At 40.9% G+C, this 144179-nt stretch overlaps 2 protein-coding genes, 1 non-coding gene and 1 pseudogene across 5 annotated transcripts in view; 1 reads left to right on the plus strand and 3 right to left on the minus strand.

Annotated features, from left to right (window-relative positions):
• Nucleotides 1-8395: 8395 nt before the first annotated feature.
• Nucleotides 8396-12181, minus strand: LOC132384800 (nuclear receptor coactivator 4-like; annotated as a pseudogene).
• On the minus strand, nt 11695-11776 carry trnas-cga (transfer RNA serine (anticodon CGA)). The gene has a single exon. It is a non-coding gene; the product is annotated as a tRNA-Ser (tRNA).
• A 333-nt stretch (nt 12182-12514) lies between the features above and the next one.
• timeless (timeless circadian clock) lies at nt 12515-91140 on the plus strand. Of its 2 annotated transcripts, XM_059956315.1 has the most exons (30): nt 12515-12644; nt 16638-17103; nt 19139-19292; nt 21467-21581; nt 22197-22259; nt 22778-22879; nt 26675-26830; nt 28286-28419; nt 33184-33271; nt 35809-35985; nt 36233-36450; nt 43708-43811; nt 45322-45491; nt 45968-46093; nt 49846-49997; nt 59875-59972; nt 60063-60183; nt 61083-61284; nt 65411-65556; nt 66038-66126; nt 70814-70937; nt 71410-71492; nt 71803-71945; nt 79666-79888; nt 83318-83386; nt 84614-84732; nt 87348-87546; nt 88081-88156; nt 89387-89466; nt 90046-91140. In XM_059956315.1, the coding sequence occupies exons 2-30, from the start codon at nt 17022-17024 to the stop codon at nt 90186-90188; spliced, it is 3756 nt and encodes a 1251-aa protein (XP_059812298.1). In that variant the 5' UTR covers nt 12515-12644; nt 16638-17021; the 3' UTR covers nt 90189-91140. The 2 variants fall into 2 exon arrangements, with proteins under 2 accessions (XP_059812298.1, XP_059812297.1); XM_059956314.1 differs by lacking the exon at nt 12515-12644 and having other exon boundaries at nt 15324-17103.
• Nucleotides 91141-102774: 11634 nt separating this feature from the next.
• LOC132384471 (unconventional myosin-Ib-like) overlaps nt 102775-144179 on the minus strand; it is a 64253-nt gene continuing 22848 nt past the window's right edge. Inside the window, exons 9-28 of one of the 2 annotated variants that reach the window (XM_059955623.1) lie at nt 136422-136569; nt 136044-136162; nt 132954-133040; nt 132238-132303; nt 130557-130661; nt 130228-130290; nt 129344-129544; nt 128252-128478; nt 127450-127650; nt 120734-120827; nt 119646-119795; nt 118864-118932; nt 118047-118133; nt 114550-114624; nt 113699-113833; nt 111202-111308; nt 109280-109412; nt 106019-106171; nt 105295-105422; nt 102775-104725 (exon numbers count right to left, since the gene is read on the minus strand). In XM_059955623.1, the coding sequence (XP_059811606.1) occupies nt 104602-104725; nt 105295-105422; nt 106019-106171; nt 109280-109412; nt 111202-111308; nt 113699-113833; nt 114550-114624; nt 118047-118133; nt 118864-118932; nt 119646-119795; nt 120734-120827; nt 127450-127650; nt 128252-128478; nt 129344-129544; nt 130228-130290; nt 130557-130661; nt 132238-132303; nt 132954-133040; nt 136044-136162; nt 136422-136569 (2472 nt within the window). In that variant the 3' untranslated portion in view covers nt 102775-104601. Of the gene's footprint in view, nt 104726-105294; nt 105423-106010; nt 106172-109279; nt 109413-111201; nt 111309-113698; nt 113834-114549; nt 114625-118046; nt 118134-118863; nt 118933-119645; nt 119796-120733; nt 120828-127449; nt 127651-128251; nt 128479-129343; nt 129545-130227; nt 130291-130556; nt 130662-132237; nt 132304-132953; nt 133041-136043; nt 136163-136421; nt 136570-144179 lie in introns of both variants that reach the window. The other variant, XM_059955624.1, reaches the window with a different exon arrangement.

The raw sequence follows: 144179 nt of genomic DNA on the forward strand, positions 1-144179 counted from the left end.
TAGTCCAGGACCAGCCTATTGGCTCAGGGTGTCTGACACTCCGAGGGAGGAGTTGTAAGGTTTGATGGCCACAGGCAGGAATGACTTCCTATGACGCTCAGTGTTGCATCTCGGTGGAATGAGTCTCTGGCTGAATGTACTCCTGTGCCTAACCAGTACATTATGGAGTGGATGGGAGATGTTGTCCAAGATGGCATGCAACTTGGACAGCATCCTCTTTTCAGACACCACCGTCAGAGAGTCCAGTTCCACCCCACAACATCACTGGCCTTATGAATGAGTTTGTTAATTCTGTTGGTGTCTGCTACCCTTAGCCTGCTGCCTCAGCACACAACAGCAAAGAATATTAATTGAACTTTTTTTTAAACAAGTCCTTTAAAATGACACTTTCATTCATTGCTCAGTTGTGCTGGGTTTTATAGATTTGGTGATGTGCAAGTGAATTTGGATGAGAGCATACTGGAGCAGGGATGGGGAGAGTGTGGGAAATGCTTTTTGAGCCTCATGGAATTTTGGCCATAAATTGAGCTGCAACATAAAAGATTGAATATGCATGCAGAAGTCTTGAGCAAACTGGCCTGGCTAATCTAAGCCTCAAGTAAAATGTCCAGTGGTGGCTCAGTAAGATGTAAATGGTTTGAATATGAGTTAGAATTCTGAGATAGAAAATGGGAATGAAGAATTTGCAGTCACCTTGGTATTAACTTTAAATATATCCCTGCCAACCTTTCCCATCAATTTGAAGTAGTATTTCTTGTATCAGTTTTTCTTCATAATTGACTCAAGTGCCTACCCTATGTACATTAAACTTCATGCTAAGCACCAGTTAAATAGAGAAACTTATTGAACAATGATCATGTTATTAATTGTTTGATGAGCCAATAGAACGTGAAACATAACATCACAACACAATATAGACCCTTTGGCCCACAATGTTGTGCTGACCTTTTAACTTACTCAATGATCCATTCCAACCCTTCCCTCCTATATAGCGCTCCATTTTGCTAACATTCCATGTGCATATCTAAGAGTTTCTTAAGTATCACTAATGTATCTGCTTTTATCACCACCCATTGAAGGGTGTTCCATGCACTCACCACTCTGTACAGAACTTACCTCTGATACCCCTTGTATCTTTCTCCAATTAATATTATGCCCCCTGGTATTAACCATTTTCACCCAGGGAAAAAGAATCTGGCTATCCACTCTGCCTGTTTTGTACATCTCTATCAAGTCACCTCTCATTATCTTCCACTACAACGAGAAAAGCCCTAGCTTACTCAACCTCTCTTCATATGGCATGCCCTCTAGTCCAGGTAGTGTCCTGCTAAATCTCTGAATTCTCCAAAGCTTTGGCATCCTTCCCATAATGAAACAGCCAGAACCAAACACACCATTCAAAGTGTGGTCTATTAAAAATAGAGCTGCAATATTACTTTGTGGCTATTGACGACTCTGACTAATGAAGGCCAACACACCATGTGCCTTCTCAACCAATCTATCAAATTGCATGCAGCATCTGCAGGATTTATGAAAGAGATCCCTCTTTCTCCATCCTGCTATGAATCCTGCCATTAACTCTGTATTCTGTCTTTAAATTTGTCCTTTCAAAGTGAATCACTTCACACTCTTCTGGGCTGAACTCCATCTGCTACTGCTTAGCCCAGCTCTGTATCCTGTTAAATGTCCCGTTATAACCTATAACAGCCTTCTACACTATTTACAATGCCACCAATCTTAGTGTCATCTGCAAACTTACTAACACACACTTCCAGTTCCTAATCCAAATCATTTATAAAAATCACAAAGAAAACGCTTCATCTACAACCATCGTCTGCCTCCTATGGACAAGCCAATTCTAAACAGACATGTCCAAGTTTCCCTGGATCCCATGCCTCCTGATTTTCTGAATGAGCCTACCGTGCAAAACCTTTTCAACTTCGGGACCCACATCACCAGGTCCAGGAATAATTATTACCACTCAACCATCAGGCTCTTGAACCAGAGGGGTAACTTCACTCAGCCCAATGCTGAACTGTTTCCATAACCTATGCACTCACAAGGACTTTTCATCTTATGTTCTTGATGGTTATTGCTTATTTTTTTAAAATCTTTTTGTATTTGCACAGTTTATTGTCTTTTGCATATTGGTCATTTGCCCATCTTGTATGTGGTTTTTCATTGATTCAATTGTGTGTCTTTGTATGTACTGTGAATACCTGCAGGAAAATTAATCTCAGGGTAGCATATGGTGACATATATATACTTGGGTAATAAATTTGCTTTGAATTTAAATTTTGCCTTACCAAATTCCATTTACACCACATCCACTGCTCTACCTTTATCAATGTGCTTTGTCACATCCTCAAAGAATTCAATCAGGCTCGTGAGGTATGAAGCAACACACACAAAATGCTGGTGGAACGCAGCAGGCCAGGCAGCATCTATAGGGAGAAGTGCTGTCGACTGACGAAGGGTCTCGGCCCGAAACGTCGACAGCGCTTCTCCCTATAGATGCTGCCTGGCCTGCTGCGTTCCACCAGCATTTTGTGTGTGTTGTTTGAATTTCCAGCATCTGCAGATTTCCTCATGTTTGCTCGTGAGGTATGACCCACCTCTATGCTGACTATCCCTAATAAGACTATGCTTCTCCAAATGCTGATAAATCTTGTCTCTAAGAATAGTATCAAATAGTTTGCCCACCATTAAAGTAGGATTCACTGATCTATAGTTCCCAGTGTTATCCGAATACCTTTCAGGCAGAATATGTTCCATCTACAACGATACTCTGCTTTTGTGGGTAAGCTGATTCTGAATCCAAATGGCCTTGGGGACTTACCTGTCCTAATGTTTTATAAAAGATCCAGCATATCCTTTCTTAACGTTGATCTGTTCTAGCATATCAGCCTGTTTTACACTGTCCTCACAAACAGTAGTCAAGGTCCCTCTCACTAGTGAATACTGAAGTAAAGTATTCATTAAGGACTTCCCCAATACCTCCTTCAACTCCAGGCACGTTTCCTCCACAATCCGTTATTGGTCATACCCTCACTGGCCATCCTCCTGTTTTACATGTATGTGTAGAACATCTTGGGATTTTCCTTAATCCTGTTTGCTAAGGCTTCTCATGGCCCCTTCTAGATCTTCCTAAGTTTATTCTTCAGCTCCTTCCTGGCTACCATAACTCTAGAGGCCTGTCTGATTCTTGTTTCCTTAACCTTAAATAAGCTTCTTTCTTCCTAGTGACAAGATGTTCCACATTTCTTGTCAACCATGATTCCTTCGCCCTACCATCCTTTCCCTGCCTTGGTGGGACAAACCCATCCAGAACCTTCAGAAAATGCTCCCAAAACAGCCTCCACATTTCTGTTGTGCATTTCCCTGAGTATATTCACTCCCAATTTGTACTCCCCAGTTCCTGCCTAATAGCATCATAATTTCCCCTCCCCTAATTAAATACTTCCACATACCACCTGCTTCCATCCCTCTCCAAGGCTGTGGTAAAGGTCAAGGAATTGTGGTCACTGTTTCTGAAATGCTCACCAACTGAGAGATTTGTGATCTGACCTGGTTCATTGCCTAGCACCAGATCTGCTATGACTGTCTAGACAACTATTAACTACTCTCATTGTTGGCCTACATATTGCATTAGGTGTCCTTGGACACCTAAAATAAATTCAGCCCAACCAAACAATAAGGAGGTGCCAATCAGTGTTAGGGAAGTTGAAATCACCCATGACAACAACCCTGTTATTTTTGCACTTTTCCAAAACCTGTCTCCCGATCTGTTCCTCAGTGTCTCCGTTACTATGGTGGGGGAGGAGAAGGGTCTATAGAATCTTCTCAATAATGTGATAGCTCCTTTCCTGTTTCTAACTTCCACCCACACTGTAGACACTCAGCAATCACTGCACAATGACCTTCCTTTCTGCAGCTGTGATGTTATCCCTGATTAGCAATTCTATCTCCTTCCCTGTCCCTTTTGAAGCATCTAAAACCCAGAACAGTAGCTTTCCTGTCCTTGTGACAGCCAGGTCTCTATAATGTCCACATCATAGTTTGTAATGACCCATATTCTTAAGTTCCTGATACTACTTGCATTGAAATAGACACACTTCAATCCATCTTCGATTTTGCCCTATCAGCTATCTATCCTTCCTCACAAGTCTCCTTATATGCTGCATCTACCTGTATACCACCTGCCCCAGCCTATCACTCTGGTTCCTATTCCCCCTGCCAAACTAGTTTAAACCCTCCCTAACAACTCCTGGAAACCTGCCTGCAAGGATATTGGTCCTGCTCAAGTTCAGATGTAACCTGTCCTTTTTATACAGGTCATATCTTCCCCAAAAGAGATCCCAATGATCCACAAATCTGAAATTCTGCCCCCTGCACCAATTCCTCAAGGCCTCCACTCTAACACTGTCCATCCTACAATGGTTGCTCCCACATTGGTCACCCTGTTTAAACCTGACTTTATTTTATTGGCCCTTGCCAAGTGCCTAATTTCCTTGTGATCTGAGGGAGAAGAATGACCAACTAACCGCACTCACTTTTTCAAATCACTCCCACAATGCGCTCATCAACAACTCACAATCTCAGGAAGACAGAAAGAGCTTTCTATCTTTCTGTTAAAAGGAAATTGCATGAACTTTCAAGTCAATAATTAATGACACAGAAGGATGTCATGTGACACTGGCCAGAATTTCTGTAGATAAGTAATAATTAAGGTAGCTCCCTTATGGACAGAAGTGAATTCATAGTGGGAGATAAATGACAGAGAATTAAGGCATAGGTTGCAGATTGAAGTTGCAGAAAACCTCTTGGAAATGGTGGAGAACTACAGTTCAAGAGTAAATGAAAAAGTAATTAGTATTAGAGGGAAAAAATGAAGAAATTAATGAGGCTGAAAAGTGATTAAATCCCCAGGCCCCAATACTTCTTGGCCTGGAATCTTGAAGGAGGTGGCTATGGCAATGGTGGATGCATTGATTGTCACTGCAGACCTCTATTTGAGAATGGGTCCCACAGTCTGGATGACAGAAAATAAAACCACACTATTTAATAAGGCCAATCAGTGAACGGGAGCGTGATGAGAAGAGGTGACTTCACACAAGTCTGTGATTGAAGATTTAAAAAGGAAGTGCTTTGCGGCAGTTTTTGAAGATTGAACTGTGACCAATCACTGAGGGGGTTGCATTAGCAATGGCAAATGAAAAGAAGTCGGGTGCAAACAGAGCGGCCATTGTGTGAGCGGACCAGTATTTGAGTGGAGAGGCTTGGGCAAGGTAACTCTCTGGTAAGTTTCTCTCTTCATTCCTCGTCTGTTAGGGCACAGTTAGTGTAGTGAGAATGGCTCAGGGGCAGTGTTGTGTTCTTTGTGTGAGCTGTGAGAACTCTGGGAGACCTGCAGTCTCCTGGATAACCACATCTGCACTGAGCTGCAGCTCCTCAGAGAACGTGTTGAGGAACTGGAGCTACAGCTCGATGACCTTTGGCTTATACGGGAGACTGAGGTGAGACAGACATAAGCTACAGGGAGGTAGACACCCCGAGGTGGCGTGAGGCAGGTGACTGCCAGGAGGAGGAAGGGAAATGAGCAGCCAGTACAGAGTATTCCCTGTGGCTGTTCCCCTCAATAATAAGTAGACCATTTTGGATACTGTTGAGGGGGACTTACTAGGGAGCCACAGTGACCGGGTCTCTGGCACTGAGTCTGGTGCTGTGGCTCAGAAGAGAAGAGAGGTGAAGAGGACTGCAGTGGTGGTAGGAGATTCCATAGTCCGAAGAACAGAGATGGGTTTCGGTGGATGTGATAGAGACACTTGGATAGAATTTGCCTCCCAGTTGCCAGGGTCAGGGATGTCTTTGATTGGGCTCTAAAAGGGGAGGGTGAACAGTCAGAAGTCTTGCTACATATTGGCACCAATAATATAGGTAGGAAAGGGGAGCAGGTACTGTAGAGAGATTTTAGGGAGCTGGATAGAAAGTTGAAAAGCAGGATCTCCAGGGTGGTAATGTCTGGATTGTTGCCTGTGCCATACACCAGTGAGGGTAAGAATAGGAGCATTTGGCAGATAAATGTGTAACTGAGGAATTGGTGCAGGGGGCAGGGGTTCAGATTTCTGGATCATTGGGATCCCTTCTGGGGCAGTAATGACCTGAACCTGAAGGGGACCAATCTTCTTTCAAGAAGCTTTGCTAAAGCTAAGTGGGAGAGTTTAAATAAATTTGGTGGGGGGGGGGGGGATGGAAACTGGAGTGATAGGGCAATGAGTTTACAACCAGAGGCTGTGTATAGTCAGACTGCAAGGACAGGCTGATAATAGGGCAAAGTTGCAGTTAACGGGATGAGTTGCAATGTAAAAGGCGGACAAAATTGAAAAGGATGATGAATACAGTATGCAGAATACAGGAATGCACACAATATATGGAATAAAGTAGATGAACATGTAGCATAGTTAGAGATTGGCAGATATGATGTGGGCATCACTGAGTTGTGGCTGAGGGAAGATTATAGTTGGGAGCTTAATGTCCAAGAATACACATTGTATTGAAAGGACAGGCAGGTAGATGGGGGGGGGGGGCAGTGGCTTTGTTGGTAAAAAATAATATCAAATCCTTAGAAAGAGGTGACATAGGATCAGAAGGTGTAGAATCCCTGTGGGTAGAGTTAAGAAACTGCAAGGGTAAAAAGACACTGATGGAAGATATATACAGACCTCCGAACAGTGACCTGGATGTGGTCTACAAATTACAAAGGGAGATAGAAAATGCATGCCAAAAGGGCAATGTTACAATAGTTGTGGGGGATTTCAATATGCAGGTAGATTGGGAAAATCATGTTGGTGCTGGATCCCAAGAGGGGGAATTTATAGAATGCCTATGAGATGGCTTTTTAGAGCAGTTCATGGTTGAGCCTACTAGGGGATCAGCTATTCTGCATTGAGTGTTGTGCAATTAACCCAAATTGATTAGAGAGCTTAAGGTAAAAGAAACCTTAGGAGACAGTGATCATAATATGATAGAATTCACCCTGCAATTTTCAAGGGAGAAGCTAAAGTCAGATGTATTGATATTACAGTGGAGTAAGGGGAATTACAGAAGCATGAGGGAGGAGTTGGTCAGAATTGATTGGAAAAGAACACTGGCAGGGATAATGGCAGAGCGGCAATGGCTGGAGTTTCTGGGAGCAATTTGGAAGGCACAGGATAGATACAACCCAAAGAAGAAGTATTCTAAAGGCAGGATGACACAACCGTGACAACTGACAAGGGAAGTCAAAGCCAACATAAAAGCTGAAGAGAGGTCATATAATAGAGCAAAAGTTAGTGTGAAGTTAGAGGATCAGGAAGCTTTTAAAAACCAACAGAAGGCAACTAAAAAAGTCATAAGGAAAAGATGGAATATGAACATAGGCCAGCCAATAATATTAAAAAGGGTACCAAACATCTCTTCAGCTATATAAAGAGTAAAAAGGTGAGAGTGGATTTCGGACCACTGGAAAATGATGCTAGAAAGGTAGTAATGGGGGACAATGAAATGGTGGACAATCTAATTAAATATTTTGCATTGGTCTTCACTGAGGAAGACACTAGTAGTATGGTGGAAGTTCAAGAGTGTCATGGGGCAGCAGTGAGTGCAGTTACTATGACTAGGGAGATGGTGCTTGGGAAACTGAAAGGTCTGAAGGTAGACAAGTCACCTGGACCAGATGGACTACATGCCAGGTGTTCTGAAAGAGGTGGCTGAAGAGATTGTGGAGGTACTAGGTTCTTGAATGGTTCCAGAAGACTGGCAGATTGCAAAGGTCACTCCACTCTTCAAGAAGCCAGAGGGTGGTTAACCTGTAATTTGTTGCCAGAGGCGCTGTGGAGACCTAGTTATTGGAATTATTTATGGCAGACGTTGATTGATTCTTGAATGGTCAGGGAATGAAGGGATACAGGAAGAAGGCAGGAGATTGAGGCTGAGAGAGAAATGGATCAGCCATGATGAAATGGTGGAGCAGACTCAATGGGCCAAGTGGCCTAATTCTGCTCCCATATCTTACGGTCTTTTGGACTAAAATGGGGAACTACGGACCAGTTGGTCTGACATCAGTCAAAGGGCAAATGCTGGAATCTAATATTGAGGACAGGCCACTTGGAAAACAATAATTGGATTGGGTAGAGTTAACATTGACTTATGAAAGGAAAATAATGTTTGACAAATCTGTTGAACAGGTTTGAAGATGTTAACTCGCAAATAAGGATGAACCAGTTGGCAAGTATTTGGCCTTTCGGAATGCTTTTGATAAGCTGTCACACAAGATCGGCGGGGGTGGGGGGGGGGTATGATTACCAGGTATGATATTGGAAGTATATACTGGTGTGGGCTGAGGATTCATTAAAGGACAAAAAATTTGGGTTAGGTAGATGTAACTATTGGGATGCTGCAGGGGTTATTATCTATAATCCGTCAACAATTTGGATGATGGCATCGAATGTATTCAAGTTTACTTATGGTACAAAACTCAATGGTAGTGTGGACTGTGAGTAGGATACAGAGGTTTGGGGAAATGAACAAGCTAAGTGAGTATGAAAGGACATGGCAAATGTCTGGTCATCTACTTTAGATGAGAAAATTAGAAAGGTGAGAAGATGAGTATTTTTGAAATGAGATTAAAATGTGTTGGTTTTCAGATGGACCTGGTTGTCCTTGAAAAGTTACGTGCAGGTACAGTGAGCATTAGGAACTCAAAGGGCATGTTGTCTTTTGTTGCAAGATGCATTTCTTCTATTATGCAGGCCATAACAATGTAAGAAATTTAGAATGGAAAGCAAAAGAAGCATGCATAATGAAGATTTGTAACAGACAGAAATAACACCAACATTTTAGAATACATTGGTTAGATGTATTAAGGGATGAAGTTTGAAGGCAAGTGGAGAAAGGACATACAAAAATGCTTAGTGCACAGTGTTCATATTGCTTAAATTGGTAGAACTGAACAACCTTATTTACAACCCATTATGTGTAACTGCTCTTATTTCACTTTATTATAGATATAATGAGCTTTATTTGTCATATGTAAATTGAAGCATACAGTAAAATGTATCGCTTGCATCAACAACCAACACAATCTGAGGATGTGCTGGGGGCAGCCCAGGTGTTGCCACGCTTCCAGCGCCAACGTAGCATGTCCACAACTTACTAACCCTAACCTGTATGTGTTTTTTGAATTTCGGAGGAAACTCGCGTGGTCCCAGGGAGAACATACAAGCTCCTTACAGACAGAACTGGGAATCGAATCCTAATTATTGGCTCTGTATGATGTTGCGCTGACTGCTCTGCTACCATGCCGCATTAAAGGGCAGAGAAAAAGTGAATAAAAATTAAAATACTTTGGCAATTCTTGCCTTCCTGTTAATACTGTTTTCTCTTTGGATGCTTTTTATATTTTGTGGATATGATATCACAATATATCTATAGAAGCTATTCACTCTAGGGAATTTGGTATGTGTGGAATCAAAACTCATTGTGTACCAATCATAAAATATGATTCAAAATATGTAGATCAATGTTGGAGTCCAAATTTAATGTGGTAATTGTAATTTATTAAATTAACCTAAAGGTTTATCAAAGTGAGAATTATTGATTTTTATCAGCTATAAAATAATTTTAGCGGTGTTTTGAATTTAAATAGGTTTTTGAAAATACTTTTAATCAAAAATAGTTTTTTGAATGCTGAGCTTGGACTACCATTGAATAACTTTTTATTCCACTTGCTTGGTCCATATCAAAGATGTAGCTATGGGAACTTGCATAGTCCTGAAGCAACATCTGTATTTATATGGGTTATATGGAACAGTACCTTTTAAAGTCCATCCCAAGCCCCCTGCCTTGACCCCTTTTCTGCTCTATTGATAATGTATGGGTGCTGCTTACTGCAATTGTATAGAACATGAAAAAATCATTAGTTTATCTGTTACTTTTTACTCTATTCACAATATGTTCCACACCTGAATTTTCACCACAGCAACTGACACAGGATTCAGACTTGCTAGGCATAAGCCACTCACTGGAAATAAACTTCTCTCTGAAAGGTTGAGTTATGGATTTCCACTTATCTTCATCATTGCTGCTACTCAATTTTTCAGCATGTGTGTGCTTCACATTGGAGCCACTAATTTTTCCAGTGAGTGCCCTCAGTTCTTTCTTATCTTGGTCCACAATCTCCATGTCAAACTGCTCTATTAGCTCAAAACTGGAAGAACTACCGGATGATTCAGAACATTCACGTGCAGGAGCTTCCTTGCTAGGTTTGGATTTCTGTTCAACAGGCAGGAGCCAGTGCTCAAGGCCCTGATGATGCCTCCAAGCCTGTAATTTATAGTAATTAAGATCAACTTGGACCTCACAGGCAGAACTCATGCATTGATGTGCAGTTTTCTTCTCTGTAGCTTCATTCTTCTCTGCAGCTTCATTCTTCAGTTTGCTAGTAAGCAGCCAGTGCTCAAGACCCCGTTGATCACCCCAGGTCTGCTCTTTGTAGTAGTCTGGGTCCTTTGGTACCAGATTACAGATGCTGGTGGTTTGAGTGGATTGTTGAATAGTGGTGTTCTGAGCTGGATTGCTCTTTTGGTTACTGAAAGACAGCGAGTGGTCAAGTTGACATTCCCAAGCTCGAACATTTGATGCTGTCTGGCTGAGCGGCTTCAGTGGATAGTCTACGTTTAGGAATGGCATCCACTTCACAGGAGGGCTACCCAGTCAGTCAGCAAGTGGGCATTCGTTACCATTGGGGAGTGTCTTCTTTGCTAGCATTGGTACAAAGCAGTAATCCAGATCAACTGACATGCCACAAGTACTCTTGCAGTCCTTTTCTGAACCCGTAGTTTTAATGGCCCCAAAGCTTGTAATGGCTTGGCGGAGTGAAGGGACATCTGCTTCAAAACTCAGGATTGGAGATTCTTCTGGTTTCAGGGCCAGGTTCTTCATTCTCTCCAGGCAGGCTGTACTTCACTTGTTGAATGGTTATTTTGGGGATATTCCAATTGATGAATAAGGCAATTGAATTGATCAAGCAGCCAACAGAGCTGCTGAATTTGCAGTTGCAGGGATTCCTTCTTCAGCTGTTGAACAAGGTCAATCTGCTCCAAGTGACAAACTTCCCGACTCCGCAGGCACTCCATATGACGGCTGATACATTTGAATTTGGAATTTTACCTCATGGCTGTTTGCTTTTATTTCCTTTTCAGCCTGAATGATATTATTGATGGCTGTTTCTAAATCTCGTTTAGCCTGCAAACAATTAGTTAAGGAATCTTTGAATTGAAAGCTGGCACTCTCTCCAGCATGGGCGTGTGTTGAATTCATCTTGGCCTTAGCAGATGTCCCTCTCGGGCTGTCACTTCAGCCGCCCGTCCGCCAGCCTCAACTCTCGCGAAAACCCAGCATTTGCTGTTCTTGCGATAGAGTATGAACAATGAAACACAAGATTGTTTAAGTGTCTAGAGAATAAACAAGAGAGTGCTGAGTATGACGAGTAGACGTTTTTGGTTTTGATATTTAACTGATGGGCCTTTTGGAATCGTTCATGTTTTGTTTGTAAAGCTGTAAATATTCAAGCTGTTCTACGTTAATCAGTGTAGAACGTTGTGTTAAAACATGAACCAAATATCGATTGTGACAGTTTAAATGAAAAGAACGCCTCGTCACGAACAGGATTCGAACCTGTGCGGGGAGTCCCCATTGGATTTCGAGTCCAACGCCTTAACCACTCGGCCACCGTGACTGATATAAAAAAATTGTCCACATATTATAATGTAGAACCCAATGTGTAACCACAAATTACGAAGTTGGAATAAAAGTCGTAACCATTTACAAGAGAAGGAAGCAGAACTGAAGAGAATTCCACCCGCACAAAATCTATTGGCAAAGCAGACGAGAACAATAGACTTTTTTTTACCGGAACCAATGTACATAATTTTAATGGTGACAACTTAAAATAAACGATGCTTCTATAAAACACAGAATGATTTGTTTTTGGTAAAGGCACCGCCTGTCTTTTCCCTTTCAAATCCCAATAAAGATACATGCAACCCGACCGAAGGAAATAGATCGCCCGCCGTGCATCTTCAGACAGCCGATGCCCCCTCATGGGGTTAAAGGTCACTCATCACCAGAACAAAATAAAAATTCGCGGTAAGACATTTCAAAATATATGAGATAAATCACAAAAGGTCCGAAAAATATATTGATTACTCATTCATTAAAATTTATCCTGCTTTGTGTTGTTGCTGGATTAGCGGGCGACTGGACTGCTTTAATCCTCTACGAGTGGGGTGATCTAATTAATTTATGTACCCTCTGCATTAGTTTGCAACGTCGTTCTATAAGTTGATTGGAAAAGGATATTGTTAAATATAGTACATTATAGAGTTTTCTTTACTCAATTGATTCTTTTGTGTGTGTATTTTAATTTTGTGTTAGGCTCGCCATATGCCCCCCCCCCCCGGCGAACATATTCAGTGATCCAGGAGTTGGCGGGAGTTTGGTCGCTCGCCGGCAGTTTCGCGGCATGTTCGAATTTTTCTAAAAATAGATGCAATTTTTAAATGAAATATTTAAAGATATTTGAGACCAACTTAGGACGGGATCTGGTGAGTTTAGCGTCCTTTCCTTAAATCGGTCGCTTAGTTTTCTTGATGAGGCGGCTCTGGAGTTCTCCAAACGACACTGTCCGGGCTACAAACGTTTCACAAAGAATTGCAATCGTATTGACAATTAATTTATTGCTCTGTTCTTAATTTTAGCTAATTCATTTGAGTAACAAATTCTTATGATATTAATATTATGTTTGTTAAAGTTTATGGTTAATTGTAAAAGTTAACAAATTTCACGTCACATGCCGGTGATAATAAACCTGATTCTGATTTCCAACTAGATTAACTTGTGGGAGATTTTAAAGATGATTCGTTAATAATTTACAGCACCTTTAACATCGCAAAACCTGACAATGATAATATCAAACAAAAATAGTGTTATCTCGCCTCACGCAGGGCAGTTGTGACACTTGGGGTGAATGAAGGATCCGCAATGGATCCTTATGTTCTTATGTTCTTCAAAGAGCTGTTTATTTTTAAGTGCAGCCTCGAATTTCTCGTATCACTGGTCAAAATCGAGACCTATTAGACGTGCAGCTGACAGATGGAGAATATTCTGGCCACAGTTTAGTAGGATAATAACTGATCTATGTCAGTGCTATTTTCCTGTAATAACCTTATTATCCGTTCACTTCTTTAGAATCCTTAATATCCAAAAATCTATTGATTTCCCAGCCATGAATTTACTTGACAGCCCTCTTGGTTAGAGAACTCCAAAGATTTACCACCTGCTTGATGTAGACATTTTTCCTCGTTCCTGTCCTGAAACACCAACTGCACAACTACCTTATCAACCCTTGTGAAAATGTTCTATTTTTCAAAGAGATTACCTTTCCTTTTGGAACGCTAGGGAGTATAGGCTCAGTCTGCTTGATGTCCCCTGAAGGGTAAAACAATATCCCTGGAAAAGGGATATCCCTGCCTCTCTATCACAAGTGTATCTCTCCTTAGGCGGGGATATCCCAAGTATCACCAGCAGCTTATATAATTTGAGCAAGCCATCTCATGTACTGAAGCTCACCTTCCTAACTGGTACCTGGATGCTAGCATTTGTACAGTAAACCCTTTTGTTAAATCTGGGTTGAAATCCACCACTACAGTACTGATGAGACCTTCTGTTCTACTAATGAGGATGTGATTAAACCCAAAGAGTTCTGAGCCCCCAGATGATTCCTGGCACAGTTTTCTCGTATTTGCTGAGGTTTTATAAAGCTGACCACACTTGGAGTACTGTGAGCAGTTTTGGGCACTGTTTCTAAAAAAGGATGTGCTGGCACTGGTGAAGGTCCAGAGAGAGGTTTACGAGAATGATTGAGATTCAGATTCAGTTTATTGTCATTTAGAAACCACAAATGGAATGCAGTTAAAAAATGAGACAACGTTCCTCCAGAATGATATCACAAAAGCACATGACATGAATGATCCTAGGAATGAAAGGATTAATATATGAGGTGTGTTTGATGACTCTGGGCCTTTACTCACTGGAATTTAGAAGAATTTAGAAGGTGATTATTGAAAGGCTTAGATAGAGTAGATGTGGGGGAGTCTTAAGACCAGAGGGCACAGCCTCTGAATACAAGGATATCCCTTTAGAACAAAGATGAGGAGGAATTTCTTCAGCCAGAGGGTGATGAATCTGTAGAATTCATTGCCACAGATGGCTGTGGAGGCCAAGTCATTGGGTATGTTTAAAGCAGAAGTTAATAGGTTTAAGGGTGTTAAAGATTTCAGGGAGGAGGCAGACTACAAGACTTCCAGCTTGAGAGGATTTGGGGCAAATCTCCGAAAAATTAAAAGCTTTGTTCAGCTCTGCAAACACTTCTTGCAAAGTAATCTTCCAGGGTCAGTGGTAAAATAAATGGTAATTGCGCCCTTTGGGATTTTCAGCCATTCTAGGATGTCTCCAACATGAATGTTGAGGCTTTACTGTATAAGGACCCTCTGGACACCACCATCTTTCACTCTCACCATTTGGAAAACACCACCTTTTACTACCAAAGGAATGACCTCACTTTTTTGCGTATTATATCCCAACTGTTTTGTCCTTGTGCGTTCTTAAGTGCTGAAGCTCTCTGCATCATACTCATAACCTATGCTTCCACTGATCTTTGCATCTATTACATGTGATTCCTTTATTCAAATTGTTGCTGTAGCTTCTGTACAGCCAGTACCCCCAACGCCAGTCCCTATAATGCCACACAGCTGACGAGGGTGTCTCCCAACCCAGAAATGACCGCTTTCTTTCCTACTCTCTGACTTTTTTGTCCAGAGATAAAATTATTGTGTAAATCCTCTGCTTTTCTTGCTCTACAATGTGATTACTTTTTATCTCAATCTGAAAGGTTTCACATTAAGCTTTCCACAGTTTTATTCTTCTTTACACATCTATAGATGGTGAGTTTCTGTGTTCTTTGCTCACCTATTTTCATGTCCTAGTTTCCCTTTCCTTAGCAATACCTTGATCCTTCTTTGCTGAGTTCTTAATTTTTCCTTATTCTTTCCCTTATGTTTTTTTTTGGATAAAGTTATAAACCTTTTCCATTCACAGACAAGAGAACATCTGCAGATGCTGGAAATCTGAGCAACACACACAAAATGTTGGGGAACTCAGCAGGCCAGGCAGCATCTTGGAAAAGAGTACAGTCAATGTTTCAGGCTGAAACCCTTCGACAGGTCCTGCCGAAGGGTTTTGGCCTGACATGTCTACTGTACTCGTTTCCTAGATGCTATCTGGCCTGCCGAATTCCTCCAGCATTTTGTGTGTGTTGCTTAAACCTTTTCCTTTGATCTAATAGTGGTTTTAACTTCTCTTGGTTGTCATCACTGGACTACATTTCCTGTTGGAATATTTTTTTGCCTTTGAGGGATATAAATTACTTGTGAGCAATGTATTTTTAAAATGTTACCCATTGTTTCTTCACTGTCATATCTTATACTGTATTTTTTCAATCTACTATAGCCATCTTGAGCTTCTTGTACCTTTGTAGTTTGCTTTTAGATTTCAGACCCTAGCATCGGATTGAACTAAGTTGGTTTAAAATGTTATATAAAACCTGACATACTATAACATTTCCCTAAAGACCCCTTTAGATTTATTTATCTATTTATCAAGCCCACATCACCCTATTACACCCATGTTAATCTGTATGTCTTTGGAACATGGGTGGAAACCAGGGCACCCACAGGAAACCCACGCGATCACGGGGAGAATGTACAAATTCCTTACAGACAGTGGTAGGAATTGAACCCAGCTGCTGACGCTGTAATAGCACGACTCTGCCAAGCTGCCCCATTAATTTGATTAATTTTAAACCTCTCAACAGTACCCATTTCAGAGTGGTTAGAAAAGTACAGTTAATCAGATGCCCTCAAGTCTGTTTTAGTAACAATTCTCAGCTTGCACAAGAGAGAGATGGTGGAGGAGGATAGAAGAGAGTTTGCTTGATGCACAGTGGCTAAATGCATTGTCTGGTGGAATGCAGAATGATCCTAGACTTGAATCTTCGACTCTGCAGTGATTAGATATTGGATAATTGGAGTGTTACAGTTGGCTCAGTGCAGAGAAGTTGGGGGTTGTGGTATTTTGTACAAAATTAATTCTGTCACTGTACTAACCAAAGGTACAGCTGGCCATGTGTGGGTAGAAGGTGGGGAGGAAAGAATTGAATCCAGCCTCCTCTTGGAGCTGAGGTTGGGCATGGCAGAAGGCAGCGTGCCTCACTCAGAGGGTGGTGTGAGTGTGGAATGAGCTGCCGGTGGAAGTGGTGGATACGGGCTTGATTGAAACATTTAAGAAAAGTTTTGAAAGGTACGTGAATGGGAAGGGAATGGAGGGATATGGTGCAGGTGTGGGTTGATGGGACTAGGTAGAATAACAGTTTGGCACATACTAGGTAGCTGAAGGGCCTGTTTTTGTGCTGTAATGTTCTGTGACTATATAGTAGTGATTATTTTTCTTTTGGGATATTAAGTCTTGTCTTTACTCTGCAGGCTGATTGTAGCTAAGAAGGCCTCAAGACCTTCCTTCTGCTGTCAGAACACAGTGAAGATTTCTGGAGAGCAGCGTGTGTTGAGTCCAAGAATTCATTTCACCATTAGTACATTGCTATGTATTGCTCTCTTTTGTATCTGCAAGAGTGTGAGAACAGGGACATTTTTTTTGCATAATTGCATGCTTTTCCCTCCTGGTTTTTCCCCCGTACTACTGCACAGTGTTGCTCTATACAGTGATTTTTTTTCTCTCTGCACTCCTTCCCCCAGCCTTTGCAAAAATATCACCCTCTTTTCTTCCCCACCCACCCTGGGTGTTAAATTGTTCCAGGTTTCGTCTGCCCTCTGCTGTTTTAACTAGTGCACTGTGTGGAGTTGAGCACAATGAACAGTGAACTATTAGCAACGTGCAGTGCCTTAGGATATTTGGAAGGAGACAGTTATCACAAAGAGCCTGATTGTTTAGGTGAGTCAATTTTCGCTGTGATTTAAAAGTTCCTTGTTTACGCTGGATTAGGATGTAGAATTGTTATTTTGCTAGTATTTTCCTTGTAGTCTAACTTGTCAATGCTTGCTTATAATTTTTATATTACCATCTGTATGCATGTAATTGTTCAGTGACATCAGCGCCAGACTCCTAACGGAGGTTCCCAGGTTCGAATCCATTCGGGCCGTTCCCAAGTACGCTTTCCATCCGTGCCCGGTTGAGTGTTGAGCTCGCAACTTGACTTCGTAAAATAAAGAAAAATACCGCGAAATGTCTGTGTGAGGAGTGGTGCGCCACACAGTCTTTCATTCCGCGCCTTGTAAGGCATGAAAATGCCAATGCTGGCCTCTCAGGCCTGAGCTGACATCATCATCATCATCAAATATTCCAGTAATTGTAGTATAGCTGATTCTGTATTTTTTTTAGAAGTTTCTCAATTTTTTTGTAGCAGGTGTCATACCACTTGAATCTGGCTATTTTATAGGTCAATTGTTATCATTGGAATTTTGTTTATCTCTAGTCTGAGTATGAGATGACCACAACTTCTTTTGTCTTTTCTTTGTTCTTGTAACACTTGATACAAGTGATGGCCATAACCATCAAATTTGTGCTTCATTCTTGACCTCTGAAGCACCTTCAGATCAATATCACCAAATCCAGCATTTATTTTAAAAGCAGTAACACAGAGTTCAGAGACTTAGTTGCACCTTGCATGTAGCCATACCCCTCTCATCAAATGCATTGCTGGTGTTAACCAGTTTTATTTTTATTTTCATAGCCTACAATTTCATGTTTCCATCATTCAGTTTAATTTAAATTTTGACCACCCTCCAAATGTCAATGCTGAAATTGCTGCTTAGTTCCTGATTGCAGTTATTAGTGACTTGTGTTAAACATATTTATGGCCATGGTTCTGGGCTCCTGCAGTTGAAAACATCTTCGCTACATCTACCCAGTCAAACCCTTCCATAAAAGTTGCCCCTGCTAATGTGACAGGATTCTGAGCTTTCCTCATGTTTTAAATGCAGAGTGCTTTATTACACTAGGGAGCATCAGGGCATGCTTGCCATCATAAATTAGTTCTGTCTGTCTTTACGATAAAGAATTCCAGCAATCATTCTGTGCTAGCAGTGTCTCACAAGAGTAGGTACCTTGGGCAGGTTTAATCCAGCCTTTCTATTCTCTTTAGTAGTCAACCAGATTACAGAAGGGGAAGCTGAAATGATAACAAAACTTGGGTGGTTTTTAAATAATCGAAACTGTGAATTATAAGTGTGTCAGTCCTTTTCCTTGCTGTAATGACTGGATACTGAAGCCTACATCTCTCTTATTTCCTTGACAAAGCATTTGTGGTGCACACCATTTTGTAGGGTAAAAATACTCCTGTTTTCTTTCTTAATGACTTGTAACAATAATAGTTGCTAATGAAGAACTGACTTAAATGAACCACTCAGGTTGCTGGGCCTATAGCTTTGCAGCCCATTAATTGTCCTGCAGAGGATTTTGCCAGCAATAACTTTGCAGTTTGCCTCATGTCTTCTGGGGATTGGAGAAAAGAAATATGTCACATCAAGGCTTCAGGGGCTATGGGCAAAGTACGGATAAATGGAATTGGTATGGACAGATGATTGGTGGGCAGCAAGGACATAGTGGGCAAATGGCCTATTTCTGTGCGGTATGTCTATAATGCTATGCTTAATGATGAACTCATACAGCACAGATAGATCCTTTTGGCCTACCATTCCTATGGCAGTTCATTGAGAGAACAATCAAATTATTCTTGAACTTCTGCTCCATGAATCTCTTCTGTATTCTAGGGATTCTTTCTGGATAGGAATAGAAGAGGGTTTGGTTATAGTGATGAGCCTACCAATGTTTACTTTCTAAGTCTATGTAAGAAAAGTTGCCACTTTAGTGGCTCAGTGAAAGTCACTGGTGTGAAAAGGACTGGCGAAATTGAAATCAACATTATTTGGTTGAGTAAATTTGATGACGATTCATTCCTATTTTCCAGAAAGCATCAAGGACCTTATCAGGTATCTAAGATATGAGGATGAGTCAAGAGACATTCGACAGCAACTAGGAGCTGCACAGATTCTGCAGAATGATTTACTGCCGATTATCACACAGTACCCTCAGGAGAAAATGCTTTATGAAGCAGTTATTAGGTCTGTACCAAACTAGAAAGAGTTTTGCTGTGTAAAGCATTCTTGCAAAGTGTGGGTAAAGCAGGGGAGTTGCAAATGACTTATATAAACAGAATTTATCTAAACACATTATACTGAATGGTGATTTAATTGGGAAAAAGGAAGGTACAATGAGACTGGGATGTCCTTGTACACTAGTAGCCAAAAGCAATGTTAAGGTGAACAAATAGAGAAGTAAATGGCACATTCGCCTTCATTCTAAAATGATTTGATTACAAGAACAAGGATGTCTTGCTGCAGTTATAAAGGATTTTGGACAGTTTTGGTCTCCTTACCGGAGGAAGGATGTTCTTGCCATGGAGGGAAGCAACAAAGGTTAGGTCATTTAGAGTTTAAAAGAACGGGGGGGGGGGGGGAATCTCATTGAACCCTAAAACATTCTAAAATGAGTAGACACACTAAATGCAATGAGGATTTTGCTGATATTTGGAGAGTCCCGAATAAGGTGGTCACAACCTCGAGATATAGGATATTATCTTTAAACAGAGATCAGGAGAGTTTTCCATTCATAAAGTGGTGAATCTCCACCACAGAAGTAACATTCTTGTTGCCGAACACATTTTACATTTTACTTACCTTATGTCTAGGGGATTTGATGGCCCTAGAATCTTACTAAACAACAAATTTATAGGATCGGAATGAGGTTTATTATCACTGACATGTTGAGAAATTTGTTGTTTTGCAGTAGCAATACAGTGCCATACACAAAAACAATTGCAATAAGTCACAATAAGAAACATATTAAAAATAAGAAGTTCAAAAAGAGAGGAAAATGCTGAAATGGTGTTCATGGGTTCATGCACCATTCCGAATTCCGATAGTGGATGGGAAGAAGCTGTTCCTAAAACATTGAGTGTGTGCCTTCAGGCTCCTGTACCTGTTCCCTGATGGTAGTGTTGAGAAGAGGTCATATCCTGGGTGGTGAGGGTCCTTAATGATGGATATAGCCTTCTTGAGGCATTGCCTTTTGATGATGTCTTTGATGGTAGGGAGGGTGTTGCCCATGATGGAGCTGGCTGAATTTACAATCCTTTGCAACTTTTTCCAATCCTGTGCAGTGGACTCTCCATATCATTTGGTGATGCATCCTGTTAATGCTCTCCACAGTGCATCTGTAGAAATTAGTGAGCGTCTTTGGTGACATACCAAGTCTCCTCAAGTTCCCAATGAAATGTAGCCGCTGTCATGCCTTCTTTGTAATTGCATCAATATGTTGGGTCCAGGCTAGATCTTCTTAAATGATGACCACCAGGAACTTGAAGCTGATCACCCTTTCCATCACTGACTCTTTGATGAGAGATCGTGTGTGTTCTCCTGACTTACCATTCTGAAAGTCCACAGTCAGTTCCTTGGTCTTACTGACATTGAGTGCAAAGTTGTTGTGATACCACTCAGCCAATTGATCTGTCTCTCACTCCTATTTGTCTCCTCGTTGCCATCTGAAATTCTGCTGACAGTATAATTGGGTGTCTACTTGTCTTTATTAAGATACTGTTAGGCGAGCAATGCACAAAATGCTGGAAGAACTCAGCAGGTCAGACAGCATCTGTTGAGGGAAATGGGCAGTTGACGTTTCGAGTTGAGACCCTTCAATTGGAATACAAGTTGAATATGCAAGAATTCATTTGCAAATTGGCCTTCTGGCAACAGTTTGGAGCTGCTGTGTTCAGATTGTCATGTTATCAAGAAGACAACAGTAGACCATTGGAAGAAAGGGAAGGGGGAGGGAAACACTGGAAGAAAGGGCATGGTCCACTGTCCTTTCCTATTAGATTCCTTCTTCAGCCCTTCACCTCTTCAATCTATCCCCTCCCAGATTCTCACATCATCCTCCCTCCTCCACCCACCTACCTTCCCCCTCACCTATCACCTGCTAGCTTGTACTCCTTCCCCTCTTCCCACCTTCTTATTCTGGCTTCTGCCATCTTTTCCAGTCCTGGTGAAGGGTCTCGGCCCAAAACGTTGACTGATTATTCCCTCCATAAATGCTGCCTGACCTGCTGAGTTCCTCAGTATTTTGTGTGTGTTGCTCAGGATTTTCAATATATGCAGAATCTCTTGTGTTTATAACTTTAATAATTGTTTTCCATGTGTGACATAGTCTGATGCCTGATATATTTCTCCCCCACATCTAGATTGCTGGTAAACCTAACACAGCCAGCACTTTTGTGTTTTGGGAAAGTTCCTACCAACCCCACCTTCAGGCATCATTTTCTGCAAGTGATTTCATATCTGCAGGCATACAAAGAGGTAAGTAAATAAAGCAAGCTCTTCAGTTCATGGTTGGCATCACAACAAAGTCATAAGGCAGAGGCTAGGTCACCCACATATTCTATTCAGTGGCCCTGAGAGTGGGGGGGGGGGAAGAAATGGGTAGAAATTGGTGCAGTGAAATGCATAGCGTTAGAAATTTGTAAGTTTTTATTTCTTGGTGTTGGAGGGGTGGTATAATGATCTCTGTTGATTTAGTGTTTAAAGATTTTATAAGATTAGCTTTATTTGTCACATGTCTATTGAAACATACTGTGAAATGCATTATTTGTCTCAATGACCAATACTGTCTGAGGATTTGCTGGGGGCAGCCCGCAAGTGTCACCATGCTTCTAGCACCACCACAGCATGCCCACAACTTACTGATCCATACATCTTTGGAATGTGGGAGAAACCGGAGTACCTAGAGGAAGACCGTGTGATCAAGGGGAGAACGTACAAACTTACAGACAATGGCAAGAATTGAAACTGGATCACTGGCTACTCTACTGTGCTGCCAACCATGTTGTCAACTTGAATGATTTGTAAAACATACCTACAGAAATGTGCATTGTTTTTAAAATTGTGCTCATATCCGTTGTCTTTATGTTGTAGGCTTTTGCAAATGAAAAGGTGTTTGGAATTCTCAGTGAAAAACTCTATGATCTCTTGCAACTAGTAAGTAAAAATATAGCTTTATTCAAAAGAGAAATGCTGATGATAGTTTAGTGGGTACTGGCAATGCCATTTGGTAATCTCAGCCATTGTAGCACTCAGCCCTTCCCATTGATCTTAACTTTCCAGTACTGATTTTAGTTCCTTTTCATTGACTATTGCTGCAATTTCACATTTTCCAAATTTGCTTGGCCTTGTTATTTAAACTGTTAAACGCTGGAGCTTTATCTTAGCAAGTGGCCTCAACTTATGGAGAGGTGGGACAATATGTTTTTAAAACTATTTGCTTAATATTACCTCTAAAGCTTGTCATTTATAAATGTTGAACCTATTTATCATTTCTTTGACTTTCAGTTGTTAGTGGCAACAGTTTTAACTTGAATGTGATTGAATTAATAATTATTTTTAAATTACTTTAAAGGATCAAACTAGCTCCCTATGATCAAGCTTATCTGAGCTGCTACTATTACAAGAACCATGCTTGCTTACATGATTTTAACATACAAGTGTTTCTGTAATAGGACTGGGAACAGAGGCAGGAGGAGGATAATCTACTGATTGAAAGAATCTTGTTATTAGTTCGAAATGTTCTACATGTGCCCCCTGAGCCCGAGGAGGAGAAGGTCTGTTATGACAAATTATCTCTATTCTATAGATGTTAAGATTCTTTGTTTTATTTTTGGTTTTTAATGTTGTCTAGACACCCATTAGTGGTGTTTCATTATTAATCACTCATGGGGTAAACAACATTAACTTGTTGGTGCATTAACTTGTATAATTAGTAATTAATGGCAAGAGTATTCAATTCAGCTTCCAGAAAGGAATTAGGATATTCAAATAGGGCTCATCTTTTTTAAGATGGCTGGGTACAGAGGTAGAAGATAACTTTGTAAAACAGAAGATTGCTGACAACAAATTAATTTTGGCATTGTCATTTGAGTTCTGCTAATGACTGCAGAACGTACATCAGTGGTGTGAGGCACAATATACTGGAGCAAAATGTCTGAAGAACACAAATGTGTGCACTGATATTTTCTTGTGTCATGATTCAGCACAACACATTGCTCCTTAAGCATACTTCATTCACAGTTGACCTCGTCTCTGGATATCCATTCCATACATGTTTACAGCAAAATAATGTAAGTTAAACTGTTCTCATTTTCCATCGTGTGTAGCAAGTCCATATAAATGCCCCTATGCTACCTCCTGCTGAATTATATAATGCCTTCAGGTTTCTTTCATTTTTATTTTGTGTCTCTGTAAATCTAATCTGCCTAATTCTGCAACTGCTCCTTTTTCATGAACAGTGGATGCCCTAGATGGATTCCTACTTATTTGCTTTGTACCAATTTGGTTCTAATTAGGTGAGAAAAATGATCAGAATTTTACACAGTCTTATGTAGTAGATACAGTAGTGGCTGTATCCACTACTTTTATCCTACAAAAAGTAATGAATACAGCCCAGTCCAACACAGGTGAGGCCCTCCCCACCACTGAGCACATCTACATGGAGTGCTGTCGCAGGAAAGCAGCATCCATCATCACGGACCCCCACAACCCAGACCATGCTCTCTTCTCGTTGCTGCCATCAAGATGAAGGTACAGAAGCCCCAGGACCCACACCAGCAGGTTCTTGTTCAAGTTTACTGTCATCTGACTACATACTGTATATACAACCAAACGAAACTCCAGACCACAGTGCACCCACAGCACATAAACCAAAATATTACTGTAAATAAGTTAATAAAATGTAATTCATAACTCACGTAGTAAAGCTCAGCACAGGTACACTGTAAACAGCTCGCTGTCCTAGTGACAGGACCTCGGTGGTGGCAGGGTATTCATTAGTCTCACATCCTGAGGGAAGAAGCTGTTACCCAGTCTGATAGTTTTAGTCCTGACACTCCTGTACCTCCTTCCTGGTCGTAGTGAGTCAAAGAGATGGTGGGATGGGTGTTTGAGATCGTCAACAATGCTTCGGGTTCTTTATATACAGTGCTGCTGGTAAAAGTCACAAATGCAAAGTTGGCATGCTGGTAGAACTTTGGCAGGACTGTTTTTAAGTTGGCATGATTAAAGTCACCAGCAACAATGAAGGTACTGCTGGGGTGAGTGGCTTTGAGGTTGCAGATTGCGCTGTAGAGCTCCTGTAGTGCTTCCCCAGCAATAGCAGAGCGGCAGATGTTAACAGCAGTAAGCACAGTGGCAGTGAACTCCTGCAGTAAGTAGAAGGTCCTACACTTCACCATTAAAAGCTTTATCTCCAGTGAGCAGTAGGCTGTTACTACCAAGGTGTTCACACATCAGTTCTAATTTATGTAGACACACAGACCTCCTCAGTGGGTCTTGTTGGAGGTCGCTGCAGAATAGGACTTCTAGCTGGATGGCTGAGTCTGGAACGACGTCTTGAAGTCACTTTTCTGTCAAGATGAGTGTGCAGCAGTGCTTTATCTTCCACTGCTTCAGATGCAGCTAATCCAGTTTATTTTCCAGTGATCAAATGTTAGTGAGTAGAATTGGCGGGAGTGCGGGCCTGAAGAAATCCACTCTAAGTCTCACTTTTATACCGGTGTACTTACCACACTTCTACGTTCGAGCCTACCGCTTCCGATGACTGCTTCCCCGAGTAGCTGTAGTAGACCTGCACCCTGTAACTGTGCAGCACCTTTGTTATTTTGCTCGTTAGTGAGGTAGAGTTGCAGATTTTACTGTTGTTAATGTTTTGGTCATAGAAATGGACAGGACACAAAGTTTCACTGCTGATTGGAGCAAGAGTGACTGTTGGATCCATGAGTGCCTCCATCTTGTAGATCATGTAGGGCACTGAGGAGTACGCTAGAAGAGAGGGGTTTGGGAATACAGATCCATAATTCATTGAAAGTGGTGTCAGGTAGATATTGTCAAAGAGAATTTCTGGCACATTGGTCTTCCTAAATCAGTATTGAGTATAGGAGTTGGGATGTTATGTTGAAGATGTATAAGATGTTGGCGAGGTCAAATTTGGAGTATCATGTGTAGTTCTGGTCACCTGACTACAGGAATGATGTAAATAAGATTGAAAGTGTACAGAAAAAAACTTGCAAGGATGTTACTGGGACTTGAGGATTTGTGTTATTGGGAAAGGTTGAATAGGTTAGGACTTTAGTCCCAAGAGCACAGGAGAATGTGGGGTGATTTAATACAGGTGTACAATGTTATGCGGGGTTATAGATAGTGTAAGTGTAAGCAGGCTTTCCCCACCGAGGTTGAGTGAGACTAAAATGAGAGTATAGGTGAAATATTTAAGGGGAACATCTGAGAGGATGGTGAGAGTGTGAAACAAGCTGCTGGTGGAGGTGGTGGATGCAGGTTCGATTTCAACTTTTAAGAGATGTTTGGGTAAGTACGTGGATGGGAGGGTTATAGATGGCTATGGTCCAGGTGCAGCTTGATAAGACTAGGCAGAAAAACAATTTGGCACAGACTAGATGGACCAAAGAACCTTTTTGTATGCTGTAGTGCTCTATAACTCTAAAATGGCATAATTAGTTTGACAAGTCTTGTGTTTATTACCACAAGTACTAAAGCTCAGTTGAAAGCTAATTCACTTTATGATTCATGAACTGTCGCTTTATTTAGGAAGTACTGTAGATATGTTTAGTTTCTCTGATGCTGTGATGTTCACATTAAATCTCCAATCGCAGAATTTAGTGGTCGAAAAGTACGTTCACGTCACAGAGCTTTCTTAATCTTGCTCGTTGTGCTATTCTATTTCTGATAACTATTCACTTAAACTGTTAAATTATATCAAACTCTTTCTGAGAAAATTAGCAATATCAATAATTAAAAGCTCTTAAAAAGCTCCATTAACATCAACAAACTCTTCAATACATTTTGCTTCACAGTCATTGGTATTTGATTTCATCTGCTGTTATCGTCTTATCTATGTGCATGCACATCCTTCATGTTTGAGCCGAAGTATTTTGTTGCAACAAGAGATGAATGAATCAGCTACACACACCACATTCCTACTTGTACATTCCTCAGCTAACATCGGGGAATGGTGATCAGGGCAGAAATCCAAACTAATTCTTTTTCCTAGTTTTCAGTCCTTGATTGCGTCTTTTTTGCCACACACCTTCAGGTAACCCAGTCCTAAGATCTAACTACCTTCATCTGAATGTACCACAGTACTGTACTGTGACTCTCTGATTGATCTATGCTCTCAGGTTGGGAATATTGGGAGGGAACTGTCTCTATGTTGCAAAGAGATAGGGGAAAATGGCTGACCTTCCCCTTTGTTTTCAACAAAATAATCATTTGGCAAACAAGTTGTCCTGAACCACAGCACCTTAATTTTGCTTTCTCTTATGTGTTTAATTTTTTTCAGTAATTTTATATCTTTTCTATCATTAGTGTCTAATTTTATTTTCCTGCAGAATGTTGATGATGATGCCAGCGTGCACGATAAGGTGTTATGGGCCATTCACATGAGTGGGATGGATGATCTAATCAAGTTCTTGGCTGCTTCCCAGGATGAGCAACAGTGGGCCATGCACATACTAGAGATAATCTCCCTCATGTTCAGAAATCAGGTTAGTGTTTGATTGGAGGCATGAAGGGTGGTGGAATTGGTTTAGTAATAGTGCATTTTGGCTACAATTAAAGTTCTTTGTATTAACGTGTAATGGCAGACCATGGTCTGTGCTCTTATTCTTGCACCCGCATTCCCTGATCTCAGAGACGTGATGGGGATGGAGGCTGCAGGTGAGCTGTGCTTCCATCACTAGCACTTCTCTTTGTCAGTAATTCCTGGGTTCAAGCCCCACTCCAGTGGCTTGAACTCGAAATATCTAGACTGATATTGTCAGTGCATATTGAGGCTCTGAATGTGCTTATATAAGTGCACAGAGCTGCCCTTGAGCATATCCCAATACAGCTGTCCCCTGTTTTTCAAACGTCTGCTTTACGACAGCTTGCTGTTATGAAAGACCTACATTAATACCTGTCTTTGCTAACCAAAGAGGATTTTCACTTTTATGAAAAAAAGACGCACGCTTTATACGTGTGTTTACCCCAAGAAAGACTACCATGACCGTGAAGCCTTGTGCGGGCAGTTGTGTGCGCATGCGTGTATGTGCGTACTCATGTACGTGCGTAGGCGTGTATGTGTCGATTTTTTTTTTCTCCAAATCGATTTCAGGTCGCTGTCTTCCGGATTTTGATAAGTGAAACTACACTGTACATACGTTATTTCCACTTTACATAGGCTGTGTATTTATCATATCATTCCTGCTTTTACTATATGTTCGTGTTTTAGGTTTTATGTGCTATTTGGTATCAGTTGGTAGGTTATTTTTTGGGTTTGGGAACGCTCAAAAATTTTCCCATATAAATTAATGGTAATTGCTTCTTCGCTTTATGCCATTTCGGCTTACAAACGGTTTCATAGGAACGCTCTACCTTCGGATAGCGGGGTAAACCTGTAATCATTTTGCAAGTGGCGTGACAGCTAGCCTGGGTAAAGGTTGATTTGTGGATCAAGGACTGAGTACTTTTTTTTTTATTTTGAGATACAGCATAGTAACAGGCCCTTCCAGCCCAACGAGCCTGCGCCACCCAGTTACGTCCATGTGAGTAATTAGGAGCACCAGGAGGAAACACTATGCAGTCATGGGAGAATATGCAAATTCCTTACAGACAATAGCGGGATTGTACCCGGGTTGCTGATGCTGTAATAGTGTTGTGCTGCCATGCTGCCCAAACTTTTCAATTTGTTTTCTGCCCACTACCCAATTTTCCGTTTTTTTTTGAATATCGTTAAGGTGTACTTCCAGTTGCAGTGTACTTCCCACTTGAGATCAGTACAATGCAACATCAAAGCTGTGGATCTATCTTGAATGAGATGGTATCTTTTATTAGTTGTAAACCAACTAATACAAAACAATCATGAATCCTAAGCTCAACAAAAACTCTTGCCATGGCTCAGTTTTGGTGAACTGAGGGTCAGAAATTTGAATAGAATGATTATTTTGGAATTTTTCCTGCAGAACCCTGAACAACTTGCCACCACAGGGCAAGTAAAGACTGAACAGCAGAAAGAGAACGAGTCCAGAGAGCTTGAAATCTTAAAGCAGAGAGAGCTGGCTGCAAAGAAGAAGAGAACTTTCGAAAGGGGGACCAGGTGAGAAGTGAAATGTATGAAATATTATAGCACAATTGGATAGATGCCCTAGTGGGTTGCTGTACTTGATTGGAGAATTAGTGTGGCCTTCAAATGATAGTATATCAAAGCACAGAAAGAGGCTTGTGCACTTTCTGGTTCCTTTGAAGTGTTTTTACTATTGTTATCATTCCTCCTCATCCCCTTTCTCCCCCCATCCATACATTTTACTCCTTTGTGATTATCTGAATTGCATTTGAAATATCCTACTACATTTGCCCTTTTACAGAAAACATTTCAGATCATAAGCGCTGACATGAACCTTTTTGATTTCCTTTGTTACTTGTCAATTATCTTCACTCTGCATCAGTTTGTTACTGATCTCTTATGCTATAAGGGGAATAATTCAGCTACTCCAGTCTCTCCATGTATCTCAAATCCCTCATCCCTATTTTAAAAAAATGGAATCAACTGGAAATGTTCTGAAAAGTCTGTTGTAGAAAGCAGCTATAACCAATAATGTTATAGAATGCACATTCATGGGTGTCAATGCTGGAAGGGTAAATACTTATATATCAAGTATATTTTTGTACATTTTGACTGTGACAGTAATATTTTCAGTAAGGCTTGTTGGAGTGTTGTGATTTTTGACTAGTACACGAATTGGAATTGATTGAATTGGGTCTCGCCTTCAAGATTGCTGTTGTACGTACTTCCATTTAGAAGATGGAATATTACAGCAGCACAGTATAGGTCCTTTGGTCCACAATGTGAGACCTTTTAACCTACTCTGCAATCAATTTAACCCTTTCCTCCGACATAGCCCTCCACTTAAGAACTGTTCTCAGATGCAGAGAAAACAAATTCCGTCATGTTTTCTGATGAAGTAATTGATGAGATTGATAGTGGAAACTACAATGATAGGTATTCAAATTGGGTTGTATCTTACTCTGTCTAAATCTGATTTGATTGGAGAGCGGAGTAATTATACAGTCAGAGGCTACTTTATTAGGTACCTCCTGCCCTCTCTTTGGCTCTTATGTTGGCTTTGACTTGTCAGCCTCGGTTGTGTCATCCTGCCTTTAGAATACTACTTCTTTGTGATGTATCTATCCTGTGCCTTCCAAATTTCTCCCAGAAACTCCAGCCGATGCTGTTCTGCCATCATCCATACTTTTGTCCCCTTCCAATCAACTTTGGCCAGCTCCTCTCTCATGTCTCTGTAATTCCCTTTACTGCTTAGTCATACCAATACATCTGACATTAACATCTCCTCAAGTTGCAGGGTGAATTCTATCATATTATGATGACTGGCCCAAGGGTTCTTTGATTTTAAGCTCTCTATTTAATTCTGGTTCATTGCACCATACCCAATCCAGAATAGCTGATCTCCCTATGGGCTCAACCTCAAGCTGCTCTAAAAAGCCACAGGTATATAGTACTGGCTGCCCACTTCCCTTTCTTCTCTTGACAGTCACTCCTGCAAAATAGCAGTTACTACCTCCCTGTAACTCTATCTATCACTTCTTCAGTCTCCCTTAGAGAGTCTTCAAGCTGCAGCTCGGTGTACCTGGTGCAGATGTGGTTATGTGAGAGGCTGGAGGTCTCCCAGAATTCCCACACCTCACACAAAGAACACACACAGCCCCTAGAGCCATTTTCACTGCTCTAACTGTTCCCTAACAGTCGAAGAAAGAAGAAGAAACTTACCAGATGCTTACCTGGCCCAAGCCTGAGGAGCCAAAGCCACTCTTAACACTGGCCCACTCACACAATTGCCACTCCACTTGCCCTGTCTTACTTTTATTCGTTTTTGTTAATGAAACCTGTTCACTGATTGGTCGCAGTTCAAACTCCAGAAGTCACTGTGAAGTGCTGCTTTTTTTACTCTTTGGTCACAGACCTGTGTGAAGTCACCTCTTCTCGCGCGCCCGCTCACTGATTGGCCACAGTTCAAATTGATGAAGGTAAAGCAGTGGATGTGGTGTACATCAATTTTAGTAAGGTGTATGATTTCACACAGTCGGTTCATTGAGAAAGTCAGAAGGCATGGGATCCAGGGAAGCTTGTCTGTGTGGATTCAGAATTGGCTTCCCCTTAGAAGGCAGAGGGTGGAAGTAGATGGAGCGTTTTCTGCTGGAGGTTGGTGACCAGTGGTGTTCTGCACAGGTCTGAACTGGGACCCTGCTCTTTGTGATTTTTATAAATAATTTGGATAAGGAGGTGGAAGGGTGGGTTTGTAAGTTTGCAGATGACATAAGATTGGTGGTGGTGTTGATAGTGCAGAAGATGGTTGTAGGCTACAACAGGACATTGAAAGAATACAGAGCTGTGCTGAGAATCTGGAAAAGTGTGAAGTGAAACACTTTGGAAGTTTGAACTTCTAGTAAGTTCTTATCTAAGCTTATAGGGAATGTACATAATTGAGATATTAAAAAGTCTCTAATTTGTAAATATCTAAAAAGGTGAGTTTTGGGTAAACTATTTAGCCGACAATTGCTCAAATGAACAAATGTTACCTCCAACAAACAGATTCCAGAAACATTTAATACTCAATCTGTCCCATTCCTTAAAAACTAAATCAATCATAGAGGGTTTAAAAAAAATTAGAATAAATGGGGCTTGAAAGGAAGAAGCTCAATAAAACAAAGTGTTTCCTAAATTGTATCCAGATCCTCAGAGTATGTTTAACTATTAAGTTAACAATTAGTTTACTTACAGATAAAGGAAGTGAGGATCCAAGAAGAGAAATAATAGAAAATTTATTAACAGAGTTAGCTTCTAAAGAAACCCATACCAGACAGTCTACACAATTAATATAGTATAGCCAAAACGTAAGATATCGTATATTAACTGACCAGTAATAAAACCTAAAATTAGGTAAGGCTAAACCTCCAGACTGGTTCATAATGGTTCAATATCTAAGATTTATGGTATGTTACTGGAGACGAGGAATGTTCCTTTAGACAAAATTAAGAATCTTTGGGAACACGATTTACAAACATCGATATCTGAGGAAACGTGGAATGAAATTTTTAAACTGGTTAATACTTCATCGCTATGTGCTCGTCATTCCCTCATACAATTTAAGGTGGTACATAGAGCCCATATGACTAAGGATAAGCTATCTCATTTTTATTCAGATATATCTCCCTACTGTGACAGATGTAATAATGGAGAAGCCTCATTAATTTATATGTTTTGGTCCTGCCCGAATCTTGAAAAATATTGAAAGGAAGTTTTTCAAACTTTTTCCTTACTCTTTAAAGTCAATTTTAAGCCTAATCCTCCAATGACCCTTTTTGGTATTGTTGCAGGACAAGATATTAAGCTGAAAGCATCTGATTTACATATTTTGGCCTTTGGCTCTCTTATAGTTATGAGGACGCTTTTGTTTAAATGGAAAGATGTTTTTCCTCCTACTCATGCTCAATGGTTATGCGACATTATGTCATGTTTAGATTTAGAGAAGATTCATGGTTCAATTTCTGATTCTCGTCAAGACTTTCAAACATTGTGGGGACCTTTTCTGAATTATTTTTAAAACCTTCAATTTGTTATTTAAACTCAGATGTTGGCTATTATTAATTCTTATTCTAGAAGAAGGTATTTACCTTCTTTTCTCCTTAATGAACAGCTTTGTTCTTGGTACGGGTTAGATTTTTTATTCTTTTGTAATAAATTAGTATAGTTTAATATAACTATTGATTAACTTATATGAATATGGGTTAATGTAATTGTTATTATGAACAGATATAATGTAACTGGTGTTTTTAAAAAGTCTTTTCTGACCTCTTATATACACTTTCTTGTACTCAGTATTCCTCTATGAAGAAACTAATAAAAATATTGGAAAGGAAGTTTGAACTTGAAGACAGAGTACAGGATTAATGACAGGATTCTTGGCAGTGTAGAGGAACAGAGGGATCTTGGGGTCCATGTCCATAGATGTTGCCATGCAAGTTGGTAGGATGTTTAAGAAGATGAATGTTGTGTTACTCAGGGAATTAAGTGTAAAAGCTGCAAGATAATGTTGCAACTCTTTACAATTCTGGCTAGAACTCACTTGGAATATTATGGTCAATTCTGGTCACCTCGTTGTAGGAAGAATGTGGAAGCTGAAGAGAGGGTGCCAGATTTACCAGGATGCTGCCGTGAGGATAGATTGAGAGAGCAAGGGTATTTTTCTTTAGGGCAAAGGAGGATGAGAAGTGACTTGATAGAGGTTGTCAAGCTGTTAAGAGGTAGCGATCTCATGGATAGTCAAACTTTTTCCCAGGGTGGGAATGGCTAATACAAGGAGGCATAATTTTAAAGTAAGTTATAAGGGATGTCAGGTAGTTTTTTTAAAAACTCAGAACATGGTAGGTGCATGGAATGCACTGCCAAGGGTGGTGTAGAGGGAGATACGTTAGGGACATTTAAGTGGCTCTTAGTCACATGGTTGATAGAACGATGGAGTGCTATGGAGGAAGGGGAAAGTTAGATTAATGTTGAGTAGGTTAAAAGGTTGGCACAAAATTGTGGGCTAAAAGGCCTATACTGTTCTGTAATGTTCTATATTTCTACTTTTCTTTGTCTATCCCATTCTTTGGCAGTGCTGCAGAACAAGCAGGTATTGTAAAAATCCTTCTAATCCTGACCCTTCCTCCCTCCTGGGGAACCGTGGGTCTCCCTGCTTTCCACCCATTACATGTACACCTACAACTACTGTATGTACACAATATTTTTGAAGCCTTTTTAAATGTAATTTATTTTGTTAAAAACCTGCTTTATTTACTTTAGGCATTCCCGTTTTGGGGGAACATACCTCATACAAGGCTTGAAATCAATTGCAAATAGGGATGTTGTTTGTCACATGGGAGTTCACAAGGTGAGTGAAAACGTTACAAGTGTTTGGTCTATTTACTATAATTGGCATTTAGAGATGGAGTTGGTAGCAGCAGCTTAAGTTCAAGTTTAATTGTCATTCAACTATACATGTGAATAGAGCTAAACGAAACAGCGGTCCACGGTGCAGTGTTGTGTATTTAATATTTAAGTAATATTGTAAATATATTGTTTAAGCATTGTTTGTTTCAATAATTACAGATTATATGTATAAATACATGAATTGCATACACTATCACGCTACCACGTGATATGTGCGCACCTCACTTAAAGTAAACCTGAAGTTAAACTCACATTTTGGATTCCTGTGTCTTCCTTTGAATTTGTTTAATGGTTTGTAGTAACAAATCCCAGTCCCAACAGTCACACATAGCACAAGGCACATAATTATAGACTGGTTAGTCTGACATCAGTGGTGGGGAAAATGCTAGAGTCAGTTATCAAAGATGTGATAACAGCACATTTGGAAAGAGGTGAAATCATCGGACAAAGTCAGCATGGATTTGTGAAAGGAAAATCATGTCTGATGAATCTTATAGAATTTTTTGAAGATGTAACTAGTAGAGTGGATAGGGGAGGGCCAGTGGATGTGGTATATTTAGATTTTCAAAAGGCTTTTGACAAGGTCCCACATAGGAGATTAGTGTGCAAACTTAAAGCACATGGTATTGGGGGTATGGTATTGATGTGGATAGAGAATTGGTTGGCAGACAGGAAGCAAAGAGTGGGAGTAAACGGGACCTTTTCAGAATGGCAGGCAGTGACTAGTGGGGTACCACAAGGCTCAGTGCTGGGACCCCAGTTGTTTACAGTATATATTAATGATTTAGACGAGGGAATTAATTGCAGCATCTCCAAGTTTGTGGATGACATGAAGCTGGGCGGCGGTGTTAGCTGTGAGGAGGATGCTAAGAGGATGCAGGGTGACTTGGATAGGTTAGGTGAGTGGGCAAATTCATGGCAGATGCAATTTAATGTGAATAAATGTGAGGTTGTCCACTTTGGTTGCAAGAACAGGAAAACAGATTATTATCTGAACAGTGGCCGATTAGGAAAAGGGGAAATGCAACGAGACCTGTGTGTCATTGTACACCAGTCATTGAAGGTGGGCATGCAGGTACAGCAGGCGGTGAAAAAGGCAAATGGTATGTTGGCATTCATAGCAAAAGGATTTGAGTACAGGAGCAGGGAGGTTCTACTGCAGTTGTACAAGGCCTTGGTGAGACTGCACCTAGAATATTGTGTGCAGTTTTGGTCCCCTAATCTGAGGAAAGACATTCTTGCCATAGAGTGAGTACAGAGAAGGTTCACCAGATTCCTGGGATGGCAGGACTTTCATATGAAGAAAGACTGGATTGACTAGGCTTATACTCACTGGAATTTAGAAGATTGAGGGGGGATCTTATTGAAACGTATAAAATTCTAAAGGGATTGGACAGGCTAGATGCAGGAAGATTGTTTTCGATGTTGGGGAAGTCCAGAACGAGGAGTCACAGTTTAAGGATAAAGGGGAAGCCTTTTAGGACCGAGATGAGGAAAAACTTCTTCACACAGAGAGTGGTGAATCTGTGGAATTCTCTGCCACAGGAAACAGTTGAGGCCAGTTCATTGGCTATATTTAAGAGGAAGTTAGATATGGCCCTTGTGGCAAAAGGGATCAGGGGGTATGGAGAGAAAGCAGGTACAGGGTTCTGAGTTGGATGATCAGCCATGATCATACTGAATGACGGTGCAGGTTTGAAGGGCCAAATGGCCTACTCCTGCACCTATTTTCTATGTTTCTAATTACAATAGCAGTAAAAGATAATAATAATAATAATAGTAATAATCTAGCCCAAGTCCATGAGTGTCATGGGCTGTAGAATGATGGTGCATGAGATGTTGTCCTGGAACCACGTTTTCTGCAGCAGTTCCTCATCTCGCAGCTGCAGACAAACACAATTTGGCTTGTCTTCCACCAAGTGAATACTGGAGGGTAGCACCGATGAGAAGGGCTAGCCCCCAACCCAGCAAGGATGCCCGCTGCGCGGCAACTGAGGCCACGCAGTTCCCCTGCCGTCAGTCTCACCAACAAACCAGTGAACTGGACTTGCAGTTTCTACATTACCACGGTCCAAAAGGGTCTTGTGATCATAAGAAAAAAAGACAATAATAAGACACTTTTGCTGATAGAACTGCCACTCACTGGATGTTTTTCGCACCATTCTCTGTAAACTCTAGAGACTGTTGTGTGTTAAAGTCCCAGGAGATCAGCAGTATATTGTTTTATTGTGTTCAGTGAGCTAGTGAATAACTTCTTGCCTTGAATGATGTTCAAGTGAATAGAAGACAATTTTAAAATAGTAATTTTATATAAGTATTGTATCCTCTGCTCTTGTGTCAGACCAATTACTTGCTACTCTAAATGCATGATATGTGGGTTGCAGAAAGTCAGGATTGGAATTGTTGTAGTTTTGATTTTCACTCTAATGCTTGATCAGTTTTGATATTTATTTAATTATTATTTATGCATTTTCTTAGGTTAAAAACTACAGTCACGATTGTGGCAAGAAGACCAGCAAAGTTCCAAAGAGGAAACAGGCTGCAGTAGAGGTGGAGAGCAAGCGGCGTTCTGCTCTGAATGTGAGGTTGTTCCTGAAGGAATTTTGTGTTGATTTCTTGGAGAACTGTTATAACAGATTGATGTACATAGTAAAGGTAAGTCGGTAAGGTGTATGCGACTTTATTCCTGTTTACAAACAATGTTTTGAAAAATAGTTGTTGGATTGGGGTGCAGAATTGTTTTGTTTTTGTAACTTAACTTCCCAATGCTGATAGGAAGCATAGCTTATACAGTTAGATATTTTGGCCACTCGTAACTGAAATAACACTGCAACTAAATGGGAACTGTGTGCATACATAAATAATGCTTTAATCTATAACTGTGTGCTCATTCCATTTATAGGACAATCTCATACGTGAAAAAGCACAGCAGCATGATGAGACCTACTACCTCTGGGCCATGCCCTTCTTCATGAGGTTCAACAGGGTGTATAGATTCCGCCCTGAACTAGTATCCGAGACTGTCACCATTCGAGCGTTTCACTTTGTGGAGCGTAATATCACCAACTACTATGAGATGATGCTAACTGACAAGGCAGCGGCTAGTTCTTGGTCAAGACGGTAAGGCAAACTGATTCCAAAGGGCGAAGGAATATGCCTTTATTTCTATCTCTCTTTGGGGAGGGGTGGTGTAAAGAACTGTCAAATATATTAAGTTCTTGCATTCCACTTGGCTGCATTTATGACATTACGTTTGTTTTTCTTCCCTAATTTTCTTCCCGTTTCATTAATTTTTCCTGAGTTATAGTCCTGTAGCTGCTCCCTGATCTCTAGCGCAGTGCCCAAGTAGGAACTCATTGATTTTTCTCTTTTAACCCACGATTGTTGCATGGTCTTGTCTCCTGAGTTATTATGTTGATGTAACTTAATACAGAATAAACTGGATTAAATGTATAATATTAAGTCACTAGCTCAGTTTTGAACTGGACATCATATGTACTGATTGGGATAGCATTGGCTAATTATTTTTGGCTCTACAATGTAACTGTTCATTTTAACTATCATAACCTGTTGTAATTATAGAGTAAGTTAAGTGATGGGTAAAATCTTTGTTTATGCCAAGGTACAATCTTTCCTTCCAAATTTTTCTGCTCAGAATCAGGTTTATTATCACTGGCATGTGTCGTGAAATTTGTTAACTTAGCAGCAGCAGTTCAATGCAATATGTAATCTAGCAGAGAGAGAAAAAAATAATAATAGATAAAATAAAACATAATAAATAGACAAGTGGGACTTCCAGTTAGGATGGCGGTAGCTTAAGTCGCTAAAACTATTGCTCCGCTCCATTTCATATACCTGCATTTATTTCTGACTCTTCCTCCTACTATTGAAGTTGCTGGCTGCACAATTAGTGTATCTAAGCCTAGTAAATCAGAAAAAAAAGACCTTTCATCGGGAGCAACCTTGAGTGAAATAGTGTCACTGTTAGAACAAACCCGACAAGATATGTTTTCTCAATTTAGTTCGTTGGAACTGAAACTGGATAAAATCAACTCTACACTGGAGAATCACGCTCAACGTTCATCCCTGTTGAAAAAGTCACAGAGAAACTAGACCGTCCTTGTAAAGACCTGGAAAGAGTTTGCTCTACCCTAAAGGAGCATAATAGCAAGTTAACTCTTAAAGTTATGGACCTTGAAAGCAGGAGTAGACACCAAAATCTTTGAATTCTCGGCTTGCCTGAGACTGTTGAAGGGGAATCTCCTGTCGAATTTTTCTCAAACTTTCTATGTGAGATTTTTGGAAGTGAAATACTTTCCAGTCCTCCAGAGATTGATCGAGTGCACCGTATCTTTACATCTCGCTCAGCGGAAGGCCAGAGACCACGTCCAGTGATAATTTGCCTCCATCGTTACTAGATCAAGGATTTACTAATTAAAGAAGCTCTCCGACGTAAAACGCTTCAATATAAAGGTCATGCTATCCGTTTAATAGAGGACTATGCACCTCAAGTTATGAGTCAACGTGCTGAATACAGAGGAGTAATGAAAGTTCTCTACGATCGTGGACTTCATCCGTCTCTCACTTATCCAGCCCGGCTCCGAATCAAGCTTAGGAACGGCGATTTTAAACGTTTCGATTCAGTTACAGAGGCGCAGACCTTCATTGATAGCCTATCTGCTACTTCGAGTTCCTCAGATATGATATGATATGATTTTTTTTTTCTTTTCAGCCTTTTTAGTTTCTGTTTAGATAACGGTTATTTTTTTCTAATATTCTAATCTTTATTTCTATATTTTTCAGTATGGACATTTTCATTTTCCTTAAATAGAGCTGACTGTGAAACTATGTAATTAGACACCTCTTAAAGGTCTTTGGAGACTTTATTTCAAAATGGAGTCGGTGTTGCATTAAAAAATTGATATCGATTCGTGAAGTGACGACGTCTTTGAATGGTTTTTTGTTTTTCTTTTCAGACCAGTCTCCAATTTCTACAAATCTTGATACTTCCTTTTTTAAATTTAATATGTAGCTGTTGTCGCATCTATTTGATTAGTAGCTTAATTATGTTGCATTGTCCTATTGAAGTGTTTTTTTTTCCATTTTCTCAATTTTAGTTTCTATTTTACATAATTTTAGTTCTTTAAAGGTGATGATTTTTTTCTCTCCTGTTAGATTATTTTAACTTTAAGCAGCAGTCGATGCTGTACCTTTAAACTCAGTTTCGGGTTTGGATCAAATTTCTCTCGAATGGATTTTTCTTTGGTGTTTTTTTTCCTGTGTTTCAAGATGCTGTTTGTGTTTTTTTTCTTATTTTTACGATTCGGTTGGATTACTTCTTTGACATTAAAGTTTTTTTTTCTGTTTAACTGAGTTTATAGATTATCTTTTTTTTTCGGTTTATCAACTCTAGCGGGAGGGTTGGGGTAAAGATTTTTTTAGACCATTATTATACTTTAAGATTTACAAACTTTGAATGTATTGTTTTTTCTTGTTAAGGTAAATCTTTGTAACTCTTAAAGCTTTTTGGTGTTTATTTCCATTACTGTATCAACAGTTGGAGTGGAGATAATTAAGATGTTACCTAATTGGAAGTCCAGTAGGGGGTTAGTTTTTCTCGGGGAGAGCTTGCTGCTTTATATTTGCAGCTTTCTTGTAGGTTTAGAGGGTGTGGGTGGGAACTCCAATGCTAATATTATATATGGAATTTTGATATATTTGTACTATACAGGATGTAATTTCATCCTGTTTTTTTTCTTCTATACTTTTGCCTCAGAATTACATATAAATTTCAGATATGGTTTAATGCCTGCTATCCTTTTTTTTCTTATGTTCAATGGCTAGTCCATTGAACTTTGTCAGCTGGAATGTTAAGGGTTTGAATCATCCGGTTAAAAGGGGCAGAGTGTTCGCACATCTTAAACAGCTTAGAGCAGAGGTAGTCTTTTTACATGTATTCGTCACTCAGATAATTCTTGTCTTATTGCACGATGGGCAGGACAACACTTTCATTCAACTTTTCAAGCCAAGGCGAGGGACGTTTCAATTCTTATAAACAAAAATGTTTGTTTTGAGCTTCATAATAAGATCTGATCCTAATGGTTGTTTTATTATTGTTTCGGGGAAACTTTATAATACACAGGTGGTCTTAGCCAACCTTTACGCTCCTAACTCAGGTGATGTAGGGTTTTTTGACCGTTTTTTTTCTTCATTGCCAGAACTAAGTTCATACCCTCTTATATTGGGTGATGACTTAACTGTTGGCTGGATCCAGTTTTGGACAGATCTTCTTTTATCCTTAGACAATTAAGTAAATCTGCTTTTCACCAGAAATTTACTAGAGTCGACTATTTTTTAATTGATAATCAATTGATCCCATCCATCCGTTCTTGTGACTATAAGAGTATATTAATTTCAGATCATGCCCCACTTACATTGTCCATAGTTCTCCCTGGCCTCCCTCAAGTAAATAAACACTGGTGTTTTAATCCGACCTTGTTGTCGGATAATGACTTGGTAAAATTTATGGAGGATGAGATAACTTTCTTTTTAAATACTAATGCACTACCTAAAACCTCTCGTCAGGTGGTTTGGGACGCAATGAAAGCATATCTAAGAGGTCAAATAATTTCCTACACACCAAATTTGAAAAGAAAGACTCACAAAGAACATTTGGAACTGAACAATCAGATCAAAGCTATAGACCAATTATACGCCCAGGTCAAGGATCCGGAGTTATATAAGAAAAAAATGGAACTTCAAACTAAATTTAATCTTATTTCTACTTATCCAATTGAACGCCAACTTTTGGGCAGTCGGAGTAAGTTCTATATTCACGGGGGTAAATCTGGTAAGTCCTTAGTTAACCAGCTTAGGCACTCTAAAGCAAAACAACACATCACTAAAATTCAAATGAGTAATGGAATATTAGAGTGGACCAGTCTGAAATTCATGATACACTCAGGAATTTTTACTCTCAACTTTACACCTCTGAGTCCTTTAATGGTAATACTACTGTTATGCAATTTTTAGATAGTTTAAATATTCCTAAACTTTCTTCTGATCTTAAACATAAATTGAATGAGCCATTATCCTTAGAGGAAATATCCTCTGCTATTTCTGCTTTGCAGCCTGGTAAATTTCCTGGTCCTGATGGGTTCTCTACAGAATTTTATAAATCACTTTCCTCATTGCTCTTATCCCAACTTAGTTTAGTTTTTTCTGATTCTTTTAAACAAAATAAATTGCCTGCGTCATTTGATGAGTCTTGTATCATTCTTTTAGTGAAAAAAGGCAAGGATCCATTAGAATGTGCTTCATACAGGCCGATTTCTCTATTAACTGTAGATGCTAAAATTTTAACTAAAGTTTTGGCCTGTAGGCTGGAGACTATTTTACCCTTAATTGTTTCTGAGGATCAATCTGGCTTTATTAAAAATCGCCTTCCCTTTTTCAATATTAGACGTCTTTTTAATATTCTATATTCATCGTCATTAGGGACCCCTGAATGTGTTATCTCTCTTGATGCCGAAAAAGTGTTTGATCAGGTGGAGTGGCACTATTTATTTGCGGTTTTAGAAAAATTTGATTTTGGATATAATTTTATTAAGTGGATTAAGTTACTGTATTCCCATCCAATTGCATCAGTTTTGACTAATTCCCAGCAATCCCAACCGTTTGATCTTAAACGTGGCACCCGACAGGGATGCCCTTTAAGTCCTCTGTTATTTGTTCTGGCTATCGAGCCATTGGCAATTGCGTTTCGCAGTTGTACTGAACTGACTGGGATCTGGAGGGGCGGTTTTGAGCACAAAGTCTCTCTATACACCAATGATTTGTTACTTTTTATGTCAAACCCAACCACCTCCTTACCTTTGTTGTTTTCACTTCTCAATAAGTTTAGTCAGTTACCCGGATACAAACTTAATCTACATAAGAGTGAACTTTTTCCAATAAATAAGGAAGCACAAGAATTAGAATTTCACAATCTCCTTTTTAAAGTAGTAAACAATTGTTTTACTTATCTTGGTATTATCGTAACAAGGAACTATAATCGACTGTTCGATAAGAATTTCAATAATCTTTTAAATTTTACAAAACAGAGATTAGCACAGTGGTCACCTCTGTCCATGTCTTTAATTGGGTGAATTAATGTAACTAAAATGTATATTCTCCCTAAATTTTTATACTTATTTCAATCTTTACCTATATTTATTCCTAAAGTTTTTTTTGATCCTTTAGATTCTATTATCTCGTCATACCTATGGAAGGGTAAACAGCCCAGACTCAATAAAGCTCATCTCCAAGAGCCTAAAAGAGAAGGCGGCTTGGCGTTGCCTAATCTTTGTTCATATTATTGGGCAGCCAATATTCACAATATTATCTTTTGGTCCTACTTTTATAATCAGTCTGCTTGTCCAACATGGGTGGCAATGGAATTAAACGCTTATAAGAAATTATCAATTCCAGCTTTACTTGGATTTGTTCTTCCTTGCCAATTGCCAAAATCTATTATTAATCCTGTAATCAGACATACTCTGAGAATATGGGCTCAATTTAGAAAATACCATGGTCTTTATAGTTTTGCCCTCTCTAGTCCTATCCTATACAATCATTTATTTCAACCGTCTATGCAGGATTCCACATTCCAAGACTGGTGTAGGAGAGGTATCAGGCGTTTTGAAGATCTTTTTATAGACAATCGGTTTGCATCTTTTGAACAGTTGTCGATAAAGTTTAATTTACCGAATACTCACTTTTTTAGATACCTTCAAATTAGACATTTTATTAGCCCTTTAATACCACATTTTCCTGAACAACCTGATAAAAATGTTGTAGACTTGTTTCTTCAAATGAACCCCTTGGGCAAAGGCGTAATTTCTACTATTCATGTTAAATTTATGATTCTCAGACAAGCCCCTTGTGATAAAATTAAAACTGCTTGGGAGCATGACTTACGTTTTTCTTTGTCCGACAAGGTTTGGGATTCAATTCTTAAATCCATCAGTTCAATCTCCTTATGTGCTCGCCATTGTCTCCTGCAGTTTAAAGTTGTCCACAGGGCTCATCTGTCCAAAACCAAACTGGCGAAGTTCTATCCTGATATTAGTCCCTGGTGTGACAAATGCAAAGGAGGTGAGGCCTCCCTTTTCCATTTGTATTGGGCCTGTCCTACTCTGGAAAAATTTTGGAAAGATTTTTTTAAACTTTATCTTCTATATTAAATTGTCATTTGGAACCTGATCCTTTGATTGCTCTTTTTGGTATTCTTCGAGACCCTGACAAGCATTTGACCCCGGCTAAACAACAAACATTGTCTTTTGCCTCTCTTCTAGCCAGACGAGCAGTACTGCTTAAATGGAGAGATGTAGTTCCCCCTACCCATGCTCAATGGCTTAGGGATATTATGTCTTGTTTAGATCTTGAAAAGATTCACTACTCACTTTCTAATTTGGACATAAAGTTCCATAGGGTGTGGGGATCTTTTCTCGAATATTTTCATAACTCTCACCTAGATTGACAGGTGTTTGTTCTTTTTTCCCTTGATAATCAGACCCTACATTTCCAGCTTTTTTTTTACTTTTGTTTTTTTCTGATCAGGTAGCAGGCTGCCCCTTTTTTTTATTACAATATGTAGTTCTGGGGTAATAAAAGTGTATCTCATATAATGGTTGGCTTGGAGTTGGATAGGTGATAGATTGGGTGCTTTTCTTTCTTTTTTTTCCTTTTTTACTATGGGTGACTTGCTCATTTGTTAAGACGTATTGTTATTTTTGTTTATATGGCAATGATCCTTCTATATAATTGATTCTCTTTTCTTCGTTGTAGTTTGTAGAAAATTATAAAAAAAGGGTAAGAATAAATAAATAAATAAATAAATAGACAGGTAGATCAATTACGTATATTGAATAGATTAAAAAGTGCAAAAACAGAAATACTGTATATTAAAAAAGTGAGGTAGTGTCCAAAGCTTCAATGTCCATTAGAAATCAGATGGCAGAGGGGAAGAAGTTGTTCCTGAATTGTTGAGTGTGTGCCTTCAGGCTTCTGTACCTCTTACCTGATGGTAACAGTGAGAAAAGGGCATGCACTGGGTGCTGGAGGACCCTAATAATGGACGCTGCCTTTCTGAGACACCGCTCCCTAAAAATGTCCTGGGTACAAATTGTTTGTAGGCTAGTGCCCAAGATGGAGCTGACTAGGTTTACAACCTTCTGCAGCTTCTTTTGGTCCTGTGCAGAAGCCCCTCCAGACCAGAGTGATTTAGTCATTTAGTAACTGCCAGGATGAGAATGCTCAGACTGATTTATGGTGTTTAATAACCAATAAGACAAAAATGATTGCATACTACAGCTAAAAAAGACCCTTTTCTTTCAGAATGCATCTAGCTCTGAAAGCTTACCAAGAGCTGCTCAGCACCATTAATGAAATGGACCACTCCAAGGATGGAAATCTGCGAGAGAGTGCCAGAGTTATCAAATGTAAGATTTTTTTTTCTCTCAGCAATGTTTTTATGCTTTTTATTAAATCAAGAAAGCATAGTACAAAGGAGGTTTGTGCAGTACATAACAAATGTACAATTCACATCTATGAAAGAGATGCACCCATAGTACAATCATGCTTTGGTTGCCTCCCTGCCCCGACCCACCCCTCCCAATCCCCATCTCCAAGTCATTGCATTCGCAAAAAGGGTTAAACAGAACCTATATCCCCACAGAGCTGCATTGGTATAGAGAAGGTGTATTTTCCTAATACATAGACTGTTGTAAGATTTTTAAAGAAATAAACAAAATAATTTGCATTTCCATCCAATTGTTTGATCTGGAAAACTGCAAAATCAAATATATTTCATGCTTTTCGTTCCTGCTTTGTGTATGGTTTAAAAATTTGCAGACCTGGTTCGTCTACCTCTTGTCCCTGTCTTGATCTAAAACGACCTACCACTTCGTAGCTAATGAGAGCTTGTTTGAAAAGTGTTAATAAGCAATTCTATTGGGATCTGCATCCATGCCTAATCAGTTGACATCCTAATTTTTCAGCTGAAGTCACTAGATGATGATGGAGTTGAAAGGCATATTAATTGTGACATTCCACTCTTCAGTTGTAGTTTGCATCACAGCTAAATCTATGGACACTTTCAGCAGGGCCATCGTAGCCAGGAATGAGATGATTTCCTACCACCTCCCTTCCTCGCTGAAGTTTTAATCAGTCTTCACAGGAACCTGAAATTGAATCCTTTGTGTTGTTATATATTTATTGGCTAATCTATTGAGGTAGAACCAGTGTAGGGTATAAATGATAAATTCTATTACTGTAAATTTCAGTGTAGTGTAAGTAATAATATTACAAAATGCCTGTGTTTCATAAGAGAGGCCTTGAGGTGAGGTATAAACACAAGATTCTGCAGATGCTGGAAATCCAGATCAATGTGCTCAAACTGCTGGAGGAACTCAGCAGGTCAGGCAACATCAATGGAGAGGAATCAACAGTTGATGTTAACTGTTTATTCCTCTCCGTAGAAGCTGTCTGACCTGCTGAGTTCCTCCAGCATTTTTGAGTGTGTTGCTTTGAGGTGAGATTGTCACTTTTTAAATCATTGAATGTAATTTGATGGAATTGGGGTGTTCATCAATGTAATCAATATAGTCTTGTTACAAGGAATTTAATTGATTCTTATTCATGTGGATATCTTTTTATCTACCAGGCCTTCCCTCACATTCTTTACTGCTTACATTTCCCATAGAAAACTTTTATCAGAATTGTTCATGTGTTAATGAACAGGCTGGGGGAATGGCAGTGGTCTTTGGAAATGTGCATGTACAGAAACTGAAATTATTCTCCTAAGAGCAAGAAGATTAATAGATGTGGAAGTAATCCACTCAAGGAGATTATATGGGAGGTGGGGGCTAATATATCAAATGACACATATTTTAATTTGAAATTTAGGAATTCAACTGGCTTGTGATTCTGTTTGTGTTTTGTCATTTTCAGGTAACATCTTCTATGTTATGGAGTTCCGAGAATTGTTCTTAACATTATTCCGGAAGTTTGATGCAACCAAGCAACCCAAGTCATTTTTGAAAGATCTAGTTGAAACCACCCATCTTTTCATCCGGATGATTGAGAAATTATGTAAAGGCAAAAACAATCTTATTGTGCAGGTAATGTTGGCATCTAAATCACACCTGGTGCTATAGCCATCAGTTTAAAAAAAAACCCTACTCTAGAGTTCAGAGCAAGATTCAGATTTTACTGGGGTATGACCATGTGCTGAATTGCAAGGCATTTGGGTAGGTTACCAAAAGCTTGGTCAAAGAAGATTTTAAGAACCATCTTAAATGAGAAGGAGGCAGAGTGGTGTAGAGAGAGAGATCCAGATCTTGGGGACCCAGGAAGCAGAGGAAAGGAGAGAGAGAGAGAGAGGCAGGGAGTTCCAGAGCTCGGGTAGTTACAAGCACAACAGCCAGAGCTGGAGCAATGGAAGGATTGAGAAGTTGGAATTGGAGGACTGCAGAGATCTTCCAGGGACTGGAGGAGTTATAGGAAAAAGACCTTGAAGGCATTGAAGATATTGTGGTCTTGTGATGATAGTTGCTCAGAATGTAGTTGTTTGAATATTTCCCATTTATTGAAACAGAGAAAGAATGTGAAAAAGAAGAAGCTGAAATCAAATCAGAATGCACCTGCTTCATTGGAAAAGTCCCAAGAAGAACTTGAGGAGATCTGGAAAACAACATTGGAGCAGCTTGGCAAATGTGCAGAGGTACAGGCCAGATAGATAAGCACCAAGCTGAGATCCCCTCGAAATGGCTATTTGTAACAATCAGAGTTGCTGAAGAATATATCTTTCATGCTACAGTCCAGCGTTGCAATGTTTCCATTAACATAATACCAAAATTTGTTGCATTTTGTGTTTTAATTGCCTTTTCTTTCCCGAAAGGTCCAATACGTATTTAAAGTTCAAAATAAATTTATTAGTGAAGTACATGCAGTATACATATCATATGCAGCCCTGACATTCGTTTTCTTGCAGGCATACTCAGTAAATCCAAGAAACAATAGAATCAGTGAAAGACTATACCTAACAGGACAAACAACCAGAGTGCAAAAGACAACAATCTGTGCAAATACAAAAAACAGAAGTAATAACAAGTAAATAAGGAAGAAATATTGAGAACATGAGATGAAGAGTCCTTGAAAGTGAGCCCAAAGGCTGTGAGAATAGTTCAGTGATCGGGCAATTGAAGTTATCCCCACTGCTTCAACAGCCTGCTGTTTGAGGGGTAATATACCTGTTCCTCAACCAGGTGTTGTGGGTCCTGAGGTCCCTGTACCTCCTTCCTGAGGGCACAACGAGAAGAGGGCATTGCCTGTGTGGTAGGGGTCCTTGATAATGGATGTTGCTTTCCTGTGATAGCGCTCTGTGTAGATGTACTCAATGGTGGACTGGGCCATATTCACTAATTTTTGTAGGATTTTCCATTCAAGGGCATTAGTGTTTCTGTACCAGGTCGTTTGCAACCATTCTCCACCACATTATCTATAGAAGTCTGTTGAAATTTTAGTTGTCATGCCGAATCTTCACAAACTTCTAAGGAAGAAGAGGTGCTGCTGTGCTTGCTTCGTAATTGCACTTGTGTACTGGGCCCAGGACAGGTCCTCTGAAATGATAAGACCGAGGAATTTAAAGTTACTGACTCTGCACCTCTGATGCTCCAATAAGGACTGGCTCATAGATCTCTGGTTTCCTCCTCCTGAAGTCAATAATCAACTCCTTGGTCTTACTGACATTGAGTGAGAGGCTGTTGTTGTGGCATCACTCAGCCAGATTTTCAGTCTACTTTCTATATGCTGATTCATCACCACCTTTAATTCAGCCAGTGACAGTGTTGCCATCAGCAAGCTTGAATATGGCATTGGAGCTGTGCTTAGCCTCACAGTCATAAGTGTGAAGTGAATAGAGCAGGGGGCTAAGCACAGCCTTGTGATGTACCCGTGCTGACGGAGATTGTGGAGGAGATGTTGCCAATCTGAACTGACTGGGGTCTGCAAGTGAGGAAATCCAGGATCCAATTGCACGAGGAGATATTGAGGCTTAGATCTTGAAGCTTATTGATTAGTTGTGAATGTGTGATAGTATTGAATGCAGAGCGGCAGTCAATAAGGAGACCATAAAATGTAGGAGCAGAGTTAGGCTATTTGGCCCATTGGTTCTGATCTGCCATTTCATCATGGCTGATTAATTTCCCTTTCAGCCCCAATCTCCTGACTTCTCCCCATATCCCTTCATGGGCCCTGATTAATCAAGAATCTATCAACCTCTGCCTTAAATATGCCCAATGACTTTGCTTCCACAGCCACCTGTGGCAACGAATTCAATAGCTTCACCACACTCTGGCTCAAGAACTTCCTCCTCATTTCCATTCTACATGGACACCCCCCTATTCTGAGGCTCTGTCCTCTGGACTTAGACTCCCCCACCATCAGACCTTTCAACATTTGATAGATTTCAGTGAGATCCACCCTCCCTCACTCTTCTGAATTCCAGTAAATACAGGTCCAGAGCCATCAAACGCTCCTCAGATGATGAGCCTTACAATCCCAGAATCATTTTCGTGAGCCTCCCTTGAACCCTCTCCAAAGTCAGCACGTCCTTTCTTAGATAAGTGGCCCAAAACTGCTCTTTAAAACTTCAAATGAGACGTCACCAGTACTTTATAAAGCCTCAACATTACATCCTTGCTTTTATATTCTAGTCCTCTCATAATAAATGTTAACATCACATTTGCCTTCCTTACCTCCAACTCAACCTGCTAATTAACCTTTAGGGAAAATCCTGCATGAGGACTCCCAAATCCCTTTGCACCTCAGGTTTTTGAATTTTTCTCTCCATTTAAAAAATATTCTGCACTTTTATTTCTTCAACCAAAGTGCATGACCATACACTTCCCGACACTACATTCTATCTGCCACTTCTTTGCCCATTCTCCTAATCTGTTTAGTCCTTCTGTAGTCTCCCTGCTTTCTCAACACTATCTGCCCCTCCACCTATCTTCGTATCATCTGAAAGAGCAAACTGATGATCGATAATGTGTTATAGGCATTGGCTTTCCTCCTTATTATGTAGCTAAATGATCTTTCCACATTAGTTTTTTAATGGAAAGTTTCAGCAAGATTTTCACCTGTATGGAAGTTTTGTAGTTGAGCTGGGTTGTGCCTTGACTGATACTGCAACAGAGATCACTGGCTGCTGATTGGGCACTGAGAGTAGTGGAAGCCCTGACTACAATCAGCCAACTTGCTGTATGTTTGTTTATTTGATCTTTCCAGTGATTGATGAATCAGGAATAAGGAGACATTGATATAAAAGGAAAAACTTGTGCTTTTTCAGCACATTTCAAAACCTTAGGATGTTCCAGAGTGTTCTACAGCCAATAAAGTATTTTTGGAGGGCACATAATCTCTATTTACAACGTAGGAAATGAAATACATGCACAGCAAGCTTCCACAAACAACAACATCCTAATGGCCAGCAATAATCCGATTGGGAGATTGGTGAATTACTGCCAATCCTGGAATCATAGCATAGTTTATCTGAAATTCTTGAATTCAGTCTTTCTAGTATTCTCGATCTATATTTCACATGTTCAGCATCTGCAGTGTCTTACATCTGTTTTCATTCATCTTCTATTTGTACCTCCTCCAGACATTTGAGTTGATGTTAAAAAGCCTTCACTACCCTCTTTCAACCAGCACCGCTGCTGCTTGGGTCATTCAATCTCTCCTTGTCTCCACTCCTCCCCACCTTGCGACTTAATGTGTTTAATTTCTAACTTCACCCTGTTCTGATGAAAGTTCATGAAATCGAAACATACACTGTTTTTCTCTCTCAGCAGAAACCCCCTTGGCCTACTTGACCCTTCCCAGCATTTAACTCTTTATTTCAAATTTCCAGCATCACACTGGGATCTTTTTGTGTCTACCTGGGAGCAGACAGGACTACCATTTAATGTCTCACTTAAAAGATGCAATCTCTGAGTCTTGCATCATCAGAGATTTGTTTACTTGTAGGGATTCACAGTAGAACAAAGAAATACATCAATGAAAACCTTTACCCAAAGACTGACAAGCAACCAATATGCAAAATCTGGGAGAAAAGGACAATAAAGTGTATTGAACATGGAATTGGGACTGTGCTTGATTAGAGTAATTGTTGTCTCCCACCAATTTAATTTGTGCTTTCGTGTTCCAGTCCACTTCCTGGTGTTTTATGTGAAATAAAACCAAACTCCTTATTTCCTAGAACCACCCCACCAAGCAGAATAATCTGCTGAGTACTATGTATCAAATTCTATGTTCCTAAACTAGTCTTGGCCAGATACAAGACTTTTATATAAAGAAGACATAAAGTGGTTCACCTTCTCATATTTTCCACCTCACCCAGAATTACTACACTGTCTGACTCCTTGATTTCCCAGGCTGAGTAGTTGAACAAGGCATGTGTTTGTTTTCCAGGGACAAGAGGCTCTGCCAGAGGATCTGGTCCCATTTGATGCTGCCTCAGAAGTCCCTGTGGAGGAGCAGAGGGCTGAAGCTATGATTCGCATACAGGATGCAATGCTGGCCAGCAAAGCCACAGAGGCTCTAGTGCTTCTCCGAGCAGCACGGTATCTATTTATTAAACTTTGATGCACTGTAAACTCCTGAATAACCTAGCTTGTGATGAAATGGTGCATCGATTTGTTCATATTGATCTCTCGAATGTGGTGTCTGTTGCACTAAACAATCTGCCGGAGGAACTCAGCAGGCCAAGCAACATCTGTAGGGGGGAGGAGGGGGTAAAGAAATTGTCGATATTTTGGGTTGAGACCCTGCGTCAGGACTGAGAGTAGAAGGGAGGTGGTCAGTATCAAGAGGTAGTGTTTATCAGTTCATTGTCCTTTCAGAAATGTGATGGCAGAGGGGAAGAAGCTGTTCCTAAAACATTGAGTGTGTATCTTTGCGCTCCTGTACCTCCTTCCTTTTTTCTTTCTTTTTCAATCTTTTTATTAATTTTCATATATATATAAAGAAAAACATAACATAATAATGAATAGGTTATGAATACAATAGACTTGAAATTACATTGATAATAAGATAATAATATCCTATTAAAACATCAACAGAAAAAAGTACATTAATCAATCAAGTCTGTATAACTATATATGAAAAAAAAACAAAAATAATCGTCAAAAAAGAAAAAAGAATTAAAAATAAGTAAAAGAAAATGTATATTGATAAAAAAAGCACTAAACTAAACTAACATGGGCAATAGTAACAGTTTATAAGTATGTGATAGTGTCAAAAAAAACTCCGGAACTCCATACCTGAACCAGAATAAGCAGAAAGAAGGTCTGGAAAAGGTCAGATTAATTCATATGAAAATGTCGAATAAACGGTCCCCAAGTTTCTTCAAATTTGACTGATAAGTCAAAAATAGTGCTTCTGATTTTTTCCAAACTTAGATATGAAATAGTTTGGGAAAGCCACTGAGACGTGGTAGGAGGATTTACTTCTTTCCAGTTTTGTAATATAGACCTTCTGGCCATTAATGTTACAAAAGCAATCATTCGTCTAATTGAAGGGGAAAACTGAATACCATCCTCATTTGGTATACCAAAAATTGCAGTAATAAAATGAGGTTGTAAATTGATATTCCAAATTGAGGAAATGGTAACAAATATGTCCTTTCAATAGTTATGTAAAGTGGGACATGACCAAAACATGTGGGTCAATAAAGCCACTTCTAGATGACACCTGTCACATTGAGGGTTAATATAAGAGTAAAATCGAGCAAGCTTATCTTTAGACATATAAGCTCTATGTACAATTTTAAATTGTATTAAAGCATGCTTAGCACATATAGAAGAGGAATTAACTATTTGTAAAATTTTTTCCCATTTATCTGTTGAAATATTATATCGAAGTTCTTTTTCCCATTCTTGTTTAATTCTATCTGATATTTCTGGTTGTATCTTCATAATCATATTATAAATAAAAGCTACTAATCCCTTCTGACAAGGGTTTAAGGTAAAAATCAAATCTGAGAAATCCACTGAAGTTGAATTGGGAAAAGATGGTAGAACTTTATGTAAGAAATTTCTGATTTGTAGATATCTGAAAAAATTAGATTTAGGTAATTTAAATTTGTTGGAAAGTTGGTCAAAGGACATCAAAGTATCTTCAAAAAAAGATCATGAAAACATTTTATACCTTTCCTTTTCCATATGCTAAAAGCTTGATCTGTCCAGGAAGGTTTGAAAAAAAAATTAAGTAAGATAGGACTATCAAGAACAAAGTTTTTCAGAGTAAAAAACTTACGAAATTGAAACCAAATTCGTAATGTATGTTTGATAACAGGATTAGATATCTGTTTATTGAATTTAACTAAATCAGCAGGAAGAAAAGAACCAAGAACAGAGAATAGAGAATATCCCTTTACCTCGTTACATTCCAAATTTACCCACTGCGGGCGCAGTGGTGAATCCAAATCTAATTTCCAATACATTAAGTTATGAATATTATTTGCCCAATAATAAAATCTAAAGTTAGGTAAAGCTAAACCACCATCTTTTTTAGATTTTTGTAATTGCTTTTTACTTAACCTGGGGGTTTTATTTTGCCACACAAATGAGGAAATTTTTGAATCAATGTTATCGAAAAAAGATTTAGGAATAAAAATTGGTAAGGCTTGAAATAAGTATAAAAATTTCGGTAAAATCATCATTTTAATAGCATTAATCCGACCAATTAATGATAAGAATAAGGGAGACTATCTTGTAGTAAGTTGTTGAATTTGATGAAGCATAGGTAAAAAATTCAGTCTAAATAAATCTTTATATTTATTGGTAATTTTTATACCTAAATAGGTAAAGTTATCAGTAACAACTTTAAATGGTATCCTGTCATTCAATAAAGTTTGTGCGTTTAAGGGAAATAATTCACTCTTATCCAAGTTTAGTTTATAACCAGAAAAGCTACCAAATTGAGCCAACAAGAATAAAATAGCGGGAATAGACCTGTCAGGATCAGAAATATATAACAGCAAGTCATCAGCATAAAGTGATAATTTGTATAACTTCTCATTACGGGTAATACCAAAAATATTAGGAGATTCACGAATGGCAGTGGCTAAAGGTTCTAATGCAATATTAAATAATAAGGGACTCAAGGGACAGCCTTGTCTCGTACCACGAGATAATTGAAAAAAAGAGGATCTATAATTATTTGTAAGAACAGAAGCAACAGGTTTATGATATATTAATTTAATCCATGATATGAAGTTGGGACTAAAATTAAAGTTTCTCAATGTATTAAATAAGTATGTCCATTCAACTCTATCAAAAGCTTTTTCAGCATCTAATGAGATAACACATTCTGGGATTGTGGGTGATGAAGTATAAATTATATTAATCAATTTTCTAACATTAAAAAAGGAATACCGATTCCTAATGAAACCAGTTTGATCTTCTGAAATAATCTGTGATAGTACCTTTTCTAATCTAATGGCTAAAATTTTTGTAAGAATCTTAGAATCTACATTTAATAATGATATAGGGCGATAAGATGCACATAAAGTAGGATCTTTATCTTTTTTAAGAATTAGAGAGATAGTAGCTTCATAAAAAGATTGAGGTAATCTCTTCTTAGCAAATGCATCATTAAAGATTTCACATAACCAAGGGGAAAGCAAAGAAGAAAAAGTTTTAAAAAATTCTACAATATAACCATCAGGGCCAGGAGCTTTCCCTGAATTCATTGATGAGATAGCCTCTCCTTTTGCGGCCATAGAGATAGGAGCATCTAACAAGCTACGATCTTCATCTATCAGTTTAGGAATATTCAAATTGTTAAAAAAATTATCCATCATGGACAGATCGCCATCAAATTCTGATTGATATAAAGATTTATAAAAATCTTGAAAAGTATTATTGATTTCTTTATGATCAGTAGTTAAATTACCATCTTGTTTACGAATTTTAATAATTTGTCGCTTAGTCGAAATAGCTTTTAATTGATTAGCTAACAGTTTACCAGTTCGATCACTGTGAATGTAGAATTGAGCCCTGGTCCTAATTAATTGATTTTCAATTGAAGAAGATAATAGTAAACTATGTTCCATTTGAAGCTCAACTCTCTTCTTATAAAGTTCTTTGGTAGGAGTCACGGAATAAATCTTATCAATTTCCTTAATTTTATCCACTAATAAAGCAATATCTAAATATCTTTGTTTTCTTTTACCAACGGAAACTGAGATAATTTGTCCACGGATAAAAGCCTTAAAAGAATCCCAAAGTATTCCTCTGTCGATTTCTTCAGTATAGTTTGTTGAGAAAAACAAGTCAATTTGCTGTTTTATGTAGGTGATAAATTCTGGGTCTTGAAGCAAAGTAGCGTTAAGTCTCCAAGATCTAATATTATTGGAAAAGTCCGAAATCTTGATAGATAACTTCAAAGGTGCATGATCCGAAATAGTAATAGAATCATATTTACAATCAATAACATCCGTTAATAACCGATGATCAATAAGAAAATAGTCAATTCTAGAATAGCTATGATATACATGTGAAAAAAATGAAAATTCTTTATCTTTAGAGTTCAAAAACTGCCATATTTCAGTGATTCCCGAATCAACCATAAAAGAATTAATAAGTAAGGCCGATCTATTCGGAAGAATACAGATAGGTTTAGATCTATCCATCGAAGGATTCAAACAACAATTAAAATCTCCACCCATTATCAACATATATTCATTTAGATTAGGAAGGGAAGTAAATAAACGTTTAAAAAATTCAGGGCAGTCAAAGTTTGGAGCATAAATATTAACTAGAACCACTTTTCGACTAAAAAGTGAACCAGTTATCAACAAAAATCTGCCCTGTGGATCAGAAATAATTTCATGATGTGTAAACGAAATTGCGGGGTCTATAAAAATAGACACACCCCTAATTTTGGCGGTACAATTCGAGTGAAATTGTTGACCCTTCCAGAACCTAAAAAAACGCTGATTATCCTCCCTCCTAATATGGGTCTCCTGTGCAAAAATAATATTAGCGTTCAATCTATGGAATACTTTAAATATTTTTTTACATTTAATCCGATGATTTAAACCATTAGTATTCCAAGAAATAAATAGATTTATCCATCATGCCAATATTTGTTGTGTATATCATAAAAGGTTACAAAGACACATAACCCATAATTCAGGAAGAAGGAAAATTGATTCAGGAGCAACCGGAGAACATGACACCTCAACAATATTAATAATTTAAAGTCGGCCCATAGACTAAAAGCAAAAAAATAAAAATCAAAAGCGTGAAAAAAGATCCCTCCCCCCTCCCCCCACCCTTTGAAAGAAAGCCAAGCAGCAGGCACATAATCTAATACTAACATTACCCCCATTTCAAGATGGCAGCTCCATAAAAAGATTAAAAAAAAACTATGTAACACCCAGATTTAAATATAGGGTTGCAAAAAAAAATATATATCAGTCAGAATGAGAAAACTAATATAATAAAACAAACAATCATTAATAAAAAAAGTATAAACATTAAAATTTAAAAGTGTAATATACCTTTAAAAAAAATTCCATATTCAAATACAAGAAAGATGACGTTTCATAAGCAAAGGCTTATGGGAAGAAGAAACGACATTTTGAAAAGCCATATTACAAAATACAAATGTAAGTTAAGCAACCTATTAAAAGAAATTTAATAAAAAAAGTTATCAAAATAGGATTAAAAAAGGGATTTAATAGACACTACAATATATAAAAAAAAGACCAAAAAATCCAAAACATTCGTCCCATTTCTAAGTACAGGCAAACAAATAAATGCTTACAGAAAACAAAGTCTTACGGGAAAAAGAAACGACATCTTGAAAAAAAAGTAAATCATTATTACAAAATATAAACGTATATATCCGAAACAGAAAAAAGAATGAAAAAAAGATATTATAAAAATTAAAAAGAGCATCTATAAACAATGATGATAGTAAAAAAACCCAGACCTGTAGATCAGGATAAGAAGTTATAACCCAGCTTCATAGGTTAAAACTTAAAATGAAATTGCATCCTCTCTCCGAAAAATCTTCAACGTAACACATAGTTCAGGTTGCACTAGAACGGGGGTCGGCAACCCGCGGCTCCGGAGCCACATGTGGCTCTTTTACGTCTGTGCTGCGGCTCCCTGTTGCTTTGGGAAATAATTGGTTGTGGCGACCCTTTTCCTGGCACATCCGAACCGACTCACAATTAGATAGCCTACGGGGGTTTGCGAGCACAGAGCTTTGGAGCCTCTGCGCCATGGGGGGCAGGTTGAGGGAGGCTTAAAAGTGAGGCTGAAGATTTCGAATAAAGTTTTTTCCTTCGACTGCAGTTACCGACTCCGTGTCGTAATTTTAGCGCTGCGTGTAGCACACCGCTACATGGTCAGTATTTAATTAAAATGTATTTTATGTTAGTTTGTTAGTTTTTGAAATGTAAATCTAAATTTGAAGATTATGGTGATCTTGTACAATCTAAATAAGACGTTGTGGCGACCCATTTCCTGACACATCCGAACCGGCTCACAATTAGCCACCGTTCAGGCTAAGGGAGATAGCCTACGGGGGTTTGTGAGTTCGTGTCTTTTGCAGCATCCGCGCCCATGGGGGGCGGGTTGAGGGAGGCTTAAAAGCAAGGCTGTTTAGTTCGAATAAAGCTATCTTTGACTGCAGTTTACTGACTGCGTGTAGCACACCGCTACAACGTGTTTTTATTGCTGGCTGTCCAGAGGGGAGGTGCTGAAACGCTTTGTCGTGTGTCTGGAAGAAGTGAAAACTTTCCTGGGCAGCAAAGGGCTCACCTTTCCTGAGCTGGAACAGCCAGAGTGGCTGGAAAAGCTACACTTCATGGTAGACATGACAGCGCACCTGAACACGCTGAACACAGCTCTTCAACGGGGTAAGGACGTACAGCCCTGCACATGTTGGAGGATGTTTTGGCATTCGAGCGCAAGTTGACGTTGCTTGCCAGAGATTTACAGAAAGGCACATTGTCTCACTTCCCCAATTTGAGAGAGTTCAAACAAGGTCACGACATGATAAATTCGGAGTATTTACATTCTGCAATCATCGCAATGCAAACATCGTTTGGGAAACGCTTCTGTGAGTTCAGAGAGGAAAAAAACACATTATCCTTCCCGGTCACTCCCCTAAGCATCGATCCATCCCTACTGAATACGACTGCATTGTCAGGTGTGAGTCAACCTGAACAAGGATGATAAATATTTTAATTGCCTATTATTTTACGTATATTCATATGTTTTCATTGTTCAGTGAAATAGTCCTTTTATTTTTCAGGTTGACAGCTGGCTGACGTTATTTTTGGTTTGCTGCTGGCGGCAAATTTAAGTTTGGCGTTTTTCATAAATACAAGAAGGACTCAAATAGACGTCGAGTATTTTACTTAAAAGTAACCTTCAACCCAACGTCTTTTTTTCGGAGGTCAAAATGTTTTTGTTGCATGCAGAAATGTAATTTCGTTTTCTCTGCAGGAGTTCATCAATTTCATCAATGCAACACATTATAGTTTGTTTATACATAGCATAAAGGCAAAACAAAACTTTGTATGCAGTGTTATTTCATTTTATATGCAAACGGGTTTTGCGGCTCCCAGTGTTTTCTTTTCTGTGGGAAACGGGTCCAAGTGGCTCTTTCAGTGGTAAAGGTTGCTGACCCCTGCACTAGAAGATCGATATTCTTCAACAAATTTCTTCGCTTCTTCCGGAGTGTTAAAAAATTGCTGACTGTTGTCGTTCAGCGTAATTCTAAGCTTCGCTGGATACATTAAAGCTTGTTTAAGTCCAATCGAGTGAACCTCTGCCATCACTGGTTTAAAAGCGATTCTCGCTCTCATTACTTCGAATGAATAATCTTCAACAATTCGAAATGTGTTGCTATTGTGAGAAATCATACCTTTTTTACGAGCTAATCAAATTAAAAGCTCTTTCTCCCGAGGATAATGAAGGCGAACAATCACCGCTCGTGGTTTAACACTCGTAGCCGAAAACCTCGCAACTCGGTGAGCGCGGTCGATAACAGGTTTAGCTTGCAAACCTTCACCACCGAAAATTTCCCACAGTAATTTAGAGAAAAACTCAGTTAAATCACCGGACTCAACTTTTTCGGGAAACCCGATGATTCGCAAGTTCTGTCTGCGAGATCGATTTTCGAGATCAGTAATTTTAAACTTATACTGATCTACTGTTTTAACAGTCGATTGTATCTTCTTGTCAAGCGCTTCAATTGTACGTACTTTTTCACAAATTAATTTTTCAAGAGTCGTAAACTTATCTTCATGCCGCTGAATATCCGATGCCTGCGATTGAAGCTTATTATCAAGCGATCTAACAACTCCTTCAAGTTCAGACATTTTCGTGGTAAGCTTGTTTTCCAAACTTGCCAGTTTACTTTCCAAACTAGTTGCTTTACTTTCCATTTTACTTTCCAGCTTGCTTTCCAAACTTGCAAGTTTAGTATCCAGTTTAACGTCCAGAAGATTAGAAATTGCGTCGATAGATAAAGGCTCCTTAGACGATTTCTTGCTTGTAGCCATTTTAAGTTTGACAGAATTAGATCAAATATACTTTTAGGAAAAAGAAAGTTAATCGAAAGTATCAACTCATATGATTAAATTCGAAAAGATTTGATTAAAGGGTGATTATAGTTGAAAAAATAAAGAGCGCCTAAAAGGCAGATGTTTACGTCGCCATCTTGAAACTCCACCCCTCACCTCCTTCCTGATGGTAGTAATGAGAAGAGAGCATGTCCTGGGTGATGGGAGTCCTTCATGCTGGATGCTGCCTTTTTGAAGCATCGCCTTTAGAAGGTGTCCTCATTGGTAGAGAGGCTAATGCCCATGGTGGAGCTGGCTGAGTTTACAACTTCCTGAATCTTTATCTGATCCTGTACACAGGCCCCTCCATATCAGACAGTGATGCTAATAGAATGCTTTCCACAGTACATCTGTAGAAACTTGTCAGACTTTGGTGACATACCAAATCTCCTCAGACTCCGAATGAAATAGTGGCTGAAGGTGGAGACGGCTACTGGAGGGTGATAAGCAGGAATTCAAAGCAGATTGTTCTGCAGACTGTGTGTTGTTCCTAATTCCAGCATCTGCAGTCTCTTGTGCCTCCTCTGTGGTTTATGTTGTCTTATGCTTGATAACTTCTTTTAATCCTTGAGGTTCTTGGGTATTTTTATCTCTTTGCATTTACCTGACCTGATGACCAAGCAAACAGGCGGAGGAGCTAATCATGTTTAACCTTGCCCCATGGCTCTAATCAACTGAACGTACCTAAACAAGTTGAATTGCAGTACCATTTGTACTCTTTCATAAATAGAATCTTACTAGAGGGTGAAAACTGACTGCTGTGGAGCGTTCTTTGCTGTTCGGCACACAAGAAACAAACTTGTATGGGCACCGTTATTTAAAATGAACTGTTGATGCCAGGTGGTTTCTCATTCTCATCGTCAACAAAAACTATAAATTAAGTCGACAGTCAAAGGCGTCATAATATTATCAATGTCACACCATGACACTAATTGCTTTTCTGAGTAAATCAATCTATTGTAAGTGACCATTATGTTAAAATATTAATATGAACAAAGTGAAGGAAAAGATCCAAGTGGTACTTGGATTATGTTACCACAACAGTGCTTCTTGCACTGGGATTGGCTTTGACGCTGGTCAATGTAAAATGACCAGATTCAAAGCCATGTGTATGCAGCTTGTATAAAATGAGTCTCAGCAATCTGAATCCAGTGCTACAGTATTGTGCAGAAATCTTAGGTATATATATATACTTTTGTGCAGTACTGTATTTCTCAACGTGGAGTGGAGAGCGAGTTAGTAAATCTGGCAGGAGCAAAGGATGTTGGGAATGGCAAGGGTGGGGCGCTGTGGGATGGTGTGGGACAGGTGGCAGAGAAGAAGTGCCAGGGGCAGGGGGTGGCGCGGGTGCAGACTCCTCCAGCCCAGAGGCACCAGGTGAGGTCATTTGATTCCAAGCAATTGGTTTATTGATCATTACAGAATGTCTCTCTCTGGTGCTTCCCGCTCCCTTCCCCTTTCCCCAGTTCTGATTCCCCTCTCCCTGCCCCCTTCCCACTCTCAGTCCACAATAGAGACCCATATCAGAACCAGTTTTATCATCGCTCAAATATGTTTTGAATTTTTTTTGCAGCAGCAATATAGAGCGATACATAAAATTACTACGGTACTGTACAGTAAAAGTCTTAGCTATATATATGTGCCCAAAACTTTTGCACTCTACTGTATATATCCTATGTGTAATGGCGCTGCAAGAATTCACTGCTTTCCCCTAGACAAACACGAGCTGGCCGAGCCTGAGGGTTACACATGTATTTCACTACTTTTACTAGCTCACAGACCACAAAATGAGCGGTGATCTCCAAAAACACACCATGCATTGATTGAGGGTCTAATGCTTATTCCCACAGGGAAGTGTGGCCTGAAGGTGATGTTTTTGGCTCTGCTGACTTGCTGCTTGATGAAGAGTTTGAACTGCTTAGACAAATACTGTTTGCAAATTTGCCAAGTGAGTATTTTAGCTGCCATCATTTTGTTTGCCACTGTTCTGAATATTGTCTCTGAAGTTCTGAATGCTTACTCTGTATTCATTTGGCAGGGCTACCACCTGCTGAAGTTGAAGACAGTGAAGAATTTCGTGATGAAGAAATAGAAGAGGAAGAAGCAGAATCTGTGAGAGTAACAGAAAGTGAATTTAACTTCTTGGATTATCTCAAGAGGTATGTTCTACAGATAATTTTTTTTTTAATTAAGCCACAGAGGGCCAAATAATCTTTCAGCTTCATTTACACAGTTCACTGAAGTATTCACAGTGGACGTTCACAGAGTTAGGCAGAAAGTAAAATAAATAATAATGTGGCAGCCACACAGGGTGAGAGCAGTTTTTACTTTTGGGACAAATGTTTTACTTCATCTGGACTGTGGGAGGTAAATTCATCTGCTTATTGGTAGTTGTCTCAAGTTAAAGCTTTATCAGTCTCAAAGCATTTCCTGACCGGCAGGGCCCAAAGCACAAAACCTGTCCACAAGCTGTTTGGAAATTATAGGTGGACTTTAAGGGTAGTTTACAAAAACAAAAGTGCTGCAAATGCTGGAAGCACTCAGGTCAGGTGGTATCTGTGGAGAGAGAAATAGAGTTGAAGTTTCAGATTAATGTCCTGATTCTAATGATAAATTATCAACCCGAATTGATAATTCTTGTTTTTCTCACCACAGATGCTGCTCGATCTGCCAATTATTTACCTTTTAGAGATACAGCACAGTAACAGGCCCTCCTGGACCAATGAGCCCACGCCATCCAGTTACACCCATGTGACTAATTAACCTATTAATCTATACATCTCTGGACTATGGGAGGAAACCAGAGCACCCAGAGGAAACCAATGCGGTCAAAGGGAGAACGTACAAACTCCTTACAGACAGTGTTGGAATTGAACACGAGTCACTGGCGCAGGAGTAGCATTATGCTGGCCGCTATGCTACCATACTCCCCTAAGTATTTATTTTGCTTTCCTCATTCTAGTAAGGCCAACTCATTGGCAAGAAGAATACTGAAGCTGTGTGCAGTTCGCTTGCTATTTTTCCCCTCAAAAAAAAAACTTTCTTCTGTTTTATACAGGTTTGCTACTGTTGGTGTCGTGAAGCCCTATGTTCTCCTGCTGAAGGACTACCGGCAGAACAGTGCTCATATTAATCACTGCATTGTAAAGATGCTCTATCGGATAGGATATGACTTGAAAATGGATGCCCTTCTTTATCAGCTTTCAGTATTCCACTTATTCAGCCACATTCTGGAAGATCCAGCAGCTAGTGCATACCAAGTAGGTTGAATTGTGGTCAGCGTGTAATAATCATGGCATTGTGGTTCTTGTAGTGGGTCATGATCTAGTATTTAGTAGCATTATCCTCGTATTTCTACTCTCCTGACCCAGATCCTGGTAGTCTGTAACCAGTGGTGTACCACGGGGTTTATTGCGGGAACCCTTAGATTAACATAGAACAGTACAGCACAGTACTGACCCTTCGCCCTGTGACCTTTTAACCTATTACAAGATCAGTCTAACTCTTCCTTTTCACATAGCCTTCCATTGTTATTTCATCCACGTACCTTTCTAAGAGTTGCTTAAATGTCTCTAATGTATCTGCCTCTGCCTCCACCCCTGGCAGTGCATTACACACACTTGTCACTCTCTGTTTAAAAAATAACCTACCTCTGACATCTCCCCTATACTTTCCTCCAATCTCCTTAAAATTATGCCCCCTTGTATTAGCCATTTCTGCCCTGGGAAAAAAGTGCTGGTAGTCCACTCTTATGTCTCTTATCATTTTGTACACCTCTCATCCACCTTTACTTCAAAGAGAATACCCTAGCTCACTGAATCTTTCTTCCTAAGACATGCTGTCTAATCCAGACAGCATTCTGGAAACCTCCTCTGCACTTCTCTAAAGCTTCCACATCCTGCCTATAAAGAGGCAACCAGAACTGAACACAATGTAGCAATCCGGATGTGAGCATAGGAAATGTGATTTGTAAGTTTGCAGGGGACTTGGAGATTGGTGGTATTGTAGATAGTGAGGAGATTGTCTTTCAGCTACTGAATAGTACTGGCAAGATGGGCAGAGAAATGGCAGGTGAGCTTATTGCTGAAAATGCATAGTCTTACATTTTGGGAGGCCTAATAGGCTAGGATGAACACAATGATAGGACACAAGGAAGTATTGAGAAACATGACCTTGGAGTACACGTCCATGGATCCCTGAAAGCAGCAGCACAGGCAGATGAGATGGTTAAGAAGAGACTTGCCTTCATTAGCTGGTGCATAGAATACAAGAGCAGGCAGATTATGGTACAAATTTATGAAACACTGGGTAGAGCATAGCTGGAGTACTTTGTACAGTTTTGGTCACCACACTGAGGGATGTGATTGCAGTGGAGCGGGTGCAGGGGACATTCCCGAGGATGATGCCTGGGATTGAGTACCGCAGTTAAGAGGAGAGACTGGGTGGGGCGTTGGAGGCTGAGGGGGAACCTGACAGAAATTTATAACATTATGAGGGACATTAAGAGGGTAGGAAACTTTTCACCATAGTAATGTGTCTATAATTAGAGGGTATAGGTTTAAGGTAAAATGTTGGAGTGGAGGAAGTTGGAGGATTTTAGGGGAATTTGGGATCTTGAACACACTGTATGAGGAGGTGGTGGAGCCAGACATTCACAGCGTTTAAGCAACATCTTGCTGAGCACTCAAGCTGCCAAGGAAATGCCCAGAATTTGATGGACTCATCCTTTACTGATTCTATGCGAAAAGTTAGTTTGTATGAGAATCTGTGCTGTGCTGGACAAACTTTGTATTAGTTATCAAGTTGACAGTCTGTCACAGCATATTTGAAATTGTTTCCCAAGCATTTCAGCCTTGGTTCTGAGTGCTCTCTGTGCTGATTTACTTACTGATATAGAACGGTTGGCATTAATCATCCCAAGCTAATTTAATTATGTTTCTCTCTTAAATCAATCTCACGCACTCTGTCCCAGGTAGTTTAGTTGCCCTTGAATTTCTTTACCCTCTTCTCAGATTTTGTTGGGTATAATTCTAGCAGTGGCTAATGGTCCAGCACCACCTCTAAATAGCCATTCCTCGTTTGTAAGTTCTCATGCTGGTACAGTGCCTTGAAAAATATTCAGCTTTCAGCCCTTTGTTCACATAAAAGAGTATTACAACCAGGGGTTTTGATCAGTTTATCTGATAATCTTCATTTGTGAATCACATGCTCCTTTTTTCACAATAGAGCCCCAGAAAAATGGAAAATTATAAAGCATGAAAAACTAAAAATTGAAAAACTGAAATGTCAGCAGTTCAAAAGTATTCATTCCCCTTTGCTCAGTAGTTGGTTAAACTCAGTATTTATGCCACATGTACTGCTCAGTGTTGAGGCCAAAACGCTTCACTTTAGTCTCATCTGACAGCAAGATGTTCTTCCACATCTTTACAGTATCTTCTAAGTGATGCTTTGTAAAGTCTTTACAGGCAAGGATATGCTTTTTCTAACAGTATGTGTGGCGTAAATCTGATACCGCACATCAGCCAGGTAACACCATCCCTACTGTAAAATGTGTTGGAGGTTGCATCATGTCATGGGGATGCTTTTCAGCAGCAGGGACTGGAAATCTGATCAGCACTGATGGGAAATGCTGATAAATACAGAGAGATCCTGGGAAAAACCTGCTAGTCTCTGCCAGAAAACTTAAACTGGGGAGGATGTTCATCCTCCAGTAGGACCACAACCCAAAGCACACTGCCAGAGCCACCATGGAGTGGTTTCAGATGAAGAAAATTGATGTTCTTGAATGGTCAGAGTCCTGACCTTAACCCAGTCGAACATCTCTGGCAAGGTTGCTGTCCACTGCTGCTCCCCAACTAACCTGGCACAACTTGAGCAATTTCGCAAGAAGTGGGCAAAGCTAATAGAGACTTATCCAAAAAGACTACTGGTTGTAGTAGCTGTGAGAGGTGGTTCAACCAAGTATCGAGCAAAGGGGGATGAATACTTTTAAACTGCTGACATTTCACTTCTTGAATTTTTAGTTTTTCATATTTTACAATTTTTCCCTGTTTTTGGGGCTCTATTGTGGGGGTGGGGTGGGGGAAGGAGCATGCGATTCACAAATAAAATATCTCAATTAAATTGATCAAAGTCCCTGGTTGTAATACTCAGTTATGTGAACAAAGGGGGCTGAATACTTTTTCAAGGCACTGTATATCCTACCATAAACTATCAATTTCCAGGTAATCACCTTTACCTGCTAATGACTAAGATGGACTCCTGTACCTCTCATCTAAAACACCAAAGTTATGTCCAGAATTACAGTCCTGGAGCCTGTTAGTTCTTTCATAAATGACTGCAAAATGAACTGTGTTCAATCATAGAGCAATATAGCAGAGTAATAAGCCCTTCAGCCCATCTAGTCCATGCTGACCTGGTCTGCCTAGTCCCATCTATTTGCACCCAGACCACATCCCTCCACTCCCTCCTATTCATGTATCTATTTGAAATTTCTCTTAAATGTTGCAATTGAACCCACAGCTAGTACTTCCACTGGCAGCTTGTACACACTTGCACCATCCTTTGAGTGAAGCAGTTCCCCCTCAGATACCCCTTAAATATTTTACCTTTTACCCTAAACTTATGACCTCTAGTTCTAGCCTTATATAATCTGAGGGGGAACAGCCTGCATGCATTCACCCTATCCCTACCCCTCGATTTTGCATATATCTATAAGATCTCCCTTCATTCCCTGATTTATGAAGGTCACTGTACCAGAACTCTGTTTAACCCAATTTACCTGTGATTCTAATTTCAAGGAGTTTTGGATCTGTATTCCCAGGCCCTTTTGTTCTACCATACACCTCAGGGCCCTGTCTTTCACTCTGTAAGTCCTATCCTGGTTTGTCCTCCTAAAGTGCAACACCTCACACTTGTCTGCATTAAATTCTATCTGCCAATTTTTCAGCCCTTTTTCCAACTGGTCCAGATCCCACTGCAAGCTTTGATAGTCTTCCTCACTGTCCACTATGCCCGCAATCTTGGTGTCATCTGCAAATTTGCTGATCCAATTTACCACATTATCATCCAGATCATTGATATAGATGACAAATAACAATGGACCCAGCACTGATCCCTGTGGCACTCCACTAGTCACAGGCCTCCAGTCAGAGAGGCAACCATCCACTACCACTCTCTGACTTCTCCTGCTAAGCAAATGTTGAATCCAGTTGGCTAACTTATCCTGAATGCCAAGCGACCAAACCTTCTGGACCAGCTTCCCATGCGTGACTTTGTCAAAGATTTTGCTAAGGTCCATGTAGGTAATGTCCACCATCTTTCCTTCAACATGTTCTCTGTCCTTTCAACCTCCTTGGTAACCTCAGTGTTTTGTTTTCATAACAGGAGCTGGTGAAGTTCTGCAGATACGTCTTGAACCGATTCTTTACCTTAGCTGCTAGCAACAGCAAGGCCTTCGTGGAGTTGCTTTTCTGGAAAAATATTGCAACCATTCGAGAAATGACTGAGGGTTACAGGAGAGATGAGGAAAGGCAAGTGCTTTCACCAAGAGAGCGTGGGAGGTTGTGCTGTGCTAAAACTGCAAGGTCCCAGCTAATTAAAACATTCAATTAAGCTGAAGATTGAGGCTCAAAAATGAGTGTTGTTGCTGCTTTGATAGTAACAACAATCCTTATTTTTAGATGGATGCTTGGACCCTACTGAAGCCTGTGGACCTGAAGTGCTCCTTGAATAGGCCTCTCGGCCCCTCAAAACTGTCCCACCATTCAGCATGATTGTTGCTGATCGCTCCCAGGCTTTATCTCCTCTCCTGTGCTAGTCCCTCAATTCCCTGATCTATTATTCAAGGAATGTTTAGTTGCCAAAGTGGACTTAACACAAAGTTTTTTTTGTGCATGCTGACCGCCCTAATGGTGCCTTGCTTCTGTTAATAGAGTACTTGATGGTGTAACACAATAGTCAACAGCAGATACCAAAACAGATATAGTGGTGAATGTTTATGATTTTTTTCAGTGGGACAAATAAAAAGACTCCCATATGGACATCAGAAGAAGAGCAGGAACTTGAAACATTGTATCTAAGGTTCAAAGAGGAAGATGGAGGTATGTGTTACGTTTGAGGTTATTTCTGGATATATTCTAATTAAGTGGTGGACAAATGATCGGTGAAGATTCTTAGAGACAAATTTATGAGTATTTGGAGAAGCATGGTTTGATTAGGGTTAGTCAGTGTAGCCTTGTGAGGGACAGGTCATGTCTCGTGAGCCTGATTGAATTCTTTGAGGACGTAACAAAACACATTGATGAAGGTAAAGCAGTGGATGTGGTGTATATGGATTTTTATTAAGGCATTTGATAAAGTTCCCCATTCAGAAAGTCAGGAGGCATGGGATCCAGGGAAATTTGTCTGTGTGAATTCATAATGGACTTCCCCATAGATGGTTGTAGATATTCTCTCTGGAGGTTGGTGACCACAGGAATCTGTTTTGAGACCAGACCTCTGCTCAGTGTGATTTTTTTTTTAAATGGATGGGGAAGTGGAAGTGTAGGTTCAGAAGAAGAGCAAGAACTTGAAACGTTGTATCTAAGGTTCACTAACGAAGGTTAGTGGAGATGTGGATCGTGTGGGATTTTATTGCAGGTTGTAATGGGACATTGACAGGATGCTAAACTGAGCTGAGAAGTGACAGATGGAGTTTATTCTGGAAAAGTGATTCATTTTGGAAGGTTGAACTTGAAGGCAGAATACAGGGTTAGTGACAGGATTCTTCACACTGTGTACGGACAGATGGATCTGTGATCTATATCTATAGATCTCACAAAGTTGCCGTTTAGGTTGATCAGGTGGTTAAGAAGCCACATGGTGTGTTGGCCTTTATTAGTCGGGGATAGTGTTCAAGAGCTGTGAAGTAATGTTGCACCTCTATAAAACCCTAGTTAAACCACACTTGGAATATTGTGATCACTTCTGGTAACCTCATCATAGGAAGGATGTAGAAACTTAGTGGGCATGAAGTTGAGATTTAGCAGGATGCTGCCTGGATTAGAGAGCATGTCTTATGAGGATAAATGGAATGAGCTAGAGGGCTTTAGAGTGAAGGTTAATGAGAAGTGACTTGCTAGAGGTGTAGAAGATGAAAAGAGTCATTGATTGGATAGCTAAGAGACTTTTTCCCAGGGCAGAAATGGCTAATACCAGGAGACATAATTTTAAGGGGATAGAAGGAAAGTATAAGGGGGTGGGTGTAAGAGGTACATTTTTTACACAGAGTGGTGGGTGTGTGGAATACCCTGCCAGAGGTGGTGGTAGAGGCAGGTATATTAAGGATGCCTGAGAAACTCTTAGATAGGCACATGAATGATAGAATATAATTCAAAAGGTTCAAGATTCAAAGTACAGTTATCATCAAAGAATGTATAAAATGATACAACCTTGAGATTTGTCTGCTTACAGGCAGCCACAAAACAAGAAACCTGAAAGAACCAAATTTAAATAAAAGATCAACACCTGATGCGCAAAGAGAATAAAACACAAATCATGCAAACAATAGAAGTGAGCAACAGCAGTCTGAACCAAATTGAGTCCTTCAATTCTTATCCCCGGAGTAGGCCCAAGCCTCGGTTTCAGTTCCTCATATTAACAGGGCAAATCGCTGTGAAGCTCGCAACACGAAGCACAGCAGTTGGGGCAGTCTCACAGCCTCAGCGTAGTGGAGAGAGCAGTGAATGTCGCGGGAGAGCAAGTGAAGTCAGCCTGACTCTCACTTCTGGTCCCAGCACCCTGCCTTTCCAGTCTTTCTGGACTGGCATTCAAATTGTCCAAATGGTGGATCCTGCCTCACATTAAGACCCAGGCCCCACTGCAGCAAGACACTTCAGAGCTTATTACTATTCATTTCTAACCCGGAGAAATCCATTCCAGCAGTTTTATCATTATTGGCTCAATTTAGTGAGTTTTCTGGGTATAAGTTAAATCTTAATAAAAGTGAATTGTTTCCATTAAATAAACGGGTCCCAATTTATGGAAATTTACCCTTTAAATTAGTTAATGACTCTTTTACTTATTTAGGGATCAAAATCACAAAGAACCATAAAGATTTGTTTGTATTTAATTTTTTACCCTTAATTGATCAGATTAAAGGTTTGTTTACTAAGTGGTCACCTTTGTCTCTATCTCTAATAGGTAGGATTAATGCTATTAAGATGGTTATTTTACCTAAGTTTTTATATATTTTTCAAGCGATACCAATTTTTATCCCGAAATCTTTTTTTACTAATGTTGACTCTAAAATTTCTTCATATATATGGCAGTATAAAAATCCCAGGTTAGGTAAAACATATTTACAGAAGACAAAAAAGGAAGGCGGGTTAGCATTACCTAATTTCAGATTTTACTATTGGGCAATTAATATTAGATATTTGTTATGCTGGTTGAAAGATGGGGGTGGATCTTTTGGCCCTTGTTGGGTGAGTTTAGAAACTAAATCGGTATCAGCTTATGCTTTGGGTTCTATTTTAGGGACTTCTCTCCCTTTTGCTCTTTCTAAATTGCCGAAACGAATTGACAACCCGATAGTTAAACATACATTGCGTACATGGTTTCAATTTCGGAGATTTTTTGGGTTGACTCAATTCGTTTTAAATAGTCCTATTGTATCTAATTGTTTTTTTCACCCTTCCATTATAGATCAAGCTTATTCAGCTTGGAAAACTAAGGGATTACTAAGATTTTCTGATTTATTTTTAGATAATTGTTTCATGTCTTTTGAACAATTATCCAACAGATATAACTTGCTGAGATTTCATTTTTTTAGATATTTACAGATTAGACATTTTTTAAGTTCTGTACTCTCTACGTTTCCAAATTTTGTGCCTTCAGATACTTTGGAGAGTTTATTTGAATTAGACCCTTTTCAAAAAGGGCTTATTTCAAAACTTTATAATATAATTATGAAGATACGTTCAGAGCCCCTTTATAAGACTAAACAGGATTGGGAAAGAGAGCTTAGTTTTAGTATTTCTAGTGAGAATTGGGATAGAATTCTTCAATTAGTTAATACATCATCGTTATGTGCCAAACATTCACTAATACAATTTAAGGTTGTACATAGGGCCCATATGTCCAAGGATAAATTAGCTCATTTTTACTCTCATATAAGTCCTATTTGTGATAGATGTCATTCTGAAATTGCGTCTTTAACTCACATGTTTTGGTCGTGTTCATTTTTGGAGAAATATTGGAAAGATATTTTTGATATTATTTCTGCGGTTTTGAATATTGATTTACAACCTCATCCTATTACCGCAATTTTTGGTTTACCAATGTTAGATTCACAGCATTTATCTTCTTCAGCCCGTCGAATGATTGCATTTCTAACTCTGATGGCTAGAAGATCTATATTGTTGAATTGGAAAGAAATTGATCCTCCCACTGTATTTAATTGGTTCTCTCAAACTATGTTATGTTTAAATTTAGAAAAAATTAGAAGTGGTACTTTTGAGACTTCTATTAAATTTGAAAAGTTATGGAGACCATTTATTCAACATTTTCATATGATGTAATATGACCCTGTGCCAAGTACATTTGATTTCCCAGCTTTTAGCTTATGTATTTTGAGAGGACCGGAAGTGACGGCATTGATGAATACTTATTTTTGTGAGATATTATAAACAGCCCACTTTTTTTTTTCCTTCTCTTTTGTTTGTTTTTTTTTTCTTTTTTATTACTTATTAGTTATAGTTATTAGATTAGATTAGTTAGTTTTGCATTATATAAATTTTTTTTTCTTTCTTTTTTCTGTTTTTTTATATTATACATTATGAAATATTTAGATTTACTATGTCCATACATATATCTTATGGCTTATGTCTTGGTAAACTCATTTATATTGTAACTATTATGTATGTTTTTTTTTTCATATGTAATGGAGTGTGTATGTTGGTAATTTCTTTATCAATATATCATCTGTATTCTGTCCATATTACTAATATTAATAAAAAGATTTAGAAAGAAAGAAAAGACACTTCAGAGCTAAACCACGCCTTCCAGCAGTTCACTCTTTGCTTCGTCGCCCAGCCCGAAGCTGTTCTCGACTTTTCCAAATCTGCTCAGTACTTAAGAGTGATTCAACTTCACACCCAGCTTAGTTGGCATCGAAACTCCCCTGCCTCAAATTCTCTCCGAATCGCTCACTCCAGCTCCATCTGTGTCAATTTTGCAACACGACAAGTGCGGCTCATCCCTTTAATTGGCTTTGCCTTTGTTCCCCTCTTCATTGTTTGCGATGATAGTTTACCACAATTTACTGCAGAAAAGGTATTATAAATAATGTTTTTAGTCAAATTTCTTGCTTTTTGAGCTGCCAGTAAGCTGTTGCTCACTTTCAGAAGCAATTTAGGAGGGAAGGGTGAGATTTCTCAGAGTAGGTTAAGAGGTTGATACCATATCATTGGCCAAAGGATCTGTACTGTGCTGCAGTGTTCTATATTCTACGTGCACAGTTGACTCCCCTGCATCCTGCCTTGCCCAGAAGTAATTTCATGCTTCTGTTTAAATTTCAGTCATTAATTCTTACAGTCCAAAGGAGGATATTTGGATCCATTTATAGCTGTGCTAATTCTTTGGTTAATATATCCAACTGTTTCTAACCCCTTGCTCTTTCCCCATTTCTCAGTAATTTTTCCCCCTCAGGTAGGTTTTGTATGTGGGATTTACATACAGATTTCCCTTAGCTTCAGAGCGATGCTAACAATTAATGATGCCTACTTGGGATATTCTTTCCTTTTCCAGATAAAGATGTAATTGACAACATCATGGAACACATTAAAAATGAGACGAGAACCAGAAAGCAAATTGCTGCTAAACTTGTCCAGTTGAACCTGGTGGACAGCATCAAAGATCTGAAACGTGTCAAGTGAGTACAACAAACCTGGCATGCTGACCATAAGCTGGAAACTTGGTGTCATTTAGCTCAAAGGGCTGAGTTTTACATCCTGGTCTCAATTTCCTTGAGGTGCAATTGTTCATTGGGCAATAACAGTTCATTGGAGCACCTTGCGGAGTAGTAAAATGTAGGTTTGGAACATGATTGTTCACTTTGTTTCCTTGTCCTATTGTAATATGGTCAGACAAGGCTAGATGATTTCTCAAATGGCAGGGAAATTTGAGGACAAGATGTGGTATGATATTCTTGGTCAAATTTTAAAGGCTAATCTTCGAGTAGAATTACTAGAGGGTCAGGAGTGCACTATTACTTGTGGTCAGGGATGCTGTGGCCCTCAAAAAGGGAAGGAAGGAGTTGAGGTACTTTAATAATCAATTTGTGGGAGATGTAATTACTGTATCTTAAATGAGATTCATTTTAACTTTGTTTTTGTTGTTTTAAGGAAGGGGACTAAGATTGTGCTTTGGAGAGAGGAGCAGGAAATGGAGCTTGAGACATTGTTTGTGGAGTTCAGAGGATCAGATGGTATGTTGTTTTAGCTTTGTGATAGCTGGAATATATTTGCTTGTAGCTTCTTGAAAAATATTGACTCTTATGAGAAACTGCACCCCTTCTTCACTGCTCTTTCTCCGAAAGCTAATTAACAAGGTTCTGATGCTGAAATTTGTTAACCAAATGCAGAAGAGGAACAAATCTTCAGAGTGGCAACCCTTAATAATTTAGTTATTCTTTAAAATAATTCCTTTAGTATCTTTCCATTCAATAATTTGTGCATTGTAACTTGACATGGGAGCAGAGCAATTGATAAAGATCGTCTTTTGTTTTTGATCCAAAGATGTCCTTGGTAATATCATGAAAAACATAACCCATAAACGATCCAGAGCCAGAATTATTGATAAATTGATCAGTATGGGCCTCATTTCTGATAGAAAGGAACTCTACAAGAAGAGGAGGAAACTCACAAAGACGGGAAGCCAGGTACTTGCACATTTCTGTGGCTTTATACGTTAATCCCATTTGCCTGAGTTCCAGTTCCTGTTGCTGCTGCACCATTCCTGTCTACTGTAAGGATGCTTCAGCTTCCTTTACTGGCCTGAGTTTGTTCAAAATAGAAGACAAAGTTTTGCATTTACACTGCACCTTCCAAAATATTTAAATAGCCAATGAATTGATGCTTAAATTCACAACACTTTGGTTCATACTAAGCCATTATTGAGGACAAAACATTAAACCTGATTATCTCTGTGAAAGTGTATGCATGAGAACTGATTGAAATGAGTTGATTATGATGACACGTTTAAGCATGCTCCTGACACACTGGTTTTTGGTAAGAAGCACATGGATGTTCTCAAGAATGAAGATTGTTTATTGTCATTCTTCAGTACACAAGTATAAAGGAGAACAAATGTTACTCTGGATGCAATGCAGCATCAACAACACAATAAGCATAAAGAACGCAAAAACACAATAAATGTAAATACTTTAGATGAGCTTGTATACAAAGATGTGGGCATCACTGAATCATGGCTGAAAAAAGATCATAGTTAGGAGCTTAACATCCAAGGATACACCTTGTATCAAGAGGATAGGCAGGTAGGCAGAGGAGTTGGGGTAGCTACATTGGTAAAAAAATGAAATTAAATCCTAAGAAAGAGGTGACATAGATTCAAAAGATGTAGAATCCTTGTTAAGAAACAGTCAGTGTTTGGATTGTTTCTTTTCACATTATATGTCAAAGATTTGGATGACTGAATAGATGGGAGTTATATAGGCCTCCACATACAGAATGTGGGGTACAAATTTCAACAGGAGATAGAAAAAGGCATATAAAAGGGGCAATGTTATGATAGTCATTGGGAATTTCAATATGCTGGTAGATTGGAAAAATCAGATTGTTGTTGGTTCTTAATAGAAGGATCTTGAGGTGGCTCTTTAGAGCAGCTTGTGCTTGAGCCTACTAGAGAAAAGGCATTTCTGGATTGGGTGTTGTGTAATAGATTAGATTAAGGAATTTAAGATAAAGGAACCTTTAGGACGCGGTGATCATATGATATAATTCAACCTGCAGTCTTAGAGGGAGAAGCTAAAATCAGATGTATCAGTATTACAGTGGAGCAAAGGGAATTACAGAGGCATGAGAGAGGATCTGACCAAAGTTGATTGGAAGGGGACACTAGCAGGGATGACAGCAAAACAGCAACGGCGGGTGTTTCTGGGAGCAATTTGGAAGGCACAGGATAGATACATCCCAAAGATGAAGAAATATTCTAAGGGGAGGATGAAGCAACCATGGGTGACAAGATAAGTCAAAGATAGTCACCTGGACCAGATGTACTACACCCCAGGGTTCTAAAAGAGGTAGCTGAAGAGATTGTGGAGGCATTAGTAATGATCTTTCAAGAATCACTAGATTCTGGAATGGTTCTGAAGGTCTGGAAAATCACAAATGTAACTCCACTCTTAAAGAGGGGAGGGAGTCAAAAGACAGGAATTTATAGGCTATTACTTACCTTGATTTCAGTGGTTGGGAAGATGTTAAGAGTATTCTTAAGGATGTGATTTCAGAGTACTTGGAGGCACATGATAGGATAGGCCGAAGTCAGCAATGGTTTCCTTAGAGGAAATCTAGCCTGGCAAATCTGTTGGAATACTTTGAGGAAATAATAGGCAAAATAGACAAAGAAGAATCAGTGGATATTATTCACTTGGATTTTCAGAAGTCCTTTGACAAGGTGCTGCACACGAGGCTGCTAAACAATATGCGAGCCCATGGTATTACTGGAAAGATACTAGCATGTTTTGAAGATTGACTGGCTGGCAGGAAGCAAAGTGTGGGAAGCAAAGCCTTTTCTGTGCTGCCAGTGACTAGTGGTGTTCTGCAGATGTCGGTGTTGGGACTATTTGTTTTCACATTATATGTCAATGATTTGGATGACGGAATAGATGGCTTTGTGGCCAAGTTTGCAGAGGATACAAAGATAGGTGGAGGGGGAGGTAGTCCTGAGGAAGCAGGGAGTCTGCAGAAGGACTTCGATTGGGAGAATGGGCAAAGAAGTGAAGTATATGATCATGCACTTTCAATTTAGGAATAAAAGCATAGACTATTTTTTAAATGGGGAGAAAATACAAAAATTAGAGGTGCAAAGGAACATGGGACTCCTTGTGCAGGATTCTGTAAAGGTTAACTTGCAGATTGAGTCAGTGGTAAAGGCGGCAAATGCAATGTTAGCATTCATTTCGAACCGGCTAGAATACAAAAGCAAGGATGTAGTGCTGAGGCTTTATAAGGCATTGGTCAGACTGCACTGGGAGTATTGTGAGCAGTTCTGGGCCCCTTATCTAAGAAAGGACGTGCTGGCATTGGAGAGGGTCCTGAGGAGGTTCATGAGGAGGTTCATGAGAACGATTCCAGGATGAGGATTGCTTAGCTCTGGGCCTGTACTCGCTGGAGTTCAGAAGAAATGAGGTGGGGTGTGGAGGGTGGATATTGAAAGGCCTAGATAGAGTGGATGTGGAGAGGATGTTTCCTATAATTCGAAAGTCTAAGGCCAAAGGGTACATCCTTAGAATAGAAGGACATCTCATTCGAACAAAGAGGTGAGGAATTTCTTTAGCCAGAGGGTGGTGAATCTGTTCAATTGATTCCTACAGACAGCCATGGAGGCCAAGTTATTCCATATACAGTGCCTATAATAAATAATCACCCCCCCCCCCCAGGGAAGTTTTCCTGTTTTATTGTTTTACAACATTAAATTGCAGTGGATTTAATTTGGCTTTTTAATGCTGATCAACAGAAAAATACTCTTTCACGTCAAAGTGAAAACAGATCACTGCAAAATGATCTAAATTAATTACAAATATAAAACACAAAATAATTGATTGCATAAGTATTTGCCCCCTTCAAGTCAGTATTTAGTAGATGCACAAAGTACACTGCAGATGCTGTGGTCAAATCAACACGTACAAACAAGCTGGATGAACTCAGCAGGTCCGGCAGTATCCGTTGAAATGAGCAGTCAACGTTTCCGGCCGATACCCTTCGTCAGGACTAAAGAAGGAGGGGGCAAGGGCCCCATAAAGAAGGTGGGGGGAGGGGGAAGGTGCAGATGAAAGATCAAGGGGAAGCAGGGAGGGGATAGGCAAGAGAGGTGAAGAAGGAATGTAAGGGGAAAGCACTAAGGGTAGTAGAAGAAGGCAGAATCATGAGAGAGGTGATAGGCAGCTAGAAGAGGAGGCAGAGTGAAAGTGTGATAGGGAGAGGGAGAGAATTACCAGAAGTTGGAGAATTCGACGTTAATACCAAGGGACTGGAGACTACCCAGATGGTATATGAGGTGTTGCTCCCCCAACCTGAGTTTGGCCTCATCATGGCAGTAGAGGAGGCCATGTATGGACATATCTGAATGGGAATGTGAAGCAGAGTTGAAGTGGGAGATCCTGTCTGTTGTGGCGGACAGAGCAGAAGTGCTCAACGAAGCGGTCCCCCAATCTGCGTCAGGTCTCGCTGATGTAGAGGAGGTCGCACCAGGAGCACTGGATGCAATAGATTACCCCAACAGACTCACAAGTGAAGTGTTGCCTCACCTGGAAGGACTGTTTGGGGCCCTGATGGTGGTAAGAGAGGAGATGTAGGGACAGGTGTAGCACTTATGCTTGCAGGGTTAAGTGCCGGGTGGGAGATCTGTGGGGAGGGATGTGTGGACCAGGCAGTCGTGGAGGGAATGATCCCTGCGAAAAGCAGAGAGGGGAAGATCTGCTTGGTGGTGGAAGTTGCAGAGGATAATATGTTGGATCCAGAGGCTGTTGGGGTGAAAGGTGAGAACAAGGGGAACGCGGTCCCTGTTGTGGTGACGGGAGAATGGAGTGAGGGCCGAAGTGCGGGAAATGGAGGCGATGCAGGTGAGGGTGTCATTGATGGCGGCAGAAGGGAAACCACGATCCTTAAAAGAAAGAGGACATTAGTAGATGCACCATTGGCAGCAATTACAGCCTTGGGTATGTGTGGATAGGTCTCAATCAGCTTTGCAGATTTAGACGCTGAAATTTTTCCCCATTCTTCTTTACAAAACTATTGAAGCTCTGTCATGTTGCTTGGGGATTGTGAGTGAATAGCTCTTTTCAAGTTCAGTCACAAATTCTCAATTGGATTGCGGTCTGGACTTGGACATGGCCACTCCAGGACATTAAACTTTGATGTTTTTAAGCCATTCCTTTTTTTTTTAAACTTTTTTTATTGCATTTTTAAATGGTTACAAAGTATGAAAAAACAATGTATATAACCCATACCCCCTCCCCTTAACCCCTCCCCCCTAACTGCCCTTTAGAAAAAAAAGAAAGAAAGATTGCCTGGTTGTTGGAAGATCTCCACATGCTCCATGGAATTCATAATAACTTTAATATGTATATTTATTTCTTTCCCCAAATAACCAATTGTTTCATCTTCAGAGCATCTATAGATTTAATCCTGTCTTTTGTAAATAAGGGCTCCAAATTTTCAAAAATGTTTCGTATTTATCTCTTAAATTATAAGTAATTTTTTCTAATGGAATACAACCATAGATTTGACCAAGACAAAAATGGGAAAGTGATTTGAATATTAAAATTGAAGAAACAAATTGGTCAAGACTATGTCTTGATAGTATGACAAATACAATAAATGTTCGGTTAAGATTAGTGCAGTATAATTTTCTACATCAATTATATATTACACCACAAAAAATAAAAAAATTTAATCCAAATTTATCGGATCAGTGTTTCCGATGTAACCAGGAAACTGGTACTTTTTTACATTCGACATGGTCTTGCTCTAAAATTCAACCTTTTTGGACAAATTTAAGACTTTTACTGGAACAAATTACAGGAACACAATTTCCTCATAATCCAATATTATTTTTACTAGGTGATATTGAAGGGATAAAACCGAAACTCAAACTAAATAAGTATCAGAAAGAATTTATAAAAATTGCACTGGCAGTAGCCAAAAAAGCTATTGCAGTTACTTGGAAATCGGATACACATTTAAGTATAGATTCTTTAAGCCATTCCTGTGTAGTTTTGGCTTTATGCTTGGGGTCATTGTCTTGCTGGAAAACAAATCTTCTCCCAAGTTGGAGTTCTCTTGCAGACTGCGTCAGTTTTCCTCCAGGATTTCCCTGTATTTTGCTGCATTCATTTTACCCTCTACCTTCACAAGCCTTCCAGAGTCTGCTGCAGTGAAGCATCCCCACAGCGTGATGCAGCCACCACCGTGCTTCACGGTAGGGATGGTGTGTCTTTGATGTGTGGTGTTTGGCTAACGGCAAGCATAGCGTTTAGTCTGATAACCAAAAACCTCAATTTTGGTTTCATCAGACCATAGAACCTTCTTCCAGCTGACTTCAGAGTCTCCCACATGCCTTCTGGCAAACTCTAGCCAAGATTTCATGTGAGTATTTTTTCAGCAGAGGCTTTCTCTTTGCCACTCTCCCATAAAGCTGTGACTGGTGAAGCACCCGGGCAACAGTTGTTGTATGCACAGTCTCTCCCATCTCAGCCACTGAAGCTTGTAACTCCTCCAGAGTTTCATCGGTCTCTTGGTGGCCTCCCTCACTAGTCCCCTTCCTGCATGGTCACTCAGTTTTTGAGGACAGCCTGCTCTAGGCAGATTTATAGCTGTGCCATATTGTTTCTATTTCTTGATGATTGACTTAACTGTACTGCCAAGGGATATTCAGTGACTTGGAAATTTTCTTATATCCATCTCTTGACTTGTGCTTTTCGTGGATTTGCTTGGAGTGTTCTTTTGTCTTCATGGTGTAGCTTTTGCCAGGATACTGACTCACCAGTAGTTGGACCTTCCAGATACAGGTGTATTTTTACTACAATCAGTTGAAACACCTTAACTGCATACAGATCTCTATTTAACTAATTATGTGACTTCTTAACCAATTTGGCTGCACCAGTGATGATTTGGTGCGTGATAAAGGGAGGGGAGTGAATACTTATGCAATCGATTATTTTGTGTTTTATATTTGTAATTAATTTAGATCACTTTGTAGAGATCTGTTTGCACTTTGACGCAAAGGAGTATTTTTCTGTTGATCAGTGTCAAAAAAGCCAAATTAGATTAAATGCTGTAAAACAATAAAACATGAAAACTTCCAAGGAGGTGAATACTTTTTTATAGGCACGGTATTTAAAGTGGAGGTTGATGGGTTCTTGATTAGTAAGCGTGTCAAAGGTTATGGGAAGACGGCATGAGAATGGGGTTGAGAGGGAAAATAAATAAATGATTGAATGGTGGAGCAGATTCGCTGTGCTGAATGGCCTAATTCTGCTCCTCTGTCTTCTGGTCTTGTACAAGAGAAAATGAACATAGTACTGAATTTGGATGACCAGCCATGATCATATTGAATGGAAAAGACCAAATGGTTTACTCTTGCCTCTGATTATTCTGCCTTTGTGTTTTCCCTCTAAATTATTAAGCTGTAATTTCAATACTGTCTGCTCTCTTTTGTGATTCTGTGATCTTATTTTATGGCATGGCCGGCTGGTGGCACAATGGCATCAGCGCCGGACTCCGGAGCGAAGGCTCCCGAGTTCGAATCCAAGTCAGGCCACCCCTGAGCACGCTTTCCATTCGTGCCAGGTTGAGCGTTGAGCTAGCCAAACGGCCTTGTAAAAAAGTATAAAGGTCAAGTCAGGAATGTTCATACCGTGACCCAGTTAATCCGAAAGGAGACCAACAGCACGTGCCAGCCAAGAATGGCTGACTGACTATCTGGTGTGACACGCAAAAAAAAAATTATGGCAGGCCAGGCTTCTGCATCCATTTCTGATGTACAATTCTCTGACAGGAGGAAATTGTTTCCTACAATATTGAACCTTTCCAAGATTTAAAGATCTTAATCAAATGACCCTTCAGCTTTTGAGCTAATGGATTGGACACCCATTAGCACAACTTCACTCCCACTGAGTAAATTTGGGTAAAATTAGTCCAGAATATTTTTACTGTTGTTTTGTTTCAAGGTGCAGAAAAATTTGAAGGTGTATAATTTATACATTCTTTGATAGTAAATGTACTTTGAATCTTTCTGAGAAGTTATCCTGAGAATTCCTGTCAGAGGGGATTTCATTGCCTGTGTCTCTATAGAATTCCTTGTATTTTACTTATTCTGTTCAATATGTTGTTTCCGAAGTTCAACTGTCTACAATGTTTTACAATATATCACTGTGTTTGTAGATTCTGATTCATTTATTTATCACATGTACATTGAAGCACACAGTGAAATGTGTCGTTTGTGTTAATGACTAGCACAATCTAAGGATGTGCTGGGAGCAGCCTGCAAGTGTCAACACATTCCAGTGCCGACATAGCAGAACAACGTAAAAAGCAGAAGCAAAAACAACAACAAAATAAATCCCTTTCCTCCCTCCCACCCACTGACACACATAGACAGTCCTCCAACCACAGGACAGGCGGCCTCAGGGCCTCCGACCCCCAGTGGACTCGCAGACATCAGCCCTTCGACTTTGGGCTTCAATCTATGGTTTCAAACCCAGTGCTCACCGATCATGGAACACCGAACTCCAGTTGTTCTATCTGGGCTCATTTTGTGTTTGCCTTAGTGTGGGCAGGTACGTGAAGATGTTTTTTTGAAGGGCAGCTGACTTCCCCTGAGTTATAAAAATTTCTTGCTATAAATTGTTATTTCCGAAGGAAGAAGATGATTTCCTAAATGATGTGGGATATGATCCTAGTCGGGGATTGTCTGAAGAGGAGGAGGAGGAACTGGACAACAGTGACAGCAGTGAAGATGAAAGTGGAGAGCAGAACATCAAACCCAGACCAAGATATGCTGCAAAAGGAGATACACAGAGGATCGGTGGGTGGGAGCTTCACCCAGCAGTCCCAGCTCTGTGCTCCAAACTTAAACAGCAAGGTCAGAGATAAACGTAGAACTTGCACTTTTTGTTGGGTTTGTGTAAATGTTTGGGAGAAGTACTCATACCCTCTTGCAAGTTGGAATCAAATGACAAAGTGGTTTTGTTTCTTAGTTTGAGTTGTAAAGTTAATCCCAGGGTGAGGTGTTGGATAGGTGTTATAGAGTCAAACAGCATGGAAACAGGTCCTTTGATCTAACTGGTCCATGCTGACCAAGCCATTTCCATTTGGCCCATGTTCCTCTAAACCCTCCACCACCACCAATGCTGCCCTTACCCAAATCTCTTCCATTTTGCGCACGCTTACCCTTACCCTGTCCTCCCGCCACCCCTCCAGGGATAGGATTCCTCTTGTTCTCTCCTATCACCCTTCCAGCCTCTATGTTCAGCATATAATTCTCCGGAACTCCACTATCTCCAATAGGATCCCACCACCAGGCACATCTTCCCCACCTCCCCGCCCCCCCACCCCACTTTCTGCTTATGCTGGGATTGCTCCCTACACAACTCCCTTGTCCGTTCGTCCCTCTGTATTGATCTTCGCCCAGCACTTATCTTTACAAGCAGAACAAGTGCTACACCTCCTCCCTCACTACCGTTCAGTGCCCCAAACAGTGTGTCCTAGTGAGGCAACACTTCACCGGTGCTCCTAGTGTGGTCTCCTGTATGTCGGTGAGACTGGGTGCAGATTGGAAAACCGCTTCACTGAGCACCTACGTTCCGTCTTCCAAAAAAGTAGGAGCTCCCAGTGGCCACCCATTCTGACGTGTCAGTCCATGGTCTCCTTTACTGTCGCAATGAGGCCATGCTCAGGTTGGAGGAGCAACACCTTGTATTCCATCTGGGTAGCCGCCAACTTGATGGCATGAACATCGATTTCTTGAACTTCTGGTAATGTTCCCCACCTCTCTATCGTCATTCCCCACCCCCTTTTCCCTCTCTCATCTTATCTCCTTGCCTGCCCATCACCTCCTCTGGTGCTCCCCCCTCCCCCTTTTCTTTATTCCATGGCCTGTCCTATCAGGTTCTCCCTTCTCCAGCCCTGTATCTCTTTTACCAATCAACTTCCCAAGTCTTTACTTCACCCTTCACTCTCCCCCACCCCCATCCAGTTTCACCTAACTGTGGTTCTTCCTCCCCGCCCTCCACTTTCTTTCTTTGACACCTCATCTTTTTTTCCAGTCCTGGTGAAGGATCTCGGCCCAAAATTTACAGCAGGGCGACCAAAGCTGAGCGCAATGTTCCAAATGTAGCTGCACCAGTGTCTTGTTCAATTGCTATATAACATCCAAACATATTTTATTTTTTATTTGTTACAGCACAGTAACAGGCCCTTTCAGCCCAACTACACCCATGTCATCGATTAATCTACTAACCCATATGTCTTGGAATGTGGGGGAAACCGGAGCACCCGGAGGAAACCCATGCTGTCACAGGGAGAACGTATAAACTCCTTTCAGACAGCAACGGAATTGAACCCAGGTCACTGGCACTGTAATAACATTATGCTAACTGCTGCCCCTGGGCTGAATGGCCAGTTTGTGAGCTGTACAAATCTATGACTATAATTGTGATTTGCACTCATCACTAACTCCAGAGCCCAGAAGAGTAGCTCTTCCCCAATTCAATCACCCTTTGTCACTTGTAAAGTTAACTGATAATCTTTTGTACAGCTTTTCAAGTTTCTTCTTTCGGAGTTTTTGTGTGAGATTACCTGTTCAAAGTTTAGTCGAAGCTGGGATGATCATTTTTAACTCTGCTCCTCTAGTTTTAAATTCAGGTAGGAGCAATATTTTTTCTAATTAAATGTCACATAATATAGATATTCATCTCATGGATAGAACATTAAAACTGAGGCCCTTTCTGTTCTGTGAAGTGTATGTAAAGAATCCCATGGCCATATTTCAAAGCACAACGAAACAGTTATCTTTGATCCTGGTACTCAACAGCCTGACTGATGAAGGCTGGCTTGCCAAAAGCTGCCTTCACCATTCCTGTCTACTGTAAGGATGCTTCAGCTTCCTTTACTGGCCTGAGTTTGTTCAAGATAGAATTTAAACAGTCTATTTTTGACTGCATTTAAACAGTCAATGAATTGGGGCTAACAGTCTCAACCTTTTGGTTCATACTGAGCCACTATTGAGGTAAAGCTTTAAATCTAATTATCAAACAGAGGTCCCTGTGAATGTGTGAATGCTTTGGAATTGGCTGAAAGGTGCTGATGATGGTGGTCTTGGTTTGCATACTAAGATATAGGAGCAGAATTAGGCCATTTGGCCCATCGAGTCTGCTCTGCCGTTCAATTATGACTGGCTTATTATCCCTCTCAACCCCATTCTCTTGCCTTCTCCCCGTAGCCTTTGATGTCCTTACTAATGAAGAATCTATCAACCTCTGCTTTAATTGTACCCATTGACTTGGCCTCCACAGCCACCTGTGGCAATGGTGGGCATAACTTTAAGGTGTTGGGGAAAAAAGTATTGGGGGTGGGGGATGTCAGATGTAGGTTGTTTTTTGCAAAGAGAACAGTGAGACTTACTACCAGGGGTGGTGATACAGTGCATTAGGGACATTTAATAGACTCACATGTACACGCACGTACAGTATGATAAAAAAATAGAGGGCTATGTAGGAGGTAAGGTTTAGATTGATTTTGGAGTAGGGTAATGGGTTGGATCGAAAGGCTTGCAATGTGCTGTATTCTGCTGTGTTCTCCCCTCTTCCTTCAAAATGTTGCTCAGAAAATGGGATGTGTCAAAAAAAATAGTCCTTTTTCCCTCCCAGTTCCACAAAACAGGTTTCTGAATAAACTGACTAAATGATTTCTGTGTAAATATAACAAATGATTTAATCCTGCTTTGTAAGGATCGAGGTGATGGGAAGGCAATCTAGACAAAATGGGTTAAAAATTGAATGGAGTATGCTTCTTCATGGATGTGTTGAAGATTTTGTTGGTATCTGGTGGGGGCAGTGATTGAGAAACTGATTCGTAGAAAAGGAGTGCATCTGTTTATCCTCAGGCCCAGTTTCCTCTCGCATTGGTAGGTTAATTAGTTGCTGTAAACTGTGTGGGTGAGTGGTAGAACCTGTGGAGAATTGGTGGGAATGTTGGGAGAATAAAATGGGATTGCTGTAAATGGATGTACAATGATCAGTACTGTCTCAATGGGCTGAATGGTCTGATTCTATGTTGTATCTTTCTGAGTTACTGAATCTGCAGTATTTTTCTTTAAAATTAAATGATATTGTCTTGTTGGGATTTCACTCTTCCTGAGAAGTTTTAACTTACTGACTCCTATAAAATGTTAAGGAGTATTTTGATTTGAAACTGTTGTTTAATTGGAGCAGAGTTTCTCAGTCTGCATAGATTTTGATAATGTAGGACTACACGAGCTTCAGTAGATTAAAATGGTTAATTTCAATTTCAGGTCTGACAGGTCCACTTTTGTGGCTGCAAAATTGCCTCAACAGAACAGCAGACAAACGAGAAGATGATGGTCAGTGCATTTTTTAAAATTCTTCATATTCTTTTGCTTTATTCACATGAAATTTTCAGTGTCCCATGATAATCACTGTAACAGGTTGCAAAACCAGTGAAATTCAAACTTAAGAACACCTAAAAGTTATCTATTACATCCATAGGAACCCAGCTGAGGTCTAGGCAAGTGAAATGTCAATGTTTATGCATCACTGGTGACAGATTTCAGGCCAACGTATATAGAAAGAAAAACTTCCATTTCCTCAGTAGCTCAGCCTTGTTTATTGATCTTTTGTGGCTTAACTTTTCTCTAAAACCTCCAGTCCCGTAATCCTTCAAGGTTTCTGCTTCTCTGATTGTGACTTCTTGTTTATTCTGGAGTTCAGTTGCTCCATCATATCTTCAGCTGGCTAAGCCCTGAGCTCTAGAAATTTTCCCCTAAACCTGCCTGCCTTTCTCTCCTTTGAGACGTTATTAAAACCTCTCTGATCAAGCTGTTGGATGGTAGCCCGAGTGTAACAAGGACAATTTTTCTTTGATCATTCTCCTGTGAAGCACTTGGGAATGTTAAGAGTGCTGTATGCAGAGAAGTTCACTTTTAAGTTGCTTACTTGAAAATTTACAAGGGTGTTGCTGGGACTTGAGGAAAGGTTGAACAGATTAGGGCTTTTTCCCCATGTAGCGCAGGAGAATAAGGGGAATTTGAAAGAGGTATACAAAATTATGAGGGGTGTAGTTAGGGTAAATGCAAGTAGGCTTTTTTCCACTGAGGTTGGGTGAGACTAGATCTAGAGGTCATAGGTTAGGGGTGGAAGGCGAAGTGTTTAAGGGGAACATGAGGAGGAACCTATTCACTCAGAGAGTGCTTTGAATGTGGAATGAGCTTCTGGCTTGAGTGGCAGATGCAGGTTCGAATAAACATTTAAGGGACATTTGGATAAATACATGGATGGGAGGGGTATGGAGTGCTGTGGTCCAGGTGTGGGTCGATGGGACTAGACAGAACAACAGTTTGGCAGAGACTAGATAGGCTAAAGGGCCTGTTTTTGCGTTGTGCTGCTCTATGAGTCTGTGACTGCTCATCCAACCCACATCCTCAGGCTCTTGCCTCCCAGTCAGTAAATGACTCAGAGAAAACTTCTAAAAATGGTTCCCTTAATTTAACTTTGAGTGCTTGCTTGAAAACACATGCTCTCCATGTTCTGGTGTGAGTTGTAATGTCTCCCACTGACTGATTTCTGTGCAGGGATTGTGATTGCTGTGCCACTTGTCCCCTTGTCTGAAGAAAATGAAGACGCTATGGAGCATGAGATGTTCCAGAAGCTTCTGAAAAAAGTTGGAATCCGACCTCCTGCTGACGAACAGGTAAGTTAAGGGATGAATGCTAATTGAATCTAAGTGGCAAAGGTCAAGTTTTTGCCATAGAAGGAATGATGGTCCATTTCTTGCCACAGCAGTGCTGTGTCTTGTTCATATCTGGGTGATATGTTTGTCTAACTACAATAACCACTTACTAGGTATATGCATTAGCTTTAGAAGTGTCCTTGTACATCGAAGCTTAATCTGATTATTTATCTCTTTGAAGCAGATTGTGAGTTTTAGTTAGTTTAATGTTTTTCCACTTACTGTAACCATTATACTTACGTGACATTTTGGGAATATACCTTGATGCTGCATGCTGAAAAGCCAACCATGCTTCAATGTTGCACTTCTGTCTTTAAGTCAGAAGTTTGTGTCTTTAAAGACTTAAATACAAGGTGTGGGCTGACACTTTATATATAAATGCAACCTACTTTCAATTGCTGCCACTGTCTGTACATTCAGCATAGGTTTCCTCTGGGTATTCCAGTTCTTCCCCCCCCCCCCACATTCCAAAGATGTACAGGTTATAGGTTAATTGGTCACATGGGTTTATAATTGGGCAGTGCAGGCTCGTAGGGCCAGAAAGGCCTGTTACCAAGCTACATCTTTAAATATATAAAAAAATACATTGAAGGACTTCTGTACTGTCTTGATGTATCATCATTCCATGAGACTGATGTAAACAATGCCATGACACTCCTTTGAAAGAGGAGTTATCTTGAGCCCTTATTTGTCCCTTAATCAACATCATTAAAACAGATAATCTGGTCGTTATCACATTGGTGTTTATTGGAGCTTACATGTTAACTCCACAACAGCAGTGCACTCAGTTACCTCCTGTAACTAAGAAGGTGGCCCATGAGAATATTTCTGTATGTTTGTGGTCTTCTGCTGCTGTAGCTCATCATGTTTCGACGTGTTGTGCATTCAGAGATGCTCTACTGCACACCAGTCTGTCCATTCTCCTCTGACCTCTCTCATTAACAAGACATTTTCACCCACAGAACTGCTCCTCACTGGATCGTTTTTGTGCATCACACCATTCATTGTGAACTAGAGACAGTTGTCTGTGAAAATCCCAGGAGATCGATCAGCAGTTTCTGAGATACTCAAACCACTTCATCTGGCAACAACGTCACTTAGATCACATTTCTTCCCCATTCTGTAGATGACTTGTCCAGTGCCAAAAAATACTTGAAGTTTGGCTGGATAAAGAGTCTGGAACCGACGCCCCTTTTCTTTAAGCGTTTTTCTGATGGTGGAGTAAGCCTTTCTTTACATAAGTATTTTGGTTGGGTAGTCTTGATCAAAAAGTACTCCTTTCCCGTCGTAATAAACCTCTCATTTTTTCCAAGCTGAGCTAATCTCTTTAATTTTATACTCCTGAAAGTAGATGACCACAGACCTTGGGTTGGAACCTTGTGGTGGTTTGGATCCAAGAGATTGATGGCAGCATTGTATGCCAAGGGCGGCATCAGGAAGGGACAACCCTGTTTTAATGTTTTTCCAGAAATTCCTGTATATTGTCTCCTTCCCCTCCTCAGAAATTCCATGGATACGTATGTTATTCCTGCATGAACACACCTCCAGGTTCATTAGTCGAGCTTGAATAATCTCCTTAAGTTTCAGTGTGTGGGAAAGAACCTCCCTGGCTTTGGCCTTCCATTCCTCCACTTCTGTCATCCTTTGCTCCGTGTTCTCAACTCTGCCCGTTATTTCTTTTAAATCACCAACAATAGCATTCAACTTCTGGTTAATTTCATCTCTGAAATCCACCAGTTCCTTCTTTAGAAAACCCACAGAATCACTCAGTTCTTTTCTCATATCCAAACGAAGTGCCTGTATTTCGGCCATGATGTTTTCATGAACAGCCTCCATATCCTCATGTCCAGCTTGGTTGCTAGCACCGACGTCAGTGTCCTCACCGTCAGTCGGTATTTTATCACTTGTCTTCAGGTTTTGTTGCGGTTTTCCTCATCTTTCTTTTGTTTCCCCCTTTCATGCTACAAGACCCACTTTTCTACTTAAATAACCGAAATAAGACCATCTTGCTGATTATGCTGCTGGCTGTATCTGCGCCATACCGGAAGTCCCCACATTTCTTCCCCATTCTGATATTTGGTCTGAACAATAATTGAACCTCGACCACGTCTGCACGCTTTTCTGCATTGAGTTGCTGCCACACGATTAGCTGATTAGATATTTGCAATTATGTGCAGGTGTACCTCATAAAGTGGCCATTGAGTGTCCTTCAAGGCTTGTAAAATACTTGGGGATCTTACCAAAGTTGTGACCAACACTGACCAAACCCAGGCTTTAAAAGGGAATGAAATTGATGCTGATACTCTAAATAAGGAAGGTTGGTAGGAACATTATGAGGACTCTGAGAATTCTGAAGATGTGGACAAATGGTTCACAAACCAAGGGTTCAAGGAGCAGAGGCAGGGTTTAAAAATATTTGTGAGTTCAGACGGACATGTTTGAAATGATTGAAGGGTCAACCAAAATTGTTGGGTACAATTGGATTGTCTAGTTTCCTTTACAACTTTGCTTTTGTTCTTTTCTTCCCCCTTCCTCTACAATCATTTCTACATTCGATTTTTTTTTTAAATTTCCAGGAGTCTTTTTGGAGGATTTCTGCTAACCTGAGTGCCCTGCAGTTACGTAAGATTGCTTCAGTTCTCACCCTGCAGGACAGTGATGATGGTGAAAAAGGAGCGGCGGATGAAGTGGATGAAAATGTTAGTGCAGATCGTAAGTCTGAGGCCTTGCGAGCTCTTGTGATGGCCAGGGAGAGGCGTGCTGCTCCTCTTAAAGGTATTGGTGGAAATTAACTTTGCAGCTGAAGCTTGTGGTGTTGTGTTTTCTGTCTTGTGTAACTTGTTAGTTGTGATAATGTTTCATCTTGCTGTGTAGAATTGTAGCTGTATATTCATCAGGTATGCTGTTTTGGGCGACTACTGAATAAGCTGCTTCCAAGACCATTAGGTTGTGATTGTAGAGCTAAGCAGGTTAAAAATTCCCGGGGTGGGGGGAGGGAATGGGACAACAGCAGTGCTAGTGGTGAGATCAGGATTAATTTCCCACTGCTGTCTGTAAGGAGCTTGTACGTTCTCTGTGTGACTGTGTGGGTTTCTCCGGGTGATCCGGTTTCCTCCCACCTTCCAAAGACGTATGGTCAGTGTTAGGGTTAGTAATTTGCAGGCACTGGAAGCATGGTGACACTTTTGGGCTGCCCCCAGTACATCCTCTGGCAATGTTGGGTGTTGATGCTAACAACATATTTCACGTATTTCTCAATATACAAATAAAGCTAAACTTTAAAAGTGATGTTTATTTTATATTTTACAGGCAGTGATGATGAACCTGAAGTGACAGCCAGTGGTGCCTTTGAGTCTGCCTCTGGATCAGACAGCGACACTAAAAGGTAAGTGATTAACAATGTTGTGTGGTTGGTTAATGCCAGTACTCTGAGCCTGGCCAGCACCAGCAGTGGGAAGAATCCATCCTGTTGACCAGTGAGGAAATGGGGAGGTCAGGCAATAAACGGCCAATGTACAACGTTTAATTGTCAAGACTGCTTTGTCAGCCTCTTGGCTCATGACAAAGCAGGAGTAGAGAAACTTGGGAGGAGAGTACTATCCATTACAGGAGAGTAGATGATACGGCAAGTTTCCTTCACCTTGGCTGGTGAAAGAGTTTTGCACTCTACAAGCACAAGATTCTGTAGATGCTGGAAGTCTGGAGCAATGCACGCAAAATGCTGGAGGACCTGTGGAGAGGAATAAACAGTTGGCATTTTGTCCGAAGGGTCTCGGCTCGAAAAGTTAACTGTTTGGTCTTCTCCAGGGATGCTGCCTAATCTGCTGAGTTCTCCCAGCATTTTGTGTGCATTATTGAATGTTTGCTACTGCCTTAAGAGACCAAATATGCAGTGTTTGCACCTTAAGTGTAGGTACTGACCCATATCACTTCTGTGATGTTTCACCTTGTCTTTCGTACACTGTAACAGTGACAGCACTTCAAATTGTTTTCATTGGTTCTAAAGTGGTTTGGGATATCCCGAATTAGTAAAAGCTTCTTTCTTCCCTTCAACACTCTTGTCACTGAGACCCCGAAATTCATAAGTCTGGAGTGTTGCATCCAGTTCTGATTGCTGCACTTTTGTGATGGGGAGATTTACTGGAATAGTTTCCAGGATAAAAAATTTCAGCTGTAAGCTTAGACCGGAGAATGGAACTGTTCTCCTTGGACCAAGAAAGGCTGAGAGAAGATTTGAAAGAAGTGTACGGGTTTAGAAGGGACAAAGGAAATGAGGGGAATACTTTGTCAATGTAAGGAGAGATGATCCAGAATTCATTGCTTGTAAGGTGTGCTGGAAACAGTCAAACAGAATTAGATAGATACGTGGGGGAAGATAGTTCTCAAAACTATGAGGTAAGGATTGGGGGAAACTGGCTTGGCTGATCTGCATGGAGCTGGTATGGACTAGATGGGATGAAGGGGCTCCAGTCCCTATCACTTGTATCTCTGTTTGGATATGACTTGCACCTTTTGTCCTGACCTGCCGAGTTCCTCCAGCATTTTGCTCTGCTCTCTGTTGCTCTGCTTCTACCATATGGATTCAAACCAGATTTTATATTCTCTCTCATTTCAGTGATGGTGAGAGGACCAAAGCCAAACATTTGCTAAAGCGAAGTCGCATTTTTGACAGTGACAATGAAATGGATGACAAAGGTAAGATAATTTTACTTAAATTTTTTAAACTGTAGGATGCTTATTTTCCCTTCAGGAAGATAAAGTGCATTCGGTAGTTATAAGCATTGTTCAACAATTCATGGAAATCATTTCCCTCTTTTTTTCTTCCCCTCAACTCAGCAAATCTTGCTCTAAAATTGGACCGTTCATTTTGTAGCTTACCTGTTGAGTCTGCGCGACCTTGAATCACATTGTGAAGGCCTGAATGTCCATAATAAACTAGAATCCGGCCTTCGCCGCTTTCCCCCAACCATGAAAGCACAGTGACTCAGAGAGTCTGGAGCCACTAACTATTACACATTAATGCTAGAAGCTGGAATAAAAACTTGTTACATTAGCAGGAAATGCTGGAAGCACTCAGTAGATATGGCTGTATCTGTGAAGAGAGAAACAGTTAACACCAATGTTTATGACCTGCTGAATATTTCCATTATTTTCTGGCTTCATTTCATATTTCAGGCATGTACGATTTCTTTGCTTTTTGGTAGAAGCTAGGATGCATTTAAAGCACAGACAGGAATTGTTACTAACTCCACTGTTTTGATGATCTTGAATAAGGACTTTCAGTTGAAGGCACACCTAAAGTGGAGGCGATGGAGGACTCTGAGCCAAACTCCGATGTCTCTGACTCCGAACTCACCCACAGAGTGGTCAAACGACGCCGGCGAGCAATTGAAGATGATGATGATGATGATGAATGATTGATTGACCTTGATAAACTTAAGTCATTTGAAGTGGTTTTGAACACTGGGTCACACAAAAAGTAACTTGTAACCAAGGAGTAATGTCATCAACAAAAACTAATGTTCATTATGTAAGTTTTGTAAGCAATTTCATTCAAAGGATGAAGTGTTACATTTTATCTATCTTAAATCATCCTTGTTTGTAGTCAAACACTCTTTAGTAAAATCTATTAAAATTAATAAAAACTCTCTGTAAAGTTGAATGTATCCTTTTTTAAGAAAAATTGTCCTGGTATCTTGTGAAAGGGAAGAAGAGCACTGTTACTTTCAAGAATTCTAACTGCAGTCCTTGCCGCATATTGGATGCTGGTGTAACATGGCTGCAGGCAGTAACAAGGGTGGTAGAGAAACAGTTTACTCAAGAATTGAAGGCATTACCTGAGCAAGGCAATGGTGCATGTCAATTTTGAGCCAACAAGTTGATTTTGGTTGGGGAGAGTGGTTATTCTGCACAAAATAAACATGTTGGCCTAGCAAGAGGAAGTGAGGGAGGTTATTTTATCTCATGGCCATAATTGGCATTTTAGCAGAACAATTGGTAGAAGTGTAAGGTCGGTGATAGGGTTTAATAAGAGAATGGTTCGATGAGGTTCAATCAGTTTAAAATAGGAAAGGAAAACAATTGGTCCCACTTGATTGCTTTAGTCACATTTTCATCCCTCTGTTGGTAGTGGCAGAGAGTCTGCTAGTGTCAGTTGTAACCCATGTCCACCTGCAATGAATAGTGTGTGTGCTGTGAAGGAGAGGACTTCTCTTCCTGTTTTACTCCTTCAGTGTAATTGGCTAGCTACATCCTCCTTCAATGAAGAACAACAATGTCATGAATTCTACACTTTTTTGTGTAGCTCTGGATATTTTCCTTTCTGTGTTGGTATTTGTACATCTTAAACCTGATGCGTTGAGGGAGCTAATAAACATGTTAACTATTGAATTTTGCCACTGTTTGTTTCAGGGTGCTTTTAATTGCTAAGGGAATACATACAGTTTGGTGTGCTTGGTTGATTTAATTTTCAAAGAGTGATGAGCATTCATGCGTACTAGATTAGACAGAAAGGTTATAAAACCCCATCTACTTGTTTTGAATAAAGTCTAATTTGATTTCTAGTGTGCACTTCAACAACACTGAAGAGGTCCATTGCAGCCTATCTCTGCAGGATCTTTACATTCACATTGAAACCCAACCCTCGAGTCCCATTGCTTTTCCAGTTATCACATTCAGGTACATTTGTCCATACATCGGAGAAACCAAATGCAGATTCGGCAACTGCTTTGCAGAATGCCTCCAATCAGTCAGCACTGAGCTTCCAGTTGGTTGTCACTTGAAGATCATGAGACAGGGTCTGTTCCACTGTTCGATTATGGCTGATTTATTTTCCTCCTCAACCTCATTCTTTTGCCTTCTGAAACCTCTGATGCCTTTACTAATTAAGAATCTATCAACTTATGCTTTAAATATAGAGTCATAGAACACTACAGGACAGAAACAGAAACTATTATTCTGCCTAGTTTCATCGACCTGCACCCAGACCATATCCCTCCCAGGAATGTGCTAATCCAAATTCCTCTTAAAAGTTGAAATGGAACCCGAATCCTGAATTTCAGCTGGCAGCTCATTCCACCCTCTGAGTGAAGGGATTCTCCTTCATGTTCACCTTAGATTTTCACCTTTCACCCTTAACCCATGACGTCTAGTCTAGTCTTGCCCAACCTCAGTGGAAAATGCCTGCTTGCGTTTATGCTATCTGTACCCCTCAGAATGTTGTATACTTCTATCAAATCTCCCCTCATTTTCCTGTGGTCTAAGGAGTAAGTACCTTTCCCTGTACCTCAAGTTGAGCCAACATTCTTGTAAATTTTCTCTGCACTTTAAATTTTATTTACATCTTTTCTGTGGGTAAGTGACCAGAACTACACACAATAATCCAAATTAGGCCTCACCAACATCTTATACAACTTCAACATAACATCCCATCTCCTGTACGCAGTACATTGATTAATGAAGGGATGTGCCAAAAGCTTTCTTTACAACCCTATTTACCTGTGATGCCACTTTCAATGAATTGTGGACCTGTATTCTTAGATCCCTTTATTCTGCCGCAGTCCTCAGATCCCACCTGTTCACGTTGTTACGAACCCCATAACTGGGTCACTTACCAGCAAAGATAGAGAGGTCCGTTGAAGTCTGATGATATGATTTTTAACAGTATTTATTAGTAAAAATACACAAAAATAATATCAATGCAAACATACAGATAATATACGTCGTCAATACTAAATCCAAAAGTGCGGGTATGATAATAATAAGAAATAAGCTCTATCGTTGTCTAGGAGATAATGTATTGTCCGATGGAAATATAAAAGTCACTCAGTTCATGCAGGCTGCAGCCTTTGGTTGGAGGGAGAGAGAGATTTTGAGAAACTTGCCGACTTTCTTTTTATGATTTCGATCCGTCAGAGTCTCATTGGTGTGGCCGTTCACTTGTGGCCTCTCCTTTAGCTAAGCCAGGGGTCGGCAACGTTTACCACTGAAAAAGCCAATATGGACCCATTTCCCACAGAAAAGAAAACACTGGGAGCCACAAAACCCGTTTGATATTTAAAATGAAATAACACTGCATACAACGGTTTTTTTTGCCTTTATGCTATGTATAAACAAACTATAATGTGTTGCATTTATGAAATTGATGAACTCCTGCAGAGAAAACGAAATTACATTTCTGCATGCAACAAAAACATTTTGAACTCCGAAAAAAAGATGTTGGGTTGAAGGTTACTCCATAGTTAGCCTACCTTGGATCGAAGAATTAAAAGAAAGCGCGCACTGGCGGGTGTCAGGCTTTGGCAGTGGTGATGTATATTAATAGCGATAAAAAACACGTAGCGGTGTGCTACACTCAGCGCTAAGTCAAAGGTAGCTTTATTCAAACTAAACAGCCTTGCTTTAAAGCCTCCCTCAACCCGTCCCCGTGGGCGCGGATGCTCCAAAAGACACGTACTCACAAACCCCCGTAGGCTATCTCCCTTAGCCGGAACGGTGGCTAATTGTGAGCCGGTTCGGATGTGCCAGGAAATGGGGTCTCCACAAAGTTTTTAGATTGTACAAGATCACCATAATCTTCAAATTTCGAATTACATTTCAAAAACTCACAAACCACGAGGAGCCGCATCACAGAGATCAAAGCGCCACATGCGGCTCCGGAGCCACAGGTTGCCGACCTCTGAGCTAAGCTGTTCTTCCGTGGCGAGCTCGCCAATCCCAGGCAAGGGAAGGACGCACACGAGCCCCCCACCGGCTGTTGCTATTAAATGCTGTCACGGGATTTCCAGCGTTTCTCCTGGTGCGTCTAAAAGGGTTGTTCCCCAGACCCTCTTTTATCCTTACTCACGGGGTCTCAGATGTCAATCAGGTTGGGATGATGCAATCCCTCAACCAGCCCACTCTGGTCGTCCCCTGAAGGGCTTCAATGAATAGTACAGTACTCAATACACAATTCCGTCTCCGAGAGACAATAGCCGTTATCAGTGGTTCCGTTTCACTGAAGTCAGGACACATTCCAAGCCTTGTGGATTCTCTCTCATTTCATGGGTCCCAGACCCGAATTAATAGCGATCTTGAGATTCTCAAAAAGGAGGGGGCAACTTTGTACCCTTCGGCCCCTCAGAGTTGTGTCACATTTGTAACACCCCCTTCCTTCTAAGATTTTTACCACCGTTAAAAATGAATTAATACAGAGTCTTATAGGATTTCAGAATCTAACACAATACAGAAGTTTTTTTTCACTACAGAGTAATACAGTTATACATTCAATTCAGCATCTAAACAGTTAGCGATTACATTGTCACTTCCTTTGATATCCTAACATCTGTACTTTAATAAATTCTTGTAGCATCAGACTCCAATTTAATAACCACCTATTTTTATTCCTTTTCTTCAGCAAACAAAAACTAACAAGTTGTGATCTTAGCTTACGTGTATATTACAAAAGTTCATGCAAATACTAATCTTTATTTTACTTTGAAAATTAACAGTCAATCTTCCATGGGGTTGTCTTTAGTATTCACATGCTTTGTCGAAATCCCTTAAAACCGGATCCTGTTATTTAAAATGGCATCCCGTCAACCCTCGCCCCGTTTCAGTTAACTCCCATGTGGTGAGCTTGTGCACCAGTGTGGAATAGGCTTTCGCATGCTCCTTTCATAGGAGTTATTTTATCAACAATGTGTTCCAAACTTAGACCATTTTCCGAATTTCCATACAATTCTTTAATTTTAAGCAAGTTGGTAGCATGAGTTTTCAGTTTAAACTCTGCAAGCGATCTCTCTTTGTCCAAACAGCATTTCAAATTCTGCCTCTTCACAGCACACTCTTGAATAACAATAGCGTGTGGGGCACCTTTACATTCCAAATCAACCTGTAATTGATTCGCAGGCACCATGTTACCAAGCCATTGTCTCTGTAGCCTGGTTGCTGCTTCTGACATCAATCCAGACTTTAAATTTTCTTCATTCAATTTAGGAACTACACTTTTCCCTTTCCCTCCAATAATAATATTCACCTCACCACCTTTTATCTCCTTACTAACTTTTAACACACCTTCGAACACAAACACCTGGGAATTCTCACTTCCCACTAGTACTGAGGTTAACCCTTTCTTCACTGAACCAAGTCCATCTGACCCACAAGGACTGCATTCCTTTTCAACTGAATCAAATACCTCAGACTTTTCCTGAGTTCCATTACTAGGTTCAGTACCACGTGCACCCACATCTTGAACACACTCAAACGGGACATCTGCCTCTTCCAGGCTTTCAATACCCGTACCCTTTTCAAATTCTAAGTTCCCCTGATCCTCCCAGTTACTCTCTGGGCAACTCCCTTCCAGAGTAAACTCAACCCTGCGGGTTAAAACAACCTCATCTGCCAACCCAGCAGACTTCTTCACGGTAATGGCATCCTTTTCATCTAGGACTGCCCTCATTTCATTATCGGGAACACATTTAAAATTTTCAACATCTTCAAACAGTTCTGCAAACCCAGACAGATCATCCATGTCCAACCCTGGACCTTCTAACAGCCTTATCTGTTTCTCATCTTTACTCCGTGCCTCTATAAATTTCCTCCTGGCTAAGGGCAGGTCTACCTCCTCTCCCTTACTCTCTTTCACTTTCCTATTCTCCGTTTTACCACCCTCTAACTCCTCTTGGTACAGGGTCGGTAAAACCGTCTCGGCCAAATCAATACTGGCCGGATTTAAACTGGTCTCGTTCTCAGCTGCCTTTCTTGACATGCTGCGAGTGGTCACGTATGCGGGATAGATCTTGGACTCTAGGGGCGGGTCCTCAACACTTACAGGCTGGCTCATCAGCTCCATGGCCGACCAAACGTCACCACCAGCTAAATTGTTACCCAGAAGGATGTCTACGTCAGTTCTCAGAAATTCTGATCACATCCCTATTTCAACTGGTCCAGATACCAGCTCACAATTTATAATGCTCCTATGCAAAGGCACCGCTTCTGTCCCTTTTCCTATGCCTCTCAAAGCTACCTCTCTAGTCTGAGGACCAAAATCTAGCACCGTACTGCTAATCAATGACAGTTCAGCTCCCGTGTCTCTCCAGATCCACACTGGAACTGGTGTGTCTCCCTCTTTCAGACACAGTTCCTTCTGAAATACATTTCTCAGACCCCTCTCATATTCTGTCTACCTGGGACATTCTCGTCGATTTACTGATCACCACAACACATCCTGTAGGGACTGCTGCTTTCCATTTTCCTGTCTCCTTCCTCAGAGCAAGGCACTTAGATGCAATATGACCCACCTTTCCACAATTAAAACAGGTCAAGCCAGGACCTCTCCTGCCGTCTTGCCTTTCCTCCTCAATTTTACCGCTAGCTCCCAGCGGGATCTCTGCCTCAGCCGGCGGGCTTTCTCTACCATTCCCATGGTCTTTCTGGTAACTTTTATTCAAGGAAAACTTTGTCTTGTGGGTTAGGGCATATTCATCTGCGAACCTAGCAAATTCGGATATGGACTTATTCGGCTTCTCGTTCAATTACATCCGGATATCATCCGAAACACAACCTTTAAATTCCTCAATCAGAATTAACTCCCAGAGACGCCAAAAATCCTCTTCCACTATTTCTGCTGTACACCGACAATCCAAGAGCACACCCTTCTCATAGGCAAACTGCATACGTCTGATTCCACACTTTCTTTAAATTTCTGAACTTTAGTCTATAGGCCTCAGGTACCAATTCATAGGCCCGAAGAATGGCCTCCTTTACTTTCTCATAATTCTCAGACTCCTCCTCCTCCATGAACAACGCCGCATATGCCCGTTGTGCCTTCCCTTTTAACACACTTTGTAACAACGCCTCCCACTGATCTTTGGGCCACTTCTGACTCACTGCCACCTTTTCAAAATGCAAGAAATAACTATCAACATCCGTCTCCTCGAACGGAGGTACTAACCTAAACTCCTGACTAACATTAAACCTCTCCTCTCCATCTGACCCTTGAGCTCTTCACTCTTGACTTAACTTCTCCAGGTCCATCTCATGTTGCCTCTGTTTCTCTTTCTCCTCATACTCCCTCTCCTTCTCGGCTCTTTCCTTCTCTTTTTCGGCCCTTTCCTTCTCTTTTTCAGCTGCTTCCAGCTGTTTTAACTTAATTTCATGCTCCCGCTGCTTCTCAGCTCTGTCCTCCTGTAACTCCTTTAGCTGGAGCTCATGCTCCCTCTTCCTCTGTTCCGCGTCCAACCTCAATTTCTCCAACTCTAACTGAGCCGTCCCACTAGCTGGTACCTTGTCAGGGATATTTTCCAATACCTTAGCAGAAAACATATTCTTCACAATATAATACTGAGTTATGGACCTCCGCACCTCCCGCTTTTTCATCGACAACCTCACGTCTGAGAAGTTTAGTCCTTTCGCAATATTTATCAAGTCCGACTTTGTGGCAGCCTCTAGCGCCTCCAGAGTCGGGTTTTCTATAAATTCGCCAACGTCCATCTTTGCTGGCTTCCCGTCTGGCTACCAGACCCACGTTTGGACTTAAAAGCCCGATTCACTGGCCCTCCAATTTGTTATCAAATCCCGGACGAGCCCCCACGTTGTTATGAACCCCGTAACTGGGTCACTTACCAGCAAAGATAGAGAGGTCTGTTGAAGTCTGATGATATGATTTTTAACAGTATTTATTAGTAAAAATACACAAAAATAATATCAATGCAAATATACAGATAATATACGTCGTCAATACTAAATCTAAAAGTGCGGGTATAATAATAATCAATAAGAAATAAGCTCTATCATTGTCCAGTGGATAATGTATTGTCCGATGGAAATATAAAAGTCACTCAGTTCATGCAGGCTGCAGCCTTTGGTTGGGGAGAGAGAGAGAGAGATTTTTAGAAACTTGCCGGCTTTCCTTTTATGATTTCGATCCATCGGAGTCTCGTTGGTGTGGCCGTTCATTTGTGGCCTCTCCTTTAGCTAAGCCATTCTTCTGTGATGAGCCTGCCAATCCAGGCAAGGGAAGGACGCACACAAGCCTCCCACCGGCTGTCGCTATTAAACGCTGTCACGGGATTTCCAGCATTTCTCCTGGTGCGTCTAAAGGGGTTGTTCCCCAGACCCTCTTTTATCCTCACTCACGGAGTCTCAGATGTCAATCAGGTTGGGATGATGCAATCCCTCAACCAGCCCACTCTGTTCATTCCCTGAGGGCTTCAATGAATAGTACAGTACTCAATACACAATTCTGTCTCCAAGAGACAATGGCCATCATCGGTGGCTTTGTTTCGCTGAGGCTAAGACACATTCCAAACCTTGTGGATTCTCTCTCATTTCCTGGGTCCCAGACCCGAATTAATAGCGATCTTGCGATTCTCAAAAAGGAGGGGGCGACTTTGTACCCTTCGGCCCCTCAGAGTTGCGGCACATTCGTAACAACTGTATGAGACCTGTTCCGGCTCGTCCTACTGAAGTGCAACACCTCACACTTGTCTGTATTAAATTCCATCTGCCATTTCTCAGCCCATTTTTCCAGCAGGTCCATATCCTGCTGCAAGCTGTGATAGCCTTCCTCACTGTCCACTACACCCTCAATGACTTGGCCTCGATAGATCCCTGTGGCAATGAATTCCAGATTCACCTCCCTCTGGCTAAATAAATTCCTCCTCGTTTCACTTTTAACTTGTTTATTTAGCGATACAGCAGGGAGTAGGCCCTTCTGGCCCTTTAATCAGCATCACCCCAGCAACCCCGATTCAACCCTAACGTAATCATGGGACATTTACAATGACCAATTAAGCACGCGGTTCATTTTTCGACTGTGGGAGGAAATGGGAACACCCAGGGAAAATCCATGCATTCCACAGGGACGATATACAGACTCCTTACAGAGGATGCTGGGATTGAACTCCAAACTCCAACACCCTGAGCTGTAATAGTGTAGTACCATCCACTACGTTACTGTGGTGCCTATGTTAGCATTAATGTTCCATCCCATTTCCCCTCTGACTTGTCTTTAGTCTCCTACAGTTCCACCAAAGCCCAGCGTTGGCTTAAGAACCTTATCTCACTTTCCAACTAGGTAAATTGCAGTTTTTGATGCTTACCATTTAATTCCAAAAACTTAAGGTGAGCTTCAGCTTTTCCAATTTGTATCAGAACTAGTGAGTTCTAATGAAAGGTCATCAATCTGTAATGGTGGTTCTTGCTCTCCTCGCCACTGATGTTGCCTGACCTGCTGAGTATTTCCAGCATTCTCTGCATTGTTTTATGGTTCACAGTTGCAACATTTTTTTCTCCATCTCTGTTTTCACTTACCACTAACATTTCATCCAGATGAATCAACTGCAATGAACAGGCATTCATGACCCTCTGATTCAATCTACCCTTCATCCTTCACCTGCTCCCCTTGGTCCACCTATCACCTCCTGGCCCCATCTTGGTACTCCCCCCTATCCTCTTCATTCTGGGCCAGCACCAATTCGAGTTGTGTCATTCAGTCTTTCTTGAACTCCACCCTTTTGTAAATATTCTCTCTGTTCTCTCCATCCCATCTCCTTTCTCATGAAGCATGTTTGATTCTGTGTTGTGACGGGATAAGATTTTTCACTGTTCTGAACTTTGCCGAAAGGTCATTGTCCCAAAACATTAAATTTATTTCTCTCTCCACAAAAGCTGCTTGGGCTGCTTGATGTTTCTAACGTGTCATGTTTTTATTGCATTGTTTCAATGAGTTGTACACCTACAGTGCATGCTAATTCTCCATGCTTTTTGGGGAAGAATTGAACATTATACTTTTATTTTGAAACTTGACTTTCCTATTAAAGAAAATCTAAATAATTTTTACTTCCAGATTGATTGTAGTGATATAGGTATTCATTATCTATTCCTTATTGTTTATAACCATAGATTATTGGACATCTGAGATACTCCCCTTGGGACTAAAAAAAATCCTTAAGTCATAAGAAATAGGACCAGTGAAAAGATGATGGCTAATCCTCAACCTTAACTCCCATTTTCCTTCCTGATTCCCTCTTTTCCTTGCTTTTGAATGTACCGAAAGTCGAGTATTGTGGCGACCCATTTCCTGGCACATCCGAACTGGCTCACAATTAGATAGCCTACGGGAGTTTGCGAGCACAGAGCTTTGGAGCCTCTGCGCCACGGGGGGCAGGTTGAGGGAGGCTTAAAAGTGAGGCTGAGGATTTCGAATAAAGTTTTTCCTTCGACTGCAGTTACCGACTCCGTGTCGTAATTTTAGCGCTGCGTGTAGCACACCGCTACAGTATCAGTATTTCTGAGAGTATTCCAAAGATTCACAGCCATCTGAGTCTAAAAGTTTCTCCCAGTCCTAAATGCCTTATCCTTCCCTTGAAACATTTCCCCAAATCTGGAACCCAGCTGAGGGAAACAGCCCCTCGATGAGCCTCCTGTCGATCCCTGTCAGAGCCATATAATTCCCCTTGGTCTCCTAAATTCTGGTATAATTACTTTCTCTTTCCTTGTTGGACAATGTCTTCATCCCAGGAATTAAGCTACTTAACTTTTTAACCTCTAAATGAACGTGCCCTTCCTTAGAGTTGCAAAAACACTGCCTTCCAGCAGCTGTCTCCACCTTCACCCTCCCTCCCCCCGCCACTTGGCTCCATTATTTTTTTTATTTTGTTTGCCTCCGCCCATCATCACTCTGACTCCCAGCTCCGCTCCACTCCCCTCCCCTGCATGGGTTAGGGTTCAATCTGCATGGTTCAATCTGCCTGTTATCTTACCCGCCCCTTGGTCCATCTATCACCTACTGGCCCTCATCTTGGCACTCCCTCTCTCCTCTTCATACTGGCCATCACCCCTCCACTTTAAGTCCTGATTTAGGACTTCAACCCAAAAATGCCAACAATTCCTGTCTCCTACACAGATACTGCGCAACTCACTGAGTTTCTCCAGCAAATTGTGTGTTGCTGGTGAGAGCAGTATTAATTTTAGGCCGCTGTTGTTCCATTTTACACCATCGTGTTTTCTAAGAAAAAACGTGGGTAGGTGGTAGGCTGCAGGCTATTTTAAATGTCTCATTTAAATATTTTTAAATGCCTCAATGAATACTTCTCTTCAGTATTCACCAATGAGAGGGAACTTGATGATGGTGAGGACAATATGAGTGAGGTTGATGTTCTGGAGCATGTTGATATTAAGGGAGAGGAGGTGTTGGAGTTGTTAAAACACATTAGGACAGATTAGTCCCCGGGGCCTGATAGAATATTCCCCAGGCTGTTCCACGAGGCAAGGGAAGAGATTGCTGAGCCTCTGGCTAGGATCTTTATGTCCTCGTTGTCCACGGGAATGGTACCGGAGGATTGGAGGGAGGCGAATGTTGTCCCCTTGTTCAAAAAAGGTAGTAGGGATAGTCCAGGTAATTATAGACCAGTGAGCCTTACGTCTGTGGTGGGAAAGCTGGTGGAAAAGATTCTTAGAGATAGGATCTATAGGCATTTAGAGAATCATGGTCTGATCAGGGACAGTCAGCATAGCTTTGTGAAGGGCAGATCGTGTCTAACAAGCCTGATAGAGTTCTTTGAGGAGGAGACCAGACATATAGACGAGGGTGGTGCAGTGGATATGATCTACATGGATTTTAGTAAGGCATTTGACAAAGTTCCACACGGTAGACTTATTCAGAAAGTCAGAAGGCAAGGGATCCTGGGAAGTTTGGCCAGGTGGATTCAGAATTGGCTTGCCTGCAGAAGGCAAGTGTGGAGGAGCAGAGGGATCTGGGGGTACATGTCCACAGATCCCTGAATGTTGCCTCACAAGTAGATAGGGTAGTTAAGAAAGCTTATGGGGTGTTAGCTTTCATAAGTCGAGGGATAGAGTTTAAGAGTCACGATGTCATGATGCAGCTCTATAAAATTCTGGTTAGGCCACATTTGGAGCACTGTGTCCAGTTCTGGTCGCCTCACTATAGGAAGGATGTGGAAGCAATGGAAGGGGTACAGAGGAGATTTACCAGGATGCTGCCTGGTTTAGAGAGAATGGATTATGATCAGAGATTAAGGGAGCTAGGGCTTTACTCTTTGGAGAGGAGGAGGATGAGAGGAGACATGATAGAGGTGTACAAGATATTAAGAGGAATAGATAGAGTGGACAGCCAGCGCCTCTTCCCCAGGGCACCACTGTTCAGTACAAGAGGATATGGCTTTAAGGTAAGGGGAGGGAATTTCAAGGGGGATATTAGAGGAAGGTTTTTCACTCGGAGAGTGGTTGGTGCGTGGAATGCACTGCCTGAGTCAGTGGTGGAGGCAGATACACTAGTGAAGTTTAAGAGACAACTAAACAGGTATATGGAGGAATTAAAGGTGGGGGGTTATATGGGAGGCAGGGTTTGAGGGTCGGCACAACCTTGTGGGCCAAAGGGCCTGTAATATGCTGTACTATTCCATATTCTATTTTCTAAATGTGATGTACGAGTGGTGTCCCATTTATAAAGTATTTCTTTTTGTGTGTCATTCACAGAGGAGTTAGATTGCATACACTGAATGCAACAGAGGATCCAAGTACACCTGTTATTTTTCTGAACAGAATTCTTCACTGAATTCACGATCCAATTTGTTTGCATATATTTGAACACAGAATCTTCCATGAACCAATGTATTCAATTGGTAACTTAAAGCATAATCTGATGAGAGTGATGAGTGAGATATTTGGTATTAAAACGTCCCTTGAAGTACTTGATGTTTTGGGCTCAGACCCTTAAGCAGCCCTGAAATGTCAACTGTATTCCCCACCACAGATGCTGACTGACCTACTGAGTTCCTCCAGCATTTTGTGTGTGTTGCTCAAGATTTCCGGAACCCATACAATCACTTGTGCCTCCCTTATATTTAAGGGTGTTAACCTAGAGAACTGAAGTTTTGTTACCCCAGCTAAAAATGGTTATATAATGAAGGATAAGGTGTTTTACTTGGTGTGAAGTTCATTTTGTGTTATCCATTTTTAAATAATTAAAAATAACTATTGCACAGTCTTTTCACTTTTCATAATTTATTGGTATTATATTGATTGGTATAGCCAGAGTAAATAAAATACTAATACATGAAAGTTTTTGAAAGATGCTTTAAGTGTTCTTGCAGATGGCAGGGAAAGGAGCTGACACACACAGTTGCAAGGCAGCAGAAATGTTCCATGGTGTTAAAGTTTGTGGTGATGTGAAACATCAACCATTCCTCTGCTTCCAGGTGTTACCTGACCCACTGAGTTCTTCTAGCAGCTTGTCTTTTTTGCTCCAGATTCCAGCATCTTTCGATTAGATATCAGCTCAGCCAAAGTGGTGACATTCAAGGATTGTCTTAATGTTTTGTGAAGGAATTCCAAAGCTTGATGCAGTAAAGATTTATTAGGCAGCACATTTGCAGCCTGACTTCACAGGGTTCATCAATATTGTGGTCAGATTCTACAGTGGAGGTAGCCTTGTTTTATTTTAATACCAAGTACTAATATTTAATAAAAACTACCTACTGTGGTATCGGACCATGTGAAATTTGAAAAATCCCAAACTTAACACCTTGTTGTGGTGAGCAAGGAAGGTGAGGGTGAAAGAGAAAAAGGTATGCTTTATGGAGCATCCTTTACTTGATAAAGTGTACATTATATTGCCTTTCTTGGTATTAGTGAAGAAAAAGTAGGGTTATTTCAGTTTGCTACCTTGGTTCATATAGAAAGTAGGTAGATGTGACAAGCTTTATAAACGGAGAAAAAAAATCATTCTTTGGCAAAATGGATTACAACTGTCAGGAAAATAAGGCACTAAATGGATCATAATCTGTGGGGTAACACTGGCTGAAGTTCACCTTCTAGGTTCAGGTGTGATAGAAATCACTCCAGTTAATTGCTGCTATCTTCCAATCTGAATCAGTCCTCTAGCACAGGGCTTGGGGTATAGTGGGGTAGGTGATTAAAGATATAAAGCAAAACACAAAGCTAGTTCTGAAATTCAGTAAGGGAGTTTATACACTCAGTGGCTACTTCATTAGGTACACTTCGTTAATGCAAATATCTAATCAGCCAATCACGTGGCAGCAACTCAATGGATAAAAGCATGCAAGTATGGTCAAGAGATTCACTTGTCATTTGGACCAAACATCAGAATGGGGGAGAAGTGTGATCTCAGTGACTTTGACTGTGGAATGATTGTTGGTGCCAGACGGGGTGGGTTGCGTGTCTCAGAAACTGCTGACCTCCTGGGATTTTTACGCACAACAGGAAGGTGACAGAAACTCAGATAACCTGGTGTTACAGGGTGGTGTGCAGAAGAGCCTCGAAGTGGATGGGCTACAGCAACAGACCACACCGAGCTCCAGAAAGTGGCTGTTGAGTATACAGTATGTCGTAATAATTCTGTTTGAGGGGCAAATGTTTTTTTGCTTGCTTTAGTTTTACCATCCCAATTACAAACAAACAAAATAAAAACAAGTTCAGCCTGATGCTGAGGGAGGAATTAGCAGTACAAACTAAAATACGAGCATAGAATGTACAGCCTTTTCATGGTCCTTATTTGATTGGGTTTGAAATGGATAAAGTCAGCATTTACAGTGGTTGTTAAACTTTTAAGAGTAAAAATGTTGCAGCCCAGTCTCTGGTCACAAGTGAATTATACATTGCAAAACTGTGTTTCTGTGTGTCTGTGCAATTTTTTGACTTTCCATATGAATCAATGCATGGCATGCACAAGTTTGTGATCAGTAAAGCAACGATTATTTAAAGCTTGTTTTAAAAGTACTGTCACTTAAAGGCCTTGTGTCTCAAATCTTCCACAACCATTGATGGAGGTAGGTACTGAGGCACTGGACTGGGTTAGCACCACGATAATCAAGGAACATGGACCTCGAATAGGTGACTATTTTTCTTCTTGCACACCGGACCATTTCCATTCTCATCTGTTCCTTTCACAAATTTCACAGAGACGGCATCTTTACTGAATTTAACAGTGAGTCTGCAGAGGAGAAAATATAGTGTTGCATGTTATAATGCTGTACAGTGAAGGCGGAGCTATACACGGCATTGTATGCTATACCAAAAAATATTTGTAATTCATAATATCTGTACCTTTAGGAATTTCCAGCCCCTGCCTTGAGCGCATAGGAGAAGCTTTATCTAACTGTGCTGTCCTTGCCCTGGCAATGTGTGATGAGACAGTGTAGAAGGAACTTTAAATGCACCCAGGGAACAGGTTAGACAGAGTGTAAGGGACATAGAGTAGGGGTTCCCAACCTGGGGTCCACCGACCCTTCAGTTAATGGTAGGGATCCATGGTGTAACAAAGATTGGGAACCCCTGGCATCGAGGAGCTTCACTCTGTCTGACCTGTGGTGTACTTGTTGTTAAATTATGATACAAGACAGTGTAAAGGGAGCTAAACAGGTCCATGTCTTTGCTACCCTGCCCAGGATGAGCATCAGGACGACATGGAGGAAGACTTGCCTTTTATCATACCTAACACCCCAAATCCTTTTTATTGAATTTCAAAATTCCAAGACTCTTAAGTATTCTGTGACTACTTACTCATCTTGTATCTTCACAGTTATCTTCTGCTGGGTGGTATCCAGTATGGAGCGATGCAGTTTGGTGACGAGTTCCACAAGATGGTTACTGCTTAAGAGGAAGTCTCCCTTAGCTCCAACACTGGACTTCTGGCAAGTTGAAGAAATTAAATTTGAACTTATTTGTCATTTTAGTCTCTTCAAAATGGCAAAGTCCTTCAGTAGTCTTAAATTTTATTCCAAAACCTGATACTTTATTTTCCTGAAATTAACCTCCCTTCTCCATGGTAGAATCAAGACAGCATGTTTCTTGCACTCATTGAAGCACAAACACCGCAATACTTCATTTTCAGCACTAATACCCAACGTGAAAATCAGCACTAGTTGTTTGAGACTAGGACATGCAGTCAGTTGACTTGTTTTTTGATTTACAATAAATTATTTTGTGACTTTTGAACATCATTTTGCTGTAAATTTCCCATCATCAGTGGTCTGCCTGTCCTGACCTTATTCAATGCCAAGTGGCTGAATGGGAGCGTGGCTGCTCAATTAACAAGGTGAAAGTAAAAAAGCTTCAAATGCCAGAAATCTAATATAACTGAAACTGCTGGAAATACTCAGCATTCTAGAATATTGGACCACATGTTTCTTGTGCTGTTGGTTTCCAATCTCAGTATAATTCATGCATTGGTACTATTGATAGGTACTAATCACATCCCTCATTCAGCTCCCGACTACCTGCTTACCTCCACTAGATGTAGCACGAATAGTCCATCTTTACGTTCACTCATTGAGATGCCCTTGATTTCATTCATTTTGATCATGGTTTTAATCTGAGGGGACTTTGAATCTGCCAAAGCAAAGCAGCTGTTTGTCATTATCAGGATCCTTGGGGAATTCTGGAAAAGACGTAAAAGAACATGTAAAAAGGACCACAGTCCGAGTGACTAAGACCAACATGCGTACGTGTCAAAGTGCACATCTTATTTTATTCTCTGTAAGGTAGGTGCTAAATCATTTCTTTACCTTGCTGCCCCCCTTTCTTCCAACTACTCCCTCCCCAGGTGGATCTAGTGTTAATAGGGACATTATCATACACAAACTCAAACATCTTGCATGGCTCAGGGGCAGGAATGGTTACTTAGAGTGCCAGGCTTTAGATGTTTCAGAAAGGACAGGGAGGAAGACAAAAGAGGTGGGGGTGTGGCACTACTGATCAGAGATAGTGTCACAACTGCAGAAAAGGAGGAAGTCATGGATGGATTGTCTACAGAGTCTCTGGGTGAAAGTTAGGAACAGGAAGGGGTCAATAACTCTACTGGGTGTTTTTTATAGACCACTGAATAGTAACAGGGACATCAAGGAGCAGATAGGGAGGCAGATTCTGGAAAGGTGTAATAGTAACAGGGTTGTTGTGGTGGGAGATTTTAATTTCCCAAATATTGATTGGCATGTCCCTAGAGTGATGGGTTTAGATGGGGTGGAGTTTGTTAGGTGTGTTCAGGAAGGTTTCTTGACACAATATGTAGATAAGCCCAAGAGGAGAGGCTGTACTGAGAAATGCTATTGGGAAATGAACCTGGTCAGGTATCAGGTCTCTCAGTAGGAGAGCATTTTGGAGATAGTGATCACAATTCTATCTCCTTTACCATGGCATTGGAGAGGGATAGGAACAGACAAGTTAGGAAAGCGGTTAATTGGAATGAGGGGAATTATCAGGCTATCAGGCAGGAGCTTGGAAGCATAAATTGGGAACAGATGTTCTCAGGGAAATGTATGGCAGAAAAGTGGCAAATGTTCAAGGGATATTTGCATGGTGTTTTGCATAGGTACATTCCAATGAGACGGGAAAGGATGGTAGGGTACAGGAACCGTGGTGTACAAAGGCTGTTGCAAATGTAGTCAAGAAAAGAAAAGCTTACGAAAGGTTCAAAAAACTAGATCAAGATCTAGCAGATTATAAGGCTAGCAGGAAGGAGCTGAAGAATGAAATTAGGAGAGCCAGAAGGGGCCATGAGAAGGCCTTGGCAGACAGGATTAAGGAAAACCCCAAGGCATTCTACATGTATGTGAAGAGCAAGAGGATAAGATGTGAGAGAATAGGACCAATCAAGTGTGACAGTGGAAAAGTGTGTATGGAACCAGAGGAGATAGCAGAGATACCTAATGAGTACATTACTTCAGTATTCACTACGGAAAAGGATCTTGGTGATTGTAGGAATGACTTACAGTGGATTGAAAAGCTTGAGAATATAGACATTAAGAAGGAGGATGTGCTGGAGCTTTTGGAAAGCATCAAGTTGGGTAAGTCTCTGGGACTCGACGGGATGTACCCCAGGCTACTGTGGGAGGCAAGGGAGGAGATTGCTGAGCTTCTGGCAATGATCTTTGCATCATCAATGGGGACAGGGGAGGTTCTGGAGGATTGGAGGGTTGCGGGTGTTGTTCCTTTATTCAAGAAAGGGAGTAGCCCAGGAAATTATAGACCAGTGAGTCTTACTTCAGTGGTTGGTAAGTTGATGGAGAAGATCCTAAGAGGCAGGATTTATGAATATTTGGAGAGGCATAATATGATTAGGAATAGTCAACATAACTTTGTAAAAGGCAGGTCGTGCCTTACAAGCCAGGTTGAATTTTTTGAGGATGTGAATAAACACATTGATGAAGGTAGAGTAGTAATGTAGTGTATATGGATTTCAGCAAGGCATTTGATAAGGTACCCCATGCAAGGCTTATTGAGAAAGTAAGGAGGCATGGGATCTAAGGGAACCTTACTTTGTGGATCCAGAATTGGCTTGCTCACAGAAGGCAGAGAATGGTTGTAGATGGGTCATATTCTGCATGGAGGTTGGTGACCAGTGGTGTGCCTCGAGGATCTGGTCTGGGACCCTTTCTCTTCGTGATGTGGTTCATTTTGGTAGGTCAAATATGATGGCAGAATATAGCATTAATGGTAAGGCTCTTGGCAGTGTGGAGGATCAGAGGGATCTTGGGGTCTGAGTCCATAGGACGCTCAAAGCAGCTGCGCAGATTGACTCTGTGGTTAAGAAGGCGTATGGTGTATTGGCCTTCATCAATTATGGGGTTGAGTTTAGGAGCCGAGAGGTAATGTTGCAGCTATATAGGACCCTGGTCAGACCCCACTTGGAGTACTGTGCTCAGTTCTGGTTGCCTCTCTACAGGAAGGATGTGGAAAGGGTGCAGAGAAGATTTATACAAGGATGTTCACTGGATTGGGAAGCATGCCTCATGAGAATAGGTTGAGTGAACTCGGCCGTTTCTCCTTGGAGTGAAGGAGGATGAGAGGTGACCTGATAGAGGTGTATAAGATAATGAGAGGCATTGATCATGTGGATAGTCAGAGGCTTTTTCCCAGGGCTGAAATGGCTAACGTGAGAGGGCACCATTTTAAGGTGCTTGGAAGTAGGTACAGAGGAGGTGTCAGGGGTAAGTTTTTTTACGCAGAGAGTGGTGAGTGTGTGGAATGGGCTGTAAACGATTGTGATGGAGGCGGATACGATACGGCCTTTTAAGAGACTCCTGGATAGGTACATGGAGCTTAGAAAAATAGAGAGCTATGGGTAACCCTAGATAATTTCTAAGTTAGGGACATGTTCGGCACATCATTGTGGGCCAAAGGGCCTGTATTGTGCTGTAGGTTTTCTATGTTTCTATCTTTTCCCTTGTTGTGCTTCACCAGAAAAGTTGCTTGTGAGCTCAAGACAAAATATCAGGTCCTAGTAACATCATAGGGTTGGGAAACAGGAGAACTGGTTAAAAAAAAGTGTGATGGAACCATATTCTATCTGAGTACCTGACAGCATGAACATCGATTTGTCTGACTTACAGTAATTTCTCCCCCATTTCCTATTCTGGCTCCCCTCTCACCCCTTCTCTTCTCCTTACTTGCCTATCACCTCCTTCTGGTGCCCTCCTCCTTCCCTTTCTCCCACGGTCCACTCTCCTATCAAACTCCTTCAGCCTGGGGCATTGTCCAATTTCCTTACCTTTGCATCAGACCTGTTAATTTTCATTACTGTGTCCATCATAAGTAACCTGCCCTCCATGCTGCTGACTAGCTTCTGATACTTGGCCTTTTTCTGATTGTCCAAATATTGACCTTTGAAAGGCTGAGGCACACTGAAACAGACACAGGAACAGGTTAAATCTCAACGGAGTAGCTTGTGCAAATAAGGTTGGATCAACCCATGGAGGTAGAGAGAAGAGAAAGCTATAATATAATCTTGAGTAAGACTCATGGTCGAGAATTGAGTCCTGTTCTCATTTATCCAGTTTAAGGAAGTAAATACAGATGGATTATTAAAAACTAGTTTTCCTAGGAAGCAGCTCACATCCACCTTGTCAGTGCCCTTCTGTATCTTCTATAAAGCCCAAGACTCTTAGGAAACAGGAAGTACAAGCTGAGCCCATCCATTCCAGATATCAGTTTAGTACACCATCTCTGAATGGTTTCCAACGTATTTATGGAGATTAATACTGTTCAGTACTCTCGATGTGATCCCCTCATTTTACTATATAACTGAAGTATGGCCTCACTACTGTATCCAGTTCCCCTAGCAATAAATGATGACGTTACTTATTCATTACATTACAAAAGACCAGTAAATCCATCGTATCCATTACCCTCCACATTCTCCCTTGTCCCACCAACATCTCCTATGCTCATCAGCTCTGATTCTTTAACCCCCCTCCCCACATACACTAGGGGGTTATTTACAGCAGTCAGTTAATCTACTAGCACATCTTTGTTGGGTGGAAACCAGAGCACCTGGGGGATAAAAAGCACAAGGTCACAGAATGAACGTGCAAGCTCCACATAAACCTCGCTGAAGGTCGTAATTGAACTGGGAGTTGGGAGGCAGCAGCTCTACCTATTGCACCACTTAGTTAGTTCCCTAGTTATTTGCTATATTTGCATACCAGCCAATCAGAATCCTTCTGCAATCTCTCACTATTTGCATAATTGTGCTTTTTTATTTTGAAGGTTAAAATGGACAGTTTTGTACTTTAGCATATTTGCCAGATCTTCACTTGTTCACTTGACTATATCCCACTGAAGCCCCCTGTCCTTTCCTGCCTGCCTTCTGTCAAGAATAAATTTTAGCACCTTAATCACATCATTTATATAAACTGCAAAATCTTGAGGCCCCAGGACTGATCCCTACCAGTTACCAACCAGACAAAAGCCCACTTACACCTGCTGTTTCCTCTTAGTCTGCCAATCTTCTATGCGTGCTAATATAAACAGAAGGGATTCTGCAGGTACTGGAAATCCAGAGCAACACACATAAAAGCATAAACATGCATAAAAGCTCATGGTGCAGAAGGTGACACATTAGCACATGTAACACACACAAAAAAAATGCTGGAGGAACTCAGCAAGTCAGACAGCATTTATGGAGGGGAATAAATGGTCTACATTTTGGTCCTGAAATGTTGACTGTTTATGCCCTTCCTTACATGCTGCCCGACCTCATAAGTTCCTCTAGCATTTTTTTTGTGTGTTACATGTGCTAATGTGTCACCTTCTGCACCATGAGCTTTTATGCAGCAATCCTTTGATGTTGTGTCTTCTGGAAATCTGACCTCACTTCCCCTTTATCCACAGCCCATGTTAATCCTTCAAAGAACTCTATTAAAGTTGATCAAATTTGATTTCTCTTTCCCCAAATCAATGTTGAATTTACCTTGATTTGCTTAAAGTGTTCTGATAATGACAGCTGCTCACATTTTCCCAAGTTACATGTTAAATGATGTTTATAATACATCATGGGGAATAGGTGCCTCATGAAACATTGGCAAAAACCAGCTTGTCAAACAAGTCTTCGAGCTTTGAGTGGGAGAAGCAGTGAAGTTGAGAGATAATTGTCAGTAACAGTAAAGACCCAAGGTGCTGGAGAAATGGTACCTGGGAGCGTAGGAGGCTTTCTTATCCTTGAAGAGCTCACTGGCATACTGTTTTTCTTCCAGTTCTGCCTTCCTCTGGCTGGAGATTCCTTCCCTGTATTTCTTACACTAAGTGGTAAAGTGAGAAACAACTGTGAGATGCAGCACTATAAATCAAATACAGCCCCCACCTTTTAAAGTGCTAATGCTGAAAAAAGGGCAGTCTCTTGCATCAGATGCAGTTCTGATAATTTTAACATACCTAGTTACAAACTTATAAATGCTCCCTTTATTTTAGACAATAAGACATAGGAGCAGAATTAGGTCATTCTATCATGGCTGATTTATAATCTTTCTCAACCCATTCTCCTGCCTTCTCCCCATATCCTTTGATGCCCTTACTAACCAAGCCTTTATTTAAATATACCCAATGACTTGGCCTCCACAACAGTCTGTGGCAATGAATGCCATAAATTCACCACCCTCTGCCTAAACAAATTCCTTCTCACCTCCCCCACCTTATGAAACATCCTCTCCACATCCACTCTATCTACCCCTTTCAATATTCATAGGTTTCAATTCTTCTAACTCCAGTGAGTACAGGCCCAGTGCCATCAAACACTCCTCATACATGAACCCCTTCAGTCCCAGGATCATTCTCGTAAACCTCCTCTGGACCCTCTCCATTGCCACCACTTAGATATGGAGCCCATAACTGCTTACAATACTCCTAATGCCGTCTGACCAGTTCCTTATAAAGCCTTAGCATCACATCCTTGCTTTTATATTCTGGTCAAAATGAATGCCAACATTGCATTTGTATTCCTTACCACTGACTCAACCTGCAAGTTAACTGCACAAGTACTCCCAAATCCCCTTGCACCTCCAATTTCTGAATTTGCTCCCCATCTAGAAAATAGTACCCCTTTATTCCTTCTACCAAAGTGCATGATCATATGCTTCCCCTAATCTGTTCAAGTACTTCTGCAGACTCCCTGCTTCCTCAACACTACTTGTCCCAACACAGACCTTTGCAGAACACCACTAGTCACCGACAGTCACCCAGAAAAGACACACTTTATTCTCACTCTTTGCCTCCTGCCAGTTAGCCAATCTTCTGTCCATGCTATTATCTTTCCCATAATACCGTGGGCTCTTGTTAAGCACCCTCATGTGTGGCACTTTGTCAAAGTCCTTCTGAAAATCCAAGTAAACAACATCCACTGATTCTCCTTTGTCTGTCCTGCCTGTAACTTCCTCAAAGAATTCCAACAGGTTTTTCAGGCAGATTTCCCCTTAAGAAAACCACACTGACTTCAGCCTATTTTATATTGTGCCTCCAAGTACCCCAAAAACTCATCCTGAATAATGACTCAATAATGGACTTCTGGACAGTATTTTCCAAGAACTTTTTTACTGTAGTCTGCAGACTAGATTTAGCATTCTTCCTACAGCACAAAATTAGTATAAAGACTGTGTACATTGACAACACAAGTGCTGACTCAAACCCAGCTGATCTGAGTAATTCCTATGTCAATCACTACCTGGAATCCACTATGTTGTAAGTGACTGAGAGAAATCCCTCCTCCATTCACTGCAGATTTCATGAAGAAATAATCCAAAGGACACTACTGAGGTTTAGGTTGTAAGTTCTGTTTGCAGTAGTTCAAAAGAGCCAGTCAGTTTGTCTTCTCTCCAATATACTTTTGCCATCTGAAGGGCCGTCATAAAGTGGGAATAAATGCCCAAAGTCTACGTCACCAGTGGATAAAATTTGGAGTAGAAACCCTGACAGACTCCACTCTTCCACTCCAGAGAACAGAAGCAAAGTCATAAGTCGCATCCCTACCATTACTAGGGATGAGATCAAACTCAAGACATGCTGAGGCTTAAACCTGGGAACTTACTGGTCAATGCCCTCTCTTTTTTTTTGTGTGCCATGCTCTGCCAGAGCTTCGGCAACCACTTATTTTTTCAAGTGGTTGTCTTGGAGGAAAGATTCTGTCGGTGGTCCCTACATCCTTCTCACAGCACAGTGCTTTTTTCACGAGGCCGAGTTGCGAGCTCGCCACTCAACCCAGCACGGATGGAAAGTGATGTCCAGGATGTCCAGGAGCGGCCCGACTGGATTCAAACTTGGGAACCTTCACTCCGGAGTCCGGCACTGATGTCACTGCGCCACCAACTGGCCATGCCCTCTCTACTATGTTCAAACCAGACATGCTGGTTAATAAATTATGTCATAATCCAGGCACTAACTGTATTAAAGAACACAAGAGTTACAAGAACAGGGCAGGAAAATTATCACACTGAAAGGCACGATAGACTCAAGGAATGTTACAAATGACAATCCCCAGAGATGGGGATGGCTGGAGGGAATTGCAGAAATAAAAAACTGCATTTAGTTGGGCAATTAAAAATTCCATACCAGTGTTACAGTGTATTTGATGTTGTAAACTGAGTGTAGAAAATCAATCACAGAAGCACACTGTCAAACATACATTAACTTGCTTTCTGACCTTCCAGAGGTAAAAGATCCTCTTCAATTCCTCATCAGTTTTACTCAAGAAGTGAAAACGTAACTGCGGCCAGTTTGTATCTATCGGAGACATCGAAGGCAGGTTGTTTTTCAGACCATTGAGGTACAATTGTATCTTTTGGAATGAAAGAAAAGAAAGTTATCATATAGTTTTGTTTTGGAAAATCTTAAGTTGTGCACTGTACTGTAGATTATGAAGAGAGGCTACACTAGGTGTATTTTTGGATATATTTAACATATATTGCTATTCTTTCATCCATAAATCATCCAGCATTATGCATCATTACCCCACAATTAGATCATGTTGAAGGTTTAATGAGAATATCTGGAATATTAAGGGGTGCCAACAGACACACAGGATAAGATGAGTGAAACACTGATACCATTCTGCCTAGGAGTTTTATTGTAAACCAGTCATGGAAGAAATCTGCCACCCAGATTACCTCACAGACGATCAGCTGAAAATAGCAAGATTCCCATGTAATGCAAAGGGGAAACAAATGATTGATCTGGGTAAATTGTGTGGTTCAGTTACTGCTGGCCATAATGTGAACATGCCCATTGCTTTATAAATATGCCTTAGTTCATTGCTTGACATCACTGGACAATTTTATTCAAAGAGTCATAGACCTGTGAAGTATACAAATGTTGTAGAGATCCAATAGAGTTATAGCCTCTGAGTTTGGAGATATTTGAACAAAATAACTTCTGGAATATAGTTTCATAAAGGTGTTCCTGGGAATGCTCAATGCTAGCATTAGGTGCAAAAAAAGTACAAATATTTGTGCGTTTAAACACAAACAATGTAGGCAGCTCACTGGGTTAACTTACAATCGAAGACATTATGAATCTCCGGACAATCACCGAGGCATTACTTTTGAAGTATTTTCTGTGTGTTTTCCGCACCTGAGGTCACAAGCAAAGGATATCAGTGTTGGGGATGCAATGTTTGGCTGAAGATGAAGAAAATTCAAAGATAAAATAAAGATTTCTATTAGTCCAATAATCAATGTAATAAAAAACTGACAATCACAAGTGATCATAGCTCACAGCTGCACTGGCCCCTCTTTCATACTCCTGAATGAGGCAAGGAGAAGATGGTATATGTTGTGAAATTTGTTATTTTGTGGCAGTAGTACATTGCAATAGGTAGTAATAAAACTATAAATCATAATAAAAGTATATAAAAATAAATGGAGCAAAAAATGAGGGAAAATACTGGGTTCATGGGTTCAATGTCCATTCAGAAATCTGATGGCGGAGGAGAAGAGCTATTCCTGAAATATCGAGTGTGTGTCTTCAGGCTCCTGTATCTCCTTCTTGATGGTAGCAATGAGAAGAGGTGATGGTCCAGGGTGATGGTGTCCTTAATGATGGATTCAGCTTTTTTGAAGCATCGCCTTTCGAGGGTGTCCTCGATACTGGGGAGGCTGGTGCCCATGAGTTTACAGCTTTTTGCAGCTGTTTACGATCTTGTGCAGTGGCCCCTTCATACCAGGTGGTGATGCAACCAGTTAGAATGCTCTCCACGGCACATCTGTAGAAATTTGTGTTTGTCTTCGGTGACATAACCAATTTTCCTCAAACTCCAAATAAAATATAACCATGGTGTGCCTTCTTTGTAATTGCATCAATATGTTCGGCCCAGGATAGAACCTTAGAAATGTTGACACCCAGGAACTTGAAACTGCTCACCCTTTCCACTGCTGATCCCTCAGTGAGGACTGGTGTGTGTTCCCTCAACTTCCTGTTCCTGAAATCTACAATCATTTCCTTGGTCTTACTGCTGTTGAGTGCAACACCACTCAACCAGCTGACCTAAAAGTCCCTAATGAATACGTTGCTTCAGTATTCACCAGTAAGAGGGACCTTGACGTTTGTGAAGACAGCATAAAGCAGGCTGATATGCTGGAATATGTCAATGTTAAGAAAGAGGATGAGCTGGAGCTTTTGAAAAAGATTAGAATAGATAAGTTCTCAAGGCCGGGTGGGATATACCCCAGTTTACTATAGGAAGTGAGGGAATAGATTGCTGCATCTTTGGTGATGACCTTTATGTCCACAGGAGTAGTGCCCGATGATTGGAGGGTGGCAAATGTTATTCTTTTGTTCAAGAAAGGGAGTTGGGATAATAGTCACAGTTACAGAAAAGTACAGCATAGAAATGGGCCCTTTGACACATCCAGTCCATGCCAAACCATTTAATCTGCCTGTTCCCAATCAACCTACACTGGGACCATAGTCCTCCATACCCCTACCATCCACGTACCTACCCAAACTTCTCTTCAACATTGAAATCAAGCTTGCATGAATCCTAGATAGGCAAATGGATGAAAGAATAATGGAGGGCTATGGGAGAGGGAATGGTTAGATTGATCTGGGAGTAGATTAAAGACAGCACCATGGTCCAAAAGACATGTACTGTGCTGCAATGCTCCATGTTCTTAAAGCAAAAACTACTGGAAACACTCAGCAGGCCAGACAGCCTCTGTGGAAAATGAATCAGTTCATGCCTCAAGTCAAAGAGTCTTTGACCTGAAACCTTTCTCCTTCCACAAATGCCAAGTTTGAAATTCCACAAAATTCGCTTTCCTGACCTGTTGAGTATTCTCAGTATTTTAAGACCATAAGACATAGGAGCAGAATTAGGCCATTCGGTCCATCGAGTCTGCTGCACCATTCAATCATGGCTGACTTCTTGTCTCTCTCGACCCCTTTCTCCTGCCTTCTCTCTGTAACCTTTGACACCCTTACTAATAAAGAATCTATCAGCCTCTGCTTTAAATATACCCAAAGACCTGGCCTCCACAGCCATCTGTGGTGATGAATTCCACAGATTCACCACCCTCTGGCTAAAGAAATTCCTACACATCTCTCTTCTAAAGAGATGTCTTCTCTCTTCTGGCAAAACAATGATTCCCTAAATAGAGTTCAATATCAGGAAGTTTGGACTTAGGAACAACAAATTACAACCCCTTCTGACTTGTAAGAAGCTACCGAGTGTGAAAGTGCAAAGGAATTTAGTGTTCATGCGCACAAGTCACTAAAAACTAATGAACAGGTACAAAAGGCAATCAAAAAGGTTAATGAATACCAGCTCCAGGTCACAGGAGAACACGCCCCTGCTCTCTACTGAAATGTGATCTTTTACATCAAATTGAGAGGACAGATCCTGCCTTTGGTTTAACAGCTCTGTTGAAAGACAGTAGCTCTGATAGCGTACCATCAATGGGCGCACTGCATTGACAGTGTGCATAATGCATTCAAAGTTCAAAGTAAATTTATTATCAAAGTACGTATATGTCATCAGATTCATTTTCCTGTGGGCATTTGCAGTAAATCCAAGAAGCACAATAGAATCAATGAACGATTGCACCCAACAGGACAGACGAACAAACTGAGCAAATACAAAAAGAAAGAGAAAAAAATAATAAATAGCAATAAATATTGAGAACATGAGATGGAGTCCTTGAAAGTGAGTTGTGGGAACAGTTCAGTGATGGGGTGAATGAAATTGAGTGCAGTGATCCCCTCTGGTTCAAGAGCCTGATGGTAATAACTGTTGCTGAACAGGGTGGTGTGGGTCCTGAGGTTCATGTACCTTCTTCCTGATGGCAGCAGTGAGAAGAGAGCATGACCTGGATTGTGGGGGTCCTTGATGATAGATGCTGCTTTCCTGCGTCAATGCTCTGTGTAGATGTGGTCAATAATGGAGAGGTCTTCACCTATCGTGGACTGAGGCATATCCACTACTTTTTGTAGGATTTTCTATTCAAGGGCGTTGGTGTTTCCATACCAGGCTGTAAAAATACTCTCCACCACTCATCTATGGAAATTAGTCTAAGTTTTAGATGATATGCTGAATCTTTGAAAACTCCCAAGGAAGCAGAGGCACTGCCATGCTTTCTTTGTTTGTGCTGGGCCCAGGACAGATCCTCTGAAGTGATAACACCGAGGAACTTAAAGTTGTTCACCCTCTCCAATTCCGATCCCTCGATGAGGACTGGCTCATGGACCTCTGGTTTCCTCCTCCTTGATCTTACTGACATTGAGTGAGAGGTTGTTGTTGTGGCACCACTCAGCCAGATTTTCAATCTCCCTCCTGAATGCTGTTGTGGATCTCTGGAGTGGAGCATGGAGTATGTGGAGAGTGAAGGTGTGAGACAGCATGGTGAAACATTACAATTTGTATTAACCCTACAGAATGATATTGAAAGTGCAATGGGTAACATTGGGGAATACAGTTGTGCTTCAGCTCCTCAGCACCGTGAAAGCAGAACAATGTTGATTTCCCTGGAGGCTGCACTCTGAGCTCTTTGCTTTGTTACCTGGTAACCCCGCCAGGCAGCTGCAATGATGGTGACTGCCAGAGCATAACTTTTCTCCTCCTTCATCTGTCTCTGGAGTTTGCGAACCTGGGAATAAAGAATGTAAACTTGCCAAATATCACGAGTTAGGAACAAATATATCAATATCTAAACATACTGCAGCTTTAACATGGTCGAACAGCGCAAGGTGATTTACACCCCAGGACTGTAAATCACAGCAAATTTTGATGCCAAAAAAACAATGGGAATTTTAGGTCAGGTTACCAATAACTTGGCCATAGAGGTAGGTTCAAGGAGTTTCTTAAAAAGCAGAAAGTTTCAGGGAGGGTATTTGAGAGTTTGGGTCCATGGCAGCTCAAGGCTTGTTCACCAGTGTTGGAATGTGACAATTTCGGTGGGAGAGTCAACGAGAGGCCAGAAGTGCATGAGCGTAGAGGTGTTGGTGAAGGAACAGGAAAGAGGCAAGGCCGTGGAAGGATTTGAATACAAGGATGGGAATTATTTAGGTCCTTGATGTGGCTTGGATGGTGAGCCCCACACTTAGTGTGGCACTGAACAATTAGACTCACAATCACCTGATTTGGTCTCTGACTATTAACAGCTCTGGGAGAAGGATCAATGCAGCTGAGGTCCTTAAGATTGTCCAGAGATGTGAGTTAAACAAAACATGACAAGCTTTTCATTAACCAGAGAGCAATACTAGAAAATATAATATCAAATATAAGGATAAGTATTTGTGTGAGTATTAATACCCATATATAAGGGTAAGTAACTTGTCAGAGTTTTGATGCGTACTGAATCCTTCAAAACAACTCACCTTCCAGCCCCTAATGTAGGCTTGAAGTACGATGGCAGCTTTCTTCATATTTTTATATTTCTTTTGTAGCTGTGTAAGAATAAGAAAGATAGTGTCAAAACTCTAATAAGTGCATATTAATAAACCTAGAACTAAGTTTGTTTTCAGTAATTCTGCACTCTCTCATTCCCTCTGGAGTACAATCTATGAGTGCCACTGACTCACTCATCACCCTTACGGTCAACTAGCTGTTTCTTATATTTGACCCCCAGCTGAAGGCTCGCAGCCAGTATACTTTGCTCTGAGCTATCTTCTTCAGTCAGAGTAGAGCAACTGACAGGTCACTTCAAGGAGTGAACTACGTCTGTGGGTCTGGAGCCACATCTTGGCCCAGAATTCTTTATGCAACAAACCCTCATCAACAGCATTGTAATACTGATCAGAGGATCTGTGACTTTGATTGAGGGATGAATATTGTCCCTGCATGATAAGGACAAAGCTCTTCTTTCAGATGGTGGCTCTGTGACCTCCCACATCCACCTGAGCTTTGGTTTAAGATCTTCTCCACTGGCAATGCAGCACTTCACCAGTGTCGGCATGGAAATGGGATATCAGTGAGTTAGCTGGGTTTTTAAACAATATCCAAAATTTACACTCAGCCCCTAAAATAAAAAATGTGAGAGGGAACACAGCCACTTTGCCACTGTAGGCGGTTCATGTTTGGGTCAGAAAGGTCTTTAGCCTTCCCACATTAACACCGGAATGTTCCTCAAATTCTGGTGCTGGGGAAGACATGGGCTTACGTAATATCTCCTGAACCACGCAGCGATGATGATCTGACTTTTTTTCATCAGGAGGAAGTGGACTCGGCATTTCCAGCCACGATAAGTCTTCTGAATCAAGGTAGCCAGGAATCCCATCTGAATCCGCCGTCGCTCTTCCATGTCAAAGAGCTGCACGGAATAGAAAGAGGTAAATGGGGGTGGATTGAGAGAGGGAAGGGAATTGCCAGCAAGTGATAACCTTTCACTAATGTTATGCGTTCATCAGAAATAAAATCAAAGCAAAAGAGACTGTTTCTCAGTGTTGTTTTCCTATGAAGGCAAATCGGCAAACATTAGACATCAGATCTTACTTTGTCTTTGCTTCAATTTCCTCTCCTTCACCAACAATGCATGTGGGGTTTTGCAGTACATCATGTAAGGGTATTTCTGTAAATGACCAATTTTTTTCCCCAATAAAGTGCCTATAATCAGTGCATCAAAGTCTCTCTAAGGAGGAATTATGAGCCTCCTCTCCTGAGTTAATACACCAGAATCTCTTTCCAAACACTTTGGATGTAGTAACAAATGCCTCTCCTTACAAACATCTCTTAGGTGGAGAGATGTTGCCCCACCCACCCATGCTCAATGGCTTAATGATATTATGTCCTTTTTAGACCTTGGAAAAATTCACTCCTCACTTCTCAATTTGGACATAAAGTTTCATAATGGTGTGGGGACCTTTTCTTGAATATTTTCATAATTCCTCTTTAGATTAAGTCTTTTTTTGTCCAGCTTTTTTTTTGGTAGTAGGCATTATTGTTCTTTGTTCGTATTCTCATTTACAGTTTTGGGGGATTGAATGCTCCGATTAATATTTCTTACATTTTGCAGTGGTTCGCCTGGAGTTTTTTTTTTCTGCGGGAGAGGGGGGAGGATATTAATTTTACATGATTTTACTTTGGGTGCTTTTTTTTATCATTGTTTTGAACTATATTATTGTATGTCTATCTTGCACTGTATTAATTTGCTGTTGGGTTCTGTCGTAGTAATTGTAGAAATACATTAAAAAAATCAATAAATAAAAATAACAAATGCCTTAGTGCCAAGCAATTCAGTCAAATACTCACGGTTTGAGGATTTCTGATAAAGATCTTCGTCCGTCCAAAAGTGTATTCCTCTGGGGGTATATTTAATTCAGTCATAAGCACCTTTATGCCATCTCTTAAAGAAGAACATAAATTAATGAATAAGTATAACTTTTTTATTCTCTTTGTGGTACATGTGGCAACATATTTCATGGCAAGATTTGAAAGGTCACCTATTTAGTTAGCAAGACATAATGTATGGTAATCATAGAGTACAACAGGCCCTTCAGCCCATCTAGTTCATGCCAACCCAGTCATCTGTCTAATTCCATCTACCTGCACCAGACCATATCCCTCCATACCTCTCTCATCCATGTAGTTGTCCAAACTTCTCTTAAATGTTACAACTGAACCCACATATATCATTTCCGCTAGCAGCTTGTTCCACACTTGCACCACTGTCTGAGTGAAGAGGCTTCCCCTTATATTCTCCTTAAATATTCTTCCTTTCACCTAAGGCCTCTAGTTCTAGCCTCATCTAACCTGAGGGAAAAATGGCCACTATCATCACCCTAACTATACCCCCTCATAACTTTGCATACCTCTAAGGTCTTGCCTTACTCTCCTGTACTCCAGGGAATAAAGTCCTAACCTAATCAACCTTTCCCTATAACTCAGGTCCTCAAGTCCTGGCAACATCCTGGTAAGTTTTCTCTGGACTCTCTCAAGCTTCTGACCAGAGCTGTCCAATGTACTCTACATTAACCCTTATCAACTGCAACATAATATTCCAACTCTTATACACAGTGCCTTGATTTATGAAGGCCAATGGGCCAAAAGCTCTATTTATTACCCTATCAACCTACAATGCTACTTACAAGAATTTATGGATCTGTGTTCTCAGGTCCTTTAGTTCTATAACACACCTCAGGGACCAGCTTTCACTCTGTAAGTCCTATCCTGGTTTGTCTTACCAAAGTGCAACACCTCACAGTTGTCTGCATTAAATTTCATCTACTATTCTTCGACCCATTTCCCCAGCTGGCCTAGATCATGCTACAAGCTTAGGTAGCCTTCTTCACTGGCCACTGCACCCCTAATCTTGGTGTCATCCACAAATTTGCTAAACCAGTTCACCATATCATCCAGATCATTGATAGAGATGACAAACAACAATGGACCCAGCACCAATCCCTGGGGCACTCCACTAGTCACAGGCCTCTAATCAGAGAGGCAACCCTCTGGCTTCTCCCACAAAGCCAATTTCAGATGCAATTAGCTACCTCATCCTGAATGCCAAGCGACTTAACCCTTGGACCATCCCTTGTCAAAGGCCTTACTAAAGTTCATGTAGACAGCAACTACCACTTTTTATTCAACCTTCTCGAAAAAAGAATCTGTAAGGCTGCTTAGACATGGCTTACCACGCACAAAGCCATGCTGACTATCTCTAATCAGTCCTTGTCTATCCAAATACTTACATACTTACAATACTTACAAATACTTGTACCTCCCAATAATTTATCTATTATTGACATCAGGCTCACTGGCTATTGCCCTATAATTTCCCAGCTTCTTCTTACAGACTTTCTTGAACAATGGAACAACATGAGCTGTCCTCCAGTACTCTGGTCCCTCGCCTGTGCTTGAGGATATTGTGACTATCTCTGCCAGGACCACTGCAATTGCTGCACTAGCCTCCTACAAGGTCTGAGCGGATGCCTTTTCAAACCCTGTGGATTTATCCACCTCAATTTCCCTCAAGACAGCAAGCACCTCCTCATTCATAATCGGGATATGGTCCATGGCCTCACTACTGTTTTGTCTCAGTTCTATAGTCTCTGTGTCTGACTTCCAAACAAATACAGAAGCAAAAATCATTTAAGATTTCCCCCCACCTCTTTCAGTTCCGTGCATAGATGATCATGCTGATTTTCAAGATCACCAATTTTGTCCCTTGCTATCTTTTTGCTCTTCACATAGCTATAGAAACCATTGGGATCTTCTTTCATCTTTTAGTCCTCCTGACTTCTCTCTTAAGTGTTCTCCTTCATTTCTTACATACTTTAAGTGCCTCATTTGACCCTAACTGCCTAAGTCTGATATGCACTCACAAACAAGAGAAAATCTGCAGATAGTGGAAATCCGAGCAACACACACAAAATGCTGGAGGAGCTCAGCAGGCCGGGCAGCATCTATAGAAAAGAGTACAGTCGACGTTTTGGGCCAAAACTATCTGGCAGGATGCAACAAGGTTGTTCTGAGCGTCAGATGTGGGATTTCCAGGAGACTCCCGGCCTCCCTGACGGCCACATCTGCACCAGGTGCATCAAGATGCAGCTCCTTGGAGACTGTGTTAGGGAACTGGAGCTGCAGCTCAATGACCTTTGGCTTGTTAGGGAAAGTGAGGCAGTGATAGACAGGAGGTAGTCACCCCAAGGCTACAGGAGACAGATAAATGGGTGACTGTCAGGAAAGGGAAGGGGGGGGATGTCAGATAGGGGAGAGCATCCCTGTGACCATCCCTCTCAACAATAAGTACTCCATTTTGAGTCCTTGTGGGTGGGGAGGGGGGACAGCCTACCTGGGGGAAGCAACAGTGGCTGTGCCTCTGGCACAGAGTCTGGCCCTGTGGCTCAGAAGGGTAGGGATGGCAGCAGAAAAGGGGACTCTATAATCAGGGGGACAGATAGGCGATTCTGTGTACGTGAAAAAGAAACACAGATGGTAGTTCTCCTCCCAGGTACTAGGGTCCAGATGTTTATGAACACATCCACAATATCCTGAAAAGGGAGGGTGAGCAGCCAGAAGTTGTGGTACGTATTGGTACCAACGACATAGGAAGAAAAAGGGAGCAGGTCCTGAAAATAGAATATGGGAATTAGGAAGGAAGTGTTGGACCACTTCTTTTTACATTACATGTCAATGATATGGATGAAGGAATTGATAGCTTTGTGGCCAAGTTTGCGGACAATGCAAAGAGCAGGTAGTTTCGAGGAAACGGTGGCAGATGGAGTCCAGTATAGAGAAGTGTACATCCATCCAGTTTGGTAGAAGGAATAAAGGTGTAGACTAGTTTCTAAACAGGGAGCAAATTCAGAAATAGGAGGTGGAAAGGGACTTAGGAATCCTTGTGCAGGATTCCCAAGGGTTAACTCTCGGGTTGAATCTGTGGTGAGGAAGGCAAATACAATGTTAGCATTCAGTTTGAGAGGACTAGAAAATAAAAGCAAGGATGTGATGCTGAGACTTTATAAGACATTGGTCAGACTGCACTTGAAGTATTGTGAGCAGTTCTGGGCCCTTTATCTAAGAAAAGATGTGCTGGCATTGGAGAGAGTCCAGAGGAGATTCATGAGAATGATCCCAAGAATGAAAGGGTTAACATCTGAGGAGCATTTGATGATTCCGGACCTGTACTCACTGGAATTCAGAAAAATGAGGGGAGAGCTTATCGAAACCTGTTGAATATTGAAAGGCCTAGATAGAATGGATATGGAGAGGATGTTGAAGAGAGCCCAATGATCCAAAACTCTGAAGTCCTCCCTCCCACTATCTCCTTAGCTACATGTTAAACTATTTTCCTATTCCTCGCCTCAATAGCATGTGGCAAGGTAGCAGTCCTGAGATCACCACCCTGAAGGTCCTGTCTTTTAACTTAGGATCTAACTTCTTGAACTCACTTTGCAGGACATCATCACCATCTCACCTCAGCCTCCTCATTGAAGCCTCTTGAGCCAAAGCCTCAGCTCCTCACTCTAACACTGGCCTAATCACACAATGGCCGCTCCACTTGACCCCAACTTTGTTTTTTTTTAGGCTGCTGCCAATTGACTAATTAACCAATCAATTTAGAAACCAATAACTTGCAAATGTGTCTATTTTCAGCTCCTGCTCGCTGAAACTACACCGAAAGTCTCGAGATTCACCTCTTTTACAATAGCTAAAATATAATATCCTGCAGTTTCTAGTCAGTAAATAGTGAATTGTAGACGTGCATAGTTTATGATTTTCAGCCAGTAATCAAATATTTAATGCTTTCTGATCCAAAATGATGGAGTTAAGACTTGACTCAGGTCTGGAAGCAGCCTTCTCCTGCTGATAAAGCCAGAGACTGTCACCGGGGGTTGGGGGGGAGGAAACAAATAAAACTGCAGGACATCACATTACCCTCTGCAAATCAGCATTGTCAGCTACTTTATCAATGACCTTCCTTCCATCATAAGGTCTGATAATTCACTGATAATTGCAAAATGCTCAATGCCATTTGCAGCTCCTTATCAAGTAAAGCAGCACGTGATCCAGACAAGAGTCGGGGCTGGGCTGGTAAATGGCAAGTGACATTCACGCAACAGAGGAGCAAAGCAACGACTGTCTCCAGCAAGGGTCTGATCTCCACCCCTTACCATTACCAAGCACTATTTGATCCTGGGTCACCGCTGACTTATAATTCAACTGACCAGCCGCATACAGTAAATAGCATGGCTATAAAAACAAAGACAGACCGACGTACTTTATTGATCCCGAGGGAGACTGGGTTTCGTTACAGTCGCACCAACCAAGAATAGTGTAGAAATATAGCAATATAAAACCACAAATAATTAAATAATAATAAATTAATCATGCCAAGTGGAAATAAGTCCAGGACCAGCCTATTGGCTCAGGGTGTCTGACACTCCAAGGGAGGAGTTGTAAAGTTTGATGGCCACAGGCAGGAATGACTTCCTATGACGCTCAGTGTTGCATCTCGGTGGAATGAGTCTCTGGCTGAATGTACTCCTGTGCCTAACCAGTACATTATGGAGTGGATGGGAGACATTGTCCAAGATGGCATGCGACTTGGACAGCATCCTCTTTTCAGACACCACCGTCAGAGAGTCCAGTTCCACCCCACAACATCGATATCCTTCAGCAAGCGACTCACCTCCTGACAGCCTATGACCATCACACTCTCCATTTGCCTGTGAGAGTGTGGCTCCAACAACAGCCAAGGACAAAGCACACTCCCTCCCTCCACCCCTGGCACACAGTGGCTGCAGTGTGCACTGTTTCCAAAATGAACTAACGACTGTCCAGGTTACTCAGACAGCACCTCCCAGACCTTTAGCTTTACCCATCAAGGATAAGGGGCAGGAAACACAAACACTTCCAACCTCCACACTATTTGATTGGGTAAAGTACTGCCATTCCTACATTGTTGCCGGATCGAAATCAGGAAACTTCCTCCCCAACAGCATGGTGGGCGCACCTTCATCAGAAGCACTGCAGTGGTTCTGGAAGACGGCTCACCACTGCCTTCTCTAGGGCAATAAATGCTGGTCATGCCAATGGCACCCAGATTCAGCTAAATAAATCAATATAAATTAGCCGTAAATGTCACTGGACAACAAATCAACAGCAGAGTCAAGTTCAGTGTTAACATCTACGTTACCCCGTTGGCAAGAACTAATTAACTAAACACAAGCCAACATCAGACCTAGGGCCTAAGTGGCTCAGAAACACTCTCATTCAACATTGAAAATTGTTTAATGTAATTTCCAGTACACAAGTGTAAAGGAGAATGAAATAATTGTTACTCCAGATCCAATGTAGCTCAAAATAAAGCACAATCAGATAAAGACACAACAATAATTTCTAAAAACTCAATAAATATAAGTATGTAAGACAGCTTATATACATGGATTAATTGTATGTCCATAAAGAGATGCTAGGCATGGGAATGATCAAGTAGTGGTGGTGGGGGTGGTTTTGCTGGGGTGGTTAAGTGGGTGGAGGTGTTGATCAGCCTCACTGCTTGGGGAAAGCAACTGTTTTTGAGTCTGGTGGTCCTGGTGTGGATGCTACGTAGCCTCATCCTTGATGGGAGTGGGACAAACAGTCCATGAGCAGGGTGGGTGGGATCCCTCATGATGTTACTGGCCTATTTTCAGCACCTTTCTGTACTGTATGTATGTCATTGATGGCGGGTAGGCTGGTGCCGGTGATGCACTGGGGAGTTTTGTAGAGCCTTCCTGCCCGCTGCAGTACCGTTTCCACACCGAGCAGCAATGCAGCTTGTCAGGATGCTCTCTACTGCATACCTGTAGAAGGACATGAGTATGGATGTGCATAATCCTGCTCTCTTCAGCCTTCCCAGAAAGAGGTGTTGGTGAGCTTTCCTCATTGTGCAGTATGTGTTTTGGGACCGTGACAGGTTGAGATGCGCAGTCCCAGGCGTTTGAAACTGCTCGCAGTTTCCACGGCTGTGCCGCTGATGTAAAAAGAGGTATTTTCCTGAAGTCCAGAACCATCTCCTTTATCTCGTTAACAGTGAGAAAGAGGTTATTTGCCTGACACCAGGCCTTGAGCTCTTCCACCTCCTCTCTGTAGGCCTCTGTCAGTCATCGTTGCTGGTGATGAGTCCCACCACTGTTGTGTCATCGGCAAACTTGACAATGTGATTACTCGGGTGTTTGGCCGAGCAATCTGAATGCTAGGTACAAGGATATTGCTACAGTTAAGTGATTCTCAAATGTTAAATATATACATTCAATTTGGATCAAGCTGCCAGTGGCTGAGACAGGCTCGTGGCAGTGTTTAAAAGCCATCTAGGTAAGTACGTGGATAGAGCAGGGTCAGAGGGCTCTGGGCCAAACTTGGGCAGATTAGACTAGTTTATGAGGCAACACAGTCAGCACAGACCAGTTTTCATACAGTGTGGCTCTGTGACTCAGTCAAAGGCCCGCAGATGCCCCTGAAACACAGTGAAACATACTTACCGGTCCTTCCCCTTCCAGTTTGGCCATGTCTGTTTACAAAGCATCTTGTAGCGTTCCAGGCAGGGCTTGTAGTGGTGACGATAGGCATACCCTGCCCGCCGCACTCGCACATTCTCCATAAGCCCCAGGTACTTGATCTGAATTTGCACCACAGCGTCCTCAAATTTGACTGATGATTTTGTTTCATTGGGTTTGATGCATCTGTGGAAGAATCCGGGTTAAACAGGCATGGCAGGCTAACAGAAATCAAGAGGTTGTTAAGGAGGGCCATTTGTTGACAGAGGGTTACTAGTCCACCTAAGGGCATCAACACTGAAGCCAGGCTGTGCATACAAAGCTGCCATCATTATCCATTCAGGACTTATATGACTCTATCCCATATCAGCACAGTCAGCAATGAAACTTTATCTGAAGTGGACCTTGTAATCACATCTAACTACTCCAGCAGCTGAAGAAAATAACCTATGGACACTTTCTCAAGGCAACTAGGGAACGGGCAAGAAATATTGTTCTTGGCAGCAATGCCCACTTCCTGAGAATGAATGACTAGTGAAGTGTATACTGATGAGCAGATGGCATTTGTTTTTCAGGGGCAAAAGCTGCCAACTATTCTGTGGGGTGGGGAGCGGGGGCTGAGGTAGGCAGAATGCCTTTATTTAAAGCCACACTGGAGATTTTTTTAAAAAATCATTGATTGAAACTGGCTCACATCTGCAAAAACAAATTCTCCTCAGAAACAATACCAGCAATACCACCAGCCTTGAGCAATCTGTAGATAAAGTGAAATGTGGGAAAATCTTACCTGATGTAGTTGGGGTTTTTAGCCCGAAGGTTCTTCATTAGGTAACTCACAGAGGCCTTGAACTGAAAGCCAGCTGTTGGTGGTCTCTTCAATAATGTCTTCTTTGAATCCCCTTCGGAGAAAAATGACTTGATTAGCGTGTGCTTGGCCTGCCACATGGCCTTGGAGAGGTCCCGGTACAGCAGGTCATTGTTCTTGTCTATGAATTCTGCACAGTTGTACGTTACCTGCAATGGCAAAAAAAAAGATAATGAGCACCACTTTTCCACCAGCTGTGCCGCTCTCCTGAAGTCTCTCACTCATTTTGGGTCAGGTTTCTCAGTTGGAGGAGCTGTGCTGAGGGAGAGCTACACAAGCTTGGCTGTCCAACCACCAAAGCCTCTCTGATTCTCTCAACTCCCTGACCCAGTAATCCCCAAGGCCCTCAACAGAAAATCCATTCTCCAACCTCTAACCCTCTCCTTCCACCCCACATTGGCTGCTCACACAATCATCCATTGCCCCTCATCCTGATGAAGATTCCCCCTCCACAGCCACTTCCCTAAACCTACCCCCTCTATCTGTGCCCAGCCTCAGATGCAGGTGCCACGTCTTCCAATACATGTTCATATGACTCCAGTACTACTGAAATGCCAGAAGGTTCATCTAACACATCCATTTGTGCCCACTAGATTTTCTCGACCTGTCAGCCACTACAGCTGACAAAATACTTCAAAGTTGAGAAGATTTTCTGACTGCTCTTCACTGACAGGCATATTGAGTGTTGACCATGACAGGAGACCTCATTTATGAATGTAATGGCAAACAGGTTTTGGTCAGAGTACTACAATGTGGAAACAGGCCTAGAAGCAATCCATGCCCTCAGTTCGTCTACCTTGCCTGTATATGCATTGAAATAGATGCTATTCAAAGTGGTAGCCTATGAGCTTATACTCTCATGTCCAACCCTCCTACCAATCTAGTTTAAGTTCTCCCTTGTAATGAAAACAAATTTCCCTGCTAGGATATTTGTCCCCCTCAGGTTCAAGTGCTATCAAAATTCTGTGGATGTAAGAAGTATCAGGAATAGGAGGTTTTGCAAGGAGTGCTCACCTTTCCTGCATAGTGCTGCACACGAAAACAGTTGGCAGGTAGTGTTACATCAGTGATGAACTTGGAGCTCTGGGTCTCTTTGCTCTCGAAATTCTCGTGGCCAGAAAAGATCTGGTTTAACTTCCGGAGGAATGTCATTTCGGTGACATTCCCAGGCCGGAGACATTCTTCATCCAACATTGCCAAGATTCCTCTTTGATTCTGCACAGTGACAGTCAACACAGTAGGTCAGGTGAATGGACATATTCTCCCAGATCCTCCCCGGCACCAGATTTATCTCCTCCTCATACTGAGTCATAATAAAGTAATGTTGCACATTTGATAGTTTAGCGAAGTGGGTATTCCTGATGTGAAAATGTAGACTTGGTTTACCAGTGGAAATCTGAACACCAGACTCAATGCTGTCCTCTGCCTATACAGTATGTGTACACTCAAGTGTGGCCATTGGTTGCTGCAGGAACCTGATTAATTACCCTCTCCTTGCACAGCAACATCAAACCACCCCATCCAGCAAAGGTACAATGGCTGTCCCTGGGAGCTTGCTGATTTGTACAGTTCAGTGTTACATCAGGACATGTTTAACGTGTTTATCAACATTTATTCATTGATTTGCATTGCTATTCATTCCTTTAAATATTTTAAGACTAACATGAACATGTATCTATAGATGAATACCACTTCACATTTGCATAAATGCTTCCACACACGCACACACACTCACAAATGTTGTTAAGCACCACCTTGCACCGATGTGCTCTCATACTATATTTTTATACTTTACTTTATTGTCACCAAACAATTGATACACACACACACACCACACACACACACACACAACAACAACAACAACTCCAAAAACAAATATATAAAGAAACTGAAAGTACATTTTCAATCAGGTCACAGATAATGGCGTTGTCAAAATAATTAATCTGCGTCCATTCAATCCCCTAGAAAACAGAAAACAAGAATAATAGTCAGCAAAGGACATGATTAGTTGAAGCTCATGACACACTAATGGTCAAACTCAGGGGCACAGGCATGATTTAATGATGCAGAGATTAAATTGACCAGAATATTGTAGAACCCATCCCATTGAACCTGAATATATGATATATCCTATACAGGTAGTTCATTTAGCTACCAAATCATTGAGAAAGTTTGTGAATTTTATTAAGTCAGACTTATCCAACTGTAAGATCAGGGGACAGCTTACCTCTCGTACATACTCCTCCTGTTCCTCTTTCAGAGTGAGTTCGATGAAGAGTTGCTGCAGCTTCTCATTGCAGTAGTTTATAACAAGCTGCTCAAAACTATTGTTCTACAAGAAGGAATTCAAATGATTAGAACATTTGAAAGTTTTTGACAAGAACAGACCATTTGGCCCAACAAAACTTTCCAAATTCCTATTCACATAGTGTGTTGAAATAACTATTGAGTTTAGATTTGAAAATCTCTAAAGTGCCACTCTCAAATACACAACCAGGTAGTTTGTTCCATGTGTCCACAACTCACCATGTAAAGAAATGCACCTCATGTCAGTATGATGTGAGCTTGTAAGCATAGCAAAAAGATTTGAATTTGTATAGCACCTTTTAGACCGTCCCAGAGCACTTTACAGCCACCAAAATAGTCACTGTTGTAACATCGGAAGCATGTCAGCTAATTTGTGCGCAGCATCTCCTATAAGCAGCAATGTGATAATGACCAGATCATCTGTTTTAGTGATGCATATTGGGTCTGGGATATCTCCACCTTCCTCCTGAAAGAAAGTTTAGCATTTCATTCAGAAGAAGGCAGTGAGCACTTGAGATTTTGAGCAAAGCTCCCTGGAGAGGGACTCGAACTCTTAGCTTTCAGGCTGTGAGGTGAAAGAAATTAGCATGCTCACCGGTGAGGAAATCACCAAAAAGAATCTGAGTTGTTCCCTGGAAAACCAGGGAAGTGAGTGAAAATAAAAGAAACAACCACTCTTCAGTCCTTAACCACCTACAGAGAAGTATTACCACAAGCTCCTCTCTATTGCTCTCAGCTGGGAGGTCTAATTGTGGGTCAAAAAAAAAAATGGAACAGACATCACTCCATGGAGAGCTAAAAACTGAAAGTACATAGAGAAGGTTTTCAGAAATTCTATTTTTTCTTAAGGATAGTAATGAAAATTCCCAACAATATTCACATTGGATTAACTCAAATGGGGGAGGAAAACAATATTTTGTTTTTCTGATTGTCCCTCCAAGAGGTGCAGACTTGCTGGGAATCCACTGCATTCAGTACACACCCAGGTCATTGCTGGCAACATGCACCATTCTTCAAAATGAGCCTTGGGCAGGTCAGTTGACTGTGTGTCTCCAGAAGCTTTCACAGAGAAGCCCAATTGCAATTTCTGACACATTTGTGGAGTGGCAACACCAGCTAATGAATCCTCTTGCTGTCTGAGAAACACCTCAAAAGTTCCTTGTAGGTCCCATCACTGTCTAGCTGTGACATGTTAACATGGGATAGCTGTGCAAACTGGGCTACTGGGAGCCTTGTTTTCACAGAAAATCAGTTCAATTAGAATGTCTCCTTGACTGGACAAGAATTACAATGAAGTATTACAGAAACTGGCTTTTCTACTCAACACCCGTCTTCTCCTGCTTCTTTCTGTCTCCCTACATTCGCTGCCCCTTTCTTCCTCCCTTCTGCTTCCTTAAACAGCTCTGATGTTTGCTTTGACAATTCACGGTGGGAATAAGTTCCACATTTGCACCACTGTCAAGAGAAAGTACGTTTGTAATTTCTTCCCAATTTCCTCAGCAGATTTATTTGCAGCATTTGCTGCCTTTCTCAGTTCCCATGAAATCATGTAAGAATTCCCTGTGACAGTTTTTACAGGAATAATTATAATGCAAACTTACCTCAAAAATCTCAAATCCATAAATATCCAGCACTCCCATCACCTTCTTCTCCACTTTGCCTTTCACCTTGAACAAAAGTAATTTGAAGTGATTTGGTTTTTGTCATAAACTTGCTTGAGAGGCATCCTATTCTATTTCATTCAGTTGCCCAATTCTTAGACTTCTCCCAACCTCTCCTGAAGATACTGCCTTGCACTAGAATGAGATTCCACAGGCATCAACAGCATTCCCGAAACTAAACTAGGTCTGACATTAAACAGTGCGATAGCAGTCTGTTTGACTGTGAGGAGCATCATAGCCAAACTGACACTGTCCTTAACTGACATCTCCTGTTTGGAGTTGGGTGGGAGGAGGTTTATTTCATTGAAAATCAATTCTTGGACCCAAGTTGCTGAAGTCAACTGTGTCTACATAGGTGGTTAAACCCGGGAACCTCAGGTTATATTGTTCAGTATAGATTGAGCAATGCAAATGCTCTCTGAACCAAATAGTGAGTCTGTAATACCCAATTTATTTCCTTCATTAATTGTTATAGCTCCTGATATATAGATTAATTTGACTCAACTGAAGTCTATCTATTTCCCCATCAGATACCAGCAGCTTCAGGTAACTGCAAGGTTTCAACTCCATTGAATCCAATGTTACAGTAACAATGGCTTTTCTAGTAATTGATTCCCAATATGATTCCAACAGAAATCTCTTCTGTGCTGGATTACCTGTATGCTCTCGTTGATTCGGTTCACCAACCAGTTAAACAAGCGGTCATAGAGGTTTTTTGCCAAAGCATCACGTGCATAGGAACTCTGCATAAAAAAAAAGTGACGTCTTCATTGTAACATTGCTGTGGGAGTTTGAAATGCGGTTAATCAGTGAATGGGAACACAAGAAGTGACTTCACACAGGTCTGCAGTTGAATATTTAAAAAAGCAGCATTTTGCAGTAGTTTGCAGAGTTTGAACTGCGGCCAATTAGTGAACAGGATTCATTAGCAAGGGCAATTAATATAAGGCAGGGGCGAGCAGAGCGGCCATTATGTGAGTGGGCCAGTATTAGTGTGGGGAGGCTTTGGCTCATCAGGCTGAGACGAGCTCAGGCTTGGGCAAGGTAAATATCTGGTAACTCTCTTCTTCTTCTTTATTCACAAACAAGGGGAAAATTGTAGATGCTGGGAATCCAGAGCAACACACATAAAATGCTGGAGGAACTCAGCAGGCCAGGTTGCATCTCTCAAAAAGAGTACAGTTGACGTTTCAGGCCAAGACCCTTCAGCAGGACTGGAGAAAAAAAGATGAGGAATAGAGTTAAAAGGTGGGGGAACGGGAGGGAGCACCCCAAATTGAAGAGGTTTTCTAGAAGCAGGATGATGCAAGTGTGGCTGACAAGGGAAGTCAAAGCCAACATAAAAGCCAAAGAGAGGGCAAAAATCAGTGTGAAGTTAGAAGATTGGGAAGCGTTTAAACACTAATAGAAGGCAACTAAAAAAGTCATTAAGAAGGAAAAGATGGAATACAAATGTAAACTAGCCAATAATATTAAAGAGGACACCAAAAGTTTCTTCAGATATATAAAGACTAGAAGGGAGGTGAAAGTAGATATCAGACCGCTGGAAAATGATGCTGGAGAGGTAGTAATGGGGGAGAAGGAAATGGGCAGATGAACTTATTAAGTCTCTTGCATCAGTTTTCACTGTGGAAGACACTAGTAGTATGCTGGAAGGGGGCAGGTGAGTGAAGTTACAGTTACTAGGGAGAAGGTGTTTGGGAAACTGAAAGGTCTAAAGGTAGATAAGTCACCTGGACCAGATGGCCCACACCCCAGAGTTCTGAAAGAGGTGGCTGAAGAGATTGTGGAGGTATTAGTAATAATCTGTCAAAAATCAATAGATTTTGGCATGGTTCCAGAGGACTGGAAAATTGCAAATGTCACCCCACTTTTCAAGAAGGGAGGGAGGCAAAAGAAAGGATAGGCCACACACACAAACACAATGCCGGAGGAACTCAGCAGGCCTGGCAGCATCTATGGAAAAGAGTATAGTCAACATTTTGGGCCAGTTAGTCTGATATCAGTGGCTGGGAAGATGTTGGGGTCAATTGTTAAGGATGAGGTTTTGGGGTACTTGGAGGCACATGATAAAATAGGCCAAAGTCAGCATGGTTTCCTTCAGAAAAAGTCTTGCCTGACAAATTTGAATTCTTTGAGGAAATTACAAGCTGAAGGCGTTTGACAAGGTGTCACATATGAGGCTGTTTAACAAGTTAAGAGTCCATGGTATTACAGGAAAGATTCTGGCATCGATAGAGCAGTGGCTGTTTGGCAGGAGGCAAAGAGTGGGAATAAAAGGGATCATTTTCTGGTTGGCTGTCGGTGATTAGTCATGTTCCACAGAGGTCAGTATTGGGACTGCTTCTTTTTATGCTATATGTCAATGATTTGAATGACAGAATTGATGGCTTTGTGGCCAAGTTTGCAGACGATACAAAGATAGGTGGAGGGGCAGGTAGTCCTGAGGAAGCAGGGAGTCTGCAGAAGGACTTGGACAGATTAAGAGAATGGGCAAAGAAGTGGCAGATGGAATACAGTGTCAGGAAGTGTATGGTCATCCACTTTGGTAGAAGAAATAAAAATGTAGACTATTTTTTAAATGGAAAGAAAATTCAAAAATCTGAGGTGCAAAGGGACTTGGGAGTCCTCGTGCAGGATTCCATAAAGGTTAATTTGCCGGTGGAGTCTGTGGTGAGGAAAGCAAGGGCAGTGTTAGCATTTATTTTGAGAGGACTAGAATATAAAAGCAAGGATGTAATGTTGAGGCTTTATACGGCACTGGTGAGGCCTCACTTGGAGCCCTTATCTAAGAAAGGATGTGCTGACACTGGAGAGGGTTCAGAGGAGGTTCACGAGAATGATTCTGGGAATGAAAGGGTTATCATATGAGGAATGTTTGATGGCTCTGGGTATGTACTTGCTGGAATTTAGAAGAATAAGGGGGGCTCTCATTGAAACCCACCGAATGTTAAAGGCCTTGATAGAGTGGGTGTGGGGAGGATGTTTCCTACGGTGGGGAATCTGGGACCAGAGAGCATAGCCTCAGAATAGAGGGACGTCCATTTAGAATGGAGATGAGGAGGAATTTCTTTAGCCAGTGAGTGATGAATCTGTGGAATTTGTTGCTACAGATGGCTGTGGAGGCCAAATCATTGGGCATATTTAAGGCAGAGGTGGATGGATTCTTGATTAGTCAGGGCATGAATGGTTATGGGGAGGAGTCAGGAGATTGGGCCTAAGAGAAAAATGGATCAGCCATGATGAAATGGTGTAGACGGAATGGGCCAAATTGCCTAATTCTTTAAGAACTGAAAAGCAGCTTTGTGACTGTGGATGCGTCTAAACAAAAAAAAAATCCAATAGCTATCTTTGAAATGTGCACAGTTGGGTGTGGCAGAATGGGGGAGTGCTTCACCTCTAGATCTTGGTTTTGAATACAATGTCGAGGGGTGGGGAAGGATACAGAAGAAATTAGCTTAAAGTTGTTTTCAATCAATCCAATCTGTACAATCCAACTTTCTATAACTTTTTAGAACAGGTTATCAGATGCTTTCAACAATTTACATCCAGGTATCAAATAGTCTCAAGCATTAACTACTCTGTACAATTTGTTCCCAGCTAATACTGAGTATTACTATATACCACTTGCTCCTGATACCCTTTTGCAAATTACTCCCAGGTATCAGTTGCACACTGGACATCTTACTCCCATATACCTATTCCTTAGTCACAGCTTCACATCAGTTTTAAATGCAACACTTTACCTGAGCAGCAGTTAATGTCATTTTCACTTTCTCACTCTTGGCTTGCACAGTGCGAGAGCAGAGAGCTTGTTCCAGAACAGTCTCATCGAGGTCAATCAAAGTGCAGATTTCTCTCAGTGCTGGAGATGAGAACAGAAACAGACAGCTCACATCCAGGTGCTTGAACTCACAGCTTCCAGTATCATTCTGGGGAACCTGAGCTGTCTTACCTCAAAGACTGATTCACCTGTCTGAACCACAGTGGCCAGAACTGAACAGAGTACTCCAGATAGAGTCTAAACAGCCTTTTTATGAAAATTAAGTTTTACAGCTGTCATCTGGCTTCTTAACTAACATTTGAAAATGGGATTTGAATCTCTCTGCTCCTTTGATACTTACCTTTGATATCATCAATGTAGCAGTGATCCATCCCACTTGATTGAGATTCTGCCTTCAGCGTGATGTTGCCAAGTTTAAGCACAACAGCAACAGTGTCCCAGATAGAATCCATTTCAGATTTGTCGAACCCAATGACATTCATTGCGCTCTGTAATAGAACCAATGCAGTAACTGTGGATGAACCCTTCTCTTTAATATTGATATGTTTAGAGTATGGTACTGGTATTGAAGTAAAATTACCCAACCAGAAAGCCCAAGGCTTGAACTAACAATGTAGATGTTAGTTCAAATCCCACCATGGTAAATCTGGAATACAAATTAAGTCAATAACCTGTAATTTTTAAAAAATTATCTAAGTTAAAAGATCAGTCTAGTTCACTCCTTGCTTTGTCTAGCCTATATGAAACTCCAAATCTGCCTGACTCTTAAACTCTTCTTGAAATGGCCTACCAAACAAGGTCTTCAACCTGAAACAATAACTCTGTTTCTCTTGTAGATGTGACCCAGCCAGCTGAGTATTTCCAACATTTTGCTTTCTTTAGATTTCCAGCATCTACAGTTTTTTTAAAAAATCAGTCAACAATATAATTGTTGCTTCAACCTAGGCACTAAGTGTGGACACTGCAAAGTCACTCCCAGACCATACATCTTTGCAAATCCTCCTCACTAATACCCAATGACTAGTACTCAAATTGGGAGAGCTAGCACGGGCACAGAATGAACTCTGGATGGAGGCCATCATCGAGGCTTGAAAGCACGAGCAGGCCAAGTCCTGAAGGACTTGCCTACCAGATTCAGTCTGTATTATGTAGTGAATGAACAAACACAAAGGGTAAATTTATTTGACCTTGTCCTCATCAAACAGCAGAGGCATTGTCCAGAATCATAGTATTGACAGGTGACCCCTGAACAGTCCTTGCATCTGCACACTGTGGACACACTCAATGACAATCATGCTAAGTAGAATATGCCTGAGCAGATAGTAGAGTTATCCAAAGCTACAGGGATTAGGTTTAGGGTAAGGAATAAGAAGGATAGAAGGGATCCGGGGAAGAATTTTATCACTGATATCGAGATGGCACTGGTGTACATCAGTGACTCTCTGCGGGCTGCAGGAACTTGTACCAGTTTTCCTCTTAAATATACTCCTTTTCAACTACTTTCACTGCAATCTGCAGCATGTAAATTACCTTTTAACAACGGACTACAAAATTACATCAATGATCTTCAGATCTCACGTTCGAAGGGTAAATGCGGAGCAGTTAAGCATGACGCCTTTAAGGGTTGACACCAAAGCCAAGGCCAAAAATGCAGCAGGAGAACCAGGATTCAGACCAGGCCTCCTCTGCCTTCCAGCTTGTTGGCGAATGTACAGTCACTTGAGAATAAGACTGACGATCTCAGGGCAAGGCTGCTGTATCAGAGGCAGATCTCAGCTGTTTGTTGCACTGAGACGTGGCTAACAGAGGACACACTGGATGCAGCTATCCAGCCACATTTTACTATTTTCAAAATGGATTGACCCTAGGGTTCTGGTAAGGAAAGAGGTGCCGACATGTGCCTTTTAGTCGATTCTCATTAGTGCACAGACGTTATGTCAATTTCTTGTTCCCCTGACTTACAGCAACTCACAATTAAATGTAGACCATTCTATTTTCCTCGGGGATTCTCGTCCGTGATCCTGACCGCAGTTTACATACCACCACCAGCCAATTATAAACAAGCACTCGCAAAACTGGACGATGCTGTCTGTAAACAAGGAGCATCCCGCACATTTCAAATTATAGTTGGCCACTTTAACCAGGCCTGCTTGAAGAAAAACTTGCCTAATTATCACCAGCCCGTAACCTGTTCCACCAGAGGTCCTAACACATTAGACCACTGCTACACTACGATAAGGAATTCCTATTGTTCCTTCTCGAGACACCATTTTGGCAAGTCGGATCATTTGTCTGTACTCCTGCTAGCTGCATACAGACAGAACCTAAAGAACAAGGCTCCAGAGATCAAGACAACCAAGAGGTGGTCACAGGAGGCAGAGGAACTGTTACAGGATTGCCTTGAGTCAGTGTAAGGGGCTGTGGTTCAAGAACTCATCTGACAACCTGAATGACTACATCAGACTTCAAGTTACACATTTTATTAAAACAGCTGTGGATGAGTGTGGCCCCACAAAATCATTCAGGGTTCTCCCCAACCAGAAGCCTGGGATGAACAATGAAATCTGGAACCTGCTGAGAGCCAGATCAGAGGCACTCAAGTTTGGAGATCAAGAATGCTGCAAGAGGTGCAGGTATAATCTCTGGAAAGCCTTCTCTTGGCAAAGTGGAGATTACGAACTAGACTGGAATCAACAAGTGATGCATGACACTGTGGCAGGGTCTGAATGCTATTACCTTGTACAAAGTTAAATAATGTGACATAGGGGACAGCATAGCTTCACTTCCAGATGAGCTCAATGCCTTCTATGCTCACTTTGACCACCAGAACCGGGAGGAACCGTCATGCACTCCCATGCATCCAAATGATCCTTTGGTCTCAGTATCTGAAGGTGATGTGCAGGCTGCCTTCAAGAGAGTGAATCTGAAGAAAGCATCTGGTCCGGACGAAGTACTTGGCCAAGTACTGAAGACCTGTGATGACCATCTGGCTGGTGTATTCCCGGATATCTTCAATCTCTCGCTCTAGTAGTGTGTGGTATCCACTTGCTTCAATCGTACCAGTGCCCAAGAAGAACGTGGTAATCTCTCTAAATGACTATCACCCAGTGGCACTTACATCCACAGTGATGAGGTGTTTTGAGAGGCTGGTGTTGAAGAATACCAGCTCCTGTCTGATTGGTGACTTAGATCTGCTCCAATCTGCCTACCAAAGCAACAGATCCACATCAGATGCTACCTCACAACCCTGGAACATCTGGACAGCGAAGATGCATATATCAGGATGCTCTTCATTGACTACAGCTCAACATTCAATACCATCGTCCCCTCAAAACTAATCAGTAAACTCCAAGACTTGGGCTTCAATACCCCTTGTGCAATTGGATCCTGGATTTCCTCACTTGTAGACCCCAGTCAGTTCAGATTGGCAAAAGCATCTTTTCCATAATCTCCATTAGCACAGGTGCATCACAGGGATGTGTGTTTAGCCCCCTGCTCTACTCGCTTTACACCCATGACTGTGTGGATAAGTACAGCTCCAACACCACATACAAGTTTGCTGATGACATCACTGTTGTGGGTTGTATCAAAGGGGATGATAAATCAGCACACAGGAGGAAGACTGAATACTTGGCTGAGTGGTGTAATAACAACAACCTCTCACTCAATAAGACCAAGGAACTGTCTGTAGACTTCAGGAGAGGCAAACCAGAGGTCCATGAGCCAATACTAATCGGAGGATCAGAGGTGGAGAGGGTCAGTAACTTTAAATTCCTGGGTGTCACTATCTCAAAGGACCTGTCCTGGACCCATCATATAAATGTAATTGTGAAGAAAGCACAACAGCGTCTCTACTTTCTCAGGAGTCTGTGGAGATTCGGCATGTCATCAAAAACCTTGGTAAACTTCTGTAGATATGTGGTGGAGAGTGTGCTGGCTGGCTGCATTACAGACTGGTATGGGAACACCAATGTCTTCGAGTGGAAAATCCTACATAAGGTAGTGGATTTGGCCCAGTACATCACGGGTAAAACCCTCCCAACCATTGAGCACATCTACATGAAACATTGCCATAGGAAAGCAGCATCCATCATCAAAAACCCTCCCCACCCAGGCTATGCTCTTTTCTCACTCCTGCCATCAGGTAGAAGGTACAAGAGCCTCAGGACTTGCACCGCCATGTTCAAGAACAGTTACTATCCCTCAACCATCAGGCTCTTGAACAAAAGGGGATAAATACACTCATTTAAGGACTGTTATCTTGGTATTTCATGCTTGTTATTGCTATTTATTTATATCTGCATTTGCACAGTTTGTTTACAGTTAACAGTTCCTGATGTTTACAGTTACTGTTCTATGGATTTGCTAAGTATGCCTGCAGAAAAAAAATCTCAGAGTTGTCTGTGGTGACAGGTATGTAGTTTGGGTGGTTGGAATCGATAACAAACTGCCTGAGGAGGTGGTGGAGGCAGAGACTCTCACAGCATTTATGAAGTATCTAGACAAGCACTTAAATCACCAAGGAATAGGGAGCTATGGACCAGTGTTGCAGAACATCCCAGTCCAACTAAGCTGTTCCAGTAGAGTTCCAACCCTGACATTCTACAGCGGCGTGGAAAGTGGCCCCAGTATATCCTGTTCACAAAAAGAGAACTAGTCCAATTTGGTTAACTACTGCCTAATCAGTTTACTTTCAATCATACTGCAACAATACTATAATGCACTAATAATCTGATCATCAACGTCAAGCTTTAATTTCACCAAGACCACTTGGCTCCAGATCTCAAACACGGACTGAATTGCTGAACTCCAACAGTGATGTGAGAGTGATGACACTTGACGTTGAGGCAACATTGTGCCTGGGTCAAAATTCAACACGTTTTTTTGCAACAACACAGCTAAAAAAAAAAAGGGATTTAACGCATGTCCACATCTGTAATAATGAATGGAATTTGACCCTGGTGTTAAGAAGATCTACAGGATCTGATTCCAAATGCTGCTGTAAAATCTTCCCAGAACCAGAAAAAAAATCAGCACCGTGATTCAAGTGGTAATTGATAAATCCAGATTTCGGATAGTGCACAAGGCCACTGATTTTTATTGTTTTTTTAAAATTATCCAAAACATGTATGTACGTTCACAAATGTACTGCATATTACAAAACAAAGGGAGATTTGTGTATATATTCACATATATTGAAGATATTGTAAAGTTGGATTTACATTCACAAATATATAAAGAATTGCAATCAAGCCATGCCTTTAATGTTCTTGGAACAGCTGGATGTGCTTCATAACCAGCCATGTCATTTTTTTCTGCATTTTCTGTTATTTAAGCCAAATACAGTAGCAAATTTGCGCAGAGCAAAACTTCTATAAGCAGCAATGTGATCATCTCTCTTTGCAATGTTCAGGGAGAATTCCCCTTACTTCTGATTGTGGCTGTGGATCTTATATACCCGCCTTAGAGGGCAGGCAGGATCATAGTTTGCAGATCTACTGCTAAAATGGCACATTTGGCAATGCAACACTCTCTCAGTACTGTAGTAGGTTGGAATTAGAATTAGTCACGTGTGCTGATGCACAGTGAACAGTTGGTCTTGCACACTGTCCATACAGATCAGATCATTACACAGTATATTGAGGCAGTACAGGGTGAAACAATAACAGAATGCAGAATAAAGTGCACCAGCTACAGAGAAAGTGCAGTGCAGCCAGACAATAAGTGCAAGTATCATAAGGTCAAGAGTCATCTTATCATACAAGGGAACCAGTCAATAGTCTTATAACAGTGAGGCAGAAGCTGTCCTTGAGCATTGGTAGTACATATTTTCAGGTTTTTGTGTCTTCTCCCAAATGGAAGGGGGTGGGGGAGAAGAGAGAATGTCCAAGGTGGGTGGGGTCTTTGATTATGCCTAACTGAGGTAGCAAGAAGCCAAGTCCATAGACTGGAATTTGAGCTCATAACATTCTGACTCAGATGAGAGATGAGCAATGAGTCAAGGGTCAGACTATTATAAATTTAAACATTTGTATAGATATTCCATGAAGCTCTTGTACATTTTCTTTGCCTCATATTTGTGAGTAAAGTGCATTAAAGCATCAAAGTTTTCAGCATGACCATGCTTGGATTGGATCCAAGCTGGCTCAGATTTGCCCTTGGAGTCCATAGAGTCATTGATTTACGGTACTGGAGAGGATGAACACAACAAGATAAAATGAGGGGCCTCTCGGCCCCTCAAGCCTACACCATCATTCAATATGATCATGGCTGATTTAAGCTGACCTCAATTCCTCTCCTGTGCTAATTCACCATATTCATTAGTCTCTCAAATATTTATCTATCTCTACCTTAAGTATATCCAATGATTTGACCTCTACCACTCTCAATGGTGGAAAATTCTGAAGATTTGCCACCTTCTGATGGAAGAAGTTTCTACACACTTCAGTTTTAAATGGTTAGTCCAACATTTTGTAACTCTCATACTACTGGAAATACCTCCACATCTGCCCTGTCAAGCCCCTTTAAGGATCTTGTATGATTCAGTAAGATCATCCCTCAATCTTCTGAAATCCAAAGGATACAAACCCAAACTATCTAGCCTCAGAGCTCTAGGATGTTCAGATGCCCAAAGCCATATTACCCCGTGGGTGTCAGACAGTCCCCATGGGTGAATCATGGGGTTGTCAGAAAAGAAGAAAGGATGTGCAGCCAATAAAGCCTGCACTGACTCTCTGAAAGAACAATCTTTCTGTCCCACTGTTCAACTTCTCCCCCCACAGTCCTTCAAATTATTCTCCTTCAAATATCTCAATTCCATCTTTAAAGTACCCACCACCCTTTACTGCAGTCAACTCCATAATTCACTGTCCAAAAAGTTTTGCCTCACATCACCCTAGCTCTTTTGTAAATCATCTTGACATTGCCCACTTTTGTTCTTGATCCGTCCATCTCTTTTGTGACCTTCTCCCTCGCCCAACTCTGTCCAGAGCCTTTATGATCTTGTACAGCTCTATCAAATCACCCTCTTCTTCTCCGCTGTAATGAGATCAACCTTGGCTTCTCAATGTTAACTTAAGTTTCTCACTCTTGATCGTTCCACTCAATTTTCACTGCACCCTCTCTTTCTGAGCAGAATCAAGATCAATTGTCCAATTCCACACAATATTTTTAATACAAACTCAATATAACTTCCCTATTTTTGTACTCTGCCACTGTTTGTAAAGACAAAAATAATGTATACTTTCTAAAGGTCATTTTATTGAATGTTTCTTGCCACATGCAAAGATTTGTGTATGTATTCCCCAAAGAGAGATCCCTTGTTTCTCAACTCATTTAGAAATGGGATGAGCTGAACTGATCCCATAACCTATGGACACACTTTCAAGGAGTCTACAACACATGTTCTTGATATTTATTGCTTATTTATTTATTATTATTATTTTGGGTTTTTTAATTTTTGTATTTGCATAGTTTGTTGTCTTGCACATCAATTGGTTGTCTTTGTTGGGTGTCGATTTTCAATGATTCTATTTTACTTCTTTGTATTTATTGTGAATGCCCACAAGAAAATGAATCTTAGGGTTGTATATGGTGAAATATATGTACTTCAATAATAAATTTACTTTGAACTTTGTACCACATACTTCATATTATCTCTCCTTGAACTTCTTCCAAATGCCTCACCCATATAGTGCTTTGCATTAAACTGCATCTGCCACATGTAAGCCCATTCCACCAGACCGAATAATCTTTTTACAATACTGTGCTACAAATTTAAAAATGGTTCCCTGTACATGCAAGTCCGAGTTATTAATAAGCAGCAAGAAAAGCAGCGACTTTGGTACCAATGCTTGAGGAACAGCAATGCATACTTTTTTCCAAATTAAAACATGACCATTCACAAAGTATTTGACTCTGATCTCAAAGCACATTTCATATTCATGCTGCTTCTACCTTATTTATTCCAGAGGCTTCAATTCTGGCGACAATCATTCTGTGGCCTTTCAAAAATCCATATGATTGTCCTATCCCCATCAACCATCAGCAACTAAAACGACTTCACTGATCCACTCCTATCAAAATAATTTTGCCCAAT

Source organism: Hypanus sabinus, chromosome X1 (genome assembly GCF_030144855.1).
Source record: "Hypanus sabinus isolate sHypSab1 chromosome X1, sHypSab1.hap1, whole genome shotgun sequence".
In the NCBI taxonomy this organism is placed as follows: Eukaryota; Metazoa; Chordata; class Chondrichthyes; order Myliobatiformes; family Dasyatidae; genus Hypanus; species Hypanus sabinus.

What these genes read in the sequence shown, in the direction of transcription:
- timeless (XM_059956315.1), top strand. Translation starts at nt 17,022, where the DNA reads ATGAACAGTGAACTATTAGCAACGTGCAGTGCCTTAGGATATTTGGAA. An exon ending in AAAACAATCTTATTGTGCAG is followed by an intron (nt 45,492 to 45,967) that starts GTAATGTTGGCA and finishes TTATTGAAACAG; the next exon opens with AGAAAGAATGTGAAAAAGAA. An exon ending in GACCTCCTGCTGACGAACAG is followed by an intron (nt 84,733 to 87,347) that starts GTAAGTTAAGGG and finishes TTAAATTTCCAG; the next exon opens with GAGTCTTTTTGGAGGATTTC.